The 142,332-nt window shown below is 43.5% G+C and overlaps 1 protein-coding gene across 1 annotated transcript; it reads right to left on the bottom strand.

The window, feature by feature from the left end:
• Positions 1-37,500: 37,500 nt before the first annotated feature.
• MRPS9 (mitochondrial ribosomal protein S9) lies at positions 37,501-119,717 on the bottom strand. The gene is made up of 11 exons (XM_062210024.1): positions 119,558-119,717; positions 103,913-104,092; positions 64,866-64,928; positions 64,747-64,777; positions 60,897-60,976; positions 51,066-51,151; positions 49,445-49,520; positions 46,906-47,074; positions 45,874-45,982; positions 41,283-41,452; positions 37,501-37,994 (listed from the first exon to the last, which is right to left on the bottom strand). Exons 1-11 carry the CDS (start codon positions 119,690-119,692, stop codon positions 37,903-37,905), a joined length of 1,191 nt encoding a protein of 396 aa, XP_062066008.1. The 5' UTR covers positions 119,693-119,717; the 3' UTR covers positions 37,501-37,902.
• Positions 119,718-142,332: the final 22,615 nt, after the last annotated feature.

The raw sequence follows: 142,332 nt of genomic DNA, 5'->3' as shown, positions 1-142,332 counted from the left end.
CTGGGCTCCATTTCCTCACTGAGGGGGAAAAAAACTATGTACTAGGTTGTTAATGCGTGTACATTGCCCGAGGCAGAGACTGGGAAAGGTGCTCAGACATTCGCGCTGTTGTGCCTTCTGAATGGGGCAGAAATCGCTGCTCCACAGGCTCTAAGCAGCCAGACAGAGCCTGCATCTGCTTTGGTCTGGGGAGGGTGCAGGTGCAGGCCTCAGTGGAATTCCTAAATACTGTAAGACTGTGGGTTTCCTTCTGAAATGGTTCCAGGAAGAGTTCTTTGAGACGCTGAAGAGCAGTTTCTGGTTCTCTGTCCCTGCAGCTGAGTCTGGTGTCTTTGCTGCTGACTCCCTCTGGCCCCGGGCTCCCTCTCTCAGCTTGCAGGTCCACTGTCTTCACTTTGGTGATTACAAGTCAACTCCTAACTAAAAATGAACTCTCACTCAACCACGGGAGTGGTACAAGGGTTCAATCAGTCGTGCGAGACCCCAGCTAACAAGATTCAGAATTCACTCTGTCATTGGCAGCCTGATGCTGGAGACTTGCTTTTTTTTTTTTTTTTTTTTTGACAGGTAGAGTTATAGACAGTGAGAGAGAGACAGAGAGAAAGATCTTCCTTCTGTTGGTTCACTCCCCAAATGGCCGCTATGGCCGACGCTGTGCCTATCCGAATCCAGGAGCCAGGTGCTTCTTCCTGGTCTCCCATGCGGGTGCAGGAGCCCAAGCACCTGGGCCATCCTCCACTGCATTCCCGGGCTACAGCAGAGAGCTGGACTGGAAGAGGAGCAACCGGGACTAGAACCCGGCACCGCAGGTGGAGGATTAGCCAAGTGAGCCACGGTGCTGTCCCCAGAGACTTGCTTTTGAGACACTTCCCAGGAACTCCAGGTCCTAATCAAACAAATGACCAATCTACCCATAGTCCGCAGACTGACCAGAGCCCACTTTGCCTTTGAGCCTTGTTAGAAGAACATACTGGCTTCCTATCACTGACCAGCCAAAGGAAGCCCACGGGCACCATGGACCAACCGGAGACCCACACACACTGCTCAACCTCGATTTTAACCGTAAGAGTCAGCCCCCTTCATTCCCCCGGGGGTCCAGGAACTGAGTGATAGCCATCCACATCCTTGCTCATGCAACGCAAAAATGAACCACTTTCTTCCACCAGTGACTGTCCTGTAGTGTGGATCCAGGGCTTGGGGTGGGGCAGGGTTCCACAGCCCCTTTCCCCCATCGAACTGGGCTCAGTTCATGGAACACACTGCTGTCTCCTGCCTCTCTCACGCTTCCTTCCTCGTGGTACTCTGTCTGCGTGTGAAAGCATTGTTGCCTGCCCTGGCGTGGTTCTGAATTCAGGTCATCTTTCACTGAAGTTAGCCTTTCTCTTCTCTTCATCCCTCTCTCCTTCCCTCAAGGCTTTTTCCCCGTTCTCTTGCTTTCAGCTCTCGTTCCTATCTCATGAAATGGATGGTATTGGTTTTTGAAAACCATTTGAGGGGCCGGTGCTGTAGCATAGCAGGTAAAGCCACCATGTGCAGTGCTGGTATCCCATATGGGCACCGATTCAGGTCCCACCTGCTCTAGTTGTGATCCAGCTCTCTGCTATTGCCCTGTGAGGGCAGTGGAAGATGGTCCAGGTGCTTGGGCCCCTGCACCCACATGGGGGACCCAGAAGAAGCTCCTGGCTCCTGGCTTCAGATCAGCCCAGCTCCTGCCATTGTGCCCATCTGGGGAGTGAGTCAGAGGATGGGAAACCCCCCACCCCACCTCTGCTCTCTGTAATCCTGCCTTTCAAATAAAAAGATAAATCTTTAAAACAAAAACATTTGATGTCCTTTGCCTGTTTCAATTAGGCATGATGTTGGTGAACAAAATCAAGTCTGAGGTTTTTACAGAATGAAGTGAACGAATGAAATATAGTGTCTCGTTCTACTACCAAATTGTACATCCACTTGTGGGATGCAGAATATTTTAGACACTCAGACCTTATGATTCTTCTTGAGGAAAATTTTACCAAGAAGTCCTACGAATGGGTTAAGATGAAACATATCGAAGGACGTTATTAGCATCCATTTATTCTTTTGGACAATGTGACACTCTACCAGCTCTAAGAGAGAACTCTATAAACTATTAAAATGATAAAGAACTTCAGTCTCAATAAAGAACGAGAGTTGGTTTGGCTAAATGGAAGACCATACAAATGTAAAAGGACAGCTTGCAGTGATGAATGGATTCCCTGGCTATAAAGATCAACTTAGAGAAGATTAATAGAAAGGGAGATGTATAATATCCAGGCTTCCAGCTGTTGAGGGATGCAAAACTTATTGACATTGAAGATAAGCTTAGATAAAAGACATTCAGTCCAAATGGAGAGAGAATACTTTAAAATAAGCCTGATGCTAGCAATGAAATTAAGGCAGTAAATATATCTGTGGTTCCAGCCCATTTGCTATGATAGAGACTACAGATCATTATAATGAACAGCAGATTATTAACCACAGAGTACCCCATGCATCACAAGGACTTCGAGCCGTTCACTCTGCCACATCAAAGAAAACCCAGTTGTCCCAACAACAGAAAGGCTTCACACAGATGTTGGAAACTAAGAAATGGAGACTATCATATGGGGGAGTTGAAAACATCAAGAGGTGAGGTCTTTGCCCCCTCATGGATCTTGTGGGCTTGCAAATAGTGAAGAGAGGAGTTGATGTGTGACAATCAGGGCTAGGTTGTATAAGACATGCTACTCACCTGGCTTACCTGGAAAGCTTAATTGCCTGAATTGCCTTGTGGGAGGCACCTGCTCAGAACCAGTCCAGGAGAAGCCTAGACTCGTCGCTAAGTGTTGGAGAGTTTCATGAAGTGTTGCTGGTTGCTATGTAGCACAGATAACCAGAACAGCAAGCAATAAACACACCTTTGCCAGACAGAATGACCCAGATGTTGTCTATAGTCTTAGCAGGGATCCCTGGGAAATGCATTGAACAAGAAGACTGGAGTTGGAGGGGGACATTTGGCACAGAGGTTAACATACCGCTTGGAATGCTTGTATCCCGTATCACAGTTCTTGGGTTCAAATCTCCATTTCTGATCTAGCTTCCTGCTGATGTATGTCCTGGGAAGCAGCAGATGATGGCTGGATTGGGTCCCTGCCACCGATGTGGAGATCTGGTTGGAATTCTGGGCTCCTGGTTTCAGCTACTGTGGGTATTTGAGGAGAAAACCAGAGAATGAGAGGACGGAAGATGTCTCTGTCCCTGTCTCTCTTGTTCTATAACTTTGCCTTTCCTTTAAAAATTTTTTTTTTAAGTTATTTGAAAGGCAGAGTGACAGAGAGAAGGAAAGAAATGGAGAGACCCAGAAAGAGATCTTCCAGCCGGCGCTGCAGCTCAATAGGCTAATCCTCTGCCTTGCGGCGCCGGCACACCGGGTTCTAGTCCCGGTCAAGGCACTGATTCTGTCCCGGTTGCCCCTCTTCCAGTCCAGCTCTCTGCTGTGGCCCGGGAGTGCAGTGGAGGATGGTCCAAGTGCTTGGGCCCTGCACCCCATGGGAGACCAGGAGAAGCACCTGGCTCCTGCCTTCGCAAAGACCTTTCTCTCTGTCTCTCTCTCTCACTGTCCACTCTGCCTGTCAAAAAATAAAAATAAAAAATAGAAAGAGATCTTCCATCCATTGATTCACTCTCCACCCAAATGACCACAACAGCAAACCAGGAGCCTGGAACTCCATCCATTCTCCTATGTGGGTCGCAGGGGCCCAAGTACTTGAACCATCTTCTGCTGTTTCCCCAAGTGCACTAGCAGGTAGCTGGGTTGGACATGGAGCCACCGGGATTTAAACCTGCAAGCTGATAAGGGGTGTCAGTGTCACAGGTGGCAGCTTAACACTGCCACCGCACCACAACGCCAGCCCCAACTCTGTCTTTCAAATAAGTGAAAGCTAAATAAAACATTTTCTAGGGGTTTATTTATTTATTTGAGAGGCAGAGTTACATACAGAGGTCTTCCCTCCACTGGTTCACTCCCCAAATGACCACAACAGCTGGAACTGGGCTGATCTGAAGCCAGGAGCTTCTTCCTGGTCTCCCACATGAGTCCAGGGGCCCAAGGACTTGGCCATCTTCTGCTGCTTTCCCAGGCCATAGCAGGGAGCTGGATCGGAAGTGGAGCAGCAGGGAATCAAACTAGTGCCACATGGGATGCAGGTGGAGGCTTAACCTGCTGTGCAACAGTGCCGGCCCCTAAATAAAACATTTCTTTAAAAGAAGAAGAATATAGTTATCATGCTCTATTCTCAGCTAAATTCTCTGCCCTTCCTAGCCTGCATGATCCTGGGAAAACGATGGTCTGTGTGTGCCTGTGTCCCCATCTATAACGTAGGAATAACAGCAGTACCTGCTCCATGGAGATGTGTGGTTAGTGACTGCGTGTGGAACACTGACTGCGGGAAACACTCTGTAAGGGCTGGCCATTGGTAACCAGGCACGCTCATTCTGTGGCACACCACAAGAGGGAGCTCTCTTGAACCTTGGCCATGTATGTCACGGGATGAGCTCTGTTTTAAGTAGATACCTATAATAGATTATTAGCCAGCCCCCCATGGCTTTTTAATGAGTTCCTAATGGCTTCCCTTACATCAGCTTTTTTGAACTATTATTTGTAAGAAATACAGTTTACATTGCGACCCAGGCACATAAACATTGGTTTATATAAAATCATATTTTTTTCATGAAATAGTGCTTGCCCTCACTATGTACAATGTACTGTGATATTTTCTTTTCTGTTCTTTTGAATTTGTCAAACTGCACTAAATGGATTTTACAACCTGCTAATAGGTCAGAACCTGTCGTATGAAAATCAATGCAGTAGATCCTGGCTGTATATGGTTTTGTGTGTCCACGAGGCTAAGGGATGCCTAGGTAACTGGCAACACAGACTTTCTGGGAGTGTCTGTGAGGACGATTCCAGAAGAGATTAGCATTTGAATCAGTAGATTGAGCAAAGCAGATCCACGCTCAGTCCGTATGGATGGGGGTCCCAAATAAACAAGGAAGTGGAACAAGGACCATTTCAGTCCTCTCTTCTTGAGCAGCCCGGACATCCATCTACTCCTGCCCTTGGGCGTTGGTACTCCTTGAGGGTTTTGGACTTGGGCTGGGACCCAAGCCATCAGCTTTTCTGAGGCTGCAGATGGTGTTGGTACTCAGCTTCCAAGCCTGCATGAGCCAACACCTCGTAATCAATCTCTTTCCACACACCTGTTTTAGCCTGTTGGTCCTGTTTCTCTGTAGAACGCTAACACGGATCCTTGCTCTACACTTTGCATTGCTTTTGCCTTTGTCCATCTCACTCCTCTCTCTCGGGGTCCTATCCCTCCAGGACACCCACTCTGCTGCCTACCCTGCACGATCACCTATCTTAGTTCTGGCAGAGCCGCAGGTCTGTCCTGCACCATGGTGCTGTCAGTTCAGATGCATTCCTGCTGTCTCCACAGGCCCTAGCACTGTGCCTGGCACATAGCAGTTCTGGCAGGTTCTTTGGAGAAATGGGAATCCTAACCTGTTTTCTTCTGCTCGTGTTCTATGTGAGCTAAGCAGTTAGTTGTTTCAGATGGTATATAATTTGATGTTATTATTGGTGATGATGCAATTTCAGTGTCAGGGAGAAAAGATTTGGCTGTATCTCTTTCTCTGGTGTCTCAAGCAAACCTACACAGCCTCTAAATCCTCATCTGTTCTAATTGCCATCCTTCTTGAAAGCTGTTTGCACTTTATAACAACAGGACATTTAAAATTAAAATGCAGAAAATGCCTCCCAATTAAAATTTTACACTGCCTGTTGCCGCATGCCAATTTTGCTACTGCTTTTTGTCGCTGCCCATTATAAATAATGACCCTAGGACACGTTCTGTTACTGGAGCCATTAACCAACATGCCATTCTGTTCCCATTGAAGCAAGCCACACAGCTGCTAAGGTGACCCGGTGGGCAATTTTCTCTCTGTCATTTTGCTTTGTTTTTTTGCTGTAGAAGTGGAACTTTTAGGGAAATGTCAATTAGAGCTGCCGCTGACCCTTCATTGGCATATCCATTTGCCTTGTAGTTCAAAACACTTTTTCCACTCTTGGGGCTGGGAAGGAGAGTGCACAAATTTATGTGTAGTGTTCCACCTTAATTCCATGTCTTCAGGTAAAGGGAATGGTCCCCTCGCTCTGCAAGGACAACAGTGTGATGGGCTGGAGAATGGCTTTTGGTGATACGCCGGCTGGGGTGTTGACCACAGTTCTGCCACTTGCTAGCTGAGTATCTAGAAACGTGCTACCTTGGCTCCCTCACCTATAGGATGGGATGGCAATCTATGAGTATTGCAGTCCCTTGCTATGACTTAAATATTTGTCCCTTTACACTCACGAAGGAGGTTAAGCTGCAGAGAAGGGGGAAACACAGTCTAATTATGGTGTTTAGAAGTGAGGTCTTGAGGGGCTGGTGTTGTGGCATAGCGCCAGTGGCTCTGGAATCCTGTATGAGTGCCAGTTCTGGTCCCGACTGCTCCACTTCTGATCCAGCTTCCTGCGAATGCACTTAGGAAGGCAGCAGAGGATGGCCCAAATACTTGGACCCTTGTTATCCACGTGGGAGACCCAGATGGAGTTCCAGTTTCCTGGCTTCAGCCTGGCCCAACCTCAGTCCACTGTTGTGTGCATTTGGGGAGTGAAGCAGCACATGGAGATCTCTATCTCTCTCCGTCTCTCTCTCTCTTTCTCTCTTCCTCTTTAACTCCACCTTTCAAGTAAATAAATAAATCTTAAAAACAAAAACAAAAAAAGAAGATGTGGGGCTTTGGAAAGTAATTGAATTGAATTAGGTTATTAAGGTAGAGACCCCATGACTGAATCCTAGTGGCTTTGTAAGCAGAGGCAGTCCACATAGACACAGAGAGTTGGTGGTGACCAACACCTTCATTTTGGGCAGATGTGAGTTCTTGGTGGCCTTGATCTTACTGATTTTTTCCACAGATGAAAACTACTGATCAAGAAAGTACTAAAAGGCTGTAACTCCCATGAGTCCCTTGGACTACCTACATAAATCCCTCTGCCCTCAGTGTGAAACAATAATCCAAGCTCCCCTGGCAATTAAGATTGATCGTAGTGCTCGTGAGGTCCACTGACACTTTCTAGGCCTTTTGGGTCAGCACTTTAAGGGGCCCCAAGTGACTGGGAGCCAGTCTCACTCAACTTCCCTGGTGATAGACTCCTCTCCTGGGCTCTAGCACTCCCAGATCACCACCTGAAGGAACTACCTCCAGATACTATGAGCGTGAACTTGGGGGATAAGTTTCCAATAGGTGAAACTTGAGGGACGGAGTCAAACCATAGCAGACTTGAAGAGGCAAAGGGAGAAGACATTACCACAATCCCAGACTCGCTGAAAGACTGCAGGGTGACAAACAAAAATCCCTCCAATGATTCTCTAGGTGAAATAGACTCAGGAACACTGCCACTTCCACCTCTTGATTCCCAGATCCGTGCATGACGTGGCTGCTGGAGATGACACCAAAAGTTGGCCATTGGCTTGAGTCATTGGCTGCGTTCTGTAGAACAGTCTCCAACAACTTTGCTGATGCTGCCTCCATCTGCTCCCATAACTAGCCATTGGCAGACAGTTCCACCACTCTGCTAATGCTGCTTCTGTGTGCTGGGGCCGTGTGGCAAGACTAGCACATTTCATGAACTTCTGTGATCACAAACTGTCTCGTGGTTGGAGTCAGTGTGGAGCGTTATGTCTATGAATAAGGAATTCTTTCTTCTCTAACTAAACATTTTAATTAAATTTTCCGTGAACTATATTTTTAATTTTAACTTTTAGATTTCATCTATTTGAAAGGCAGAGAGACAGAGACAGATAGAGATAGAGAGCTTCCATCTAATGTTTCACTCTCCAAATCCTAGAAAAACAGCCAGGGCTGGGCCAGGAGAGAAACCAGGAGCCAGCTACTCAATCTAGGTTCTCAAATGGGAGTCAGGGATTCAGCTACTTGGGCCATCATCTGCTGCCTTCCAGGGTGCACACTAGCAGGAAGCTGGCATCAGCAGAGCCAGGTTTCAATCCCAAGTACTCTGATACAGGCATCCCAAGCATCATCTCATCCATTTTGATAAACACCCTCCCCTGAATAAGGAATTCTTGGACACTACAATCTGTGGGTCTGGCAGAACCCTAAGGAAGGGAAAGCAACCCATACCCATGTATCATTGCTGCCACCTCCCCCATGGTGAAATAAGCCAACATAAGCAGCATGTCAAAAGGTGGCAAAATACCCACCTTGCCCATCAACTCCCCAGAGTGTGGATCTGTATCAGGAGCTCAACTAGGTATAATTGGAAGCACCCACCTTCATCTTGTTCCTTGGTCCTTCATAACCTGCATTCCGGCCCACCACACGACCTGTTTCACTGTGTAGACTTGTAGAGAAAGGGACTGACTGACTTGATGATTATAGGAGAGCCTTACTTCTGGTGGATGGCTCTTGTGAGGATTTACACGGAATTTGAATTACTTCACACTCTGTGAACGTTCCAAGAAGTTTGTCTACATTCCTCTGAGAACTCCTTGGTACCAGTTCTCCAATTTTTTTTTTCTTTCTAAATCCCCTATCAACAGGTGTGAAGCAGGTGTGTTTCCCCCAAAGTTCCTGTGTTGGAAACTTAATCCCCAGTGCAACCATGTTGAGAGGCAGGACTTTGAAGAGAAGATAATGGCCTGTGGGTTGTGGTCTTAAGAATAGGTTGTTTCTCATGTTGTGGAAGTGGGTTTGTTATTGCGAGACAGAGTGTTACAAACTCAAGGTTGGTCCCCTCCTGGTGTCTCTATCATGCTCTTGAACCACATGATGCCTTCTGCATTCAAAAATTGCCATACAGAAAGAAGACTCTCACCAGACACAGCCCCTCAATCCAGGACTTCCCAACCCCCAGAACCATGGACCAATAAGCCTCTATTGCTTATAAATTATCCAGTCTGTGATATTTTGTTATAGCAACACAAAATGGACTAAGGTCATCCTGTGAGTTACTGCTGTTGACTCAGTGTGTGTCCCTATCTTTCCCTCCAGACAAGTGGACATCTGGACAGACTGATGTATGAGCAGAAGTTTCACCCTGAGTGTGACTGCAGTGTCATCTACCTAGGCCTCAGCTCGCTGAAGTCAGGGAACCTATTCCATAGCAGTATCTCCTATCTTGACCAAGCCTACCACAAAGTTTCTCAGTGGTACAGGTGCCCCATTTCTTAACACTTTGGTGAGGGGAGTATCCCAGACCCTCTCCAGGAGTGTACTTAAAAGATGGGTATGCAAATCTCATGTACTAGATGTCTTCTATCATACCCACTTCATCAGGCCTATGAACCATTCCTCTGTGCAATATATTGGATATTGAGGAATTTCGACCCCAATAACTATAGGCAATGGATGAGTCTAGCCTCCAAATTATGCTAAGTAGCATAACTATTAATGTACACTCTATACTTGCACATACATGAGATACAAAGATGTTCCATCTTGGGGTCAGCATTGTAGCTCAATGGGTTAAGTCACTGCTTGCGATGCCGGCATCCCACACAAGCACCAGTTCAAGTCCCAGCTGCTCCATTCCTTGTCCAACTCTCTGCTAACGCACCTGGGAAGGCTGTGGAAGGTGCCTCCACATACTTGGAGCCCTGCCACCCACATGGAAGACCCAGATGGAACCTCAGGCTCCTGGCTTTGGCCTGGCTCAACCCTGCATATTGCAGACATTCAGGGAGCAAACCAGCAGATGGAAGATCTCTCTCTCTCTCTCTCTCTCTCTCAACTCCACTTTTAAAATAAGTAAGTAAATCTTAGGAAGAAAAAACGTGCTGTCTGGCTTCCATTTTAGGAAAGGACTTGCTGCCCAGCTCTGGAAAATGGTGTCAGTAAATGTTACCAAGAAGCTTGACGAGGACCACTAATCCCGTTCATGACCTAATCACTTCCAAAGCCCCACGTGCTGCTGTCATCATTTTGTGGGTTAGGGCTTTAACAGAGGAATCCTAAGGAGGCACAGACATTTAGGCCACGGCAGTGATCTTGTAGCCAACGACCCAGCCAATGTGCTCTTTTCTATTATGATTAGAAAAGGAGGATAAGAAGTAGTTTGCTTTCACATGAAATGGATAACAATACACATTCACGGTTTTCTCTCAAGATTACCTACCACTACTCACCCTTTATTATAATGTTGTCTGAAGATGTTCGGATAGCCTTCATTAGCTATTACATAAACAGCATTATGTCTACTGGGCTGGGTATGGAAGAGGTGGCTAGGACACTGGAGGCTATGGTGAATTATGCATGCAAAAGAAAGTGGGAGATAAACTCCACAAACACTCAAGGTAGACATCATTAAGGACTGCAATGCATAGTAAAATCTTTGGGCTTTTCGTGTGGCTAGGGATAGCCCCTTTGAAACGAAAGACACATTAGTGCACCTTGCTCCTCTTACAATGAAGAAAGAAGCCCAATGCCTGGGTCTTCAGGTGTTTTTTTTTTTTTTAGAAAACTTTCATTTAATGAATGCAAATTTCATTGGTACAATTTTAGGAATGGGTCTTCAGTTTTTATAGGCAGTCATTGTCACAGCATTCTTCATATTGGTCCTGCCCATGCACTGGGTGATGTCATCATTTCCCATCTTTGAGTGAAGACCCAGAACAGAGAGGGCTCTACGGTGGGACTAGACTTCAGAGCAAACATTCGTGCCACTTGGTATTGGAAGTATCAATGGAGGGAAAAGATAATGGTAGAGTTTGTGACAAGCTCCAGTAGAGGAATCCCATCATGAGACTGTGAGGTTCAGTGGAAAGCCATGATGTCTTCAGTGAAGGATTAAGAGGCATTTGAACAAGTTCACTGCCAGGTTTTAGTGGAGTCTCCCAGCCCTGAGACAGCGAGTGGCTGGGCAGGGGGAATTGCCTGTTATCGGCTGGGTCCTAGAAGACTCTTCCAGGCATAATGGTGGGTTGACTCAAGAGCAAGCCCCTGTAAGTTGATTGATGATATGGATTCAATGGATATATCCAGGACTGCCGCAACCAGAAGACAAAAAGCTGCAGGAATAGGTATTACAGTTCTTGCTGACATCTATCTCTGCTGTACCAGCGCCCCTCCCCTCATCTCAATTCACATCTGAGGCCGTGTGTGTGTGTGTGTTTGTGTGCGTTCCTTTCCAACCTGAAGAAGAAAGAAGAGAAACTCTGAGCTGTTTTTACAGATGCGTTGACTTGGTTTATGGAGGAAAGCTTTTACTAGACAGCAAGCCCATTGCCTATACGTCAGCAAGACAGAGTGACCTTGAAAGATAATGGTGGGGAAAAATCTTTCCTAAGGTCAGAGCTTTGGTAATATTCTCAATCATGGACTTTGCACGACAGGGAAGTGGCACAAAGTTAGAACATATATGAACTCATGGGCAATGGTAAATGACTGGTCAGGAGCACAGAAAGAGTAAAACAACATCAGGAACAAAGAGTCCTGGGGTAGAGTTGTGTGGGTGGATGTGCAGGAGTGAGCATGAAGAATGAAGATAATTGGGGCCGGCATTGTGGTGTAGCAAGTAAAGCTGCTCCCTGCAACACCAGCATCCCGTATGAGTCCTGTTCATGTCCCAGCTGCTCCACTTCCAATCCAGCTCCCTGCTAATGGCTTAGGAAAAGCAGCAGCAGATGGCCCAAGTGTTTGGGCTCCTGCCACCCATGTGGGAGACCTGGATGAAACTCCTGGCTCCTGGCTTCAGTCTGGCCCAGCGTTGGCTGTTGTGGCCTTCTGGGGAGTGAACCAGCAGATGGAAGATTCATTCGTTCTCTCTCTCTCCTTCTCACTCTGTAACACTTTCAAAATAAATAAATAATTCATTTAAAAAAGGAAGAGTGAAGATAACCATAAAACATTCTATCATCCACAGTCGCACATTCACTGCAAGAGAGAATCTCGATTGCTGACACTATTGATATTTGGGGCCATACAGTTCTTTGTTGTGGGGGACTGTCCTGTGCATTTTTGGTCTCTACCAACTGTAAGAACCAAAAATGTATTTAGGTATTGCCAGGAGGGGATTGGCAAGAAAGCTGTCCTAGGTGAGAATCATTGCACTAAACAGCCAGGTCAATAAATGACTCAGGGGCCAGCATTGTGGCATAGCAGGTTAGGCTTCTGCCTATGATGCTGGCATCCTACATGGGTTCCAGTGTGAGACCTGGCTGCTCCACTTCCAATCCAGCTCTCTGCTACGGCCTGGGAGAGCAGCAGAAGATAGGCCAAGTGCTTGGGACCCTTTTCCCATGTGGGAGACCTGGAAGAAGCTCCTGGCTCCTGGTTTCATCCTGGCCCAGCTCCAGTCTTTGCAGCCATTTGGGGAGTGAACCAATAGATGGAAGATCTCTCTCTTTCTCCCTGTCTGTCTCTGCCTCTCTTTCTGTAATTCTGCCTTTCAAATAAATAAAAAAATTAATAAATCTTTTTTAAAAAGATAAAATGACTCAAACACTTCACGACAATCAGCCTCTGTCACTACTCATCATGATGCTGGCATAGTAACCAATTGAGTTAAGTGGGCATATTTGAGCTAGAGGCTACACGTGGGCATAGCAGACACGTATGGTGGGACCCGTGTGTAGCCTACAGCTCTGATATGACTTTCCATGGCTGATTTTGCTTCTGTCTTGGCCCAGTATATGACCTGACAGCAATTATCTTTTCCCACCATCGATACTTCCAATACCAAGTGGTCTACACTGTGTGCATGGCTAATTTCCTCTTCATATAGGGACACGAGTTAGGTTGGATTAAGACCCACCCTAATGACCTCACTGTAACTTCATTACCTCTTGAAAGACTCAGTCTTCACATTTTAAGTCCTACAGGTTAAGGCTTCAACACGTGCTTATTGGAAGACATACTTCAGCCCATAAAAATCTCTAATGAACACCTTGCACCCAAGCTCCATCTCAGCATCCACTTCTGGAAAACTCAGCCTGGGACACCAGGCCAATACAGGAAGCCCAGATTCCTAATGCTAATAGATTTGGTTTGATGGAGCCTTGTATTTCTTCCCTTTTGGTCCACTTCCTTTCCAACGCACCCCATCCACACCCTGTACCTGGTCCCTCATTGGTATGGAAGTTGCTCCTTCCTGGACCAAACAGTGTGGGAAGCCTTTATATCAAAATCTGAACATCTAACCATGCTGTTCATTCATCTCTTTTCCATCCCATTGCCACCACTTGAGTTAAATCCATCATCATCTTTTGCCTGGACTTTTACAAAAGCTTCCTAAATGGCCACCCTGCCTACTGTCTAGTCCATGTTTAATTCATCTCCTGTCTGTGGTCTGTGTTATCTTCCTGCAGAACTACACGGGCATGTTTTTGTAATAGGAGACTGTTGTGTTTTCCTTTCTTATGGATGATGTGGGCTGTTTTTTGATTGAAGCCATGCATGACAAGCAGAGTTGGAGAGGGAGGTTCAAAGTGTTTAGAAAAAAAGGGGCTATGCTCAAATTTGCATGGCAGATGAGACTGTTTAAGTTCATGGCAGAGATGCATGTTTTTAAATTTTATTTATTTATTTTCATTTTATTTGAATTGCAGAAAGGGGTCTTATCTGTTGATTCATTCTCCCAAATGCCTGCAACAGCCAGGGCTGGGCCAGATCAAATCCAAATCCAGTAAACCAGAACTCAATCTGGGTCTCCCATGTGGATAGCAAGGACCTCAGCCCTGGAGCTATCACTTGTTCATTTTCTACCTCCCCGGGTGCACATTAGCAGGAAGCTGGATGGGAAACAGATCCAAGCCAGGCACTCTGAAGTGGTTTCTTTTTTTTTTTTTTTCAAAGAAAGCTTTTATTTAATGATTACAAATTTCATAAATACAATTTTAGGAATATAGTGATTCTTCCCACCACACCCGACCTCCCATCCCCGCTCATACTCCCACACCACCTACTCCTCCCTCTCCCATTCCCAGTCCTATTCTCCATTAAGTTTCATTTTCAGATAACTTTATACACAGAAGACCAACTCTATACTAAGTAAAGATTGCAACAATTTGCATACACATGCACAAAAAAAACTGTTTGAGGACAAATTTTACAGTTAATTATCATAATACAACTCATTGAGGGCAGAGGTCCTGCATGGGAAGTAAGTGCACAGTGACTCTTGTTGTTAATTTAACAATTAACACTCTTATGTATGATGTCAGTGATCACCAAGGCTCTTGACATGAGCTTTCATGGCCACGGAAGCATTTTGAATCCACAATCTCCATCAGTATTTAGACAAAGCCATAAGCAAACTGGAAGTTCTCTCCTCCTTCAGAGAAAAGTACATCCTTCTTTGATGGCCACTTCTTTCCACTAGGGTCTCTCTAACAGAGATCTCTCATGTAGGACATTTTTTTTTGCCACAGTGTCTTGGCTTTCCATGCCTGAATGTTCTCATGGACTTTTCAACCAGACCAGAATGCCTTAAGGGGTGATTCTGAGGTCAGAGTGCTATTTAAAGCAGTTGTCATTCTATGTGTCTGCTGTGGGAACTGCTTCCCATGTTGGAACATTCTCTCCTGTTTAGTTCCATCTATTATTATTATCAGACATTTGACCTTATTTATATGATCCCTTTAACACTTAATCCTATCTATATGATCACTTTAACACATCAGATGGCATTTTTTCCACTCCCAAATGGTTTCTTAACCACTGAACCAAACGCCCACCCCAGGAGTACATTGTTGTAAATCTAGCTAGATGAGGAAGAAAGGTTTATTTGTTCTTTTTCTTTCTATGTCTCAATAGCACCCACTCTGCATGTCAGAGCAGGTGTGGAGTGCTGAGTTCAGCGTGCTGAGGACTGAGGGGCAGCGATGTAAATTTCTCACTGATGGGACCAATGGGGTCCCCTGGAGTTGAGAGGAGGAACTGTAGAAGAGAGGGCAGAGCAGAATTTACATGGTGGGTGCTGGTTATGCTTGGGTTGGACCTACACCCCTGCAACCTGAAACTATCAGAGTCTTTTGGAGAAATTGCAGGACCCTGGATTCAGATCAGCTCAGCTCTGGCCACTGCAGCCATCTGGGGAGTGAATCAGCAGATGAAAGACCTCTCTTTCTGTCTCTCCCTCCCTCTGTCTGTAACTATACCTCTCAAATAAATAAATAAAATATATATATTTTTAAAAGTGGAAGGTAATCTCCCCACTCACCCCAAAATCAGCTCTCTCTGCATTGCACATCTGACCACACCAGCTTCCTGGCAGAGCCCCCTCCAAATCTCTCCCCGGGGTAAAAACCCAACATCAACGCTTGCTACAGAGAAAGCTGAGGTGGTGAGCAGTGGCTTTGCAGTTTTCCTGAGGGGAGGCCTGTAAGGGCAAGGGGGCTGTGATAGAATCTGCATGGTGATGAGGTTTGGACTTTTCTCTGAATTCCCAGCCATGGGATGGGGATGGGGTGGGGGCATAATGTGGTGAGATTGAGGGGGTGGGGAACAGACACACTGCCCCAGAGGGCGCCGCTCCAAATAGTTGCATCTCTTTCCTTCCTTCCTTCCTTCCTTCCTTCCTTCCTTCCTTCCTTCCTTCCTTCCTTCCTTCCTCCCTCCCTCCCTTTCCTTCTTTCTTAAAAGATTCATTTATTTATTTGAGAGGCAGAGTTACTGAGAGAGAGAGAGAGAGAGAGAGAGAGAGAGATTCCATCTGCTGGTTCACTACCTAAATGGCTGCAACAGCTGGAGCTGGGCCAATCCAAAGCCAGGAGCCAGGAGCTTCTTCCCGGTCTCCCACGTGGATGCAGGGGCCCAAGCACTTGGGCCATCTTCTACTGCTTTCCCAGGTGCATTAGCAGAGAGCTGGATGGGAAGTGGAGTAGCTGGGACTCGAACTAGCACCAAAGGCCACGGCCTTAACCCCCTGAGCCACAGCACCGGCCCCACATTGCTTTCTTGTTCCCAGGTTAATTTGACCCATTTTCCCCATGAGTATGGATGAAAAGGCTATGAAATACAGTCAGTGTGGTGGAGAGACTGTAGGGGGCTCCCAGGATCCCCGCTTCCTGGTGAATCATCTGCTCTCCTGAGTGTGGGTGGGCCTTGTGCCACACCTGACTCAGGACTGGCAGGAAGGAGAGACTACAAAGGTGAATCTCTGAACCCATGAAATGCAGTGGTGATGTAGGCAAAGTTCCCCTCCTGGATACCAGTGGCACGTCTTACACTCATGAGCACCCAGTCGGGGAGTAGGCACACAGCTGCGGGGGTCCCAGAGGCCTGGCTTCCTTTGCTTGGGGCTGGATGAGGGCTGGAGGGGGCTGGAGGGGCTGTTCAGTCTGTCCTCTGTACTTTGGGGCCAGCTGTTAGCCAAAGAGTGGGGATCTGGGCCCAGCACGGCGTCTCAAGCTTTTGCCAGGTAGACGTTTTGCCTACAACTCAGTTATTTTGCCTGAACCGAATCCCCTGGAATATTAAACATACACATAATCAAATGTAAGTACAAGCCCGCATTTGAAAGTCAAATCAAAAAGCTTTCTGGATTTGTATCATTTTGCATTATCCAGGCTTCTGCTTTCCTCCGTGAGAATGAATAAATAAGAGTTGTCTGAGACCAAAATAATTTTCTGGGCAATGTGGAATAAATATGTTAAATGAAGACGAGGAAGGAAGGAGGAGAGAAAGAAACAGCAACTCTGAAGATGAAAAGGTCTTCAGCCAAGACCGAGCTGGGAGACATGGCATCTGCCTGTTATTTTCAATTTTGATCATTCAGCCTTTCATTTTCAAGGTAATGATAGGGAAGCACAGACACTGGAGAGGGGAAGAAAGGGAGCAGAAATGAACAAACGGTGCTCATCAGTTGACCCCTGGTATGCGTGGCTGGAGCTCCCGACTCTGACCTCTGCATGCATTCAACTCCAATCAGTTCTCCAGGTCCTAATCAAATTCCTTCTTCTAAAAAAAATCAAATTTCTTTCGATAATTAATATTTTGAGAGGGATTTTGAGAAAGTGACCCACTTAGGACCCTGGGTTAGTTGGATGTTAGTTCAAATTAATTGCTAATTCAAAGGATTCTCCATTTTTGTTTCTTCTTTTCATTTTTAGGAAAGAGTAGGGATTTTCTAGCTTGAGAAATTTTCAAAGGCTTTGAAAAATGAGGAGGGATAATTTATCATAAAGCTGACATTGCTCATTGTGGATACCCAAAGGAGCCCCATCTGTATTTGCAAAACTGGCTTTCTTGAAAACATTTGTGCAAGAATTACTTCTATTGTTGAGGCCAACGCTGAGGCGCAGTGGGTTAATGCCTTGGCCTGAAGACCAGCATCCCATATAGGCGCCGGTTCGAGGCCCAGCAGCTCCATTTCCAATCCAGCTCTTTGCTATGGCTTGGAAAAGCAGTAAAAGATGGCCCAAGTCCTTGGGCCCCTGCAAAAGTGTGGGAGACCCAGAAGAAGCTCCTGGCTCCTGGCTTCGGATCGGCTCAGCTCCAGCCGTTGCGGCCAACTGGAGAGTGAACCATCAGACGAAAGACCTCTCTCTCTCTCTCTGCCTTTCTTTTCTCTGTATAACTCTAACTTTCAAATAAATAAATAAATCTTTTAAAAAATAATTAGTTCTATTGTTAATTACACGTGCGCCCTCTGGCCTCAGAATCAGCCCATAAGGCATTCGGATCTGGCTAAAAAGCCCATGAGAGTATCTCAGGCATGGAAGGCCAAGACACTGTGGCAAAAAAAAAAAAAAAAAAAAAAAAAACAAACCCTAAATGAAAGATCTCTGTGAGTGAGTGAGATCCCAGCGGAAAGAACGGGCCATCAAACAAGGAGGTACCTTTCTCTGAAGGGAGGAGAGAACTTCCACTTTGACTATGGCCTTGTCTAAATAAGATTGGAGTTGGCAAACTCAAGAGGCTTCCATAGCCTTGGCTGCTCATGACAAGAGCCTCGGGTGATTACTGACGTCATAAATAACAGTGTCAATTGTTAAATCAACAACGGGAGTCACTGTGCACCTACTGCCCATGTAGGACCTCTATCCTTAATGTGTTGTACTATGTGAATTAATGGTATAACTAGTACTCAAACAGTACTTTATACTTTTGTGTCTGTGTGGGTGCAAACTGTTGAAATCTTTACTTAGTATAGAGTTGATCTTCTGTATATAAAGATAATTGAAAATGAATCTTGTTGAGCAATGGGATGGGAAAGGGAGCGTGAGATGGGAGGGTTGCGGGTGGGAGGGAGGTTATGGGGGGGAAAGCCGCTATAATCCAAAAGTTGTACTTTAGAAATTTATATTTATTAAATAAAAGTTTTTTTTAAAAATTACACGTGTGTCTCCACTTGTCAAAGCTAGTAGGTGCTTGGGTTACAGAATTGCAATCTCTGGATTGAAATAATATTGTGATATGGGCTACTAGGATTTTTGCTTTTTTTCTGAACATGGGGAGGTTCATTTTATTGTGAAACATAACACTCATGTAGATGTGTGCAGTTTAGCAATTCTAAAATGAACACTAGATACGATCACTACATAAATGAAGAAACAGGACAGCACCAGCACCCCAAAATTGCACCCTGTGTGCCCCACACACCTGACTTCTGGGATGATGGTCTCCTTGCCTGGCCCTGCACCAGTCATTGTGGCCATTTGGGAAGTGAACCAGCAGATGGAAGATCTCTCTCTCTCTTTGTAACTCTGCCTTTCAAATAAATGAATAAATCTTTTTTAAAAAAGCACTAAACTCAGGCCGGCGCCATGGCTCAACAGGCTAATCCTCCGCCTAGCGGCGCCGGCAAACAGGGTTCTAGTCCCGGTCGGGGTGCTGGATTCTTTCCCGGTTGCCCCTTTTCCAGGCCAGCTCTCTGCTATGGCCCGGGAGTGTAGTGGAGGATGGCCCAAGTGCTTGGGCCCTGCACCCCATGGGAGACCAGGAGAAGCACCTGTCTCCTGCCATCGGATCAGCGTGGTGCGCTGGCTGCAGCGCGCCTACCGCGGCGGCCATTGGAGGGTGAACCAACGGCAAAGGAAGACCTTTCTCTCTGTCTCTCTGTCTCTCTCACTATCCACTCTGCCTGTCAAAAAAAAAAAAAAAAAAAAAAAAAACCTAAAAAAAAAAAAATTAAAAAAGCACTAAACTCAAACTACAAAATTTTCACTTTAAAACTTTTAGAAAAGAAATAGGAGATGATCAGTATGGGTTGAACAGGACTCAGAGCCCAAACATCAAAGTCTTATGTTGAAGGATGAAGGGGGGAGACTTGCTCTAATTATGATGTCGGAGCCGCAGGCCGGGGGCTTGCCATAGGAGGGTAGTTCTCCTGAGAGGATTGATTATGAAAGCAAGTTCGGCCCAGCTTGTCTCTGCTTCCTGGCTGTCCTTGTGTGACCCTTCCTCTGCCCCCACTCTGCCGTCCACCCTTCACTGGACACCAGATTACTGGGGTCACCCACCCTTGAACTGTGAACCGCCAAACGATGAGCCTAAATGACACTTTTCTGTCCCAAGAGGCTCCGCTCTATCATGTATTAGTTACAGTGATGAAAGCTTATTAATAACTTCCGTAACCAGGATGAAGAGTTGGGATCCCAGGTCTTAGACTTGATATCAACAGTATAAGCCATAAAAGGAAAACCTAACCTCATTGCAATTACAACGTTTTGCTCTGTGAAGAACCACAGTAAGAGGATGGAAAGATAAGCTGCCGAGTGGGAGAAAACAGTTGCAAATCCCACAGCAGATAAAGCACTGACATTGAAAATACATAAAGAACTCTCACTAGTCAACAATTTAAAAAAAAAAATTGGAAAACGAGATAGACCTATCTTCCCTGAAGGAGATACCCAGATGGCCAAGAAGTGTGTGAGAAGATGCACAACATCATTTGTCAACAGGGAAATGCAAAGGAAGAGCACAGGAGATATCACTTCCCACCTATCAGAGAGGCTAAAATAAAACATAGTGACTGGGGCTGGCACTGTGGCGTAGCGGGTAAAGCCACTGCCTGCAGTGCCAGCATCCCATGTAAGCACTGGTTCAAGTCCTGGCTGCTCCATTTCCATTCTAGCTCTCTGCTATGGCCTGGGAAAGCAGTAGAAGATGGCCCAAATGCTTGAGCCCTTACCACCCGCATGGGAGACCTGGAAGAAGCTCCTGGCTCCTGGCTTCGGACTAGCCCAGTTCCAGCCATTGCGGCTGTTTGGGAAGTGATTCAGCAGATGGAAGACCTCTCCCTCTCTCTCTGCCTCTCTGTAACTCTGCCTTTCAAATGAATAAATAAATCTTTTAAAAAAAAGAAACATAGTGGCACCACCAAACCTCACAGGGATTTATCATACATTACTACTGGGAGTGTGCAATGGTCCAGCCATACTAGGAAACAGTTTGGTGGTTTCCCTTGTAAAAAAAAAGTTTAAATTATTTTTTATTTGAAAGACACACACACACACACACACACACCAGTGCACACTCCCATCCCATCCACTGGTTTACCTTCCGAATGCCTGCAGCTGGGGCTGGACCAAAGTCAAAGACAGGAGCTCGGAACTCAATCCAGGTCTTGCATGTGTGTGGTTAGGACCCAGCTGTTTGAGCCATCACCATTGCCTCCTACGGTATGCAGGAAGCTGAAGTCAGGAGCCAGAGCTGGGTACTGAACCCAGGAACTCTGATGTGGAACACCAGTGTCTTAAGATCTAGACTAATCTCTTGTCTCTGAAAGTTTCTTAGAAAGTTAAAAATGTGGAGCCGGCGCTTGGCGTAGTGAGTAAAGCCACCTCTGCAGTGCCAGCATCCCATATGGGCGCCTGGCTGCTCCACTTCCAGTCCAGCTCTCTGCTATGGCCTGGGAAAGCAGCAGAAGATGGCCCATGTCCTTGGCCCTTGCACCCACGTGGGAGACCTGGAAGCTTCTGGCCCTGGCTTTGGATTGGTGCAGCTCCCTCCACTGCGGCCATTTGGGGAGTGAACAAGCGGATGGAAGATTGATCTCTCTCTCTCTCTCTCTCTCTTTCTGCCTCTGACTCTCTATAATTCTGCCTTTCAAATAAATAAATAAATCTAAAAAAAAAAAAAAAAAACTAAACATGCAACTATGATGTGACCCAAAAATTGCACTCTTTATCCCAAAGAAATAAAATTTTATGTTCACACAAATACACAGACAGGGAAGCTCCACAACAGCTGTATTTGCTTAAAATAATCTTAATTTTTTTTATTTATTTGAAAGGGAGAGAGAGAGAGAGAGAGAGAGAGAGAGAGAAAGAAAGTGGGCGAGGGAGAGAAAAAAAGAGGGAGACGGCGAGAAGCCAGAAGCCAGGAGCCAGGAACCCAATCCAGGTCCCCCACATGGGTGGCAGGGACCCAGGCACTTGGGCCCTCACCTTCTGCTTTTCAAGAAGCTAGAACTGGATGTGGAGCCGGCACTCGAACCTACACACTGTGATCTGGGGTGTGCACATCCGAACTCAAATGCTGATTTTTTTTTTTCCTGAAATGGGGTAAAAGATACTTTGAGTTAGAAGAAAAATGAAAAAAATAACTACATTTGTCAATAAAACGACCCCTTCTACAATAAAGTAAAATCAGTAGATTAAAACTGTTATGAAATTCTCGCTGCCTTGCAGACAAGGCAAATCAGTGGGTAATCAGAAAAAGTCCTTGCATGATAAGAAGGGAAGTTTTCTATCTAATCCTATTTATGGATATTTCAAGAAGAGTTTCTAACTTCCAGGAGCTGCCTGTTAAGAGACAGAAGTGAGAGAAAACCCTGTGGCTGACATGTACAGACTGATCAGGCCCCAGCTTTGGGCCCCACACTGCCAACCACCTCTTACCACGCCGAGAAGTCGTCAGAATTGCCACTCAGCTTTATTTCTCGCCTCTCGCGTCAGAAAAACCTATAAGCTTTGCATTCTACTGAAGCTAATGTTTGTCAACAAACCTTGCCTGCACATGGGCACGCCATCAGAAAATTGCTTGAAGCCCTCCATTCATTGATCTTGATCTCTCCAGGATGTGTGAATATTGGTTGGCATCCAAACCTCGCGGGATCTCAAGCCCTTCCGGGACCTTCCGTCTGACCCATCCATGGTTTTGTTCAAATTCACTGCTGCTCCACCTTACCAATGATGGCAGGAGAAGGCCCCAAAGCTACTAGCTGACGCCTTCTCTCTTCTAGAGCTGGAAGCATCTCTCCTGCATTTGATGCCGAGTCAGACTTCTTGTGTGCCAGGCTCTGCTCCCAGCCTTTCACCTGTGCGGGTTAATTAACTCCTCGTTGTCACCCTAAGAGGTCAATGATGGTGTTCTCTCCATCTTACAGATAAGGGAAGGAAGGCAAACAACCTGCCCAAGAACACAAACAGGTGCCAGGGTCTGCATTCCAACTCTGAGTGCAAGAGTGGGAAGGAGGATGTGCGCGAGCACCACATAGACACGTTTGTCCCACTGGCCGCAGGGCTGAGAAGGATCACGTCAGCCTGGAAGCTCCTTGTTTCTGGGGGTGTGTCTGTGGCCTCTGCACATCAGCACCCGGCCTCACTTCTGGCTCAGGGCTCAGGAATTCCACACCCGCTCATGTGTGACCCCAGGAACTCCACGCTGGGAGGTGGACAACTGGTGTTATTATTTTGGTTGCTCCAGCAAGAGGCTGTGTGTTACATGTCAGGGGCTTCAATGACCTAGTTCCCCACCCATCATTGGGAGAGGCCAGCCTGAATAATTCCTGACATCCCACAATGCCATGTTTTGATTTGGCCAAGCGAAAGTCATCCATGGGACCAGGAGAATGGATCTGGCTTTGATACTGGATGCCAGCTCTTCTTGTATCAGAGAAGTACAGTGCTTTGGGTCTTGACACAGCCCCACTGATGGGCTTCCTCTGTGGAGTTACAGTCTGTGTAGCGGGGGCGTGGTGTTAGTCTTGCTGCCATCTGTATATCACTGTGCAGATTTTAATCATTGGAGGGTTGCGGCTGGCGCTGTGGTATAGTGGGTGAAGCCGCTGCCTGCAGTGCCAGCATCCCATATTGGCACCAGTTCAAATTCCAGCTGCTCTACTTCTGATCCAGCTCTCTGCTATGGCCTGGGAAAGCAGTGGAAGATGGCCCAAGTCCTTGGGCCTCTGCACCCACATGGGAGACCTGGAAGAAGCTCCTGGCTCCTGGCTCCTGGCTTTAGATCAGCAAAGCTCCAGCAGTTGAGGCCATCTGGGGAGTGAACCAGTGGATAGAAGACCTCTCTCTCTCTCTCTCTCTCTCTCTCTCTCTCTCTCTCATTCTCTGCCTCTCTGTAACAACTCATTGGAGGGCAAAAACTAGTGTTTGTCAGCCCCCTCTTGAGTGCTCAAGAAAAGGTGCGAGCAAAGTAGGAAGTACAGGGCGTGCGAAAAGATATCTCCCAAAGCTTACCAAAGCCCGACAGAGAATACAGCTCCATTTATGGAAGTGGACTTGTCGGGTTAGCTCTGCTCATCCTCAGGGATTTGAAACTTGGACTTCAGTGGTCCCTCGTGCAAACATCTCAGTAGATCGCCAGTGGATTTTCCCCAAAGTGCATGCAGTTTGGCTTTGCGATTTCTGGGGTACGAGTTTTGCTCCCCACCCCCTCTCCCCCCTTTGCTGCAGATCGGATCTGGCATGAATTCCCAGCATCCATTCCCTGGCCCTGGGTTCTCCCTCGTGTTACCTGTGTGGCTGCACTTGGGTTAAGAGAAAGCCTGGGTGTACAACAGGGCGCTCTGCTCGAATAAGAAATGGCATTTGGTGTTCTCGGGGAGCAGCTGAGTTTAGGATCGTGGCTGGAGTTGTTTCAAATACGCACCGGTTTCAGAGAGACGCGGTATATCGGGGGCGAGGGGTGGGGGAGAGTCAGCTGATGCTGTGTGGGTGACTTTTGCCCAGTTTTCTTTCGAGACAGCTTCATGTTAACCAGTCTAATGGAAGAGGAAGCAGCGGGGGCCATGCTCTCCTTGTCGGGAATGGTTTCATAGGGAACCTGTGAGCAGTGGTTAGGATCAGCATGCAGTGCAAGTAGGTGCACAAGAGGAGAATTATTATGATCCGTGTTTCGAGCAATAAAAAACCCTGCAGTGTCTGACACAGCCACACGACTGCCCTCTGCTATAACTGGTGTCCTGAAAAAAAAAAAAAAAAAAAAAAGATTTCCTTTCGTTGTCTTCGCCTGTACCAAAGGTGCGTTGACTCTGTGTCAATGACTGGGCTGGGCGAAGCTGCGAACTTGCAGATACACCAGTGCGAGGGGCCCATGCAACCCGACACACATGTGAGCACGCACAGCGACTATCTGTGCAAGGGGATGTGGTCAGGGCGGGCTTCCTGAGGGAGGTGGCCTGAATCTTGTTACATAGCCCGGGACGAGGGGAGAGCTGTGCAGAGGCTGAGCGTTGGTCCAGAGGCAGCCGCGGTGCTGCGCATCCATTACCACCACCCGCACCCAGGACGTCTCCATTCTCCCACGCTGACCTCGGTCCCCATTCAACACTAGCCGCCCCCTCGGCCCTTCTCTTGGCCCCCACCCCTCTCCCATTCTCCCTGACACCGGGTACTGCAGGGAGCTCCTGTGAGTGGGAACCTTGGGTATTTGTGGGGGCTGGCTTACTTCACTCAGCAGAATGTCCCCATGTCCTCTCACGTTGTCACATGTGTCAGCATTGCCTGTTTATTTTTTTATTTTCAAAAAGAGATGTTTGTTTATTTGAAAGCCAGACTGACAGGGAGAGAGAGAGAGAAGGGGAGAGACCTTCCATCTGCTGGTTCCCTCCCCAAAAGGCCACAGCTGGGGCTGGCCAAGGCCAATGCCAAGAGTGAGGAACTCCACCCAGGTCTCCCACAAGAGTGGCAGGGACTCAAGCTCTTGGAACATCATTTGCTGCCTTCCCCAAGTGTATTAGCAGGAAACTGGATCAGAAGTGGAAGGGCAGATTCAAACCAGCACTTGCTATGGGATGCGGGCATCCTAAGTGGTAGCTTAACCCTTTGTGCCACAAACACCTGCCATCTCCCTCCTCCAAGAGGCTTGGCAATATGGGATTGTGCAGATAAAGCACATCTCTAGCCACTAGTCTTTTTTATTATTAAAATATTTTATTTATTTTGAGAGGTAGAGTTACAGACAGTGAGAGGGAGAGACAGACAGAGAGGTCTTCCATCTGCTGGTTCACGCCCCAGATGGCTGCAATGGCCAGAGTTGTGCCCATCTGAAGCCAAGAGCCAGGAACTTCTTCCAGGTCTCCCACGCAGGTGCAGGGGTCCAAGGACTTGGGCCTTCTTCTACTGCTTTCCCAGGCCACAGCAGAGAGCTGGATTGGAAGTGAAGCAGCCAAGACTCGAACCGGCAAAGGGCAGAGATTTTACAGGATGGGTGGAGAAGCTCCCAGTGAGTGACCATGGATGCAAAGAAGAGGAAGCGGTCTGGAATGATGGACAGATTTGAACTTGAACTCAGAGGTGGCAGGTGGGGTCATTCCCTAGGAAAACATGGTGGTGGTGATGGTTTGGGGGTGGTAAATAATAATTCTCTTCAGCTTCTTCTGGGTCTTAGGCACCTGCAGGACATTCAAACAGTAGGATATGAGTCAGCAGTCTTGGGAGGGTCTGGCTGGAGACCCAGACCAGGCAGCCATTCGTGTAGGGAGGCTTAGAATCTTGTAAATAGATGAGCTCATCCATGGGTCGTGTATGTAGAATGAAAGGAAGAAGATGGGGCCAGAAACCCAGGACCTGGGCATCACATAGCCAGGGTGTAGGGGGCCCTGGGCTGTGTAAATTTTAAGACTGATATGACAGCATGGCGAGAGGGCAGAGGCCCCATGGCATTGGCCCCGGGAACCATTCTAGTCCCACTCCCCACCGTGCTCCATAATGGGTACACCAGCAAGCAAAGAACTACCAACATTTGCAGGGAAGCGTCAGGAAGGAGGTGGGGGTGGGAGTGGGATTCCACAAGGATGCTGTGAAAGCCTTGTAGGGTCCAGAGGAAGTGGGACTGAAAGGTGCCTCTGACTTTGGCAGTTCACATCACTGGAGACCTCAGAAAGAGCCATCCTGGGGAAGACGTGGGAGCAGGAGCCCTGGATTGAGGCATCCAGGAGTGTGTGGTGTGGGACAGGCAGTAGCTGATGGGGCCACGCTGCTGGAGGCTGTTGGAGTCTGAGCTCACTCCCGGATAAAGGGACCAGGCTGGGGAGACCAGAGACCTGGAGGAGGAGCTCAGATGCATACAGAGCACAGAGAGGACAACACTGGGCGGGTGCTGGGCGGGGACGGCCGCTGGAATTGGGGAATTGGATACTTCTGAGCAGTGGGGAGAAAGTCATTAGCTGGTGCCCTTTGACGTGATGAAGTTAGCTCTGGGAACTTACCCTAAGGATGGATGAAAGAACAGGCGCCTGTACACAATATATTCATGACGCATTATTTACAATATCATTTTTTTAAAAGCCCATGTGGCTAACGGCGTGGAAACTAGTTAAGTAAATTATGGAACATATGCTCAATGGATGGCGTATTATGAGGTCATTAAACTTATAATTATGAAGCTTATAGCTGCACAGAAACATGGCTGATGGGAGGTAGAAAATCAGTTTTAAAATGGTGTGTATGTTCCAATTGCAGCTCTGTGAAATATGCTTTCACAGGTACGTGCACCACACAAGAATCCCCGAAGATGTTACTAGCTGTTGGCTCTGGATCATGGTGAGGCTGTGGGTGATTTTTAAATTTTATTTCTCCATTGGATAAGGATTCTAAATATTAATGCTATGGTTCTGGTTACAGTGACCAAAAGTAGTAGTCTTCTGTCTTATTAGCTATTACCCTGTTTAAAACAGAGCACAGCTGAATTGTTCTCTCCACACTGAGGCTCTGATGTGGTACAGTGGTTCCTTTAGAATCGGCTCAAATCCAACGTTGAGAGGTGATAGAAATGGGTGTCTCCTGGCTGGCACCGCGGCTCAACAGGCTAATCCTCTGCCTTGCGGCACCGGCACACCGGGTTCTAGTCCTGGTCGGGGTGCCAGATTCTGTCCCAGTTGCCCCTCTTCCAGGCCAGCCCTCTGCTATGGCCCGGGAGTGCAGTGGAGGATGGCCCAAGTCCTTGGACCCTGCACCTGCATGGGAGACCAGGAGAAGCACCTGGCTCCTGGCTTCGGATCAGCGCAATGCGCCGGCCGCAGTGCGCCAGCTGCAGCTGCCATTGGAGGGTGAACCAACGGAAAAAGGAAGACCTTTGTCTCTCTCTCTCACTGTCCACTCTGCCTGTCAAAAATAAAAAAAATAAAAATAAATAAATAAAACAAAAAGAAATGGGTGTCTCCTCTCTGCAGCCTGGGACACCCACCGCTCGCAGCAAACCTGGATGCTATGATAGGCAGACAGTCGTGGCTAGATAAGCCTGCAATGGGACAGGCATGGGAAGACTCATGCTGCATGATCTCACTCCGATGTGGAATCTAAAATAGCTGATCTCGCAGAAGTTAAGCGTAGAACACTGACGACCGGAGGCTGGGAGAGTAGGTGGATGGGGCTGAAGAAGGGTGGGTCGGTGGTACCGTGTCACCCTGAGGCACCGTTAGACAGCGTTACAGTTGCAGAGTGAGCTCTGATTTCTAAGGCACGGTAGGGTGACCCCGGTTAACAAGAGTATCTTTCAAGGTAGCTACAAGCGAGGATATTGAATCTTCTTACCATAAAGAAACGATGAAGATAGAAAAGATCAGAGGCAAATATTTGCTGGCAAAATGTAGAAGCCAGGTAACAAAATGATTTTGTTTAAAGATTTATTTATTTATTTGAAAGTCAGGGTTACACAGAGAGAGAAGGAGAGGCAGAGAGAGAGAGAGAGAGGTCTTCCATCCACTGATTCACTCTCCATTGGCTGCAATGGCCACAGCTGAGCCGATCTGAAGCCAGGAGCTTCATCTGGGTCTCCCACACAGGTGCCCTGGCCTGAAGTGTCAGCATCCCATATGGGCGCCTGTTCGAGACCCACCTGCTCCACTTCCCATCCAGCTCTACTGCTATGGGAAAGCAGTAGAAGATGGCCCAAGTCCCTGGATCCATGCACCCGCATGGGAGACCCGGCGGAAGCTCCTGGCTTCAGACCAGGGCAGCTCCGACCATTGCAGCCAACTGGGGAGTGAACCAGTGGATGGAAGACCTCTCTCTCTTTCTCTGTGCCTCTGCCGCTCCTTCTCTCTCTGTGTAACTCTCTGACTTTCAAGTAAATAAACAAATCTTAAAAAAATTCTCTTTGCTGGAGAAGCCTCTGTTAAGTACCGTAACTTTGGCTTCTAGTCCCAACAATTTGCTTCTTTCACTGAAAGGGTATCAATTTTCACCGGTGAGATAATTGGAGGTTCAAATGGAGGCAGAAGAAAACTCCGAATTGACAGTTCCATCTACAATAGACAGATTTTAAAAGGGAATTAATGCATGTGATGTTGTCAAGAGACATTAAGAGCAGGCGCAACACCCAGGCAAAATCCGAAGGGGGCAGGAGGCCCAGCCCCTTCCTCCTCCATGCATTTAGTTGCTTATTCGGTTGTAAACTGCTCCATCTTGTGGTCAGACAAAGGTACTAACAATTAGAAATCCAGACGCTCAACTCAGAGCCCAAACCGCCATACTATTTATTCTCTCTCCTTTTCAAAGTTATGAGCCAGCTTTGAGACATTCAAGCCATATAAACATGATGCACTAACTTTAAAAGATGCCAATCATGTGGCAAGGAATAGAGAGATAAGTCCAAATTATCTGTCATCTCGTTGTCCAGAGATACCTACGCACACCAGCATCTTAGAAGTTGAATGCAGGCGCGGGACACACGTTTGTTTTTTGTTTAAGAAATGTAGTTTCCATTTGCTCTGTTCATCTCAACTGAGCCACCATCTCCCTACAGTCCAGGAACAGGAGCCCATCCGTCTTGGAGCATGCTGGAGGGTGGATGACCACAGTTGCCTGGAGCCTGGGCTTCCTGGTCTGTCAGAGGGGGTCAAAGGGCGTAAGGGCAGGTGTTGGGCTGCACAACAGTGGGACCCCACGGCTCTTCCCTGGACCTTGCAGCCTTATGGTGCACTGTGCGTTTGTGGAGCCTGCCTGGGGACACACTTGGATTGCAGGACTCCTTGAACTCCACTCCGCTGAGCCATTTCATGATGCTGGAGCAGGTAGAGATGCCTCCCCTCAGGTGCCCTGAATACCTCTGGGGTGGGACCCGCCGTGTCTTAGCAAGCCCTCCAGGTGAGGCTGGAGTGTGCTTAACTTCAAGAGCCGCTGGGAAGAACACCAGTGAAGATAGCCCAGCCTTTCTTATTCGCACACCTGTCACCCCCTCGGTCTTATTTTCACAGTTTGTTCTCCCTGCAGGCTCAGGCTGCTGCAGCTCAGAGGGTCACAATATGCACGGGTGATCGTATTAACTGAGCTGGCACTTACAGGTGACCGTGATCAAGTAATGGAATGGGGGTAACATACGCTTCAGCTAAATCCAGGATCATGTCCATTTGCTTTTTTTTTTTTTTTGATAGGCAGAGTGGATAGTGAAAGAGACAGAAAGGTCTTCCTTTTTGCCCTTGGTTCACCCTCCAATGGCCACTGCGGCCGGCGCACCAAGCTGATCCGAAGCCAGGAGCCAGGTGCTTCTCCTGGTTTCCCATGCGGGTGCAGGGCCCAAGCACTTGGGCCATCCTCCACTGCCTTCCCGGGCCATAGCAGAGAGCTGGCCTGGAAGAGGGGCAACCGGGATAGAATCCGGCGCCCCAACCGAGACTAGAACCCGGTGTGCCGGCGCCGCAAGGTGGAGGATTAGCCTGTTAAGCCACGGCACCGGCCCCCATTCTGCTTTTGAAACTGGCTTTCAAATAAATCCAGAACCCAAAGGCTTCTCTCTACCTCTGTGGCTAGCACTCTGGGCCAAGTCCCCACCATCCACCACCTGACTCGGTGCCTCCACCCTGGCCTCCTGCAGCTGCTTCTTAACATGGGCACACGAATGCCAGCCTCTGCTCAGAACATGCCAATGACTGAAAGCCATCACTTAAGAAAGGCAAAGTCCTACACACGGGTCTCTGATCTCCCCGACTTCATCTCCTGCTATTCCTCCCACATCCTGCCTTTCTCTGTTCCAGACACATCCCCTCTTTCTTGTCCTTGTCCTACCTCAGGGCCTTTGCATGAGCTAAGCCTTTTCCCCAGAGCTCGCTGGTTCCCGATGGATGCGTTGCTAGGTCCTTTGCTACCTTTGCATTGCTGTCCAAGTGTGACCCTGGCCGTCTGCTGCCCTGACCTCTGATTCAAGTTGCAAGCCTCCCACGTGGCTCCCTTCCGTGTTCCACGTCACTTCCCAGCTCCTGCAGCAGTGGGTCCCTGACTTAATGTTTGCTGCCTCCACTGGAATGTGGAGACACCCATGACTTGTGTGCCAGGGCAGTCTAGTAGTGATAGACACGCGTTGGCTGCATGAATGAATGAGATGGATGCTCATCAAGAGAACATGTGCCCTGACGCGGTGGGGAGCTGTGGCTGAGACAACTCCTCCTCTGTGCTCAGGTGGTGAGACCCCATGGTGCTGGGGACAGCAAGCGTTCTCACGGCCCCCATCCCGCCGCAGCCATCAGCTTGGATCCAGCCTGCTCTTTCCTGCACATCTGAATTTGGATTCCAATTCTTCCTGCTCCAGACAGAGCCAGGCAGCTGTGGCGGGTTGACCCGCCTACCAGCAAGGCTCAAGACTTCGGTGGGACAACAGTTATGTGGTTTCTGTAGGAAAAAATAACTCATGTACTCATGATTGTTTGGGTTGGACTTGGAATATCTCCGTGGCCCCTCTTCTTTTTGCTAAAACAGGAAATTACTGGCCTCCATCAGCTCTGGTGTAGATGGGACAGCGACCCCCGTGCCGTGAACATCTGTGCTTTCTGTGACTGCTGTGATACCACCATAAACGTGCTGTAATGTGTGATCTCACACTGCTGTACATTCGAAGCAGGCTCTGCTCCTTTCTGGGGGCTCCCAACACCTAACGAGGAGGCGAGGAGGCTAGGGTTCATTTTGCTGGTTAAATTAGAAGTATAGAGTACCATATGACTCATGCCTGAATTTTTTATTCCTTTTGTCCAATTTAAAGGCAATAAACAGACTTCTTGAACCACAAGCAACTTACTGTTACTTTGCTTACGGAACTCAGAAGTTGATCAAATAGCTTAAGAATATTCTAAGACTTTAGTACTAGGACAAAATAGGTAATAGCCACACACCCTGTGTGCTAGAAATGAAAAATACCTAACATTTACTCCTGAGCCACCCCTGTTCTTTTTTTTTTTTTTTTCTTTTAAGATCTATTTATTCAAAAGTCAGAGCGACAGGGGGAGAGAGTGAGAGAGAGATGGAAATTCCCTGGTTCACTCCCCAAATGGCTACAACTAGGTCTGGGTCAAGCCAAAATCAGGAGCCAGGAACTCCATTCAGGTCTCCTAAGGACTTGGGCCGTCTTCCGCTGCTTTCCCAGGTGCGTTAGTAGGGAGCTGGATTGGAAGCGGAGCAGCTGGGACTTGAACGGGGGCTCCCACATGGGATGCTGACAGCACAGGTGGTGACTTAACCTGCTGCACCAGTGTTGCCCTCACTCGTGTCTGTTACCCCACCAACCTCATGTCATGCCCCCCGCACAACGTGGCGACTCCCGTTCTTATGTGGTCCAGACGCTCCACTCTGGGGAGAACCAAGGTTTCCAGTGGAAAGAAATCTGCTGTTCCCCAGCTACACTCAAAGCATGGCTTCTGACCCCTCTGCTTGGAGCACAGGAGTCACTCCAAAGACAGATGCACTGTGGAGTTTGGGGTGGCTTATGACGCAGGGGGGGATCTTCAAAAAAGACCCTGGAAAATGGAATGAAAAGTATGAGGTCTTTTGTTTTTTAAATATTGATTTTTTTTTTTTTTGAAAGACAGAGTTACAGAGAGGTAGAGACAGAGAGAGAAGTCTTCCATCTGCTGGTTCACTCCCCAGTTGGCTGCAATGGCTGGAGCTGAACTGATCCAAAGCCAGGAGCCAGGAGCTTCCTCCGGGTCTCTCACGCAGGTGCAGGGGCCCAAGGGTTTGGGCCATCTTCTACTGCTTTCCCAGGCCATAGCAGAGAGCTGGATCAGAAGTGGAGCAGCCGGGACTTGAACTGGCAGCCATATGGGATGCCAGCACTGCTGGCAGGTGGCAGCTTTACCCACTACACCACAGTGCCAGCCCCCATGAGTTTATTTTGGTACAAAAAAAAAAAAAAAAAAAAAAAGGAAAGCACAGTTTCTTTGTATAGTATGCATTTCCCACATACAAAGAAAACAATTGTTTGTACTCAAAGGAGCTCATACTTTTAAAAATAATTTTTATTTATTAATTTGAGAGACAGCGAGAGAGATCCTCTAGGGTATGTACTCCCTCAAGGCCCACCGTGTTAGGGGGTGCTGAACCTGGGAGTGGGGGATTCAATCCAGGTCTCCCAGTTAGCAAAGTTACGGGCCAAGATCAAAGTGAACCCACTACTTTTTTTTTTAAGTGAGGATCTAAAAGGCAGGGCTGAGGAAATCGGAAATTGAATGTGTCATGCTAGAATGTCCCTGGAAACTTCTAGAAGTGTTGCATCACAATAATGTACTGAACAGGAAGCCTCACCCTGGTTCTAAGGCGAGAACCCCAGCTCCACAGGCGCACACCAGGGGCACCGAGAAACCTCCCCGGGACCGCGGCACTAGCTTCTGCCATCTTCCCGAGCACGGGGCCTTTATTTCTGCTTGGGTCCTTGTCCCACGTGGCTTAATGGAGTTTTTGTGTCGTTTGCATTCATCTCATTCTGGGAGAGGGCAAACATGCTGGCTATGTGCCCGATGCATTGTTGTGGGCAAAGATGTCCCCCGAGAAAGGTCCCAACCTTGGTGTCAGCCCGTGGCTGATTCGCACCCGTGACAAGCTGTGCCCACCAGGGCAGCTCTGGGGGAACAGGAAGAAGCAGGAGCTCGGGGTCCGGCACAGCATGGCGTGAGCGCTGCTGACAGGCACAGGCAGGACGGAGGCGGACCTGCCGAGGGGCAAACACCACTGAGCATCCGTGTCACCTGTCCCTCTGCGGGGCCCCTTGGGGACACCTGCAGGCCAGGCCACACTTTCTCTCTGGAGGCAGCGTTGACGGCTTTGGTGAACGCTCGTAACATCGACTGACCAACTGTCCCAAGTCAGAACCTCTGCTGGTTGTTCCACCTGCGTCCCCTGAACCCTGCCAAGGAGGGCCGTTGTCTCCACATTCAGGCTTCCCAAGTTCCCATCAGGGGCCAGGTCGCTCCCAGCCCGTGGCCCTGGGGGACAGGAGACGAGGCCCTGTGGTCTGCTGCTGGCCTCACCTGGCAGGTGGAGTGGAGCCCCTCCCCTCCGCCCCGTGGGGCCAGCTCCCCGGCATTGAGTCATTACTGCTCCCACTCAACAGACAGCACCTCACAGCCGGGACTTAATTGCGTCCTAATTGTTTTCTCTGCGTTTGTTGTTCTCTAATTAGACTCAAAGCTCGGAGGATGAGAACTCCGACGTGATGATTTTTTTTTGTCACCGCCTTCCTACTGGACCCAAAGGTGTTATGGGTAAGGAGGTATTGACTGATGGAAGAACACAGGTGGCACAGGGCATTCGGCCGGGCCAGCGCACTGATTGTCGGGAGGACCTACCAGCATTGAGGTCCTTCAGCGATTAGGCCAATATTCCTTTCTGTGTTGGCTAAGGACTAAGGACGAACAGAGCAGTGCCCTGGGCCCTTGCTGAACTTCCGGTCTGGTGGGAGGAGGTTCCCACGGGATGCACTGTAACAGGTGGACAGCGCGTGCCCTGTGGACCCAGGTTGCAGAACTGGGGCAGGCGCAGAGGCAGCCCAGCTGGAGCGAGGGTGTGGGGCCTTGCTGCGGTGCAGGTCTGGGCTCAGCCACCTGGGAGTGGGAGGGGGAAGTAAGCCTGGGGAGGCAGGTGGAAGCCAGAGTTGAATCACAGAGAGGTGACCGAGGAGATGGAGCAGGAGACATTTTGCCGAGAGGCCCCGAGAGCCGTGGCAGAGAGGGAAGACTCAGAGCACGTTCTCTGACCCCGACATGACAGGAGCTGTTCTAAGACGCCCGGGGCAGCTCGGGGGCACGCAGGTTTTGGTGTGGGCAGTGTGCCACTTGCTAGAGACAAGACCTGGTCCGTAGTGCTGTCCCTTCTGCTGTGACTAAACGCTTCAGGGTGTGCTCCATCATCCCAACAGGATCTCAGCTCCCAGAGCCAGCCCTGCAGAGGCCAGCGCTCTAGAATCTTCTCGAGGATCCCTGAGGAATCGTGCTGGGAATGTGAGACGAGACGAGTGAGACTGCAGAGCCCACGGGGACTGTCTACACACACACGCACACCCGTGAGAGACGGAAACAGATAGATGAATGATAAGCTATTTTGCCGGTTCCCTCACTTCCCAAAAGCCCACAACAGCCGGGGCTGGGGCAGACTGAAACCTAGAGCCTGGAACTCAATCTGGGTGGCAGGAACCCAAGTACTTGAGCCATCCCCTGCTGCCTCCCAGGTTGCACGTTATCAGGAAGCCGGAATCGGGAGTGGAACTGGGACTCCAATCCAGGCATGCCCGGTAGCAAATATGAGCGTCCCAAGTGGTCTTAACCCCTGCACCAAAAACCCACTCTAGAAGCAGTGGTTCTTCACAGAAATGGACAGCACAGAGCAGACAGAATCTGGTGGCATTTCATCCCGGGGACCCGGCACTGCTGTCCTTCCCCCATAGGATGACTGTCCACTTCTTTTCTCAAGAATGTCGGATGCCCTGACAACTTCCCAGTTTAAAGGCAGTCCAAGCTGGGCTTTTGCACCTGTCACCAGGAGAGTCCTAAATCCAGTCTACCACAACCCTGACTGAAATGCAAAACTCTGCTTCCTTTATCTATTAAACACCGCTAGGAGAAAACATTACCTTCCAGCCACGGCTTCCTCCCCTCACTTCAAAGAGCAGTCTTCCGCAATTACAAAGGAGACATTCAGCTTAATAGTGGGGGACTGAGCGGGAACAGTTCAGGCCACAAAAGGACTGCGGCATCCCATCCTCCCAGGGAGGTTAGAGACAATCATTGACACAGAGAGAAAGACCTCACACTGTGCAGCTGGCTCCCCTGGAGAGGTTTCAATCTTTTTTAGGAGAAGTACAATCAAGTCCTGGGAAAATGAAAAAGGAATGCATCGGAAATTCTCCTGAACACTTTTCTTAGCAGACCCTAACGTGTGTGAAAGCGCTAAGTAGCAGCGCCTGCGTGGGAAGTGAGAATGAACTCTCACGGAGGGATCTTCTCTCTTCCTTGGAAGACAATGACCCGGAAGGAACTTGGGCTGGCTCATGTTTTATCGCCATGTAGAGATCAATGTCCGATGAATAAAAATCACACAAAAAGCTACAAAGCTACACTTGGACCATGCTCTTCTATTTGTGTGGTAACAATGCCTGAGGTTGATTTAAAAAATGGGAGGGGGGGGTTTGGGGCCAGTACTGTGGCGTAGCAGATAAAGCTGCTGCCTGCAGTGCCGGCATCCCACGTGGGCGCCAGTTTGTGCCCTGGCTGCTCCACTTCTGATTCGGTTCTCTGCTACGGCTTGGGAAAATAGAAGATGGCCCAAGCCCTTGGGCCCTTGCACCTGCATGGGAGACCCAGAGGAGGCTCCTGGCTCCTGCCTTTGGATCGGTGCAGCTCCAGGCATTGTGGCCAATTGAGTGAACCAATGGCTGGAAGACCTCTCTGCCTCTCCTTCTCTCTCTGTGTAACTCTTTCAAATAAATAAATAAATCTTTAAAAAGGGGGGAGGGGTTACTCTTCTTCATGAGAGCCATTGATAGGTGGTTTGTAACTCACAGGCCCCACATCGGGGCAGAACACCCCATGCAGCGTCGTGTGGGGAAGCACCAGGGCTGACTGGGAGAAGGGGAAACAAGGCAAGAGGCTTTCCTGGGGTTTCAATGAGTGATGCTCTGGGGCACAGAGGTGTCCCAGGAATCTGGTGCCTGGCCCTGCCAGGGGTGAGGAGGGCGAGGAGTTGGTCTGGAGTGTGAGACCCTGACAGAAGGAGGTGGCTGGGGGTGTGCTTTCTGGCTGGCTGGCATTTGAAGGTCATGGCTGCAGATGGGTTTCTCACTGCCTCTAGAAATAGGCTAATCCTGGGAGGGCCAGGGTCAGCAAAGCCCCAAGATGTGAAAGGATCTTCAATCCATACAAACCATAATCTGTATTAAGCCTCTTCTCATGCCAATGAAATATCTCATTCTACCTGCTGAATAACATTACATTTTTATTTTTGGATAATATTTTAAATTTTTATTTATTTGAGAAGCACAGAAACACAGACAAACAGATAAGAGTGATAACCCATCTGCTGGTCCACTCCACAAATGCCTGCAATGGATGGAGCTGGGCCCGGGCCCGGGCCCGGGCCCGGGCCAGGGCCAAAGCCAGGAACCAAGACCTCAATCCAATCTCCCAAATGGATAACTAGAGCTACCATCACTATTTCCCAGGATCTGCATTGGCGGGAAGCTGACATCAGGAGTCAGAGCCGGGAACTGAACCCCGGTACTCTGCTTTGGGATGCAGGCACCTTATCCACCAGGCAAATGCTTGCTCCAGAGAGCGTTGATTTTACTTGGTTTAAAAGGCTAATGGTCTGTGTTGAAGGAAGGTATTTCAGTGTTCTGCAGACCTCTGAAAGTTAGTGACGGCGTGACTTCTCATGTAGTAAGTGGGGGAGGTCATGTAGCAGCCAGACTGGGACAGCAGGATGCAGCCTTCACTGCCACCTTTTCGGGGGAGGTCATGTAGCAGCCAGACTGGGACAGCAGGATGCAGCCTTCACTGCCACCTGTGGGCCAAGTACCTCTGCCGGGGAGGCCCCCACACACCTACAACCCCACACACTGCCCTCAGCAGGCCAGCTGGGAAACGTTCTCACACACCCCCACCTCTGACCTGTCCTGGCCCAGGCTCCCCTTGCCTATGTCTTCCGTATTTCAATGGCCTGTGGATAACTCCCACCCCTTGAGTCATTCCTGGCCCGCGTTAGCTTCCTGAGCTACAGATTTGCAAAGCTCTCCTCCTGTAGCACCGGGTTCCTAAGATTGCCTCACAGGAAGGGGAGACTTACCGAGGGTCAGATTTGTGTGTTATCTGGGAAGACTTCAAAAAGTTCACGGGGAAATGTAATTTAAAAATTTTGATGAAAAAAAAATTCTGAACCCACGCAGCCCTGGCTGTTGCGGCCATTTAGAGAGTGAACCCACGGATGCAAGATCTCTGTCTCTCCCTTTCCCTGTTGTTTTGATCGTCAAATAAATCAAGTAAATCTTAAACAAAACAAAACAAAAAAGTAAATTTAGAAATGGTTTGTTTCTTTATTTGAAAGGCAGAGTGACAGAGGGAGAGATCTTTGGCCAGGAACTCCATCCAGCCTGCCAGCTGTGGGTCCCTGCAGATTCCCCGGTCTTCTTCCTCTCTGTGGCCACCTGCTGCCTCTCCATCAGTGCTGCCATCCTTTGAGGCCCGATTCTGTTTCTGAAACTATCATTTATACAGTTTTTAAAAAATCAAGCAGAATGAGGCTAACTTTTTCTTTTTAATTCTTAAAGGTATCACCTTCACAATTAGCATTTACAAATAAATCATCTCACAAGTCTAAACCATTCCCGACGGTGCTGCCTCCGCTGGCCAGTGTGTCTGCCCCACGCCAGGCACGGACCCAGCTTTCCGTCTCCTTGCCCGAGCAAACCCCCTCAGCGCTTCTTCCAGGTAAACTTTCTGCGGGCTCCCTCCTGGCCCGGCTTCTTCCGTTCTCGGACGCGTGGGTCGGCAGTCAGCAGTCCAGCTGCAGCACAAAGAGAGAAGCCTTTATGAAGTGGGGCAAACTCGGGCTGCCCGGCAGGAAAGCAGGCGGACAGCAGGAATCTCTGGGCACCTGTCGGGACAAAGCTCCAGGAGCACAACCAGACCTGCGGTGATGTACGAGCCGGTGATAAATCTCACGGCACCAGCCTGCTCCCACCCTTTCACGGTACTTCCCAGCCTCTCACACAAACCCCGGCTTCGTTCCCTGGGTCTGCTTTCCTAATCCTGTGAGAAAGATGACTCTCTTTTAGATTTCAAGCTTGTTCAATTTAAGATTAAGCTGTTCTTCTGTGGGCAGTCACCATTCACTGCAATGGGACTAACCTTGCATACTTAGTATTACAGAGGCGAGAGCTTTAATGAGGACAAGACGTGGAGCAGAAAATCTATTACATGGAGAGGTATAGGGAAGCAGAGAGACACCGAAGATATACATGAATCTATACGCCACAGGAACATACATATCCACAGACAACTGTGTCTATACGAGTATATAACAAACAGGCCCTGTCAAACATATTTGAGAAAAGGAACTATTTTTACTCCTAATTTGTGTAGTAATAGTCCTTGGTATTTGGTTTCAGAATCTAAAAAGTCAATTTTAAAACTGTATTCTCAGCATAAATAGTTTATTCTAGAATAACAAAGTCAGTCTAAATTGGATGTGTCTGCTTCTAATCGTTGGGAGGACTTCTGTTTGGGGGAATTACAGAGTCACTAAGAGTGACTTACCAGATGGTCTAAGTGGAAGCTCACCATTAGTGGCTGGGGCCATGCAATGTTAGAAAAGACCACAGATTCCGAGAATTCTGCTGAAGAGAAAGCTGTTTAACTGTTCTTGTAAATTAACCATCCAGCATTTCTCTTATACAGATTAGTTATTTTATTAGGGATTTTCTAATGGCTTAAGAGCAAAGAAAAAACTGTAATTACTCATTACAGCCTCATAAACTTATGCAATTACTTAAGAGGCATACATAGGATAAAACAATATTTCAGGCAAAATACAGACAAGTCCTAACTTTTAGTTTGAATTTTAAGTAATTATGGATGATTACTTTCAGATATGTACAGTAGCTCAAACTAGAATTGTTAATGTAGGTCCTATGAAAGTATTTTAATGACCAAATATGAATCCCACCTAATGGCATATGAGAGAGAGAGAGAGAGAGAGAGAGAGAGAGAGAGAGCGCGCGAGCCCTTCCATCCCCTGGTTCACTCCCCAGATGGCTGCAATGGCCAGCACTGGGCCCGGCTGAAGCCAGGAGCCCCTCCAAGGTCTCCCATGTGTGGCAGGAGCCCAAGCACTCGGACTGTCTTCTGCTGCTTTTCTCAGGCCATTAGCAGGGAGCTGGATACAAAGTGGAGCGGCTGCTACACAAACTGGCATCTGGATGGGATGCCGGTGTCGCAGGTGGTGGCTTTACCCACAGTGCCACACTGCTGGCCCCGTAAATGGATTTTTAAGACACTTAAAAACTTACACAGCGGTCGGTGTGGTGGCACAACAGGTAAAGTCACTGCCTGGGATGCCGGCATCCCAAACGGGTGCTACTTCGTGTACCAGCTACTTCACTTGATCCAGCTCCCTGCTAACGGCCTGGGAAAAGCAGCAGAGGATGGCCCAAGTGGACCCAAGTACGCATGCCTGCTACCCATGTGGGAGACCAAGATAAAGCTCCTGGCTTTGGCTTGGCTCAGTCCTGGCCATTTCTGCCATCTAGGAAGTCAATCAGTGGATCTCTCTCTGTAACTCAGATTTCAAATAAACAGATGAATCTGTTTAAAGGGAAGAAGAAAAAACAAAACAAAAAACAAACCTTACATAGGCAGTGCTTTACATGGAGCCCTTGGGGCTGGTGCTGGAGGGCAGGGAGTTCGGAGGGCACGGGAGCTACAGACCGAGGTGTGGAAGTGGTCAGATGTGCTCAGGGCTGCACAGCTGGTCTGCAGCACACATAGCACTTTCTCCCTTTCATATACAGTGTGAAGACTATCTTTAGTTTGGACCTCCCTGATGTATTATAAACATTCCAACAGCCGCAGGCATTTGGACTAGTGGGCAAGACGCCCATGGCCCACATCAGGGTGTGTGGGCCTGGTTCCTGGCTCTGGCTCCTGACTCCACTTTCCTGACAGCGGAGACCCTGGGGAGCAGTGGTGATGGTTCAGGTAACTGGGCTGTATTAGGTAACTACTCATGTGGGAGACCTGGGTTGTGTTTCTGGTTCCCATCTTTGGTTCCCAGCCTATCCTTACAGTTGCGGTCATCTGTGGAGTGGACCAGCAGATGGGAGCTGTCAGTCTGCCTGTCACTCTGCCTCTCAAATATTCCTTAAAAAGTGTTAAAGCAGGATAGAATCTTTCTCATACTGCACACAGACTCCTGGACTGATGACCAAGTAACAGGATCACACAGAGTAGAGTAAAAGAAAAAGAAAATCAAACTAGCATCACACAGGAAAAAGTGAAAAAATCAGGCCGGCGCCGCGGCTCACTAGGCTAATCCTCCGCCTTGCGATGCCGGCACACCGGGTTCTAGTCCCGGTCGGGCACCGATCCTGTCCTGGTTGCCCCTCTTCCAGGCCAGCTCTCTGCTGTGGCCAGGGAGTGCAGTGGAGGATGGCCCAAGTGCTTGGGCCCTGCACCCCATGGGAGACCAGGAGAAGCACCTGGCTCCTGCCATCGGAACAGCGCGGTGCGCCGGTCGCAGCGCGCCAGCTACGGCGGCCATTGGAGGGTGAACCAATGGCAAAAGGAAGACCTTTCTCTCTGTCTCTCTCTCTCTCACTGTCCACTCTGCCTGTCAAAAATTAAAAAAAAAAAAAGTGAAAAAATCCAGTAACTTTGGAAAAAAAATACCTAAGGGCTTTATCATTAACCAAATAATGATTACAAGTTTCTATGATAAAACAGAAACAACCAGTTTGTTTCTTAAACACAACCGAACTAAGCGGTTGTTAAGCTGGCCAGAAGGTCATGCACGAAGGCCAAAAGAAGCTTCCATGGCCGTTGGACTGAGCATTTCAGCAAGGTTCGAGTAATCATTCCTGGGAGTACCCTCCAATTCTTTTTCTAATCCATGCTCACTTGGTAGCAATCCAACCTGAAAAATACACTATGGTTGTAGCATATCAAGAGCAGCCAGCAAGATGCAATGCTACGCATGTAGGGATTTTCTCCCTGATTTCAGATCACTAGGACACGGATCAGGTAGGTACCTGTAGGAAGTATCAGGACACCAGGCCTTTCCCCCCAGGCCCATTACCTTGTCGCATCCACTCCACCTCTTTCTCGGAGACGAAGCTGCACAGGGCTCTCGCCATCGCCAGGCGTATTGCTCCAGCCTGTGACGATCTCCCGCCCCCTGAGACCGTGCAGGTCACATCGTGTTTTCCCAGGCGGTCAAGGAAGTGAAACGGGAACATCAACTGCTCTCTGAAGCACATCAACAAGTAAATGTGGCTAAGTACACTAGAAAGATACACGGTGTCATCAATCTCTGCCATCCTTAATATTACAGAAACAAAAACATACTATGCAGGCCAGTGTTACATTTGTCATGCTTTCTTCTCCAGCGATTACACCAACATATAGAAACACTGAGATTTCTGACATGCAGGAGGCTTTGCTAAGGATACAGCAATGTGCTACACACGCACAGCAAGGGCCCCTGTCTTCCCATGTGCTGATCCCTTCTATACTCGCAAAGCTTGAAATAACCTTGTAAGGACGCCTTCAAGTTAGAGAACTCCGTCAGTCCACAGAGTGTAACTTCTCAGGATGCAGTGTGCACACATAAACTAACAACTACCCAGTGCCATTCGGAATCTGTGAGCTTCCCATGTGTACACAGGAGGTCTCTGCAGTGCCTCAACCGCTGGGTGAGGTCAGTAATGGAAGTGAGATTGCAGGAGGCCCCTGGACAACCATTTGTTCAGCAGCTTAAACACTTCTCTGTCTTAATCCCCTAAATTTTAAGATCCATAAAGTCCTTTGTTTCAGGCCTTCAAGAGAAAACTCAGAAGTTTTTCTATTTACATCCAAAAAGCCCTTTGTTCCAAGAGAAGCAGAGGTGGGGAAGCAAGACCCATCTCCTTAAAAACCCCCAGCCTCAACTGGACTGCGCGCTCAGCCCTCTGCCTCTCTGCTGAGTCGCCCGCCTGGTCTGGCCAGGTGTAATCTCTCCACTCAACCATGTAACCTCGCTCCTTCCCCCCCGCCCAGGCCAAGCGACTGGGCACCCTCTCAGGTCCTTTCTGGAGAGGTGCCCATCCATCCTTACGGATGTCCCTTCCCTAATAAAGCTTGCTATTTTACCTCCCCCCCCAAAAAAAAAAATTTTAAGATTCTGTAAGAAATGCTTATATAAATAAAGAGACTTAGGCTAAAATTCAGAAAAAAAAGATTTCATAATTTAACTGCTAGAGAGAACATCAGAATAATGGAGCCACAGAGCTGAAGATAAGAAGCGTTCATTCAGGAGAGTCTGGGAAGTTGGTGGAACACTGTGGTACAAGAAAAAAATCGTGAATAGGTGAAAAACATTGAAAAGACTCACAGCTGAAAACAGTGGTTATACTACTATTCATTTCTTTTTTTTAAGATTTTATTTATTTATTTGAGAGGTAGAGTTACAGACAGTGAGAGGAAGAGACAGAGAGAAAGGTCTTCCTTCTGTTGGTTCACTCCCCAAATGGCTGTAATGGCCATTACATGGAGCTGCACTGATCCGAAGCCAGGAGCCAGGAGCCAGGAGCTTCCTCCCAGTCTCCCACTTGGGTGCAAGGGCCCAAGGACTTAGGCCATCTTTTACTGCTTTCTCAGGCCATAGCACAGAACTGGATGGGAAGAGGAGCAGCCAGGACTAGAACTGGCACCCATATGGGATGCCGGTGTCACAGGCGCAGGATTAACCTAGCGCACCATGGCGCCGGCCCCTGCTATCCATTTTAATTACACTGGACTACAAACAGCACATGCAAAAATAATTACACAGAATGAAAATATTTCACAATTCAATTTTTCTCCTTTCAGGAACCTCACATGAAATCCTGAGTTAAAAGAACAATATCTGCCATATGAATCAGCACTCCTGTGTTTTGAAGTTTTATTTATTCAATTGAGACAGAGAACCTGAGTGAGAGAGAACTGGGTGGGGCGGGGAGGGGCGGTACACAGAGAGAACAGCAACCCCATCCATCCACTGGTTCATTCCTCAAATGTCTGCATGACCAGGGCTGGGCCAAGCTAAAGCCGGAGCTGAGAACTCCATTCCAGTCTGCCCATGAGGGTGGCGGGAACAGTTACTTGAGTGCCCCCTCCCCGCCCCCTAGTGTCTATATTAGCAGGAAGCCGGAGTTGGGAGCCAGAAGTGGGTGTCAAACTCAGGCAACTCAAATGTGGGATGTGGGTGTCTTAACTACTAGGCTAAACACCAGCCCCTGAATAAATATTATTATTTTAAAAATAATTTTCTCATTTATATCTTCTCTGAATGCTACTCCTAGGGGACCCACTTTATAGCATGTAATTAAATACACAATTACAAATTCTTCTATTTTTCTATAGTTGTTTAAAATGCTAACCTTGTCTCCCTGTTCCATGATTAGTCTTGTGTGAAGAATGTATCTCTTTAGGCAGACATACTCAATTAAGAGTTGCCTAACAAAGCAAAGGCTTTTCCGGATCAGAAAGGTTATCAATCTTTGTATCCCACACTACCAAGTATATGGCAATATGCTTGTTGCTAAGTGAATGAATGAATAAAAATTCCCAGGAACACCAGGAAGCCAACACAGCTTCTACTCCCAACGCCTGGTTTGTGTTTATGTTTTTAAAAAAAGTCCCTGCCAGCATGGTGGTATAGTAGGTTAAACCTCTGCCTGCGGCACCAGCATCCTATATGGGTGCTGGTTCCTGTCCTGGCTGCTCCACTTCTGATCCAGCTCTCTGCTGATGGCCTGGGTGAGCAGCAGAAAAAGGTCTGAGTGCTTGGGCCCCTGCAAATGCATGGGAGACCCACAAGAAGCTTCTGGCTCCCGGCTCTGGATTGGCCCAACTCTGGCCATTGTGGCTACTTGCGGAGTAAACCAGAGATGCAAGACCTCGGCCTCTCCCTTTCTCTAACTCTCTGCCTCTCAAATGAATTAATAAATTAAAAAAAAAAAAAAAAAAGAGAGAGAGAGAGACAACCTTGGAAAGGTAAGTAAGCAGCTCCACAGACTATGAGGCAATCATCTTAGAGATCATCAAGTTCAACTCCCTCCTACCAATTAAGGAAGTGACCTTTAAGCATTATGGCTAAGGTCACACAGCTAAGAAACAGAATTAGAAAGAAGATCCTCAATTCCTGGTTCTGTGGTCAGGAGTCACTTCAAGCTGCCTTTGTAAGCTCCGGAGCAGCTTATGCAAGAGGCAAGGCCAGCCCATGGCTAGCAAGGTCCCCTAAGTCCCTACACATCCTTAAAGACGATGAGAGGGGGTGGGTGTCCATTCCCAGCAAAACAGCAGGTATTCCTTAGCCACAGGAATGGTATCCTACGCCCAGAACACCACCAGCCACACAGACGGTCCTCAGTAGATGCCTACAGAATTCAAAATGAAGAGCAAGAGCTGAGGTTATAATTTAATTGTGAGATCAAGCCATAATTGAGACTTGCTTTTAAATCATCAGAAGTCACATCTGAATACAAATGAATAGACAGGTTATCAGTCAAATGCCATTCCTCCTGGCAGTCCCCAGTGTGGACTGGGTCTTGCTCTGGCTTCTCCTAAGGGAAATACAAGCTTCCTCCATCCCTTTCATTGTGAGAATGATGGCAGAATTAGTTTAATTCACATTAAATAGAGTTAAGAGTGGGCTACTTCTTGACACAGGCACACACAAATAAAATAAACATACATTTCCTGAAGTAATTATTCTGTCCAGAAGCTCATACTACATTAGAGGAGTCCTCTTTCCCTTACATAAGCATTGGGATCAGAAGAGCTTTAGCCCTTTTGACCTTAAATACCACAACACATTCAGGAAACAGGAGAGGGATTAGGAAGGGAGGAACTAATCATACGGAACTTCTGTTACTTGTGGATAATGACAGTAACTACTGGAAAAATAATAATCGTCTCAAGAAGAGGCCTTTATACGGTGACTCACAGAGAGCTCTAAGATGAGGATATTTAGAGGATTACAAGAACTGTAGTATCTATTTATGATTAATGACTATTTCTCCATGGGATACAAAGTTAAAAAGATACAACTGCCATATTTACCACGGGGAACTAAGCAAAGCCTGACTGAGCTCTTATTTCAACCTATAAATGTCAGGATTCTTGGCTGGCTCAATATATATGCAATCAACTTCCTCTGAATAGAGAAAAGAATTCAAAGTCGGAAAGAAGACTTTTTCTAATATTTATGAGCAAGAAAATAAACACAAACCACAAGCCATCTACTCATACTTTTTGCCCACCTGGTAGTTGATGTTTGTGGCACCTCCTCTCTCCCTTGGCCCCAGCCCCCAAACTAGAAGGTGGAAACCTACGTTTCTTATATTTTGACATAGTCTGCATTTCAGAATATAAGATATATCTAAGATTATTCAAATTCCAGTAGGATCTGATGGAAAGAGGACTAAGAATCAATCAATGAGGAATTCTAGATATCCTTCTTCAAAATTCTGGAAAATGCTATGAAAAAAATAGCAATAGCTTCTATTTAGGTAGTTTTATATTTGTAAAGAGAAATAATCATTCAGACAAATAGAATTAAAAAAAACCACGTCTTCTTAATGGATCACGAGGTACCATAAAATATATTTTCCTTATAATCAAAAATCAAAACAAAATCAAAACCGAACCTGTCTTGTAAGACCGGAAAGTAGAGCAGGTAATCGATTCCATTCACAGTGATTCTTCCACTTCCTTGCTCATAAACAACCGCCTCTGCTTTTGCACTCTTTCTCTTACCTTGAAAAAGGCAGAATTCCAATTAGTAAAGAACTTGGAGACCAGTGCTTTGAGACAGGTACATTACATGTGTCTTCTCAGAGTGGTAATACACGAGACGACACACAGGAGATTTCTGTGACTGTGACAAGGTAAAAACCAAACAGGTAAACCATACCACAACAGATTAACAAAGCTCGTTGTGGGGTAATTTTCTCCTTCAAATCCATTTTTGGAGCGCTACAATGATTTTACATTAGTTTCACCACTAACAAACTCATATTCATCTACCTTAACTTTTAGAAATCTCCCACCAATTTGCATGGGGCTCTTCTTTTACAAATAATAATACATCTAATATAATTTTAAAATATGTTAAAATATGACAAAATATATAACTGGTAGAAATGCAACAGAATCCTTAAGAAAGGTCACATTTCTCTGAAAACGGCAGCTGAAAATGACAAAGGAATAACGTTACATTTTTTAGGGCTGCAAATGTATGATTCAATAATAGGTCAATTCTTAAAAGATGGACTACGTCAAATGTCTTTGATAAATACAAGGAGAATGTGACCTAAGGACCTCAAGTTTTCACTTTACACAATTTGAGCATTGGACACAGATTCACCAAATGAGCTATTACTGTAAATATTTTAATGATTTTAACCAGTTGAAGATGTAAAAATAAAAGGATTTAATTTAGAGACACAAAAATAAGAAGTGTTAGTATGCCTGTGCAGGTATGTATCTGAATTTTTTTCTTGGAACATTATAAGGTCCTTTTCTTTACAACTTCAGTAGAATCTTAAAAATTAGGGAGTCCAGTGTGGGGGCACAAAAATAAACAAACAGTCTGAAGAAGTGACAGTAGAGCGCGACAGCACACAGAAACAACCGCGGTTCCCCTCGTCACTGAACTGACTCTGCACGGAGGCCGTTACCTTCGCAGGCGCTGAAGGCCACCCCGCGCTCGTCATACTGCACGGGCTCACTCAGCTGCTGCTGCGACTGAGTAGGGACCTGTCTGCGAAACCTCTGCACAAATTCTTCTTCCGCAGGACCACACTGCAGCGCCAACAACTTTTCTAGCAGTCGAATGAACCGCGTGTACTGCGGACAATAAAAATTCATTAGAAGATGCAAGTGTAATTGCATTTGCTAGATTCTTTCTATTTTTATATACTTGATCTTTCCAGTGCTGATGAATTTTGACAGGCTGACACTTGTGCGTCTTCGCGCTGCTTTTAAGACAGGATGCAGCGCGTTCCGAGGTCTGCAGGGCTGAGTCTTTTCTTTCGAGAAACAAAGAGACTTAGCATCCAAAGAAAGATCAATTTCTCTGCAGTATGATTAAGAAACTGAGATTTAAATTCACTTTCAAAAAATATTTAGATGATCTTCAAGTGCAATTTCTACTCTTTTATTAGTACTGTATCAAGAGGAGCCTGATAAATAATTCCCAGTTATGTATAGTAAAATGGAAGGAGTTTGATTTTTGAGAAAATGCACCTCTTAAATTATATTTCATAATACATTTGGCAAATATATCTTTGGCTGTTCAAGCTGTGTTACTTTAATGTTTATGATTTCCTTTAAAACCGAACAATCAAGCTATTTAAAAATTCAAGAGATACTTGACTTAAAGGGCAACCTCTTGAAATAAATTATCCTTGCTACTCTGTGCATTTTTTCTAATAGTTCTTGAACATGTGATTAGAGAGTAAACAACTTGGTATTAACCCCTTAAAATTAGAAGCCAGAATAATCATTCTAAAGTGTTTATGGAGAAGGAAACAACTAGTACTTGAGATCTTTAGTTAATATGGATTGTGACAACCAGTTTTCTGTAACTTTGTCTTTCAACAATCCTAAAATCATACTCATCTTTGTTACAACTGCCTTTACAGTGTAAATCTGCAGTTAATATTTGGAAATATGTAAAAATCTCACCAATAAGATTAATGCTAGGCTAACTGCTTCAAATACTGTTTTGTGTGGTCTAACAATAAAAGAAAAGGCAATTTTCTGAGGAGAAATGAACCCATGGCTTCAGATCTCCCCTTTCCCCTCTCCAGGCACTGGCCTAAATTCTTTGTTCTCAGCCAGTCTCTGAACCCTATCTCATTCTCATCCTCGGTAAACCTACTGCTGAACCTACAAAGGGTTGCTACTGGTATGACCGGCCTTACTTGAGGATGGGGTTTAAGGTTTAAGAAGTCACTAACTACCCCCGCCTCCATCATCTTGATACCAGGCAAGAACCTCAGGGTTGCTTCTAACGTCTAGTACCCAGATGGTGTATTAGATAATCATATGCAATTTATTTGTTTTGTTTTCCTAGTTGCATATGCAACTTTTTATTTTGTTTTCCCTATTCAATGCCTTGGGATATATCCAAAATGGAAAAAAAAAAAAAAAAAAAAAAAAAAAAAAAAACACCTCAAACTTGAGTTATAAAAATCAAAGCAGCCAGAAAACAGGGAACAATGAAATGACACATTCATGAAGAAGTAAAGGGATTTTTCAGTGAGATTCAAGTGTATGAATACTTGGCAGTTATGATATCGGAAACGAACTCTCCAGATCTACCACTAACAAATGGGCAACACCTTGTTTACGCAAATTGCAACTTTTCCAAATCATTAATTTCTTCAATATGGTACATGAGAAAAAGAGCAACTGAAGTACGCACACCTTAAAATCTACACGGTAGCAAGGCACTACCAATGCTAGCTACTGCCATGGAAGAAAACGTCCCTCTTGGATCGATCTGTGACATTAGCTCTGTTCAGATCTTCTAGAAAGCCATCCAATTAGAACGTCAAACTATTTAAGACATTCAACTTCCGGTGACACCGAGCTCAACAGAACACTTAACACAGCAAGGACGCAATTAAGACCTAAAGCGAGGTCATAACCTTTGGGTATAGGATTCACATGGGGAGCTGGTTAAAAAGACAGGTTTCCTAGAGGTTTTGTGCCAAGCTGGGGATGAAGCTTAGGATACTGCAATTTCTAACAAGCGATGCAACGATTCTGATACAGGTGGTCTGGAGATCCCAAGAGGAAAACTTCTGACTTCTGATACGGCACGCGAGGAAAGCCAGGAAGCGACACACTGCACCGAGGTAGCCATGTGCTTCAAACCTTTTCTACTTAACCTGCAATGGCTCCTTGCACTTCGCATGTGCTTGCAAAATTAGCCACGGACCTCACTGAAGGAGAGGAAAAATCGCATCTGCTGCACATCCTTGGAACGACTGGCAGACGACACAGGGGCGCTCAGAAAAGGAGGCTGTGGAGACCCAAACGTGCCACCTTCCTGACCACAGGCTAGGTCTTCCACGGAGGAAATCAGCGGTGAATGCATTTAAAAAAGGAAAATTGTCTGAGGAACACTGCTATTAGGATCCTAAATACAGCAATTGTCTGCATTATTATTTCACAGGTCTCCTTAAATTAAAAAGATTAATTACTCACATCTTGATCTGACAGTTTTTCCACTAACATTTCTTCTAGTTCCTCCTTAATCAGCCATCTGCTGCCAATCAGGTCTCTGTTAAAATATCACATATAGTCTCTCTTTAATTAACCATGCAATTAGAGTTATATCACAAAAGATACTATAATATAGTAGCAATTCTTGATTCAAAAACAAATTTTCATTCAAGTAAAGTTATTTTTTAAAAAAGATTCATTTATTTATTTGAAAGGCAGATTATATTTATATTTTAATATATACAAATACACACACATATATATATGAAAGAATGAGATTATCCAGTACAAGAGAGAGAGAGAGACAGAGAGGGAGAGAGAGAGAGAGAGAGAGAGAGCGCGCGAGCGAGCAACAGACCTTCCATTTGTTGGTTCACTCTCCAAATGCCCACAATAACCAGGGCTAGGTCAGGTCAAAGCCAGAAGCCAAAACTCCACCCAGGTCTCCCACTTGGGTGGCAGGAACCCGAGTACTTGGGCCATCGTCCACTGCCCCTAGATGAATCAGCAGGAAGCTGAATCTGAAGCACAGGGTAGCGGGGACTTGAACCAGGCTCCTGAGAGTCCCAAGCCATGGTGTAAGCTGTGCCCCAAGTAAACCATGCTTGAGAAACACTCCACTTCCTCAGTACGCATTAGAAAAGATCTCTACACTAGCAAATGTTCTTTGAAGAGTTAAGTATTACATTCTAGAACTCATCTGATATTAGAAGACACCAGATTTCCTTTTTTTTATTTGACAGTTATAGACAGTGAGGGAGAGAGAGAGAAAGGTCTTCCTTCCGTTGGTTCACTCTCTAAATGGCCGCCACGGCCAGCTTTGTGCCGATCCGAAGCCAGGAGCTTCCTCTGGATCTCCCATGTGGGTACAGGGGCCCAAGGACTTGGGCCATCCTCCACAGCGCCCCCTGGGCCACAGCAGAGAGCTGGACTCTAAGAGAAGCAACCAGGACTAGAACCCGGTGCCCATATGGGATGCTGGCACCGCAGGCAGAGGATTAACCAAGTGAGCCACGGCGCTGTTCCCGGAAGACACCAGATTTCTTAAAGATTAAAACTGTGCTTGTATAATTTACTTCAAAGCAGACATTATGGACAAAAGTTAACCTATCTAATGTCTAAAAATAGTACTAAAATCCAAATACAGCACTAGGAATGCATTTACAACCTAAACAAGGTGTACTCACAGATCTGTGTCTTACACAGGAGGAAATGTGTGAATAAGTAGCCAGAATTTAAAATCTGTTGCTTAGGTTGATGGATCTGATCCATGACTAGTTTGCCAAACAGAGGCACAAATTTCAAAATAACAAAAGAATTCTAAAGCATGCAAATATCGAAAAAAATGTGCAGCTATATACATAGGAATTCACAATGCAAAATGGTAATACATTTAAAACATAAATCTGGGATGAAATAACATATGAGTAACTTCAACGTTTGCTTCCCCCCAAAGAAAGATATTGCTTATTATTTGTACCCTAACTTTAATGGTGAATGCTGATATATTGAATAACTTTTAGGCTTTAGGTATTTATAAAAATACAAGTGGCATGCTTTAGTTCAAATTTTACATATGTTTCAATGCAGGAAAAGACCTCACCTGATTTCGGTTTTCTCTGGAAGCACTCCTTTGACTTGCAACTCATTTTGGTGTTTCTCCACCTGGAGTAGCTTTCCATACACTTCCTGTGGCAAATAAAATATACATGCTACAGTAAGAGAGTGGCAATTATTATTTATGACATATTTCATACTCTTTCCTGTGAGTGATCCTTATTTCTAATGTGGTCTCCTCAAGGAAGGTAGCTGCAGAATAAATAAATAAAACTGAAAATGATCTTTAATAATACTATTTCACATCCCAACTAAAGCATGGTAGAGTAATCTCAATGAAAATTGAGCATCCCACTTCATAGCACACTTAACTTTAACTGATTTTAAAATAACTATAAAATTTTTACAACTCCATTTCAGTGAAGGTGGTTAAAAAAAAAAAAAAAACCTGAAGTCAATTACAGACCATTTCCCTTAGTTTCACAAACAGGACAAAATTTTCCTTAAGGAAAGTTATAATCTGTGGCATTTAGAATTGAAGTGCTTAATTTTTGACATCTATATAATATTTAAGATAACAATTTTTGTAAATATTTGATGTAATAATTACATGCAGGTTGTATTTTTGAAAAAAGTTGCTTATTTTCCTTTGATTTCTTCTTTATTTCTCTTTATTATGTGTGTCACTTGTTAAACTGCAATGTAAGTAGGAGAAAGTTTGTCATTTTGCTAGAACTTGTATCAAGCAATGATCCAGCAGTGCAGAGTTATCACTGGAATATATATATATACATATATATATATATAAATATACTTTTTTCTTTGGCCAGGCAGTTAGACAGTGAGTGAGAGAGACATAGACAGTGAGAGAGAGACAGAGAGAAAGGTCTTCCTTCTGTTGGTTCATTCTCCTAATGGCCGCTATGGCTGGCGCTGCGCCGGATCCAAAGCCAGGAGCTGGGTACTTCCTCCTGGTCTCCCATGCGGGTGCAGGGCCCAAGCACTTGGGCCATCTTCCACTGCCCTCCCAGGCCACAGCAGAGAGCTGGACAGGAAGAGGAGCAACAGGGACTAGTACGCGGTGCCCCAACCAGGACTAGAACTCGGGGTGCCGGCACCTCAGGTGGAAGATTAGCCTAGTGAACCGCGGCGCTGGCCTGGAATATATTTTCTGCACAATGAATTTATAACAAGCCAAATAACGCAATGGCCTCCAATATTTTTGAATGAGCATAGTTATTTTTTGAAGATTCCCTCACACTCAGTACATTTGTATATATTCATTTATAATTCACACATAACCTCCTGTACCAATGCCTAATGAACAGACATTTTAAAAGGATGAGTTAGAGATTATTGAAATGACTTCTTTTGCTGTTAATCACAACAGCTTCCGACACCATAAAATCAGAGGACACGGTGTGTTACTGTTCACAATGTCAGTACCAATCTGCATGTTTTTAAAAGAGTCTTAACGATTTCAAGTTTTGGAAGGTAACTTCTCGGTTCCTGATTTTACTGCCACATCACATCACCAAGTTCCTGAGAGTCTGTTCCAAGAGTAAGAAGAATATCCCTTTGCCATTATTGTCGTATTCATGGGTGCTCTCTTCAGGAATCCAATCTTCCTGGGGAAAAAATGTTAAAAAGCAAAGAACGAATGATCAAAAGGAAGGCTGTGAAGACTGCACCTTTGAAATTCTGCAATAGAGATGAGAAAGCTGACATTATACTCAGCTGGCAGGAGTGCCCAGTGAGTAAGGTTATAAAAGCTCAATGGCTGAGGAGACCTTGGAGTAGTTTTTGTTTTTCATTAAGGGTACAAGTGATGGTTTAGAAAGAAAAAGAAGCAGAGAAAAGACAAAGATTTAGAAAAAAAAAAAAAAAAGTAGCACTCTATACTTCCAATAGGGAATTATGAGCATCACAACCTGAGAGTGAATTCATCATTCACACTCAGTCATTCTCATGGTGTGGTCTCCAGACCACAGTGCCAACATAGACAACTGTGGTTAGAAATATAAATGATCAGGGGCCAGCGCTGTGGTGTAGCAGGTAAAGCCATGGCCACAGGCATCCCATATGGGCACCAGTTTGAATCCTTGCTGCTCCACTTCCAACCCAGCTCCCTGCTAATGTGCCTGGCAAAGCAACGGGGAGGATGGTCCACATGCTAGGGACCCTGCATCCACACGGGAAACCAGGAAGAAACTCCTGGCTTAGAATTGGCTCAGTTCCAGCCATTACGGCCATTTGGAGAGTGAACCAGCAGATGGAAGATCTCTCTGTCTCTAACTCAGCCTTTCAAATAAATAAATAAATAAATAAATAAATCTTAAAAATAAAAGAAGAAATACAAATGTCCAGGCTCTACTCCTGACTTGCTGCAGAGGAACAGCTGGGGTGGGTGTAGCTTCCAGGTTTAATAGTGCTTCTGAGTGATGCACACTGAAGTTCAAGAACAACAGAGGGCCTAGGTCAACACGACAGCAAAGGGGAAATGGAGTAATTCAATCCTAGTGCACACACAAGTGTGACTGCTCCTGCAATATACCCCTAGCTCAAACCCATCGTCTGTAGCAGCAAAGGACTGTATCTGACAATTTAAAACAAAAACACACAGTCCACTTAAAGAAAGCAAGAACTATGGTGACCCATTCACATACAGAGCAGGGACTTGTTCTTCAATTTAAGTCAAAATTTTACAATTTGTTTCCCAACAACTGGTGAGCCTCGCTGATGGTGGTTGGGGCACTTTTAATTCCTTTTTGAAAACTAAGATATTAGGTTGGGATTCCTACTGGCTAGTACATCAGAAAAATTTCCATGCAGTTCTAGAACTGTTTCGAGATAGCAGTTCTCCAATTCTCCGAACAGGTAAAACAGAAAACTCCCCACAGAATGCTGCCTCGCTACTCGTGTGCAGTGGGCACCCTGGCACACGGCCTGTCACTGTGCACTGGGCACAGCCTGTCCGCAGCCATCCTTCAGGTGCTGTGGTACAGGAGTGGCAGAGAGCTCCTCAGCTGTCTGGTCCAGAGTGCTGAGGTCCACGAGGGCTAAAGTCCGCGAGCGTAAACACCTTTCCCCTTCTGCAGGGAAATCCGAACTAAGAGAACGCCAACAGTAATGAGACTCCCTCCTCTGCTAGTCAAGGCAACCATAACAACAATCATGAACCTGCTTTGTAGGTAAGTTTCCAGCCCAAGTTGAAGCTGCCATCATTTTTAATGCTTTTTGGGTAATTTTCACTGTACGTCCATATTTTTATTATAATTTTTTTCACCATGCCATTTCCTATTATTACTGTATTTAGATCCGCAATAATTTATAAATGGTGCAAGTAAGATACTCTGCAAAAAATGTGCAAGAGAAAACAACCTATGAAAATACATGTCAAATTTCAGACACGGTAAATTCTATTCATTTAAGGCAAATGCTTATAATTTGATGGTTGTAATCCATCAAACTACACAATGCTCATCAAGCTACTCCTTACATTTCTCTAAATAGGAAAATATATGTAAAAAGTACCTAGCCCAGTACCTGACCTGTGTAACGGACAAGAATGCTGGCAGGGGTGAGGGATGATTAGTCATCTAAGCCATTTGATTGGTGCATCACTTCCATGCTTTATCCTCCGCATAATAAAACCATTCTGGAGATTCTACTTTGGTTAGTTAGAGACAACAGTTCTCTGGAACATAGACTCTATAGCTTCAACTCCCTGAAGAGATATGTTCTAATTTACATCAAAAAAATCCTTGAGGGTATAAAATATGCCAGGAACTGTCAACATCACAGATTATCACTGGTAGCTGCTGGTATATTGTTAAGTTTCCACTTAATTTTTAAGGGACACTGGAGAATTAGCATGACCCCACCTTCACTAAGTTTATATACTGTATTTAATAGTGTAATTTTCAAATATGACAGGAATAACCCAGATGTGAAATGCTGAATCATTAATCACAGCTATGATTAATATTTCATAAAATCAAAGCAAGCCTATCCACCCCTCGTGTCATCAGATTTCCATAATGTATGAGTCAAATTTAGAAGGTGCCTAATTTGAAAATACCAGATGCTCAGGTTGCAGAAAAGAAATGCTGAAGCTAAATCCTTCCAAGAACATGAGCAATATGATTTTTAGTATCCCTCTAAAATCTGTTTGGGTTATATTAATCATATGGAAATTCCAATTTTAGGAAGGGTAAACAATAACACTTCATGGGGGGGTGGCAGCACAAGAGAGTCAATTATATTTTGGTACATAAAATAAATAGTAGCAAACTAACAGTAATTATCATCTTAGATACCAGGGCAGTAACCTACAATTTGTGTTTGATAAAGAACTCACAGGAAATCGCTTTTTAAAATAACAACCTTCTAAATTTTCTGGCCACTAGCATTTACAAAATCAAATGAGGTAAGTCTAACTACAATTCAGAGAGGTTTCTACTATGCATTTAGAGTTTCAAGTGACATCTCTCTATTGTGGACCTCTGCTACTGGTCTGTGACTACAATCTGCTATCCAGTCGACATCATGTCTCACTATTCAATGTGAAAAAGGAAATATTCTCCTGTGTGGGTCTTCTGGAAGTATCACCCAATGATGACTTCACAGTGCTTGTAATTCTGATTTTTTTACTACATTTTTACTACTCAAGTTGAAGCCCCATGATATATCCTAACAAGTGTACCATTAGAAAAGAAGTAATTTGACTAAAATCAACACAGAGGCAGTAAGAAATTGAGTTCGTTTTTTTTATAAATGAATTTTCCTAATTGTTACATTTGGAGCACACAAGATATACAATGGGAATTATTCACATGCAAAGAGAATGTACATTAAAGATACTTCTAGAACTGCAATTTCCACCACTGAATTAATTACTGAATTAACTCCTGCTGTCAAGAAGTCTTAAAACAGCATGCAGATAGACTTCAAAACCAGTCCACAGCTTTTTAAACACAAGCACTTTACGCAGCTGTGAAGTATTTTACACTACCTCACGGTGAGAAGGGGCACTATGTTAGTTCCATTTTTAAAGATAACAGCACTACATCCAAAGGTTTTGAATATTCACCCCAAGGTCACAAAGAGGACCTAGGAACATCAGAACTAAGCAAGGTGCTCAGTCCCCAAGGCTACTGCTTATGGAGTCTGGGGCCCCCACTCCCCGCAGCGCTGCTGCACACACACTTTAAGCAGCAGGTTACTTCTGTCGTTGACAATAAACTACAGAATCTCCAAACAACTCGAGGGCTTCTTTCAACAAGATGAACAAACCCTGTTTATGCATAAGTTACAGGTTTAGAATTAGTTGGTTTTCTTTCATAGTTTAAACTTTTTTTTCCCGATTCAGTAGAATAGTTTCAGTATATAATTTATTTGTTCATTTTGTACTTTTTTGGGAATATAAATTTCCTTAGTGGTCACACGATTTCTTCCATTTCAAGAAATACTTGCATAATATTTCATCACTTACTGTAAAACCAGTCCTGAAGTATCGTTTTCTATGATGCTAAATTCCCAGTGCAGTTCTTACCGCCCTTCAAGATTGGGGTGAGTGAAGCTAATGAGAAATGTCATAAACGCTTTGTGTACTGGGGCTGATACCAGACCTGAAACGGAGCAGACTTTGTTATTTCTCTTCGGAGGAAGCATTTTGAAGGTTCTGTGCAGCCCTTCCCAGGCACTGGTTCCATGGGACTTGGGGAGGTGTGCTGGGCCCCCGCGGTTCTGTGGTCTTGATCCACAGAGAGTCAGAGCAACAGGTTTCCTTCCCCAAGGCCTTCACAGAGCTTCTGTCCTGTTGGGTAGACCCTCACTAGAACTTCCCAGTATATAGTGTGAGTATGCAACTTTCCAAACTGACTGCCCTCCAGGATCCCCTTTTTGGAGGATGTTTCCTACTTGGGTTCTGCAGAGAGCACTCTGGCAAAAGCTGTTTTCAGATGTACTTGACTGAGTCAGACACATTTTGCAAGAGGACTCCCTCTTCAGAGCCAAAATAGTCACTTCCCATAGTGAGTTCTAATAATTTTCAACTCAATTTTAATAAGCGAATTTTAATTTTCTCAAAACATATCTATTGGTAGGTAAAAAATACAGAGTTAGCACTTTTCTTAAAGGACCTGCAAAAACCGAACAATGATTATCAAAGCCACAAGTGCCTTGCTCGACCGTACAGTGGTCCGTTCCCTCCACCGCCCGCCTGGTCAGCCTGGACAGGATCAAGCACTGTGGTCCATGAACACAAGGGCAGCCCACCCTTCCGGCACAGCCCACTCTCCACTCTCCTGAAGAGTGTACTCGGGTCTCCTGGGTTGGTCACAACTCAGCATTTCTTCTGTACAGTTTTTTTTTTTTTTTCTGCATAGACACATATATCCTCTTCAAAATCTTCCCTTCCTTTATACCTTTGCTTAGTTGTTTGAGGAAATTTCTTTTGTTGTTGTTCTCTGTTCTTCCTTGTGCCCCCGAAACCTGAACTAAAGCCCTAAATCATGTCTGAAAAGCAGAGGGTCCACTGGTGAAATGGCTACTTGGGAAATGGGAAGCCACCCACTTCGGGTGAAAAAAAAAAAAAAAGTAGCCATTCCAGTGCCGTCAGACAGTACTCGGTGATGCTGTGAGAGACTCAGAATGTCTCCTGCTTATTAAAAACTACTTCTTATTAGGAATTACTTTGTCAGTAATACCTTTTTTCATTACGCATGCATGTATTACTAGCCATGGTAAATCAAATGGATTTTTTTTTTTTTTTTTTGACAGGCAGAGTGGACAGTGAGAGAGAGACAGAGAGAAAGGTCTTCCCTTTGCCGTTGGTTCACCCTCCAATGGGCCGCCGCGGTAGCGCGCTGCGGCCGGCACACCACGCTGATCCGATGGCAGGAGCCAGGTGCTTCTCCTGGTCTCCCATGGGGTGCAGGGCCCAAGGACTTGGGCCATCCTCCACTGCACTCCCTGGCCACAGCAGAGAGCTGGCCTGGAAGAGGGGCAACCGGGACAGGATCGGTGCCCCGACTGGGACTAGAACCCGGTGTGCCGGCGCCGCAAGGCGGAGGATTAACCTAGTGAGCCGTGGCGCCGGCCTCAAATGGATTTTTAACAACTTTCCCAGAAACCTGAAGACACGTGGACTATCATATCCATAGAAAACAGGAGTCCCAAGTGACCTGCAAATGAATCTTTAGAGTATGACACATGAACAAAGTGTGAGAAACTCCCTAGGTCAGCACATTTCTCTTCACTTTATATATTCCTACCATGCTTCATTTCTGGGCAGGAAAAACAAATTGTATGTTTTTTGTTACCGTCATCGTTCCTCCAAAAACCTCCCCACTTTACCACAAAACTTGGGTGCACTAAATATAGGCCAACTGGAAACAGTATTCGCTAAAGCTTTACATATTGTCCTTAACTGTTAGCTTTATCAGGACTATTCTTGGTGACTATAAAGTAACATATAGTGACTATATATTACTTATGTAATATATGGTCAGTGACTATAAAGTAATAGATAGGCTTAAGAGACAAACAGCCTCCTTAGCACCATACAGGCAGATGAACTGGTATCAGAAAGGTCTCCTCGGACAACGGCACACAGGCTCCGGCCTGACCAATGACCTCCATGCCTTCCACAATTACTGCCGGTCAGTGTTTGCCTTTGAGTCGTTTACCAATACAGAGGAAGACAATTACATCAACAGAGACAAATGGTAGCAAACAGACTCATTCTCAGCTCTTCAAAGCCTGCCAGTCTTCTGGGGCCTCTTCCCGAGCTGTGGTGAAGATGGTACAATGACACTCAGAGAAGGAACCCTACCTGCCGCCCTCAGCACCCCCTACCCTGGCTGCCCCCTGGCTAAGAGCACTCAGAACAAAGGCGACAGCAAGTGCACCAGCCGGTTCAAGTTCTGCAGTTGGACTTTGCAGGCGGTAACTCACTTCACTACAAAAGCGCTTCTGCAAGCTGCGCTGGGAATATTTAGGCACCACCGCAAAACCACAGTATCTCCGATGACGGGGATCTGCACTGTAATGAAACAAGGCCGGTGCGGTGGCGGCAGAGGTAATTAATGACATGTGCCATACACAACGCTGATGCACCAGTACAATATTTAGGAATTACTGAGATGAACTGAGACATAAAAGCCCAAGGAACTCTGCTGTATGTAATGAAACCTGTATTCCTCAAAAAGCAGGTTTCTTAATCAGACACAGTTTGAGATTTTAGTCAAGAGTATGGTAAAGCTGTCTCTGCTGAGAAGCCATCAGTTTCTTGAGCAATACCTTTTTACAACACTTAAACAAACTAAAAATAAAGTTAGGCCTCTTACACAATGTGTAATTTCTTCATTATGATGGAATGCAACAAAACATCTTGCCCTTGGGTTGCTCACTTTCAGCCAAAACAAATGCAAATGGCTTGTCAGATGACAGCTGCTTGATAAGGCTCCTCTCCAAGACCTGCATGCTTTACTTTTTTCCGTGAAACTTGGGATGAAAGGCAGAAGGCAGGAAGAGAATTAATGTAGCATACAGTCTAAAGGCAATGCTACAACCGTGATTAAGTAGAAAAGTTAAAAGGCACAGATTTTCTACAGCTTCGCTGCGTGCAACCCATCCGTGTAACAAGTTGACAGGCCTAGCGCGTCAGCTCCATCATCCCCTCCGACAGCTAAAACGCAGCATTGCATCCCTTTTCAGAGAAAATTTGCGTCTGCACCATGAAGCGTTGTACATTATTTCTTAGCACTGCAGGGGGCTCAAGTCCATATGGAACCTTCACAAATATTACCACAGATCAAACCAGCGGCGTCTGGAGGCAGATTTGACATACCTATTTAAATGAACAGCGGGGGTCCTCCCGGCAGCCTCGGGCTGTGCGGGAGAGAACCTCGTGGAAGCCTGAGCCGCAGCTCCATTACTCAGCAAAGACACACTCTGCATTTATCATTCACTTCATTTCTGGCAGGGCAAGGAGCTCATTTGCCCAAGGTCAACAAAGAGGGAAAAGAAGGTTTTCTTTTTTTTCCCCTAGAAATAAATGTACCTGACAAGTGGGGATTTTGTCCTTTGGGTTTGTGGAGCACACACACACACCAGATACCTTTAAAAAGCAGAGAAAATGTGTGCACTGATTCAAACCATGGACATCTGACTGGGGACTGGGGAAGCCCAACAACAATTTCTATAACTTAAGAAAAACATATAATGAAAAAACACAAAGTTTGGCATCATGTTCTAAAAATAAAATGGGTCCTGCCATTTAAAAATCAGTACTGCTGAACGGCCACTTTTTTCATAGCAATTCTGGGTAACTTCCAAATTTGCACACTATCAAACGCTCACAGCTCCGGAAACAAAACAAAACCTGTTCATAGTACCCTCAAAGGCAGCTGGAAGTCAAAGTGTAATAAAATATTTTCTGAGCTTGTTTTCTGAGCCTAACTTCTAAACTCATAAACTGCACTAAACTCTGAAAGGCAAAAATTGTATATAGCAAAAACAAAGTACAGACAACTATTTGATTCTCTCCCAAGGTACATGCCTCTAGCGTTATACCCTTTCCTTACCTTGGAAGAACACACACACTGTTACTGAGCTGAACATCTATCTCCTAACATGATTTCAATTTGAAAGTAAAAGCATTGAAAGGACAAACCATTCTGATATAAATTCTATAAAGTTTACCTTTAGCCAAAACGAAATAATAAAACTCAAAGCCTTTCATCAGCACAGTCTTACCTCTGGAAGGTAAGCATTAATAAAATACAAGGTAAATTCAGAAGCTGAGAAAAGTCTCCAGCACAGGCTTGTAGCTTACAGTTCATATTCTTGATGAGAAATCTGATATACTTACATGCATTAGTGCGTAATATGATTGCTTGCCAGTATAGAAGAGAAAATGAAATGGACGGCCATCTTCTCCCCACTGAATTGCTAATAAGAAGCCAGATGAAAACAAATAAAAATATGCACAGAGATAGATTCAATTGCAGTTATGAGATATGCTTAACAACTTGGATTAACTTTTAAAACACTAAAAACTGGTATTTAGAATTCTACTATTTTGTTTGATACTTAATATTTTGTACTTTTAAGGGAAATACTGTTTATATTTAGTAGAATATTCCTAAACATTTCTATAAAACTTTTTGTAATTTGCTTTAAATAAAAAATAAAAACATTGGGTTTGGCTGTAAGTACAGTGCATTCCCATACACTTCAAAAGGAAGACTGACAGAAGTCAATAATGGGTACATCCAGAGAATTTGAAACAGGCATAACAGAACAAAGAAAAAACTAAAGAATGCCTGTTTCTACACCCTATCATGTTTCAACCCCATGGAATCTTCTGGAAGTTTAAAACTTCCACCACACCAGGGCTTCAAAAAGGTGTTACATATAACTCCTTTTGAAACAAAGAGGGCTATTTAAGTCTACTAATCACCAGACAGACTTATAAATGGACTTTACTATTTTACTATAGTAAATAAGCTAAATACTATGGCTACATCCTTTACCCATATTTCTGCTGAGTTCTCTGATTCCTAAAAATTCCTGTATATTAAAGGTTATCGCTTCGGTCTATTACATAAGTTGTAAGTCGTTTTTCTCAGGCTGCTTTTGACTTCTGTTATGGTATCTTGCCTAATCAAAATTAAAGTATGTACGCGGTTAAACCTGTCACTTTTCCTCCACGGCTGTGTTTATTACCCGTCTTTTCATCCTTGATCCCACTAAGGAGCCTTTTAGATATTCTCCTCCAACTGCCTGTCCCCCTCCCCAGGACATTTTAACACCACAGATACGCTGCTTATCTGCACATATAGACAGTGGTCCTTGAGAGAGCCACAAACTGTGGTCCACAGCAGGGCCTCCTCACCCCTATGAACCAATCTTCTACCGCACTAAGAAAGTACACTTTAAGGCTTTCGGCTATTTTCCTAAGTTTTCTTCTGGGATTTTTGTGTATTTCATGTTTAGATATTTAATCCATCTGGAATTTATGTGTGTGATGCAGAAATTCAAGCGTCACTTTGTCCAGAAAGAGAACCATTATCTTTGTGCTACAGTTCTCGGAATCAGCCACCCTTTCCTCGGAGAGCCTAACTGTACCGCAGGAAGGATGCCTTTCTTTTCTGAGGACAGCTACCATCTGACACAGCCTACTTTAAGAGGATACGCTAACACTGAAGAGCAAAGGTCCACAATAAATGGTGAAAAAATGTCTTCATGAGGTGTTTTGCTTGAATGTAAAACCAGATTTTTCATGGGCGATTTAAACACTTTCCCAACATCACTGTTATAAACTCCATGAAATTCTACATATTTTTCAACTCTGTAGCTTCACTGTGCAACTGACTTTCATTTTATTGTTCAAGTGGCAGGTCAGAAGTGAAAGGCAGGACCAACATGGCTGCAGACAATTCTCTTAATTACTGTTAGGCTGGAAAAGATATTTGAGGTGGTCACACCACAGACATGTGTGAATGTATGATTTTTCAGTTTTATAATTTTCTATATAAATCTCATATGTATTATTTTATATGCATTACAATTTTGCTCCTTTTTATACGGCCCACCATTCCGTTATTTAAAATAGGTAAGAGATTTCAAAATAGATTACTTAACACAAATAACACACTCTTAAGAAAGATTAAATGTTAAAATTCCTTTGTGAGAGGCAAGGTGAGGGTTTATTGTTCTGGATTCTTTCTGTGCATTTATGTATGTGTACCTTCATGAGACAGCGTATTGGCTGCTTTTTTTTAAACAGTATTAAACTGTATTTACACCGCATACTAAACCATTTTTATTGGCTTTTCCTACCCAACAATGTCTCATCTGTGCCAATACAGCTAGATCTGGTTCACTTTTTACTACTTGTGCATCATTCCACGGTACGGTTCTGACAGTTCATTTAGCCACCCTATGATGAACATTTAGACGGCTTCCAATGTTTTACTGAAAGATAATATTTATAATTTTCATAATGGTGGTGACAACAGTCTCTTGTTACTGTTTTACAAGATATTATTTCTGATCATTGATGTAGTCTCAGATGTTCTTTGGCTACTTTTATTTTCTTCACTTATGAACTGCTTCTTTTCTTTTGCCTATTTTTCTATTAAGCTTTTTAAAATTTAATTTGTAAGAGTAAATTATTTTAAATATCAGGCCTCTGTCATGCATGTTTAATTTTCTAGTGTGTTTCTTTTTGTCAAAGAGTTTTAAATTTCAAAACAGATAATTTCCCTTCTTTTTCCCTTGCTTAGGGCATACTTATTTGTTATTTTAAAAACACTGACACAATGATTTTTAAAGCCTTGACCCAACTCTGTGATCATTTGGATACAACCTACTTTTAACATTCCATTAAAGGTATTAAGAAAAAAAGAGGTACATACACATGTATATTCTTATGTACATGTCTGTACCATATGTAAGTATACATTTTCTGCAGGTAGAAGTCAGTTTTTAAAATAGTTCTTGTCCACAAAAGCACATAAGCTCAGGGATAGTGTGCAATTCATTTGTTACCATTAAGCCCTCCGTGTTCACCCAATCGTCACTACGCTGCACTGCATGGATTTAGCCACCACAATGCCGAAATTGGTTGAATGATCATATCATCTCCCCATGATGAGCATTTCCTCTTGATCTATACTGTGACTTGGTTTTATAAAAGGTTGTCAATACAAAAATTCAGCACAATTTACAGTGAATGTTTTGAATTCAGATATCCAAATAATGATATTTTACTGAAATATCCTAACATAGGTTTTAGTTTATGTTTTCCATTTTCTAAATAAGCAATCGTAACATCTATGAATAATAATAGATTTTTCCTAATTTCTTTTTGTTACTCACAGCTTGTTTTTATTAGCCATTTTTTCCCCCTTCAAATCAGATGGGTTAAAACAAAAACAATCGTGATAAACAGAGGTGAGTTTAGCCTTAGTGGAATCAGGAACCAGAGCTGTGTATCAAACCCAGACATCCTGATATGGGATACAGGCATCTTAACTGCTAGGCTAAACGCCTGCCCCATTTCTCAGTCTTTTTTTTTGGTAAGACTTGCTTTAAACAGAAGAGAGTTTTTGTTAATCCAGAAGCTTCTACCTTTTAATAAGGGAAGTGGTAGTATATTACAAGTGCTACAATTTATCCAATCTAAAATTCATTGATATTAACAAAATTGGGAGGGAGGCAGCAAAAGACATTTTGTTACCTCTGGAGAAGTACCATTGCGGCAGCTTTCATACAGGCTTCATTTATTATCTCCCCAAAAGCTATCATCAACCCAATGCCATATTTTATAATTAGTCATGTCGAAGAAGTGAGGAAACAGGAAAGATGGAACACATTTATAAAGTTATCCAAAATGTTGATAACAAGATTCAAAATCAGGTATGAGTGGTAGGGGCCCAAGTACTTAAGTCATCACCTGCAGCCTCCCCAGCACATTCGTGGGGAGCTGGACTGGAAGCCCAGCAGGCACTCTGAAATGTGATGCGGGTGTCCCAAGCAATGGTTCTACCTGCTGTGCCACATGCCCACCCACCCTGGATCACTTATTCTTAGCTGCAAAACACTTTTTATGTATTTCATGAAGGCAACTCTTTAGAATGTGAGCAACTGCTGATATGAAACCTCACACTGCGGTAAAGAAAACAGCTATTTTATTCCTGAGCAAACAAACTTACCTCTTTGTTTTGGAAAAATCTGTTCAGGATGCTGTAAAACACATTAAAAGTGTATTAGATAATTAGTGTAACAAATAAAGCTGAGTGAAAATTTTAAAAATAGTAATTAAGATAACTACCTTCATTATTGGCCTGGCTCGTTTCTCAAACAAACCACTTGGCAAAAGGTAAGCAATAGCTCTCTGAAAATACACACAAAGGTTAATTAACAACTGTTACAAAAACAAATTGATATTATAACTAATAGTTACTGAATGCTTACTGTGTCACATATTGAACTAGAGTTTCATATACATTATCTCATGTCATAATTTTTCAAGTGGGATAATAAAATTACTATACATATGCTCCCCCCAAAGGAAAAACAAATGTAATTATCAAACTGGTTATTGACAGTTTTCAGGTGTCAGCTTCAAACATGTCACTCCTTCAATGTGATACCACATTTTTTAATGGAAAACTAGAGGTGCTCCTGGCCCACCTCGTGGTAATGTGTTCAAGTGCCATCATTCCAACTCCCAGTTGGTGTGCAAATACCTGAGACAAGCAGGCTCTAGGATGACATCCCATCCCTGAGGTCAGGTTCTTTAAAATGTTATCTATTTGAAAGGCAGAGTGACAGAAGTATTCCATCTGCTGGTTCACTCCCCCAAAGTCCACAATGCAGGGGTAGGGTGGGCTAGGGGTGTGGGGCCCAAGCACTTAGGCAATCTCCCACTGCTTTAGCAGGGAGCTAGATGGGAAGTGGAGCAGCCAGGACTCAAACCAGCGCTCCAATTTTGGATGCTGATGTCACAAACTGTGGCTTAACATACTGCCACAACACTGACCCCTACCCCTGAGGTTTTAATATACTCTTTCAACTGACACTGAAAAACTGATCCAATATCAACATGCTAATTTAGTAAAACATTTTTTAAGAAAAAGAAAAAGAAAGCTACTTTTCTTTTTTCCTTCCTTGCAGGAGAAAAGATAGATTACAAAAAAATCTATTTGAGAGGTGGAGGGACAAAGAGATACAGATAGATACCAAGAGTGAGTGCATGCTCTCATCTGTTGGTTCATTCTCCCCATGCCTACAGGGGTAGGACCTGAGCCAGGAGCCAGGAGCCAGGAACTCAATCCAGGTCTCCCGTGTGGGTGGCAGGAACTGAACTACTCGAGCTACCTCCCTGCTGCCTCCCAGGGTCTGCAATAGCAGGAAGCTGGAGTCAGAGGTGAACTGGGTATCAGATCCATGCACTCTGATATGGGATGCAAGCATCTTAACCCCAGGTAGACTTCTGAAATGATTCTGAGACAACTGATTGCCATTTGGGAAAGGATAAAACCAGATCCAAACCTCATACCACATAGCAGAATAAACTATGATTCAGAGCTGAACATGTAAAACAAAACCAAACAAGCACTGGCAAAATATATGGGTGAATTCCTTTATAATCTACATATTATAATACTGGTTAACTACGGCTCAAAATGCAGAAACAATTAAAAAACAAAGGAGATTTACTAAACTGCACTAAAAAACAAGGCTCAAATGTACTCATAACAATAAGAGTACAATTAAAACTACTGAGATAACTTTCCATCTAACAGGAGTAGCAGAGATCAAAAGTGTGATGACATGTTGTGGGTGGGCTGTAAAGAAACACTGACACAGTGCTGATGGATGGGTCAACTGCAACAACCTTAGGAGCCATCCCCTACTGTCTCAGGGTACACATTAGCAGGAAGATGGAATTGGAACAGGAGCTGGGACAAGAAACAAGCATTCCATATGACATGTGGGATTTATTTATGGTATTTATTATGGTACCAGTGCTGTGGTGTAGTGGGCTAGGCAGCCACCTGCAGCGCCAGCATCCCATATGGGCACTGGTTCACATCCTGGCAGTTCTACTTCCAATCCAGTTCCCTACTAATGTGCCTGGGAAACCAGCAGAGGATGATCCAAGTTCTTGGGTCCCTGTACTCAAGTGGGAGACCGGGAACAAGTTCCTGATTCCTGGCTTCAGCCTGGCCCAGCCCTGGCCACTGCAGCCATTTGAGGAGTGAACCAGTGGATGGAAAACCTTTCTCTATAACTCTGCCTTTCAAATAAATAAAAGCAAACTTTTTAAAAAAAGATTTTAAAACCCCTTGCACAATGCTGACACCCCACCACCACCCACCCATTGGTATCTTAACAATTGCACCTACTGGCTGGCTCAGATAGATTCTTTTTGCAAACATAAAATAAGGACAGAGTCAACATTCATAAATGTCACTATCTTTTACAGGCTAGATGCACCTGGAGGAGAGGCACAGGGATGAGGGCAAGATTCCTCTGGGTATATCTTTGTAAAAACTCAAACTGTGAAACACGCAATGTTTTACATATTAAAGAATAAAATCTGCAAAAGAAACTAAATATGTAAATGGAAACAAATTTAATTTTTTTAATTTAAAGATTTATTTATTTGAAAGGCAGAGTTACAGAAAGAGGGAGATACAGGGAGAAATCTATCTGCTGGTTCACTCCCCAAATGGTCGCAATATCTGGGTCTAGGGCAAGCTGATGTCAGGAGCCAAGAGCTTCATCTGGGTCTCCAACATGGGTACAGTGGCCCAAGAATTTGGGCTATCTTCTGCTGCTTTCCCAGGCACATTAGCAGGGAGCTGAATTGGAAGTGGAGCATCAGGGACTCAAACTTGTACCCATATGTGATGCCTGCATTGCAGGCAATAGCTTAACCATTATGCCACAAGGCCAGCCCCAACAAATCTAATTTTTACGAATACAAAATAATCAAAAAGAAATCTCCGGAGCTGGCACTATGGTGCAGTGGGTTAAAGCCCTGGCCTGAAGTGCCGGCATCCCATATGGGCACCAGTTCTGGTCCTGGCTGCTCCTCTTCTGATTCAGCTCTCTGCTATGGCCTGGGAAAGCAATGGAAGATGGCTCAAGTCCTTGGGCGCCTGCACCCACGTGGGAGACCGGGAGGAAGCTCCTGGCTTTGGATCAGCGCAGCTCCAGCCGTTGCTGCCATCTGGGGACTGAACCAGCGGGTGGAAGACCTCTCTCTGTCTCTACCTCTCTCTGTAACTCTTTCAAATAAATAAAATAAATCTTTAAAAAAAAAGAAATCTCCAATTTTACTTGGTTGGCTTATTATCAGCTATAATATTGGTATAATTTTTTGCATAAAGCAAATAAGTAAATATATTTATTTATTGTAGAAGGGAAAGTCCTATTCACTGATTAACAACAGAGTTAATTGACACTATAGACCAAATAGACCTAATGGATATCTACAGAACTTTCCATCCTACAGTTGCAGAACACACATTCTTCTCACCAGTGCATGGAGTTTTCTCTAGGACAGACCACATGGTAGGCCAGAAAGCAAGTCTCAGCAAATTAAAAAAAAACAGAAATCATACCATGCATCTTCTCTGACCACAATGGAATGAAGCTGGAAATTAACAACTCAAGAATCTCTAGAACATATACAAACACAAGGACACTGAACAACATGCTCCTAAAAGACCAGTGGGTCATAGATGAAATTAAAAGAGAAATCAAAAAATTTCTGGAAACAAGTGAAGATGACAATACAACACATCAAAACTTACGGTATACAGCAAAAACAGTGTTAAGAGAATAGAAACTCCAGAAATCAACCCACGCATCTACAACCAGCTTTTCTTTGACAAAGGAGCTGCAGTCAATCCCTGGAGCTAGGACAGTCTCTTTAACAGATGGGGCTGGGAACTGGATCCCCGCATGCTGAAGTACGAAGACCTCTAGGTTACACAAAAATCCATTCAAGATCGATCAAAGACCTAAATCTATGACCCAATACCATCAAATTATTAGAGAACATTGGGGAAACTCTGTAAGACACTGGCATGGGCAAATTCTTGGGAAAGACCCCAGAGGCACAGGAAATCAAAACCAAAATTGACAAATGGGATCACATCAAATTGAGAAGCCTCTGCACTGCAAAAGAAACACTCAGGAAAGTGAAGAGGCAAATGACAGACTGGGAGAAGTTGATTTGCAAACTATGCAACTTATAAAGGATTAATAACCAGAATATAGAGAGATCAAGAACCTCCACAACAACAAAACAAACAACAATTAAGAAATGGGCAAAGGACTGCAACAGACATTTTTCAAAAAAGAAAATCCAAATGGCCAACAGACACATGGAACACTATTCAGGATCATTAGCCATCAGGGTAACGCAAATCCAAACCACAATGAGGTTTCACCTCACCCCAGTTAGAATGGCTCTCATACAGAAATCAACAAACAACAAATGCTGGCAAGGATGTGGGGCAAAAGGTACCCTGATCCACTGTTGCTGGGAATGTAAGCTGGTACAGCCACTGTGGAGCACAGTATGGAAATACCTCAGAAATCTGAATATAGACCTACCATAAGACCCAGCTATCCCACTCCTGGGAATTTACCCAAGGAAAATGAAAGATGGCCCAACTCCTTGGGCCCCTGCACCAACATGGGAGACCGGGAGGAAGGACCTGGCTCCTGGCTTTGGATCGGCGCTGCTCTGGCCGTTGTGGACAGCTGAGGAGTGAACCAACGGATGGAAGACCTTTCTCTCTGTCTCTCCCTCGCACGGTCTGTAACTCTACCTCTAAAATAAATAAACAAAATCTTTAAAAAAAAAAAGAAGTTATGGGATATATGCACCATGGAATACTACACAGTGATTAAAAAACATTTTTAATTGTTTCATCTGCAACAAAATGGATGCAACTGGAAAACATTATACTTAGTGAAATAAGCCAGTCCCAAAAGGACAAATACCATATGTTCTCCCTGATCTGTAGAAACTAATAGAGCACCTAAAAGGCAATCTATAGAAGTGTAATTGACACTTTGAGGTATGATGACTTGAACAGCCCTCGTCTTGACTGTTGAGGAATAATTTTTTTCTCACACTACTTGTTGGGACTCTTTACTTGGTATAGAGTTAATCATATGTGTATAAAGTTAATTGAAAACAGATCTTATTAAGAAATAAGAAGGGAATAGGAGAGGGAGGAGGAAGAAGGGTGAGAGGAGGAAGAAGGGTGGGAGTAGGGTAGGGTTGGAAGAATCACTATGTTAGTAAAGCTGTATTTATGAAATGCCAGGGGTGGGGGAAAGTCACTGACTGAAAGATTACCTGGGAATAGAGAATTCACACAGACTCAAAATACTACCCTACAGATAATTCATTAATGAAGAAGAGAAAATGCTGGTTTTACAACAGAAAGGTTTAGTGGTTACCAGCTTTATCAAGGGATCAGTCATATCATCATCAGTAGCAGTAAGACAAACTATGTTCCTCCTTTGGTGATGCAATGAGAAGTACATGACAACACCCAAGCGGTGTGCTTTATACATTCTACATCTTATTATTGGGCAGCAGTCAGAAAATCAGACAAGCTGCCTGGATTCTACAAAAACAACTATCAATAAGGATATATTACAGGAAAGCTGAGGAAATTTAAATACAGACTATATAATAAATGATATTGCAGAATTATTATTACTATATTAGGCGTGATATAGCATTGTGGGAGATAACAGTATGAAGGTTGTTAAATTTAGGGGTGAAGTATATGATATCTGCAATTTTCTTTTTTTTTTATAATACGAATTTTCCCTAAGCTTTTGTTTTTTTAAATTAATTTATTTGAAAGGCAGAGTTCCAGAGAAAGAAAGAAAGAGAGAGAGAAAGAGAGAAACAAAGAGAGAGAGAGAATATATCTTCCATCTACTGGTTCACTCCCAAAATGGCCACAATAGCCAGGGCAAGGCATGACAAAGCCAGGAGCCAGGAGCTTCATCCAGGTATTGCACATGGATACCAGGCCCCAAACACTTGGGCCATCCTCTGCTGTCTTCCCAGACACATTAGCCGGGAGCTGGATCAGAAGTGGAGTAGCCAGAACATGAAACAGCATCCATATGGTATGCAGACACTGCAACCTGAGGTTTAATCCACTGAGCAATAGTACCCATTCCAATATTTGTCATCTTCAATAGAAAAGTCAAAAAATTATTTTATATAGAGAGACAAAAAATGTGGGTAAATGTTAACAACTGGAAAATCTGTGAAGTGTGTGTGTGTGTGTATTCACTGAATATTCAAACTTTCTGGAAATGTGCAGAGCATCAAAATGAAAAAGTGGGAAAAATGTTAAAATTTTAATAATAATAAATAAGATCTTAAACCTAACCTGTTCAGCAAGGTTATCACCAGCCTACAATACTTAGGGCCGGCTAGACTCGAGGCTTTCTTCTCATAGTCCCACTTGGCAGCCTCAAGGCTGCTGGCATCTCAGCACAGGGGCTACTGAACGCAAGGTCTGGGTTAGATATCACGGGCATTGGGGCTGGCACTGTGACACAGCGAGTAAAGCCGCTGGCTGCAGTGTGGGCATCCCATCTGAGTGCCAGTTTGAGTCTTGGCAATCCAAGCTCTCTGCTATGGCCTGGGAAAGTAATAGAAGATGGCCCAAGTGCTTGGGTCCCTACACCTGCGTAAGGGACCTGGAGGAAGCTCCTGGCACCTGGCTTTGGACTGGCCCAGCTAAAGCCATTGTGACACTTGCAGATGAACCAGTGGATGCCTCTAGTTCTCTGTAATTCTCTGCCTCTACCTCTCTGAAATTTTGCCTTTTAAATAAATAAATAAATGGAATATCATAAGCACAACTCTTCAACTTAGAGTAAACTCACCATAATAACAAGAGAAATACTCGAGTGATTCTCAAACAAGTTCCAAGCTGTCACTGGGATCATTTTCAAATACAAAAATTATTGTTAACTTGGGTGACCACTAAATAGAATTCCAGAGGGAAATCAAATTGAAGAATTACATCCTCCAGTTGGATTTCTCATGAAAACGAAGATTTAAAAAAGTTACAAGGAGTTAATGGTGGGAGCTGAAAACAAACCACCAATTGAAAGATGTCTAGGACTCACAGGCAATCTCTTCCTTAAAAACATGGAAACTAGGGGCCAGCGCTGTGGCAGGCAGGTAGACCTGCCACCTGAGAACAGGCACACCATATGTGTGACAGTCTGAGTCCTAGCCACTCCATTTCTGATCCAGATTCCTGCTAATGCACCTGGGAGAGCAGTAGAAGATGGTCCAAGTGCTTGGGCCCCTGCACCCATGTGGGAGATTCAGAGGAAGCTCCTGGGTTTGGATGGGCCCAGCTCTGGTCATTGCAGCCATTTGGGAAGTAGATCAGTGTATAGAAGATCTCTCTCTACCCCTTTCTCTATAACTCTGCCTTTCACACAAATCAGTCTTTAAAAAAAAACAAAAACCAACAACAACAAAAAAGGAAACCAGACAACAGAAAGAGATGACTGAAATTCAACTGAAAGATCAAGTAATGTGAATTTGCCTTTTTAAAAGATCTTGCTTAAAAGTAAGTTAAAAATATACATATTAATTTACAATCCTTCACTATATTAGGTATTACAGTATTAGGTCTTATACCAAATACTGTGGAAAAGCTCTGTAGAACAAGACATCAAGTCAGATAAAAAGCAACCTTGCAAATTCAGTAAAAAAGAATGAAACAAAGGATGGCAAAAAAGATCAAAAAAGGGAAAGTTAAAAAAAAAGGATGGCAAAAGAGGATCAAAAAAGGGAAAGTTAAAAAAAAAAAAAAAACTGCTTTAAAACCAAGTAATAAAGCATACAAACCAGAAAAGACACACTCCCAGAATTCTGTCTGTCCTCTGTTTAGTATGCACTGGATAGTACTGACACAACCTAACCTACTACTTCTATTTATCTTCTATGGGCAATCTATACAGGTGTTTTGGTAAAAGTTCTGAAGCTAACAAGGGACTACCTGGCTTTAATGAAAAAATAACCTGTTTCTTTCTGTGTCTGCTTAAACTCCTAGTTAACACACAGTTGGTAAAATGCAAGTAGGTGAATTCCCTTTTGAAATGAATAGCAAATATTTACAAGAATAAGAGAATTTTCAGTGTTAGTATGTTATTGAAGACCCTTTAGTGGGCCGGTGCCGTGGCACAGTAGGTTAATCCTCTGCCTGTGGCGCTGGCATCCCATGTGGGCAACAGTTCCAGTCCCGGCTGCTCCTCTTCCAATCCAGCTCTCTACTGTGGCCTGGGAAAGCAGAACATGGCCCAAGCGCGTGGGCCCCTGCACCCGTGTGGGAGACCGGGAAGAAACTCCTGGCTTCATATCGGCACAGCTCTGGCCGTTGTGGCCATTTGGGGAGTGAACCAATGGAAGGAAGATCTTTCTGTTTCTTCCCCTCACTGTCTGTAACTCTACCTCCCAAATAAAAAAAAAAAAAATTTTTTTTTTTTTAAAAGACCCTTTAGATATATGTTTTGGGAAAAGAATTTTGTGCTATAAAATTCTGTAAAGTAGGAAAATCTTTACATTACATTATAGAAATCAGAAGAAAGGAAGTAGTAAATATGAGACTAGGATAAAATTTTAACAACATATGCTCTTCACTGTGTTTTATTATGAGCATAAATAGTATTTTTCAGATCCTACCATTCCCAGTGATTCTGATTTGTAAGAACATCAACTTCATCAGGTTATTGTGAAGGTTAAATATTTTTGAAAGGACAGTTTGTAAAACAGGCATTTGATAAATGTTAACTATAAAAAACATTTCATTTATGTAAAGCATAATATTTCCCATATTTTAAAATTTATAAAATACAGTTTAATCTTTATTGTTATTGCTAGAATGTCCCAGCATAAATGTAATACATATAAAATACACCTGTGCATGTATATGGATATAGTCATATAGGCACACACAAGTCATGAATTTTTTGTTCTTTCATAATTTGCAACTATTTTAACAAATCTTATCATTCTACCCAGATAAAAGCAACTATTCAAAAATGTCTATTTATACTTTAGTATTTTGAACTGTGTTAAAAATCAACTCTTCAGGCATTTTGGATTATTTCAATGGAAAATATTTTAAAAATGGCAGTATTTTAAAAGTACTTCTAAGTATTATCTTTCTTTTAAATAACAAGGAAAAAAATCAGAATTCTTATTGGAGAAGAAATTAAGGAGCAGTCTTTTAGCCAACACTGTCCAAGAGAACTTCGATGATGGAAATATTCTATAGTAGCCCATGTAGCTACTGTGTATTGGATATGTGGCTAGTGTGACTGAGGAAGTAAATTTTCATTTTATTTTATATTCATTAATTTTAATAAAAATGATCACACCTCACTAGTGGCAACCATACAGCTCTATACTATTGTAACCAGTTGCCCTCTCAGACTGCTTTCCCATAGCACTAGCCCTGATACTAAGATTTCACCTTTTTACCCAGGGTTACATAGCCCTAACTCAAAGGCAGAATAGGATAAATCAGCTGATTGGCATACACTGTACTATTTTTTAGTTCAAAACGAATGAATGAATGAATGAATAAATAAATAAATAAATAAATAGCTTAGAATACTTTTATCTTTTTCTGGTGTTTTTCCTTACATGCTGTTCAGAAATATCTATATTAGCATGATAGATAATAGAATTTTAAATATTATGATAGGCAAAATTAAGTCAAGCAGAAAATCACTGGAGGAAGGTGATGAGGGAAATAACTCTGAATGTTAACTTATTTGTTCATTCTTAATGTCCTTTGGTTTCCCAATGTATGTGCTGTGTGTGGCACTTGCTAGGCATAAAAAAAAAAGTACCACCAGCAAGTAGACCAGGTCCTCAAGTATTTTTTTTTAATTAAAAAATGATTTATTTATTTATTTGAAAGGCAGAGTTGGAGATAGAGAGATGGAGAGAGAGAGATCGATCTTTTTTTTTTTTTTTTTTTTTTTTTTTTTTTTTGAGAGATCGATCTTGCATCTGCTGGTTCACTCCCCAGATGGCCATAACAGCCAGGGATGAGCCAGGCAAAAGCCAGGAGCTTCATCTGGACATTCCATGTGAATGTCAGGGGCCCAGGTCACTTGGGCCATCATCTGCTGCTTTTCCCAGGCCAACAGCAGGGAGTCAGATTGGAAGTGGTGCAGCTGAGACACAAACTGGCACCCATACTGGAAGCTGGCATCGCTGGCAGCAGCTTTACCTGCAATGCAGCAGTGGTGGCCCCAGTCCTCAAGTATCTTACAATTAGAAGGAACTGACTTTTCACATCTGAATCAGGGTTTGGTCTGCTTGGACCAAGTTTACAACCAAGAGAGAAATAACAGAAATGTCCTAATTACCTGAAACCAGTGCTTTCTCACTTGTAAACAACCTATATGAAAAACTTAAAACACTCAACTCTTTCACAAAATGTCCATGTATCAGCTGGGATTCAATTTCACAAGAAACTTCAAAATAATATTGCTAGCCAAATAGTTTTGCTTGTGTGGCTTAGCATTTGTGTTTAAAGAGACCAGATCCACATCCAGATATCAGAAATGAATACGAAATCCCTGCGTTACTCTCTGATTTAGGGTTATTGATAACTTTTTCTTTCAGTTTTAAATTTACTCTGATGAAAATCTGGAAGCAGTTTCTGCAAGCTGGCACTGCCATCTCCCTTGAGAAGCCACCTCCTGCTGGAACCCTGTCTTGATTCCCTTTCCCAACGACTCCTGTTTTCAGCATGAAGCAGTCCGAGTGATCACGGCCCAGTCCCCTAACAGATGTTAGGGCCATTCTTCTTGAGGGGGGAATGTGAGGAATCAGATGGGTTAATAGGCAGTCAGGGTGTCCCTTAGCCAGGGCAGAAGTACAAGCCTGCCCACTCCTTAAGAGCTTTCAAATTTACCATGACAACAGCAAGGGAGTGGTCATTCCATCCTCCTGAGCTCACAAGTTACCTATCCCACCCTTCTGGATGGTTTTTTGTTTTATCATGAGCAAGCCAGAAAGGATAAAGGACTGCAAAATCAGATCTTCTGATGGGTTTTGTCCCTGACTTGTAACTGAATGTCAATCAAAATTGTACTTTTAAAAACCCCTGTGCCACGGGGTTCTTCAGGTTTTTTCCTCTCTTTGAGTCACAGAAATAGAAAACAAAGAGCATAGCTCTTGGCTTAATTTTTTCCATATTAAGTTCTAAAATTTGTATTGAATTTAACTTGACAAAGTTCTTAGATGCTTTAAACTAGTATTATATTGAACAAAAGTTGTTACATATATGGTTTAGGTTCATTGGTTGGTTGGCCTTGGAAAAACAAAAACAGAAAGTTCCTGCTTCTTCCCACAGAAAAAATGGAGTATACGTCTAATGATGAGAACTCTTTTCGGCACGCCTTGCAGGCTTAACCACAATCCAACACAGGAAAGTGCTGACAAGTAAGAAAGAAAAGAATGAATGCAAATTTTAAAGATCCATTTCAAAAAAATCATGGAGAAAAGTAATTCTCATTAGTAAACATGAGTTTTTACATTTTTAGCTTCTAACTAGAATACTTGTAATCCAACAGTTCCCTAAAGTGAAGGCAAAATACTTGACTGTATTCTTAAGCTTAAGTCAAAGCATAAAAGAACTGCAGACTGAACCCAGGAGAAGCACTGGGTCAGGAATGCAATCTCTATTAATTAGGTATCCCAGCTGGGCAGTGGGTTTGCAGCTGTTAACTTGATCAATGACTTACCTAAATGTCATCTCTACTGATTCGCTTATAAATTACCAGCAAGTGAGACTAATGTACAGGTGCTAATTTATTTAAACTGTTCTCTACAGTTCTACATAGCTTTATAAACTGCATCTGGCACCTAATGTTAGCTGTCAGTTGTACTTAGATATGCCTGTCCTAACGACTCTGTTCATTAGAAGTGAGCACAAATTATGAAATATTGTGAAAAATGATACATCAAATGGAATGGGCACAGCAAATCAATTAGAGAAACTTCATACAGCATATTCACACTTAGGAGAATAAAACATTCTGGTTTCAGAATGAGGTCTATAATACCAATTAAAAAGTAATTGGTAGACTTCAGCAGTGTTATATATCAATTTTCTGGCTTTCTTCCTGAAATTCTATAGTAATGCAGAAGTGAACTTTTAATTCCCAAATAAAGACATTAGTAATGTGAATGCAAGTCTGTGTTTACAATATTTCATATAGCTGAAATGTCTCCAATATAAAATTTATAATGACATGCTTAATTCAAAAAAGAAAAAGCAAATATCAGTGGTCCTCAACTTTTTCATGTGTACATGCCATGATTTTGAGGGTAAGAATTTTCGATAGTACATAGGAAAGGACTCAAAGGCTCAACAATACTAAATGGATTAGCAATTATCACTGATACCCTATTGTCTGCTGTAGCAGAACAACAGTGTTTCAAGGTCTGTAAAATTCCATACGCCCAGGCTGTACTATTCACCCAGCAATCCTTCAGCCATGGGGTCAACAAGAAGTTTCTGCCCTCACTCATGGGCTCTGTTCTTTACAGTTTCCATATACAAAACATCTCCTTCCAAACCTGCTTCGTACTGCGTAACAAAACCCACCTGGCTCAACATTCCACCTGCGATTCCTCCTAACAGGAATATTCCCTGTTACAGCCAAACATAATTTTTACACACTGACTGGCATTTGGCAGTAATGCATGAAAGGACCACGGTGTCAAGGCCTATCTTCACAACATTCGGCATGCACTTAAAACACGTGCAGCACAACACTACATACACTCCTAATTACTGAAGGCTCCCTGTTTTGCCTCATGTGAGATCACCTGAGGTTGTTAGTAGCACCATAGTGTTCAGGGGGTAAAAGAGATAGGGTATTTCTGGTGATTTAAGAAATCAGGCAAAAACAAAATATTTTGAAATATAGAAAATCTGTACCTGCTAATGTGTAATTTATTTCTGGTTAACTTGCTGTTTTACAAACCAAAAGTAACCTTATATAAATCTAAAAAGAAGATTGAGTATTAATTATAAACAATTTCCAAAAACATTCCAACAGGTGTATCACTGTAGCCTAATAAGTCATCTAAATGATAGAACTTTAAAATAATTATCAACAGTGACAAGCAGAATTACTTTCATTCAAAAGTTTTATATATCACATTCCTTTTCATCTTATCAATTCACATCTGTACTCTTTAAGTAGCCTTATTAAATTAAGGAAACATTAGCATGTAAGATTAGGTAGGTCTAATTTTCACACACATACTGTATTCAGTGAGGTTAGACTGCTATTCAAACTCAGTCCTCGGAAATAAAGTTGTAAACTGAGAAATCAACGAGCAGACGGATGAAGAGCAGAAAATGCTGACACAATTCATGGATTTTCCTTGGTAGGGAGGGCATATAGGTCACTATGCAGAGTCCAGTGGCTCTCAGTTTTAATTCACATGCTAACAAGTTTAGTTCTGCCAGAAGGATGGCAGGCAGGTGAGGCTACAGGAAGTCACACGGACATCGAACAGGAGAGGAGATGACAGGAATCAGCAGCCAGGCAGAGCAGCACCGCTCAGCACAGGGACAAACCACACTGCGCGCCCCGTCAGGGTGAACAGCTAGACTAAAGAGGAAAACGCTGACACTCACTCTTCACTTTGCACATTCTGGCACTAAAGGCTGCATTATATCACTGCAATCTACTGTAAATAAGGCTGGGAGGCTACAATTTAGAAAATGTTAGCCCAAAAATTAACCTTTGAAAGTGCAGAAAGAACAAAGTCTCTGGATACAGAAAGAAAGGCCCTGTACAGCCTTGGTATCTTCAACAATAAAAAGATACCTAGCCAATTAGGTTTTGATAAAGATTAAATGTGGGAACGTGTACCAGGCTCCTAAATAGCATCTCACACATACACAGGTCTCCAGTACAGGGTAACAGTTTTCACTACAAGTAACAATTAAAAATAAGTTTCCTTTAACCTGAAAATTCATTTTGTGAAATATCTGATTTGAATACATTAAATAAGAGAAAAAAAATCACTGTACCTGGTTTCAATTTACATATTAAAAGTCAAACTATATACTAAAAAATGTGCTAACTTCTAAATATGTAACAATGGCAATGGAAGCTTAAAATATTTTTTTGATTTGGAATAATTTCTTGATTTGGGATATTTTTATCTTCAGAAATAACAATTTTTCCACACAGATATCTAAATAAGACTCATCAGCTATACTGTCTCTCTTTTAATTTACACGCACAATTGAATATTACAAAAATAATAGCTTCAGAACATAAACGAAAATAGGAATTGTAATGGCCATACAATTTTAATGTTTTTGACACTGACCTCTTTTGCTTTTACAACTACACAGATGCCAAAGGGGGTCGGCTTAATTTTTAAAAATGCCAAAAGGGCTCATGAAATGTGAGACCCAGTGAAGCCAATCAATCATCTGTAGCCAAGTCTAGCACTGCAGAATCGTCACTGATGTCCAGCAAAATGGCTGACCCTCACTTTCACGTGGGCTTTCAGAAAACGAACTAGGTAAGACAAGACAACAACCTAACAGGAGACAGGCAATCTCTCCTTTATTATCAATCAATGATGAATCAATGAACTCAACAGTATTTCAGATAATTCTGCCCAACATTCAACTTCAGGTGGCACGGAAGATTTGTGTGACAAAGGCCATTGGAAAACTACTAAATTATTCCAGTTATGGTAGATTATATTTATGACTATTAATAGCAGTCAGAAAAATGACACATTGTGTTAATCTCATGCTCCTTAGTTATACTCTCAGCTAGCTAAGCAGATGTCATTATTTTAGGAAAGAGAAAAATCAAAGGACAGAAAGCTGTGACACTGCAAGGAATCTCCCAATTGCAAATCCTGCATTGTTCTACAATCACTTCAATTATAATGAAGTTATAAAAAAGAAAAAATAATCAATTTAATAACAAGCTTCTACATATTCTACATTTATATTCCTCACAAGAAATTCAACTGCATTATGGAAAAGCCTACATATTTTAAAAGAGCAACTGGATGCTTTTTCATATTAATTCATTATTTCATTACTTAAACACTCAAAGGAAAGTTTTTACGATAGTCTATTAGCACAATGATACAAAACAACAAACGACTTTCACCACATGGACACACATATAACTTTAAAGTACAAAATAGATGTCACCACTCACATTTACAAAGTGATATTCTCTAGAAAATAATTTTGTATTTTGAGAAGCAGAATTCAATATATTGTCAAAAATCTCTTTCTCCCTAATGGAATGACAATGTATTCATTAAGCTACAGGATCCTTCCAGAATTCTCTAAATAATATTAAAAGTATACTCTAGATGGAGTTACCAGGTCTGTGCTAAAGATATTTTAATATATGAAAAGGGTTGTTTTAAATCTTAAATATTCTTAAATACATTTCATAAGTGCTTTTGTATATTATTTTAGCAACTAGGTAAGTAGGATGGAAAAATCAATTTCTAAAATAAACTAATGGCTTAATCTGAATACAATGCCACTTAATTTACCTATATGAAAATCACAGTAAACCTAGATTTTTAACTAATGCAACATAATTAAATTATAAACCATGTCTATTCTGTCTAAATTAAATCCTCTGGGCCAGAGCTGTGTCGTAGCAGGTAAAGCTGCTGCCTGCAGTGCAGGCATCCCTTATGGGTGCCAGTTCGAGTCCTGGCTGCTCCACTTCCGATCCAGCTCTCTGCTGTGGCCTGGGAAAGCAGTGGAAGATGGCCCAGGTCCTTGGGCCCCTGCATCCATGTGGGAGACCTGGAAGAAGCTCCTGGCTCCTGGCTTCGGATCGCCTTAGCTCTGGCCATTGCAGCCACTTGGGGAGTGAACCACTGAATGGAAGACCTCTCTCTTTCTCTCTCTCCCTCTCTTTCCCTCTGTCTGTCAGTAACTCTGTCTCTCAAGTAAATAAATACATCTTAAAAAAAAAAAAAAAAAAAAACCTTAAATCCTCACAAAAATAATTCTAACAACTCAAATTAATATTCTGAGTAAATATGGAGCAATGAACTAACCATCACTCCAAACAACATAATTCACTTTTTTTTTGACAAGGCAGAGTTAGACAGTGAGAGAGAGAGACAGAGAGGTCTTCTTTCCATTGGTTCACTCCCCAAATGGCTGCTATGGCCGGCGCATTGTGCCGATCCGAAGCCAGGAGCCAGGTGTCTCCTCCCCGCTCTCCCATGCGGGTGCAGGGCCTAAGCACCTGGGCCATCCTCCACTGCCTTCCCGCGCCATAGCAGAGAGCTGGACTGGAAGAGGAGCAACTAGGACAGAATCAGGCGCCCCAAACCGGGACTAGAACCTGGGGTGCTGGCACCACAGGCGGAGGATTAGCCAAGTGAGCTGTGGCGCCGGCCAACATAATTCACTTTTAAAACTTACAGTGTGAAAATGCTTATACTCCTAATAGAATTACAGAACTGCTGAGTGATTGTTTCTCTCAATAAGCAAATATGCCTCTGTCCCTCCAAAAAGGCGGTTAAGAGCTGCTCAGAAGAGCCTTAGAGATAAACCCAGCAAGGGAGAAGACCCTCCTGCTGACAAGTGACTCAGTCACACAGGTCAAAAGTAGAGGGGAGGATCATGTCTGAAAGCAAATGGTTAAAACAGGGGCCAGCACTGTGGCATAACAGGTTAAGCTGCCGCCTGTGACACCAGCATCCTATATGGGCACCAGTTTGAAACCTGGTTGCTCCACTTCCAACCCACTCCCTGCTAGCATGCCTAGGAAAGTAGCAGTTGGATGGTCCAAGTCCTTGGGCCCGTGTGACCATGTGGGCAACCCGGATGAAGCTCCTGGCTCCTGACTTCCGCCTGGCCCAGCCCTGGCCATTGCAGCCATTTGGGGAGTGAACTAGCAGATGGAAGATACAAAACCCCTTAAGTTTGCATTTCAAATAAAAATAAATAAATATTGGAAAAAAAAAACATATAAACAAAACCAGACTATCCATAAAGAAAAGCCCAAGTCCAGATGGCTTCACTGATGAGTTCATCTATAATTCAGGAAGAATTAATACCAAAGAATTGTTGACAAACTCTTCCAACAACAGAAGAGGACAGATCATTTTCCTACCCATTCTATGAGACTACTCTGATGCCAAAATCACCTAAAGTCACGAGTGATAAGAAAACTCCAGACTAATACCACTAGACACAGAAATCCTCAATAAAAGGATGAGGAAAACAAGTGCAAAACTCTATAAAAAAGACTATACAAACTGATGAAGTGGGATTTATCTCATAAACACAAAGACACCTGAAAAGTAACCAGTGTGATACACCATCCCAACAGGACAAAAGGAAAACACAGGACTATCAAAAAGCAGGAAAAGCATTTGACAATATCTAACACCCATGCATGATAAAAACATGAAGAACAACAAGGTTCCATCAACTTGCCTTAGAAAGGAACTTCTTCTTTAAGCATTTCTTTTCTTCGTTTCTACCATCTGTATCTCTCCCTCTCTCCCTCCCTGCCCCCACCCCCACTGGCTTTTCAGAGAGAGATCTTCCATCTGCTGGTTCACTCCCTGAATGGCCACAACAGTGAGGGCTGCATCTGGCTAAACCCAGGAGCCAGGAACTCCATACTGGTCTCCCACATGGGTGGCAGGTACCTAAGTACTTGTTCCATCAGCTGCTGCTTCCCAGGCACATTAGTTGGGAGGTGGATCAGAAGCAGAGCATCTGGGACTCCAACCAGCACTCTGATATGGGATGCCAGCATTACAAGCAGTGACTTACCCCACTGTGCCAGAATGCCAAAACTATGAGAATTAATAAATGAGTTCAACAAAGACACAAATTATGCAAATATATAAAAAATGTGTATAAAACCAAATTGTATACATTTGCAATGAGGAATCCAAAGACAAGAAAACAACTGTTTACAGTAGTATTTTTTTAAAAAGATTTATTTATTTATTTGAAAGGCAGAGTTAGAGAGAAGGAGAGGCAGAGAAAGACAGAGAGAGAGATCTTTGATCTGCTGGTTCACTCCCCAACTGGCCACAACAGCCAGAGCTACATCGATCCAAAGCCAGGAGCCAGGAGCTTCTTCCAGGTCTCCCACATGGATGCAGGGGCCCAAGGACCTGGGCCATCTTCCACTGCTTTCCCAGGCCATAGCAGAGAGCTGGATCAGAAGTGGAGCAGCCAGGACTCAAACTGGCACCCATATAGGATGCCGGCTCTTCAGGCCAGGGCCTTAACCCACTGCGCCACAAGGCTGGCCCTACAGCAGTATTCTTTTAAAAATGAAAGTAATGCTTAAGAATAAACTCAACAAAAGTGCCAAATTTGACTGAAAAAAATAAAAATCTAAATAAATAGACTATTCCACATTCAGAGACTAGAACTTAACATCAAGATAGCAATGCTTCCAAAATGGATAGAGATTGGGTACAAGCGCTTTGTAAAACAGACAAGCTGATCCTAAAATTTCACACGATATTCAAGGGACCCAGAATGCCCAAAATGATCTTGAAAAGAAAAAAGCAAGAGTACTTATACTTCGCAATTTCAAAACTAGCTATAAAGCTCTAGTAATCAACACAGAGTGGTACTGACATAAGGATAAACATACAGATCAATGGAACATAACTGAGTCAAGAAGTAACACGTCACATCAACAGTCTTTTCGATAAGGATGACAAAAGGATTCAATAGGGGAAATGATAATCTTTTCAACACACGATCACTGGAACAACAGAATGTCCATATATAAAAGAATAAAGCTGAACACCTACCACATACAAAAATTACCTCAAAATCGATCAAAGACTTATTAAGAACTAAAACTATAAAACTCCTAGAAGACACGAGGGGCAGTGCTGTGGTATAGTGAGTTAAGCTGCCCCCTGAAATGCTGGCATACTATATGGGACTGGTTCAAGTCCTGGCTGCCCCACTTCCAATCCAGCTCTCTGCTGTGGCCAAGGAAAGCAGAAGATGGCTCAAATCCCTGGGCCCCTGCACCCGCATGGGAGACCTGGAGGAAGCTAGTGGCTCATGGCTTTGGACCAGCTCAGCTCTGGCTGTTCTAGCCATCTGGGGAGTAAACCACCGGATGGAAGATTCTCTCTCTCTTTCTCTCTCTGCCTCTCTGTAGCTCTGCCTTTCAAATAAATAAATAAATCTTTAAAAAAAAAAAAAAGACACAAGAGTAAACCTTCATGACCTTGGATTAGCAGCAGTTACTTATATACGTATGTATGTATGTGTGTGTAAGATGTAAAAATGTATTATATTTATAGCACATACCTTCACAGCAGCTTTATTCATAATAATCAAAGATGGAAAACAATCCATCAACTGATGAATAAATTTTTAAAATGTGTTCCAGCCATAAAGAAATTACTCAGTAATACAAAGAATGAAATACTGATATATGCTGCAACACAAATGAATTTTAAGTTATTATGCTAAGTGCAATATGCTAATCACAAAAAAGATCATATGTTGTATCCTATTTATATGAAACATCCCTGAATGGACAAGTCTAAGAATACAGATACTTTCTGAATAGAAAGTGGTTGCCTAAAGCTAGTGGGATGAGAAAAGCTAGGGAGAATGGCTGCTAAAAGGTAACAGGTTTCATTGGGGGATGATAAAAATGTTCTAAAATTAGATTATGATCATGGCTGCACCATTCTTGTGAAAATACTAAAAATCAGTAAACTGTATCCTTTAAATGGCAGGTAAATTATGTCTCAGTAAATAAGTTACCACAAAAAAAAAAGAGAAAGAAAGAAGAAGTTGTCTCAGGGAAGAAGACTTAGGAAGATACAGATTACGCTCTTGGTTGGAAAAAAAAATACTGCAGTATGACTATTTGTGACAAAATGCTTGCTATTCCCCCATATTTTTAAAGGGGACATGGTATAGAATAGGAAAGAAGAAAGTCTTAATTTGTTTTTGTCCTTTTCTTCAAATCTTAAAAAATTCATATTTTTTTCACTATGTAGATACTACTTTTTTTTTTTTTTTTTGGAAGACTTATTTTAAAAGTAGTAGAGAAAAAGAGAGAGACAGAGAAAGGGAGAGATTTTCCATTTGCTGGTTCACCCCCCAAATGCCTCCAATGGCTAAGACTGGGCCAGGCCAAAGCCAGGAGCCCAGAACTCCATCTGGGTCTCCCACATGGGTGCTGGGGCCCAAGCAATTGGGCCATCTTTGGTGGCTTTCTAGGTGCATTAGCAGGGAGTTGGACTGGAAGCAGAGCAGCCAGGACATGAACCTGTGCCCACACAGGATTGTTGGCATTGCAGGCACTGGTTTAGCCCATAGTGCCACAACGTCGGCCCCAACTTTTTGTTCTTTACTTCGATTCTTGAAAACCATTTTTTTAAAGGTTGATTTTATTTGAAAGGCAGAGTTAGAGAAATAGAGAGATCTCCCATCTGCTGGTTCACTGCCCAGATGGCCACAACTGGGACTGGGCCAGGCCAAAGCTGGGAGCAAGGAGCTTTATCCAGGTCTCTCAAATGGGTGCAGGGATGGCGGTTCAACCCGTTATGACACAACGCTGGCCGTGAAAATCATCATCTTTTCAGCATGCAACTAAGCTAAAAATTATGTAATACATTCTGGATATTATCAGGTGACTATTATCTATGAAATTAGGCAGATTTGCAGAACGAACACTTCAGTTCAAATCTCCTTTTCTCCTTATTTATTTAAAAATGATGCTTCCTGTGCTTGAGTCTCCATTTTAAAAATAGGACAGATACCTACACTAGGTTTGATGAAACTGAAGTGTTAGGAAACCACAGCTTTCTTTATATCCCCAATTAAAGTTCAGATTACCATAAAACTCAAAAAGAACCAAAAGAGCAATAGGAAATCGTGGATGCTAAAAAAAGGTTAGTCTGGCTTCTTATATGAGAAACTCCAGTACCTCTAACAAATAGGAAAGCTATACAAAAAGATGGGAATTAAACTAAAATGTCCAAAATCATGATAATCAAAAATAATAATACAGTTGGCCTGTCATATCTGCAGGTTCTGAATGCGTGGATTCAATAAAATATGGACTGAAAACATTTGGGTGCGCTCAGCTCTCTGCTGAGCCTTCCACCTGGCCTGCCAGGTGTATTCTCTCCATTTAACCATGTGACCTTGCTTTCCCCCAGTCTGAGTGACTGCACACTCTGTCCCTTCCCTTCTGACAGATGCCCTGTCCCCAGTAAAACTTTGCTACTTTTCTGTCTCATGCCTGAATTATTTCTTGCACAAAGACAAGAACCCCACATGACTCCTCCCCAGTGATGTATTTGGCAACCACAAAGAGATTAAAAGAAGACTTCGAAGGTCAGCATATCTTCCCTCATGCAGGGTCGATGCATCTCACAGCTCTCCAAGAACATGGAGTCGTCCGTCCGTGTCGTGTGCCCCCCCCCCCACCATGGCTTAGCTATGGCAGGAACTCCAGAGGGATTGTAAAAGGGGGAGAGGGCAACTAGAAAGGGAAATTGGCTGAAAGTCTAAAGATTCCTCCCCGCCCCGCCTCCTGAGCTTGCATTGGTTTTCCAGCAGCCAGACTGTGACCCCAGTGATGTAGGCAGAGAGATAGGATAAAATTCTATTAGATTTGTGAGCTGGAAGACCACATTCTCAACCATGCCTCTGTGTGATCTCCTACCCCTACCTGACCCCACCTGTATGCCCACCTGCCAATCAGGCTTCATAACCACTCCCCTTTGGGAGTGAATAAAAAGACCTGGAACACAGTGGGCCCTTCCTTTTTTCCTTTTCTGCCCTTATTGCCCTTGCTGCCCATGACTTCGGGGTGCGTGGCCTCCAGGCCGGCCTGCTCCCTGCTTTTTTGCCTGCATGCTTGCTGCACACGGCTGGCTCCTGGCCTGCTCTCTGCATGGTATGGACCTCAACTTAATCTCTAGACTTTTCTTTCTCCATCAGATAAAGCCCTCACTCTCCTAGGCATTCTCTCACTGAATAAAAAGCTTAAAATTTTACCGTATTGCCTGGTTTAATTGAGCTAGATTTCAGAATTCTTCTCTGAAAACATGGCAAGAGCCTACACAGCTTATTAATTTTGGGAAATACTCACAAGCAAAATGGTTTCAAGAGGACCTTGCCTCTCTCTTGGAGGGACACCTGGTTACACTGCCTACTGCTACATGAGTGGGGCTTAGCCTTGACCGAGACTAATATTGGCCCTCCAGGTAAACTAGATAGTGGGCAACCATGAGCAATAGATTTTGAGCACTTGGTAAAACAAGGCACCTACAGAACCCCAGAGCCAGTCCTCTTAGGGTGAGGCTTGGCCGCCTCTTCCCTCTACTCTAGGCACCCTGGCCTTTCCCTAAGCTCCTTCCAGTCAAAACAGGCATAGCCAGAAATCTCCGGCCAGCGGAGAGCTCTTGAGGGCTCTTTTTTCCTCTCTATCTACAATTCAATAGCTCTCCTCACTGGGAGGGGGAAGGAGAAATGCCTCCAGCTACAGTTGGCCTTATAGGTTCCCCCACCAGAGCAAGAGAGAAGCCTTAATTCATTAACCCCTTCCAACCTGATGAATGGGTTTTTCCCTTCTCTGCAGTTAACTTTTTCCTGCAGCCTTTGACTACAGAAGTCTGATTCTCTGCCTCTGCCTCTCTATTTCATGATGTATTTCACTGTCCTAAGTAATGGGCTCATCTGCTGATAATCAAAGTTTTTTTTTTTTTTTTTTCTGTGCTACTGTAACTGACTTAGGCAATGAGAGTTTTCATGTGTTTTGAAGGTTTCCTGTTTTTGTTACCAGTACTGAGTCCTGGTAGGAAGAACTGCATCTCAAAGTATTTACGCTATTTGTAATGTCTGAGTGGTTACCTTACTCTGATCAAGTCTAACCCACAGCTTTGGTTAAAATGCTCAGGTTAACTGTACTATTTTATTCTGGCTAAGTAGTTTGAAAATTTAAGTTCTAAACCAAGCCTTCCAACACTGGGACTTCCAGTCAGATCCCTAAAACTCTCAAAGGATAAGACTCAATTTGTTGAGATAACAGTTGTTTGAGTCAATTCAGATTATGTAAAGTACACTGTAAAGTTAGAAAATGATGCCAAATCTATGTTGTATTCATGTTACTGCTTTTCAGCTAGAGTGGTTTTATTAAAAAAAAAAAAAGAGAGAGAGAGAGAGAGAATAAATTCTGCATATAAAAGCTTTTATGTTGTTACACTAAAGTAAGCCAATACAGGTTGTTAATACAATTCTGTTAATCCAAATGCTCTTCAGTTTGCTTGGTTTATGTGTGTGTTTCATATGCTTTAAGCTTGTTTCTTAAAAGGATGAAGAGGAGATTGGATTAAGATGGCAGAGTAGGGAGGGAGCTTGCTGACTGCAGTCTCAGGGAAGTTAAGGAGAAAATGGCAGAGGAAACTATGTAAACTAGAGGGACACATTGGAGGGTGTGGACATGCATAACTCAGGACCTGAGAGCCTCAGCACCAGCTTTGGAGTGAGGTGAGACCAGACTGCAGCAGCCCAAGCCACTGGTAATAAAGGCACAGGAAGAGCCTGGAGGGAATTGGGTTGGTGCCCCGTGGGGGATAGCACACCTGCCAAATTAGAGGAGAAAAAACAAATGTGCAGGCACATTTTCTCTCTTCCCCCATCACCCTGCAATGGCATCCTGTAGTAAGCTGACAGGGAGCAGGTGTCATTTTGGGCATACCTAACAGTTGGGCCAGCTCATGTCCGTGCCCAGCAACCAGTGAGGTGGAAACTCCTGAGTCTGGTGGGGAGACGGACTGGGGGCTGGGTGCATGTGAATGTGGGACGCTTGGGTGCTGAAATCACTGAGGTTGCATGGGAGGACTCAGGGTGTGGCTGTGACATTGGGCAGTCACTGTGGAAGGCTCCACACAAGCAGGACGCCCTAATTACCTGGTGAGGGGCTTTCCGGGTAATCTGAGCTGACACTAAGGACTGCACAGATCCTTTGTGTAGTTGTTGTGGCAGAGCAGACGAATAATATACCCACTGGGGCTAGCGCCCAGGCACTGGTCTCCTTCCAGGAGAGGAACTCAGCTGAATCTATGCCAACAGACAAGAAAAAACCTCCTCTCTGATTAAAAAAAAAAGGAGATTTATCCTGTCAAACCTGAGTGTGTCACCTCAGACATGCGCTTCACATGGGAGCATTGAACAGAGCCCCCTGGCCAAACCCACCACAAGCTTCTACCTATTTCCTGAAAGCAGACACTCCACTAATCCACAAAGACTTACACCAAAGATAAAAGCTGCCACAGCAGAAAAAACAAACAAGAAACCAACCAGTATCTCTACAAATGCTAAAAAAAATGCACCAATTCAAGAAACAAGAACAAGGAAGACAACATGACACCCCCAAAGGAACACAACACTTCAATACCAGATTGTGAAGCTGATGAGATGGAAGAAATGCAAGAAAAAGAATTCAAAAAATAGATCATAGAATTACTTAGAAGTAATCAGAAGCAAATGCATGAACTAATGAAATCCATATAGGACGTGAAAGAAAATTTTTCCCACAAAATTGAAATCTTAAAGAGAAATCAAAATGAAACCTTGGAAATAAAGAGTTCAATGAACAAATAAAAAGTTTAGTAGAAAGTCTTAACAACAGAATCAGTGAGGCAGAAGAAAGAATATCTGACTTAGAAGAAAAAGCATGTGAAATTATACAGGCATATCAAACACAAGAAAAAGACACTATAAAACTAAAAAAATTGTTGGGAATCTACAAGATACTACTGAACGACCCAACTTATGTGTTCAAGGAGTTCCTGAAGGCATGGAAAGAGAGAAAGGATTAGAAGGCCTTTTTAGTGAAATAATAACAGAAAATTTTCCCCAATTTGGAGAAAGAAGGGGACATCCAAGTACAGGAAGCACATAGAACTCCTAATAGACGTGACCAGAAAAGATCTTCACCATGACACATTGTAATCAAACTTTTCACAGTAAAACATAAACAAAAGATTATAAAATGTGCATGGGAGAAATGCCAGATTACTGTCAGAGGATCTGCAATTAGACTCACAGTGGACTTCTCATCAGAAATCCTATAGGCTAGAAGAGAATGGCGAGATATATTACAAGTCTTAAGAGAAAAGAACTCTCATCCCAAAATACTACACTGTGAAAAATCTCATTTATGAATGAAGGTGAAATAATGACCTTCCATGACAAACAGAAACTGAAAGAATTTGTCACCACCAGTCCAGTCCTGCAGAAAGTGCTTAAGAATATGCCGCACACAGAAACACAGAAACATATTCATCACTACGAAAGAAGGTAAAGGAAGGAAATATCCCAGTAAAACTGCAAAGGAAATCCAAAGTAAAAAGTAGGAATATTTATGGAAAAATGGCAGGCAAAGTCGTTACTTATCAATAGTCACCTTGAATGTAACTACAAAGGAAATCCAAAGTAAAAAATAGGAATATTTATGGAAAAACGGCAGGCAAAGTTGTTTCTTATCAATAGTCACCTTGAATGTAACTCCCCAGTTAAAAGACAGAGACCGGCTGAATGGGTTAAACAACAAAACCCATCTACTGCTGCCTAAAAGAAACATATCTTGGCCGGCGCCGTGGCTTAACAGGCTAATCCTCCACCTTGCGGTGCCGGCACACCGGGTTCTAGTCCCAGTTGGGGCGCCGGATTCTATCCCGGTTGCCCCTCTTCCAGGCCAGCTCTCTGCTGTGGCCCGGGAAGGCAGTGGAGGATGGCCCAAGTACTTGGGCCCTGCACCTGCATGGGAGACCAGGAGAAGCACCTGGCTCCTGCCATCGGATCAGCGAGATGCGCCGGCCGCGGTGGCCATTGGAGGGTGAACCAACAGCAAAAAGGAAGACCTTTCTCTCTGTCTCTCTCTCTCACTGTCCACTCTGCCTGTCAAAAAAAAAAAAAAAGAAACATATCTTACCAACAAAAATGCAAGCAGACGGAAAGTGAAAGGATGGAAAAAGACATTCCATACCAACAAAAAAACAAAAAAGAGATAGTGTAGCCATCCCAATATAAGACAAAGTAGACTTTAACACAAAAATTGTTAAAAGAGACAAAGAAGGGCACTATATAATGATTAATGGTTCAATTCAACAGGAAGATATAACTATTATAAACGTATATGTACCTAATTACAGGGCATCTGGCTATTTAAAAGAAATGTTAAGGGACTTAAAGGGAGACATAGACTCAAATACAATAGTAATGGGGGATTTCAATACCCCACTTTCAGCAACAGACAGATCAACCAGACAGAAAATCAACAAGGAAACAGCAGATTTAATTGACACCACAGACCAGATACCTAACAGATATCTACAGAACATTTCACCCTACAGTTGCAGAAAACACATTTTTCTCAACAGTGCATGGAACTTTCTCTAGGACTGACCACATGCTAGGCCATGAAGCAAGACTCAAAAAATTAAAAAAAAAAACAAAAACTGAAATCATACCATGCATTTTCTCAGACCACAATGCAATGAAGCTGGAAATCACCAACTCAGGAAATCTCCAAAACATAAGCAAACACATGGAAACTGAACAGCATGCTCCTGAATGAATAGTGAGTCACAGAAGAAACAAAAAAAATTTCTGGAAACAAATGAAGATGACATCACAACATATCAAAATTTATGGGATACAGCAAAAGCAGTCTTAAGAGGAAAGTTTATAGCACATGGTGCCTGCATCAAGAAATTGGAAAGGAACCAAATAAATGAGCTATCAATACATCTCAAGGATCTAGAAAAACAACAGCAAACCAAATCCAAAACTAGTAGGAGAAAAAGAAATAATTAAAATTAGAGAAGAAACCAACAAAATGGAATCCCAAAAAACACAAAAGATCAACAAAACAAAGAGGTTTTTTTTTTTTTTTGAAAAAATAAAATTGACACACCATTGAACCAAATATCCAAAAAAGGAGTGGAGACCCTAATCAATAAAATTAGAAATGAAAAAGGAAATATAACAACAAACACCACAGAAATAAAAAGAATCATCAGAAATTACTACAAAGAGCTGTATGCCATCAAACTGGGAAACCTAGAAGAAATGGATAGATTTCTGGACACATACAACCTAGCTAAGTTGAGCCATGAAGACATAGAAAACCCAAACAGACCCATTACCAAGATAGAAACTGAATCAGTATTAAAGACCATCCCAACAAAGAAAAGCCCAGGACCAGATGGCTTCACTGCTGAATTCTACCAGACAATATAAGAACTAATTCCAATTCTTCTCAAGTTATACAAAACAACTGAAAGGGAGTGAATCCTCCCAAATTCTTTCTATGAAGTCAACATCACCTTAATTCCTAAACCAGGAAAAGACACAACAGAGAAAGAGAACTATAGGCCAATTTCCATAACAAACATAAACATAAAAATCCTCAATAAAATTCTGGCCAATTGAATCCAAAAACACTTCAGAAAGATCATTCACCAGGCCCAAGTAGGATTTATCCCTGATATGCAGGAATGGTTCGATATTTGCAAATCAATCAATGTGATACATCACATTAACAAACTCCAGAACAGGAAACATGTGATTATCTCAACAAATGCTGAGAAAGCATTGGATAAAATACAATACCCTTTTCAGGATAAAAACTCCAAGCAAACTGGGTATAGAAGGAACATTCCTCAATACAATCAAGGCAATTTATAAGAAACCCAAAGCCAGCATCCTGTTGAAAGGGGAAAAGTTGGAAGCACTCCTACTGAGACCAGATTCAGATAAGGATCCCCATTCTCATCATTCTATCCAATATAGTCCGCAAGTTTTAGCTTTTAGCCAGAGCCATTAGGCAAGAAAAAAAAAAATCCAATTGACAGCCTTGGTATACACAGATAACGCCACAGCTGAGAAAGAATTTCTAAGATCAATCCCATTCACAAATATACTGGAATAAATTTAACCAAGGATGTCAAAAATCTCTACAATGAGAATTACAAAACATTAAAGAAAGAAATAGAAGATCAAAAAAATAGAAAAATGATCCATGTTCATAGAGTGGAAGAATCAATATCATCAAAATGTCCATTCCTCCAAATCAATTTACAGATTCAATGCGATACCAATCAAAATACCAAAGACATTCTTTTCAGATCTAGAAAAAATGATGCTGAAATTCATATGGAAACACAGGAAACCTCAACTAGCTAAAGCAATTTTATACAACAAAAACAAAGACGGAGGCATCACAATACCAGATTTCAAGACATACCACAAGGCAGTAATAATCAAAACAGCTCGGTACTGGTACAAAAACAGATGGGTAGACCAATGGAACAGAATAGAAAAATCAGAAATCAATCCAGGCATCTACAACCAACTCATATTTGACCAAGGAGCTAAAATCAATCCCTGGAGCAACAGCAGTCTATTCAACAAATGGTGCTGGGAAAACTGGATTTCCACATGCACAAATATGAAGCAGGACCCCTACCTTACTCAAAAATCCATTCAAAGTGGATCAAAGACGTAAATCTATGACCTGATACCATCAAATTATTTGAGAACATTGGGGAAACCCTGCAAGACATGGGCACAGGCAAAGAGTTCCTGGAAAAGACCCCAGAGGCACAGGAAATCAAAACCAAAATTGACAAATGGGATCACATCAAATTGAGAAGCCTCTGCACTGCAAAAGAAACACTCAGGAAAGTGAAGAGGCAACTGACAGACTGGGAGAAATTGATTTGCAAATTATGCAACTGATAAAAGATTAATAACCAGAATATAGAGAGATCAAGAAACTCCACAACAACAAAACAAACAACCCAAAGAAATGGACAAAGGACTTCAACAGGCATTTTTCGAAAGAGGAAATCCAAATGGCCAACAGACAAATGAAATACTATCAGGATCACTAGCTATCAGGGAAATGCAATTCAAAACCACAATGAGGTTTCACCTTACCCCAGTTAGAATGGCTTTCATACAGAAATCAACAAGCAACAAATGCTGGCAAGGATGTGGGGAAAAAGTATCCTAATCCATTGTTGGTGGGAATGTAAACTGTTAAAGTACTACGGAAGACAATTTGGAGATCCCTCAGAAATCTGAATACAGACCTACCATATTATCCAGCCATCCCACTCCTGGGAATTTACCCAAGGGAAATGAAATCAGTAAATAAAAGAGTTATCTGCACTCCCATGTTATTGCAGTTCAATTCACAATAGCTAAGACATGGAATCAACCTAAATGCCCGTCAACTGAAGGCAGCATAAAGAAATTACGGGATATGTACTCTATGGAATACTACACAAGTGGTAAAATCTAATCATTTGCAATAAAAGAGGTGAATCTGGAAAACATCATACTTAGTGAAATAAGCCAGTCTCAAAGGACAAATGCCATATGTTCTCCTGATCTGTGACAACTAATAGAGCACTTAACAGGAAATCTGTAGAAGTGATATTGACACTTTAAGAAGCAAAGATTTGACAGCCCTTGTCTTGACTGTTGAGGAATAGTTTGTTTTTTTCTTCTTCATACTATTTGTTGAACTCTTTATTTAACATAGAGTTAATCATATGTCTATAAAGTCAATTGAAAATAGATCTCAGTAAAAAATAAAAATGGGGATAAGAAAAGGAGAAGAATGTTTATAACTGTAAAGCTGCATAGTTCAGTATACATTCCTATAGATATACTTCTAAGGGTACAGTTTAAAAACTTTCCATGGGACCCCAAATCCCATTAAACTGGGTGGTAAAAATACCATCTTAAGTGTTAAAGTGATTGTATTAAGTGTTAAAGTGATCACAAAGATAGGATTAAATGTTAAGGGTATCATACAAATAAGATCAAGTGTCTAGTAGTAAAAATAGAATTATAAAGGAGAGAAGGTACTAACATGGGAAGCAGTCCACACAGCGACTCATAGAATGACAATTGCTCTAAATAGCACTCTGATCACAGAGTTAGTCCTTAAGGCATTCTGGTCTGGTTGAAAAGCCCATGAGAGCACTTCAGGCATGGAAAGCCAAGACATTTTTGTCAAAAAAAAAAAAAAAAAAAAAAAAAGTCTTACATGAAGGATATATGTGAATGAGATCCCAGTGGAAAGAAGTGGCCATCAAAGAAACATGTACTTTTCTCTGAAGGGAGGAGAGAACTTCCAGTTTGCTTATGGCCTTGTCTATTTATTGATGGAAACTGTGGATTCTGAAGGCTTCCATAGCCTTGGCAGCTCATGTCAAGAGCCTTGAGTGATCACTGACATCATACATAAGAGTGTCAATTGTTAAATTAACAACAGGAGTCACTGTGCACTTATTTCCCATGCAGGACCTCTGCCCTCAATGAGTTGTATTGTGAGAATTAACTGTAAAACTTGTTCTCATTTTTTTATGCACATGTGTGCAAATTGCTGAAATCTTTACTTAGTATAGAACCGGTCTTTTGTGTATAAAGTTAACTGAAAAATGAACCTTAATGGAGAATGGGACTTGGAACGGGAGAGGGAGGCGGCATTGGGTGGGGGTGTGGGTATGTTGCGAAGAATCAATATATTCCTAAAGTTGTACTTATGAAAAGGTTTCTTTGGGGGAAAAAAAAAGGATGAAGATATTTTCAAAGTTGTTAACATACACAGGTGTCTGTGTTTACTGTTCAGGAGGTGTTATCCTTATCAGTTACTTAAAAACAAGTAAGTGTAATTTTGACCTTAAAAATAATCCCAATAATTGTGTGGTATTCATTAATATTTCAGTGTCTTAAGTAATCTAGGTATCGTTTCTTTCTTTCTCTTTTTTTTTTTTTTTTTTTTTTGACAGGTAGAGTGGAGAGTGAGAGAGAGAGAGACAGAGAGAAAAGTCTTCCTTTTTGCCATTGGTTCACTCTCCAATGGCCGCCGTATCGTGCTGGTCCGAAGCCAGGAGCCAGGTGCTTCTCCCGGTCTCCCATGCGGGTGCAGGGCCCAAGGACTTGGGGCCATCCTCCATTGCCTTCCCAGGCCATAGCAGAGAGCTGGCCTGGAAGGGGTGCGACCGGGATAGAATCCGGTGCCCCAACCGGGACTAGAACCCGGTGTGCCGGCACCGCAAGGCGGAGGATTAGCCTGTTAAGCCACGGTGCCGGCCTAGGCATCGTTTCTAAATAAAACTTGGAAAAGGTAATGTATGTACTTTTAGCATCTTAAATTCTATAAGAGAGACTATTCGGGTTTGTTAACATATGTTCTCATAAGTTGTCCATGCATGTCAATTCAAGACTGCTTGAAAGTAACTAAATGTTTACGTTGCAAAATTTGTGAGTCACAAAAACTGATGAGACATAAATCTTGGAAAAAGTTTATGATTTTAAAATACTGTTTACAGATTTTTTTACAAGTTGAATTTTTTTTTTTTTTTTTTTTGACAGGCAGAGTGGATAGTGAGAGAGAGAGACAGAGAGAAAGGTCTTCCTTCACCGTTGGTTCACCCTCCAATGGCCGCCGCGGTAGGCACGCTGTGGCCGGCGCACCGCGCCGATCCGATGGCAGGAGCCAGGTGCTTCTCCTGGTCTCCCATGGGGTGCAGGACCCAAGCACTTGGGCCATCCTCCACTGCACTCCCGGGCCACAGCAGAGAGCTGGCCTGGAAGAGGGGCAACTGGGACAGAATCTGGTGCCCCGACTGGGACTAGAACCCAGTGTGCCGGCGCCGCAAGGAGGAGGATTAGCCTATTGAGCCGTGGCGCCGGCCACAAGTTGAATGTTAATACCAAAGTTACAGTGACCTAAGATTGAAGACCGATCTTTTATTACAGCAACAAAGGTTTTGAAAAATGTATATTAATGTTAGTAAATATCTGGAAATGGTCTCAATACTAAATCTTAAAATCTGGTTTTGCAAAAACTGTAACATCTCCTTTTAACAGTTTCTGTTTAATTGGTTACTCTGTGCCATTTTAGAGTTAGGTTCTATAAGCTCTTTTCTGACTCTGTTATTTCAAATTATGCAGTGATTTCATGAGCTTTTTTTTTTTTTTTTTTTTTGACAGGAAGAGTGGACAGTAGAGGGAGACAGAGAGAAAGGTCTTCCTTTTGCCATTGGTTCACCCTCCAATGGCCGCCGTGGCTGGCGCGCTGTGACCGGCGCACCACGCTGATCCGATGGCAGGAGCCAGGTGCTTCTCCTGGTCTCCCATGGGGTGCAGGGCCCAAGCACTTGGGCCATCCTCCACTGCACTCCCGGGCCACAGCAGAGAGCTGGCCTGGAAGAGGGGCAACCGGGACAGGATCGGTGCCCCGACCGGGACTAGAACCCGGTGTGCCGGCGCCGCAAAGTGGAGGATTAGCCTAGTGAGCCGTGGCGCCGGCCTTCATGAGCTAACTCTTATATTTAAGGTATTTTTCTGAATTATTTGAAGACCAAAGAGACAAGGTTCTGTTGAAGTAATCTGATATGTCCTCTACTGTCTGTTAAGTTCTGATTGTTGAAAGGCATGGAGTCTTAAAAGTTATTTTTAAATATCTATTTAGTTAAAAATACTGGATCACTTTATCACTATGATTAAAATTGTTAAAATCACCCTGACTAAATGTATGGATATCATTTCACAAGCTTAAGGAATTCCGTTTTGACCAGATACTTTAAGTTCTCTTGGAATTTTTAACAGACTTCATGAAAATAAAAGTTTTGAGTTCTCTGGACTTTGATATTTCCAGATGGGCCCCTGGAAATGTCAAGAGATAGATCTCTCATCTTGCAGAGATAATAACCAATTAGGCTACTTGGATTAAAAGTGTTACCAAGATGTGAAATGATGCTAAACTTTAGTTATAAGCATGTTTCTTTCCAGCTGCTCCAGTCTGGCTTGGAAGCCAGATTATTTAAAGGGGGACTGATGAAGTCGCCACACAGCTAACACTAAATAACCAGGCATTGCTAGTTCAAAATGTGAATCAAACAGATTCTCTCACAGGCAAGAGAAAATGTTCCAAAAGAGACTTAGAGACAACTGAGATGGTTTTGCAGCAGATACTAGAGAACTGGGTTCCAGGAGCCCAAGAAAGCTCCAGTATCCATAGGCCTCACGGTGAAAGTCTGGAAGCCCAAAAAACTTACTACATAACTTCAAAAACTCACTTTTGAGGTACATGGTAAGTTCTAGTATAAACTTGCAGGTTACAAGGTTAACACTAGTGATATCTGGCAACCCAGGCCCATAGCCCACTGGCTATGTGGTAAGTATCCGGAAGCCTAAGGATGGCAGAGACATCTGCCACACTTCTCCTCTGAGTCAGGCTATGCAGCAAGCACTGGTAAAACACCAGTTAAATCTGAAAGCCCCAAGTCAGGCTGGGGCCGGCACTGTGGTGCAGAGGGTTAAAGCGTTGGCCTGAAGCGCTGATTCTAGTCCCGGCTGCTCCTCTTCGAATCCAGCTCTCTGCTATGGCCTGGGATAACAGTGGAAGATGGCCCCAAGTCCTTGGGCCCCTGCACCTCCATGGGAGAACCTAGAAGCTCCTGGCTCCTGGCCCTGGATTGGCTAGCTCTGGCCGTTGTGGCCATCTGGGGAGTGAACCAACGGATGGAAGACCTCTCTCTCTGTCTACCTCTCTCTGTAACTCTGTCTTTCAAGTGAATAAAATAAATCTTTTTGTAAAAAAAAGTCAGGTTAAGTGATCAGGGAGGCCCAACTTGCTGCCTCATTTCTCCTCTTCTCTCTTCCAGAAGGGAAGTTCACTCTGCTATAGGACTCTCCACTGTGAGGTATGGTTTGATCCCCAGACCTTATAAAAGGGATGACTGACTTTTTTTTTCTGTAATAATGCCTAGTCACAATATAGAGGACCAAATAGTATAGCCAGAAAATGAGAAATTAAACTATGAAATGATTTTGCAGCTAGATTTATTTTTCTGTGTGCACAGTAAATGAGCAGAACTCCCCTTTTAAACTAAATTGAGGGGGAGATAGGAAGATGTACTGATGACCTCAAAACATAGACAGGTCACCACATTTGACCTTTCCTGAAAGGCCATACTTCTACTCATGGGCACTGTTTTAACTCAGAGGGAAATACTAAGTGTCGGAATTTGTCCATCACCATAGCTTTTTTTTTTTTCTTTTTATTTAATAAATGTGAATTTACAAAGTGCAACTTTTGCATTGTTGTGGCTTCCCCCCCAACCTCCCTCCCTACCGCAGCCTTCCCCTCTCCCACTCCCTCTCCCATCCCACCCTTCATCAAGTTTCATTTTCAATTATCTTTATATACAGAAGATCAACTTAGTATATACTAAGCAAAGATTTCAACAGACTGCACTCACACAACCGCACATGGTATAGGGTATTGTTGGACTAGTAGTGTTATCTTTAACTCTCATAGTAAAACACATTAAGGACACAGATCCTACATGGGAAGCATGTGCCCAGTGACTCCTGTTGTTGATTTAACAATTGACATTCTCATTTATGACGTCAGCAATCACCCGAGGCTCTTGCCATGAGCTGTCGAGGCTATGGAAGCCCCTTGAGTTCACCAACTCTGAACTTGTTTAGTCAGGGCCATATCACAGTGGAGGTTCCTTCCTCCCTTCAGAGAAAGGTGCCTCCCTCCTTGATGGCCCGTTTCTTCCGCTGGGGTCTGGTTCACCAAGATCTTTCATTTAGGTTGTTTTTGCCACCATGTCATGGCTTTCCATGCCTGTGAGACTCTCATGGGCCTTTTAGCCAGATGAGAATGCCCCAAGGGTTGATTCTGAGGCCGGAGTGCTGTTTAGGGCGTTTGCCATTCTATGAGTCTGCTGTGTGTCCTGCTTCCCCCGCAGGATCATTCTCATTCTCTCCCTTTTAATTCTATCCTTCACTATTTGCAGACAGTGGTCTTATTTGCCATCACCATAGCTTCTTAGCTCACCTTGATGATATTAAAATAAATCTTCAAAAATCAGGAATGGGTTGAGCACCCCCTTGACTGACATCATAAAGACTGCTTCCATGGTCTACTTTATCAGAGACCAGGACAAAGAGGAGAGAGCTAGGCAGAAGGAGTAATGTAAGGATAGGCAACATGCCAATTAACAGCTGCTTTACACAGTGATCTACCATCAAGGAGACCTAACAAGGCCAGTCCACTCAAAATGGCACCTGAGGCCAGTCAGCGAAACTTAAATTGCCTATTTGCACTAGCCTCCTATTCAGCTCTCCTCCTAGTCCAGCCATGTAAGGGGAATCAACAGGGCGCTCTCCTTAATGAGGTTCATACCTCTCTTATGTCTCCTCCAGCACCCCATGGATGGGTCTGGGGTCTCACACATACCTGTGGCCAGATCTTAAAGCCTATCCAAGTATTATTAAGCCTAAAAAGCCCTTCCTGCCAGTTCCTAAAAAATGGGCTTAGAGTAGCAGCTAACTTAGATAGTCCTGCAGCTATTTGGACAGGCCCTCAACAGAGGATTTAAAAGACCTAGCTCTTGAGGGGGGTGCAAAATAACCCAGAATATAGATGTTTATTAGTCTGTTTTCTTTCTCAGCTTGAGATGTTGGTCTGTGTATTAGCTTAACTTCCCAGCAAAAGGTATCTACCAAGCAACCAAAAAAAAAAAAAAAAAAAAAAAGCATAGCCAATCTGACATAAAGTTCATTATTTAACCCTTATCCTCACCCTGGGTAGAGAAAACCAGCCCCAGAGAAGATACAGGCCACACAACAAATTCCTACTTCTGCAACCTTAAGACAGTCTCAGCATTTCCCTAATAGGTTACAGATTCCTTGATACAGGGAATAGCAAAGTTCCCAAACAAGGCTCTCAACAGGGAGCCAAAGCAGAGCCCCCTCCTTTGGGAAAAACAAACAAACAAGGCACAGCTTTCATCCACTGAAAAGCTGCCACAACCAGGGCTCTCACAAAAGGATTGCTAAACTCAGTCTTTCACAGCAGGCTGGCCCTACACCTGCTAACTGCTGCCCAAGAAAGTGCCCCCAGACTAGGGACAAAGCAGATGGGGACAAAATCATGTTCATGCTCTGTTGTACGAGGCCAGACGACTCCAGGACCAGGTCAGACAAGGCTAAAGTATCTGGCCTGACATCACATCTGGTGATGGAAATCCTGGTCATCAGCTCCCCTTGGTGACACAGCGTCCACACTCTTTGTGCTCTCTGCAGGCTGCTGTGTCCTAATATCCTGGTCTGTTCTGTCTCTAACAGAAGACAAGCCAGCCAGGTGCAGGTGCTTCTGACACAGGGCTGACAGCCTGCCCCTTGACAAGATGACCAGTCCTCTAGACCACTGCTTTCCAAGGCCACCCTCAAACACCACAGGACAGACAGCAAGAGAAAAATACCCATCTCCACCTCTACACCCATTTGTCAGCTCCGAAGCAAGTACAGAAGATGGATCTTCATCCATTTATCCCCATAAGATTATGGGTATTTTCTCTTGAGGGGGGAAACATTAGGAAGGATGTCAGAAATTAGCCTATGGGTGTGCGAGGGGTCTGAGAGAAATTCAAGGGCACATCTGCAGAAGCTCACTTTGGAAACAGCCCAGTATTTACACTTCAAAGTCTGCACAGATCCTGATAACTTTCCAGGTGGTCCCAGACCTTCCCTCAAGGGGAATTCTCTCTCCCCAGGACTAATGGGTTACCTGGCCTCCTAACACTGAGCAACAAGACCTTACATCCTTCCTCCAAGGCAGGCACCCTAGGCCTGGTGCCAGGTGGGCTCCCCAGTCAGATAACAAACTGGGGAAGGAATTTCCTAATTTATATTCAGCAAATCCTTTGTCCTGCAGGAGAAGGGGGAGGAGGTAAAGAGAAACAGTGGGAACAAACTCGATCCTTCCCTTATAAGCCTTGGTCTGAACAAAGACACGCATTCTTAGCTCTCAGCTCTCCGCTCTTCATGAGCCGCCCACCTGGCCTGCCACATGTGTTCACTCCATTTAACCAGGTAACCTTGCTTTCCCCCAGTCTGAGTGACTGGGCACTCTCTCTCTTCCTTTCTGACACATGCCCTGTCTCCAATAAAACCTTGCTACTTTGCAAAAAAAAAAAAAAAAGAAAAGAAAAGAAAGAAAGAAAATATTTGAAAAAAAAAAAAAAACTGTGTATATTCTGAATGCATTGCAGATTCTTTTTCATGTCATTATTTCATAAACAACAGTTTATTAAGTACAACTATTTGTACAGCGTTTATGTTGTATTAGGTACTATAAGTAATCTAGAAATGATTTAAAGTAATAGAAGGAAGATATGCTTAGGCTATACATAACTACCATGCCATTTTTATAAAAGACTGAGCATCTGTGGATTGTGGTGTCCAAGGGGGTCCTGGAAGGTATTCCTAATGAATACCAACAGATGACCGTATGGTTACAGGCCGCCTAAGTTGCTCAGTCAGTGATGGACCATATATACTGTAAGAAATCACCTAGTGAAAGTATAGCCATCTTAGTTTGTGTAAGTACAACCTGATGGTCACAAAATGTCAAAATCAACTATCATTACATTCCTGAGAACTTAATACTGTGGTTAACTGATGCATTACTGTATTTAAAATCATATAAAAATGTTGAATCTATACAAAGATGCTTGCCTTCAGTTAAATCTAAAATCACAGGATGTCAAATGTTTTTAAATATTAGAACAAGCTTTGAGGCAAGTGCTATGGTATAGTGGGGAAAGCTGCTGCCTGTGGCACCAGCATTGCATATGGATGCTGGTTTGAGGCCCGGCTGCCCCTCTTCAGATTCAGCTCCCTGCTAATGCACCTGGGAAAGCAGAAGGGCCCCTGCACCCATGTGGGAGACCCACAAGAAGTTCTTGGCTCCTGGCTTTGGATTGGCCCAGCTCTGACTGTTGCGGCCACTTGGGGAGTGAACCAGTGGATGAAAGATCTGTCTCTCTCTATAGCTCTGCCTTTCAAATAAATAATAAATCTTCAGAAAAAAAAAAAAAAAAAGAGCAAGCTTCAAAATCATTAAAATTTAAGTTTCTCAGCTAGCTACCCTTGGATGTTTAGCACAGAAGTATTATTGACCATTATTATGTTTATCAGAAATGTAATAATAATTTAAGAGTGCAACAGAAATAGAATTCTGACTCAAACTCTCAAACTTAGGCCCTCATTTTGAAAATTCAATATATGTTTAAGCTGATAACAAAATACTGGACCAACTTTTACTTGTGAGGTTTACTATAAACTTGACTCTATTTTCATTACAATCACTGTGTAAGAAAGTTTAATCTGAGACTAAACAACAGGATAAACATTTTCAAACAATGTATAAGCATTCAAACTGGTATCTATGAACTTGAAAAAAGAAAAGTAAGGCCGGCGCCACAGCTCACTAGGCTAATCCTCTGCCTTGCGGCGCCGGCACACCGGGTTCTAGTCCCGGTCGGGGCACCGATCCTGTCCCGGTTGCCCCCTTCCAGGCCAGCTCTCTGCTGTGGCCAGGGAGTGCAGTGGAGGATGGCCCAAGTGCTTGGGCCCTGCACCCCATGGGAGACCAGGAGAAGCACCTGGCTCCTGCCATCGGATCAGCACGGTGCGCCGGCCACAGCGCGCCTACCGCGGCGGCCATTGGAGGGTGAACCAACGGCAAAAGGAAGACCTTTCTTTCTGTCTCTCTCTCACTGTCCACTCTGCCTGTCAAAAAAAAAAAAAAAAGAAAAGAAAAGAAAAAAGAAAAGTATTCATTTCTAACTCAAATTTTAAACTCGGGGCAAGTACCGTGGCACTGCAGATGAAGTCATTGTCTGCAGCGCCGGCATCCCGTAAGGGTGCCGGTTCAAGTCCCAGCTGCTTCACTTCTGATCCAGTTCCCTGTTAATGAGCCTGGGAAAGCAGCAGAACACAGCCCAAATCCTTGGGCCCCCATACTTACATCTGAGATCTGGAAGAAGCTCATGGCCCCTGGCTTTTGCCTGAGCCAGCCCTGACCATTAAGGCCATTTGGGGAATAAACCAGTGGATGGAAGACCTCTCTCTCTGTAACTCTTTCAAATTAAATAAAAAATTTTAAAAAAAAATTTTTGAACTCATCGTACTTTGTAATGCTTCAAATAGACTTGACATTGGTCTTTGACATCATGTTTCAGCTTGGAATGTACAGTGGCACTTCTCCTTATTCTGACAGTTTGGTTAAAATTTACACAAAGCTAAGGGCTCACACCAAAAAGTGCTTTCAATATCTGAAACTCTACAGCAATTACTCTTCCACCAGAGCAACTATACTCACATCAATATCCTCTTGGGTAAAAGTTTCTGGATCTTCTCCCATCATGTTTGCTAGATGTCTCTTTCCTATGTTGAACTCTTCAATCTGCTTTTTAATAAACTCCTCTGTGTAAGTTTCATGTCTTGAGGCTGGAACATTTTTCTTTGTCGTTACAACTGTGGTATGTATGGGCTTCAACAGCTAGCAGGAAATACATAGAGAAAAGAAAATATCTGAAATTAAACAATGATCTTATGGGTGGTCATCTCAATAAAAAAGGACATTCAAGCAGTTGGTTTTGGTTTTTTTTTTTTTTTTTGACAGGCAGAGTGGACAGTGAGAGAGAGAGAGACAGAGAGAAAGGTCTTCCTTTTGCCGTTGGTTCACCCTCCAATGGCCGCCGCAGCCGGCACGCTGCGGCCGGAGCACCACGCTGATCCAAAGGCAGGAGCCAGGTGCTTCTCTTGGTCTCCCATGGGGTGCAGGGCCCAAGCACTTGGGTCATCCTCCACTGCACTCCCGGGCCACAGCAGAGAGCTGGCCTGGAAGAGGGGCAACCGGGACAGAATCCGGAGCCCCGACAGGAACTAGAACCTGGTGTGTCGGCGCCGCAAGGCGGAGGATTAGCCTAGTGAGACGCAGTGCCAGCCCAGTTGTTTTTCTTTATTATGGTACTCAATTGACAGGAGGCTGGAAACAAAAAGGACCCCTAAAAAGTTGTTAGAAATTGATCCTTATTCAAAACCTTGTTTACAAAGTAAAATACTGGCATTAAAAACAAAAATAGGGCAGGCATTTGACATAGTAGTTAAGATGCCAGTTAAAATGTCCACATCCAATATCAGAGTACCTGGTTTTGATACCTAGCTCCTGCTTCCGAATCCATCTTCTTACTATTTCAGACCCTGGGAGATAGCAGTGATGCTCAAGTAATTGAGTTCCTAGAGAGACCTGGGCTGAGTTCATGGCTCCTGGCTCCCACCCCAGTCATTGTAGGCATCAGGGGAGAGATCAGGTGGATGGGATCTCTCTTTATCTCTCTATATTTCAAACAAATAAGTTTTAAAAAAAAATTTTTTTTTTTAAAACCCTACAAGTTTAAAACCCTACAAGTGCTCTTTATTACAATCAAACATACTGGATACTGACTGGTTAATGTCAATGAGTCATGGTATTTTACACACAGAATGAAGAGTAAAATGTCACTCGTTAAGAAAGTAGCAAATACACACACAGCCAGAAACCAGCAAGCAGAAGACATGGCAGTAAATGGGCATGCACTTGGGAATAGTACCCTTAGACTGCAGGGACTCACCTTGTGTGAGGGTAAAAACACAGCCTGTCTTTAAACGGCCTGACACCACTAATTAGCTTGAGACTATTCCACAGGCTTCACACTGCACTGATTCAATGAGGAAGCTGCTTCAGCAGACATTAAGCAAAGTTCTTATTGCTAAATTGGTTCAACATGCTAACTGTAGAAACAGCAGCTTTCACATCTTCTTACAACATGAGTAATCACATCACACTTGCTGCTGCTGGTCCTTTTATGCTGCAGCACTAGAATTTCCCTGAAGCATTAATGTTTCACCTTCATTAAGTGGTACAGAAGACTCGGGACAATATCTGCCAACAACATTCAGCTGCATTCAGAAGCTGGCCATAACCTCCCAGGCTTTCCTTAACATTGCGAGCTTGAGGTTCTCAAACTTCACCCCTGCCCCAACAATTCTGAACACTCATAAAACAATACTGAGACCTTAAAGCTACAATCCGCTTGTTTCTCTTTCCATAAACATAAAAACTTCTCTCACAGATCCATCATCTACCGCACCCCCCCTCCTTCCCTACAGTCCTAGATTCAGTTGGTTCTACAGTAATGTGTCACTCTAGTTACGATAGAAAATACTTGAAAAACACAGGACACATATAGTTTCCAATAATGGTGAAAAGAAGTGTCCTTAAACTCTTCTAAATTAAGGCAAAGAAAATAGGTCTTCCTCACTCTTTAATGGGTAACAAAAGGGCAACTTACAATTCCATGAAACTTTACAGTTCATTTTTCCTCAGAAGAGCACAGAGGAGTTTTTCCTTGAATTTATTTATTAAAGATTTATGTTATTTCTTTGAAAGGTAGAGTTACAGAGACAGAGGGAAAGACAGAGAGGCTTTCCATCCACTGGTTCACTCCCCAACTGCCAGATCTGGGCCAGGCCAACATGAGGAGCCAGGAGCTTCTTCCAAGTCTCCCATGTGGGTGCAGGGGCCCAAGCACTTGGGCCACCTTCTGCTGCTTTCCCAGGCATGTTAGCAGGGAGCTGGATAGAAATTGGAGCAGACAGGACATGAACCAGTGCCCATATAGGATGCTGGTGCTGCAGGAGGCAGCTTATCTCACTACGCCACAATGCCAGTCCCTCTCCTTCTTAAACATATTTAGTCACCAAATTTTATGTTCTTACAGTGCTTCATGGTGCTACTATCAATGAGTAAACATATGACTGTGTCGTGCTTTTGTGTAGGTAACCTGGTCTATAAACAAATCCAGGTTTTACACTGCACTGCCCCTGTCCACCCAGCCAAACATCACCAGTGCCAAATCAAATCCCTACCCTGGGAGTTTCACGATCTATGTTTTCACTGTTCTCCAGGGTTATTTATTTATTTTAATGAGTCCATGTCTCTAAGCAATGTAGACTGTTGCTTCCCATATTCAAAGTGAAGAGAAAACACTGTTATGATGCAAGGATCATGGGTGGTACACACAGAAAATTGGGACCAAAAAGTGGCAGTCATAGCACAGAGGTAATTCTCCCCAATGTTTCACGGTCAAAAAGATTACACTGCTGGTTTTATAAATACAACAATCTACTCAGGAAACAGGTGAACCTGCAATTCAAACAAAATGCAGACAATACATTTTGAGATTGGTTCCACTATACTTCCACCAATACCCAGTGTCAGGCCTCAGGAGAAATGAGCCTCTCAGTGGATGTGGCTCTGTGCACTGAAGGAAGGAATTCTCCATGAAAAGCAAGACCAGGGAGGAAAGCAGTGAGTTCTCCCCTGGGAATGATGACCTGGCTCCGTGTACAGGTCTGTTCATATCCTCACAGCAGTGCAGATGGCAGTCATTAGTGTTAGAGTAAGATGTCTCTTCTACTAAGAAACAAATCAGCTTATTGATGAAGTTACTTGTCCTGTGATCACTATTTTCTTGGTGAAAGATGAGGTGGACAATCAACTAAGAGCAGAGGCTAGTAAGTTTGATGGATTGAATACTTCATAGTCAAAGAGCAATGATACAGTGATTCCAAAACATCAACAGAAAAACTTAAAGAAAAATTAGAAAAAATTTTAGCTATCTATTCCTACTGAATGTGAGCCAGGAGAATAATACCAAAGAAACACGAAACAACATGTATACAATCTTTCTATATTTTGTCAATTATCTTTGTACAGATTTCCTTTATATATATCAGTGGTATATTTAATGAACTAATTAGTTTCTGAGAGTTACTTCTTAGGGTAGATTGTACTTTTCAGTATTATAGTCTTTTATACCCATGTAATAATTTCATCTTGAATTCAATTTTGTTGGATCATAATATTACAAACATTTCAACCTCCCATTTATATTACCCTGAGCTATCACTGATAATCTTTTTCATTTAAATTATAGGTTATTTTAGGATTTTCCTTTCTTTATTTTAGAAAGTCAGATTTACAGAGAGAGAGGGAGAGAATCTTCCATCCTGTAGTAAACTCTCCAGTCAGCCGCAATCCCCAGTGCTACGCCAAGCCGAAGCCTAGAGCCAGGAGCTTCTTCCGGTCTCCCACGTGGGTGACAGGAGCTCAAAAACTTGGGCCACCTTCCACTGCTTTTATTAATATATGAGAATATCTCACTAACATAGGTCTTAATAGCTGTTTTGTATTCACATTCATCTTATTTTATCTTTACATGTTTCATGCTTCCTATTTTTTTTTTCTCCTACTCTACAGAAAAGAAAAATTTGTGGGCTTTTTGCCTTTTGACCTAGCAATTTGGACAGCAGTCTGCTTACTTTACCAGTTGTACTGAAATGTCTCTGAGCAGTTGTATCAACTTCAGAAACAGCGTCTGCTGAGTTCTCACCTAACTCTTCTGCTCTCTTCTTCAGTCACGGCAACGACCGGGTCTTCAGTTCCCCATCTAAGTCAGCTTCTTAGTCTTAGAACTTGTCCTTTGTTTCTACATTCTGTATAATTTTACCATTTTTACTCCATGCTTTTTTTTCTTTTTGCTTTTTCTGCAGTGAGTTCTGCTTACTGCAGCCACTCTAAATTTTTAGCTTTCTCTGTTGCTGGTTTAATTTCAAAATTCTTGCTCCAACAGTTTCTTCAATTCCATCTTGTCTTACTCTATTGTCCCTTTATCCATTTTTTTAAATGTCTTCGACAGTGAGAAGTTGTATTAAAACAATCCCTTCATTTTGCTGAATAAATAGCCTTTCATCTCCTCATCCATCTCTTCCACACTGTTCCTTTTTGTCATCTGACCCTACAATTTCCGCATGTTCTCAAGCTAGAGTTGTTCAGTGTCTTGAAGCCTCGTTTCTTCCCTTGACTTAATGTGTTGTTTCCGGGATGGATATTTAGCCTAGCCTATACCAGTTATGATGCCTGCAGCCCACAGTGGAGTGTGTGTTCAAGATCTATCTCCAGCTCCTGACTTCAGCTTCCACTAATATAGACCCTAGGAGGCAGTAGATCATGACTCAAGGAATTCAGTTCTTACCACTCCTGTGGGAGGCCTGGACTAAGTTCCCAGTTCCTGGGTTTGGCTTGATCCAGTGCTGTTGTGGGCATCTGGAGAGTGAATCAACAGATGGACTGATATCTTTCTCTCTCTCTCACTAGTTAAAAAAAAAAAAAAACTGGAGTTTTGTTTTGTGCCAGCAGCATATTCTCCAGTTTATGAAATAGGGTTGTGTCTTTCCTAGTTTTTAATAGACATGGAGGGGCTGGTGCTGTGGCATAGTGGGTTAGGCCACTACCTGCACTGCCAGCATCTCCTATGGGCGCCGGTTTGAGTCCTGGCTGCTCCACTTCCAATCCAGCTCTCTGGTCTGGGAAAGCAGCAGAGGATGGCCCAAGTGCTTGGGCCCTTGCACCCACATGGGAAACCTGGAAGAAGCTTCAGGCTCCTGGCTTTGGATTAGCACAGCTCCAGCCATTGCAGCCAACTGGGGAGTGAACCAGCAGATGTTAGACCCCTCTGTGTCTGTCTTTCTCTCTGACTCTCCTCCTCTCTCTGTGTAACTCTGCCTTTCAAATAAATAGATGATCTTTAAAAAAAATAGACATGGAGTTTAAGCATATATATAAACATTTGTATTGCTATTCATTATAAATGGCTTTAAAATATCCCCAATGCACTGGTTTGAGTCCCAGCTGCTCCACTTCCAATCCAGCACCCTGCTGACGTGCCTGGGAGAACAGCAGAGGATGGCCCAAGTCCTTGGGCCCTGCACCCATGTGGGAGATCCAGAAGAAACTCCTGGATTCAGACCAGCCCAGCTCTAACCATTGTGGCCTCTCCTTCTCTCAGATCTCTCCTCTCTCTGTAAACTCTGCCTTTCAAATAATAAATCTTTTTTAAAAAAAATTCTTAATTTGATAATTTTTTAAAAAATCTCTTAGGATCCTTTTCAGACATTTCACCATATTACTTAAAAATATGATATTCTGAAAATATGTACAAAATTTACAAAATTATCACAGCATCAATACCAGGCTACTGAATATATGTATTAAATGTTCTGAATTATCCCAGCAGTGAAGATTCATACAAAAAATTTAAATCCAAAGGGTTTCATTATTCATTGTACAATCAATCCATTAAGGTGAAGTTGAGAGTGTGAAAAAATCAGATCTTTAACTAAAAACACTAAAAATTCCTGGAGAGAATCTGCTTTGCCAGTATTAAGAACAATTCCTCCCAAAATTTCCTTGGGTTCTACTTCCAACTGAAAAGCTATGATGAGAAAACTTTCCTCAGATTTTCTGTTTATGAGATAGCGTAATCAGTGGGTCAGACAATTACAATTTCAATCAAGCAGACTGCCAAAGAAGCAGACATATCCTGACAGAGTAGTGATGTCCCAAATTTGGCCTAATGCCAGCATCACACACCACTTTAAAGGTATTACAGTGGTATTAAGAAGGAGTATCCTTTTAGTTTAACTGAATAAAAATGGATCAAAGACAGAGGAGTTGCTAATGTGAACAGAAAAGGCAAAAATTGCATACCTCAAGGAATTAAAAAAATGGTAAGACCTGAAGTCTAGAGGAAATGTGGGTAGAAAGAAACAACAGAAGGACTCCAAGAAAGTTAACCTTTTTGAATAGTTTTATACTCGCATTAAATAGAGATCTCTGGATATAAGCAAAAGAAACTGACTTTGATTTACTTAAGCAAAAGGGCCATTTCTTAGAAGATTATTAGCAATCCACAAAACCACATTTGAAAGCAAGCAAGGTCCAAGGAATCTGTGGAAGCTAAAATGTACGAATCCAGATGATCTACAGCAAGTTGAATGCAGTTCAAATGTAGCCATTGAGAAAAAGGAATTCCAACTGCCTTGGCTCTATGCTCAGGATCTCAAGGAGGCTTGGGCAGGGATGGATATCTAACAGTGCATCCCCTGGTTGGATGCCTGGTTATAGTTCTTCTAGACTACAGCCAACAGGAAAGAATTCCTCCTGAGGAAACTGGGGTGCTATTATGTTGGGAAATGGGTGCTAGGATAAATAAACAAGGAAATCCATTACATCACACACACAAAACTTATCATTTATATTCATTCCACAAACTGTTAAAAATTAAGAGACTTAATACACTTACCAAACAAATATAATCTATGAAGCTTGTTTGATCCTGATTGAAGCAAACTGACTTTATAAAGTGATTTAGGACAACCAGGGAAATTTGAACATGGAATGGGTAACAGATTAAGAACTTAAGATATCAAGAAACTTTGGTTCATCCTGTTAGATATGGTAGGGGCATGGAAACTATATTTAAAAACCTTTTTTAAATGTAAAAGATGTTTATTCAAGTATCTATAAATAAAATAACAGAATGTTTGAGACTACATTAAGGGGGAGTGAAGAAGAGGGAGAGATGAAACAAGACTGACACAATGTTAGTAACAGTTGAAGCTGGTTCATGGGGTTCATTATATTCTATTTTTGTATATGCCTGAAATTTTTAAAAAGAAAATTCTAAAAAATATTTTACAAGTTTAAGAAAATTGGAGCAACTATAGTTTTGCACCACATATTGACGTTTTGGTTAATGTTGGACCACATATACAACAGTGGTCCCCTGAGGGTATGATGCAGCTCAAAATTCCCATCACCTAGAGGCTTAGCCATCATAACACTGGAGCTCAATGTATTACTCAAGTATTTGTGTGATGCAGATATAAAGAAACATACTGTGCTGCCAGTCATATAAATGTGAAACACATAAATTATGTATAGCACATAATGCCTGATACTGATAACAAATGACTGTTAGTGCCTAACTGTATGTTTTATTATTCAGAGTGTACTATTTCTTACCAAAAGATATATAAATAAATACATTGGAAAATCGCCTTAAGCAGGTCCTTCAGCAGGTATCCCAGAAGGCATTGCTATCCTAAGACATGACAGCTCTGTACATGTTACTGCCCTTGAAGACCTTCCAGTGGGACAAGATGTGGAGGTGGAAGTCAGTGATACTAATGATCCTGACATCTTGGAGGCCCAAACTTGCTTGTGTGTGTGTGTGTGTGTAACAAAAGATTTAAAAAGTAAACTGAAATAAAATGAAATAACAAATTTAAAAATAGACTATACATATAGTCTGGGAGTGTAACAGGCTATGCCATGTAGGTTTGTGTAGGTACTCTATGATAGTCACACAATACATCCTTGCTGCTAAATAGTGTATGACTGTATTGTAGGCCTGGCTCTGCACTAAATTTTTTCAATCAATTAACTTATTTATTAATTTATTGGAGAGAAAAGAGAAAGACCTCCCATCTAGTGGTTCACTCCTCAAATGCCACAACAGTAGGACATGGGCCAGACCAAAGCTGGCTGCAGGAACTTGACCCAGGACTCCTACGCAGGTGGCATGAACTCAACTTGAGCCATCATTTCCCAAGGTGTGCATCTGCAGGAAGATGGAACTGCAATCAGAGCCAGGACTTGAACCCAGGTACTCTGCTATGGGATGCAGGCATCTTAACCAATTTACCAATAATTATAAACAGAATTGATTCGTGTTAATATGAGGATTCTGCCATAATGAGATGAGGAAACATGGAACATGGTAAAGATGCAGTTTGACGATGACAGCTCTACATAGCAAAAAGAATAATGTGGCAGGTGTTCACATGCACACATATATGCCCATTCATAAGAACTCTTCATACATTTGATTCAAGAAACAAACAGCAAGCACGCATGTGCTATCTGTAGTCACCCTGCTAGTCACTGTAGCTGGGAAACCAAGGTTACATTCTTTTTCTCCACAAGAGGTTTACAAACCAACTGTATGAAAAGGAGACACCAGGGGCCAGTGTTGTGGTTAAAACTGCTGCCTGATACATTGGCATCCCACACAGTGCTGGTTCAAGTCTCGGCTGCTCCACTTCCAGTTCAGCTCTCCACTAATGGGCCTGGGAAAAGCAGAGCAAGATGGCCCAAGTGCTTGGGCCTCTGCCACCCACGTGGGAGACATGGATGAAGCTCCTGGCTCTTACTTCCGCCTGGCCCAGTCCTGGCTGTTGCAGCCATTTTGGGGAGTGAACAAGCAGACAGAAGATCTCTGTCTCTCCCTCTCTCTTCTATGACTTTCAAATAACTAAATAAATCTTTAAAAAGAAAGAAAGAAAGAAAAAGAAGACACTAAGAGACACTTAGACAATAACAATAAGACACTCAGACAATAACAATAAGAAGTATATGTGGGTCTTCCACTGTTACAGGCCTCTTCCAAATGGGTCCTGGGGACCCTGCCTCCTGATGTCCGTGCCCTAGTACAATCTCCTCCTCCTTTGAGTGCAGGGAGGAGCAAGTGACTTGCTTCTGATGAGCAGAACACAATTAAAACGATGGGAGGATACCTCTGTGATGCAGATTCTGTCCTTTGCTCACCATCTCCTGACCAACCGGTTGGAAGCCAGGTGTAGATGTGACAGGCTGCCCTACAGAGGTCCACATGGCCAGGACTGCATGAGGGGTATGGCCAGCAGCCAGAAAGAACTGGGGCCCTCTACTCAACAGCCTTGGGAGTATCTAAGTCTCACTCATCACCACACTGAGTGAGCTTCGAAGCAGACTCCCCCAGGTTGAGCACTGGGGTGATTGCAGCCCCAGCAACACCAGGACCACTGCCTAATGGGAGACCCTGAGCAGAGGTGGGCCGGAACCTTGACCCACAGTCACTGTGCGCTAACAGATGCCTGCTGTGGTAAGCTGCTAAGTTCTGTGGTAATTGGTTATGCAGCAATCAACAGCTAATAACATCCATCACCCTAATTATATCAGTAAAGCATAATACAAGAAAGTTTAGTTATTTTACCATGAAAAGATAGACGGGAAAGATGGTAGCATCTATTAAGAGAGATATTTATAAACTGCTCTATAAAGAAAATGCAATTTGTTTACTTCATTTGAAGGCAGAGACAGGCAGGTGGTTCTCTCCTCAGGTGCTCATAGTGGCCAGGGCTGCGACAGGCCAAAGCCAGGAGCCAGGAACTCTATCTGGGTCTCCCATGTGGGTGGCAGGGACCTAACTTCTTGAGCAACCACCTGCTTCCTTCCAGGTGCACATTAGCAGGAACCTGTAATAGGGAGCAAAGCTAGGACTCAAAACCAGGCACACAGATATGGGATGAGGGCGTCTTAATAGCTGTGCCAAATATCTGCCACAGAAAATGCACATTTTCATTTATAGGTTCTTTCCATATCTAAAGCAATGAGGAACATCCTAAATTCCAACCTTAAAAAAACAGAGGGTAGGCTTGAGCCATGGCTCACCAGGTTAATCCTCCGCCTGTGGCACTGGCACCCAGGGTTCTAGTCCCAGTAGGGGCGCTGGATTCTGTCCTGGTTGCTCCTCTTGCAGTCCAGCTCTCTGCTGTGGCCCGGGAAGGCAGTGAAGGATGGCCCAAGTCTTTGGGCCCTGCACCTGCATGGGAGACCAGGAGGAAGCACCTGGCTCCTGGCTTTGGATTGGCACAGCGCGCTGGCCCTAGCAGCCATTTGGGGGTGAACCAACGGAAGGAAGACCTTTTCTCTCTCTCTCTCACTGTCTAACTCTGCCTGTCCAAAAAAAAAAAAAAAACAGGATGAGAGCTCAAAGGGAGTAACTTGTCCTATCAAAGAGGTTTTGCTTTCTTTCTTTTAAAAAAAAAATTCATTGATTTATTTATTTGAGAGGTAGAGTTACAGACACAGAGAGGAGAGGTCTTCCATCCACTGGTTCACTCCACAAATGGCTGCAATGGCTGGAGCTGGGCCGATCTGAAGCCAGGAGCCAGGAGCTTCCTCCTGGTCTCCCATGAGGGTGCAGGGGCCCAAGGACTTGGGCCACCTTCCACTGCTTTCCCAGGCCATAGTAGAAAGCTGCATTGGAAGAAGGGCAGCTGGAACTTGAACCGGTGCCTATATGACACTACCCACTAAGCCACAGCGCTGGCCCAGGGTTTTGTTTTCTACTGCTAATAAACTGAGATTAAAAACATTATATTCAGGGGCCAGAGCTGTGATGTAGCAGGTAAAGCCACTGCCTGCAGTACTGGCATCCCACATGGGCGCTGGTTCAGGTCCTGGCTGCTCTATTTCTGATCCAGTTCTCTGCTATGGCCTGGGAAAGCAGTGGAAGACGGCCCAAGTCCTTGGGCCCCTGCACCCAAGTGGGAGACCTGGAAGAAGCTCCTGGCTTTGGATCGGCCCAGCTCTGGCCGTTGTGGTCATCTGGGGAGTGAACCAACAGATGGAAGACCTTTCTCTCTCTCTCTCTGCCTCTCTGTAACTCTGCCTTTCAAATAAATAAATAAATCTTTTTTAAAAAGTTATATTCAAAAATTTGGCCTAGTGGTTAAGATGCCTACATTCCATACTGGAGTGCTTGGGTCCAAGTCCTGGCTCCACTCCGAATTCCAGCTCCTGCTAATGTGCACTGTGGAAGGCAGCAAGCGATGGCTCAAGTAGCTGAGCCCCTGCCACCCTAGCAGAAGACTCATATTGTGTTCATGGCTCCTGGCTTCCCCTTGCTCAGCCCCATCTGTTGCCAGTACCTGGGTAATGAAACAGCAGATGGGATTTCTCCCTCTCTCTCCTCCGCCTTCAAATTAATACATTTAAAAAATCATAAATTTTAAATAAAGCTAAATTTGCATTCCTATATTAAATTATTTGTATCAGTAGAGGATTCAGCAAGTCATGGGTAACCTCTATAGTACACCATGAAAGGGAACTGTCAAGTGCTCGTCATCACACCAATACTATTTTTAGTTGTGACAGGTAGAAACTTCAAGTACCTTATTACAGCTAAAGCAGGTCATTCTCTGACACTTGCTGAACTTTCCAATCCCATCCTTCACCATCTTCTCACCAAAATCCTATGCTAGTATCAATTATCTTTTGCTGCCAGAATCCACGATTGCTCTGTACATGTTTATACGTTTATGTTCCAGAACCAAGTACCCCCTTTATTATATAACTCCTAACTGCTTTTACTATTGCCTCCTCTGGGAGACTGCCAAGTATCCACCAATCTATCCTCTACAACTCAAGTCTGAATTAGACATTGTATTTAGTGCTCTTGGATAATAACCTCTGTATAGTTCATGGCACACTGTAGGCCTCTGATACTCATGGATATACAATCCGAAAAGTGTGGCCATTCGCTAAGCTTGTCTTCCCTTCCTCAAAGTTGAAACACTCAGAATTTGCAGTGGTTCTGAGGCATTAATACGAACCATGCAAGACTGGTATGCAGGAGGAAGTCTGCTAGTGAGGGCCACGACTGAGAGCACAGCAGTCCCAGGAGTTGTAGCTGAGCAGAACTTGCTGCTGCTTCCTTGTGCGTTAGTACTTCTGAAGCTTTTTGTTTTAACTGTGTTACTGTGACCCACAGTAATATCTACTGGTTATACCAACACCTGGTTCACATTTACTCACATAAAGAAAATGCAACAATACTTACCCTGTATGAGGTGCACTTTTATTATTATTCTATTCTCCCCACTCCTTTCAAGCTGTTTGCAACCTCTGAAGATGTTTCTTAATTAAGGGGTCATGACTCAAATTTGAGGGGGAAGAAAGGACAGACACAGAATGCTAATCACTCAAGAAGTGATTAAATTTGTTTTTCAAAACATAGGTCCCCAAGAGAAAAACATAACTACAGTTGTTAGAGATGGAAGCAAAGAAAACATTAATATTTCATGCAGACAAGCTCTGTGCCAGAAGAAAGAAAAACACTTTATACATGGAATCACTAAGGATCTAAAGGGGTCAGGTATGTGTTCCAGTCACATCTGAGTTGTGCTTCATGTGGTAAACTGAGTATGCTGTGGTGGGATCAGGAATTTGGGGCTTCAACCATCTCAGGACCATCTCTTGCCCATGCTAAGGGTCTTGATACTGTCTGGTACTTGTTTACTTGCTAATAAATTGTTTACTTCACTGTGCCTGGCTCAAGGGCTCAGTAAACATTTGCTATATGGAGGCAAAGACTGTATATCAAGAGTGGCCAAATAGATAAAAATTAAACCACCAAGAGGCTGGAGTAGTGAGTAAAACTGCCACCTGTGATGCCAGTATCCCATGTGGGTGCCAGTTTGTATCCTGGTTGCTCCACTTCCAATCCAGCTCCCTGCCAGTGGCCTGGGAAAAGTGGAAGAGGCTGGTCCAAGTGTTTGGGCCCCTGCACCCACATGGGAGACCTGGATGAAGCTCCTGGCTCTGGCCTGGCTCAGCCCTGGATGTTGTGGCCATCTGGGGAATGAACCGCGAATAGAAGATCTCACTCTGTCTCTGCAATTCTGACTTTCAATTAAATAAATCTTTTTAAAAAATTTAACAAGAAATCATTCTTTATCCATCTTATTGCAGTAATAACAAATAAAACCTCATGTAGTAGAAAGGAGGAAATCATCATACATCAATGATGAAAGGTGAACTGCTTTAGTCTTTTCAAAAAGCTATATGGAAATTTCTATTAAAATTCAGGATAAATGCATCTTGGCAGCAGTAACTTCCCAAGTGGAAATCTCTCCCACATAAATAAAAGCATCAGCTCCTAAGAACTGGACCAGGATGTTTACGGCAACACTCTTCATGGAAAGAAATCTAAACGGAGCAAATGCCCATCACCTGTTATATTAATTGTGATATATTCATGCCACAAAACATCTGGCAATTTAAAAATGCTTTAGACACACATTAAGTGACTTGGAGGTATTTCTGCTACATATGTAAGCTGGAAGAGCAAAAAGCAGAATGCAATCCAATATGATTCCATTTTTTTAAAATTGATTGATCTGAGAGGCAGAGAGACAGAGCAAGAAGTTAGGGCCAGAGAGAGAGGGTGCATATTTCTATCTGTTGGTTCACTCCCCAAATGCTCGCAATGGTCAGGAATTGGCTGGGCCCAGAACCAGGAGCCCAGGAATTCAATTTAGGACTCTCACATGGGTGGCAGGAACCCAATTACTGGAGCCATCACAGCTTTGTATCAAGGTCTGTATCAGCATACGTTCATGTAGGTTTGCACATAATGATAAAAACATGCAGAAAGGCAAAGAAGGTTAGCTATGTATGCTTGAAGTTCAGGGGAGGGAAAATTAGCCTCCTCTACCTCTGCATGAATTGTCAACAATAAAAATATTCTGCATTCTACAGGCCCTTTCACATATAATTATATGTACACAGAAAAGATATACTCAAAGAGATGCACAATTTTAAGAAGACAAGACAAGAAAAAAACTGGGGCCAGCCTTGTGGCACAGCAGGTTAAGATGCCGGTGCAAGGCGGCATCCCAAATCTGAATGCAGGTTCTAGTCCCAGTTACTCTACTTTCAATACAGCTCCCTGCTAATGTGCCTAAGAAAGCAACACAAGATGGCCCAAGTACCTGGACAGCCACATGGGAGACCTGGATGGAGTTCCAGGCTCCTGGCTTCTGCTGGGCCTAGAATTAACTGTTGTAGCCATTTGCGGAGTCAACCAGTAGATGGAAGATCTGTCTCTCCTTCTGTCCATCTGCCTTTCATGTAAATAAAATAAGAACTCCCAGCACATTTTCCAGCAAACAAACCCAAATGTTTGACAGATAAAAGAATGGATGGACTGGTTGATTGAGGTTAAAACCTAAAAAAACACACACTGAAAAAGATGGCATTCTGGGGGAAGGCATTTGACCAAGCAGTAGGAATATGTGCATCCCACATAGGAACACCTCGGCCCAAGTCCTGGATCTCCTCCAGAATCCAGCTTCTGCTATGTTCATCATGGGAGGCAGCAGGTGCTGGCTCAAGTCGCTGGGCCCCTGCTACCTATGTGGGATACTTGTGAGTCCCTGGCCACAGGCTGTTGTCCCAGCTGGGGTCACTGCAGACATTCAGAGAATGAGCTGGGGGACAGAGCCCTTTCTGTCTCTTTACAACTCAAATTTAAAGAAAAAAAAAATCAGTATAGTTTTTAGAACACAGTAGCTTACTTCTATGCAATAGCTGGTACTGGTTATCACTCTCCATCCAGGAAACATTGCCCTGTTCTCCATGACAAATACATGGTTCTCTCCTGTCCTGCACGGCTCATTCTCAATCTCTTGGGGCCTGGCCTTTGACCTGTTTGTCTATCAAAGCTCTACTCCTCTGCCTACTCCTCACTCAGTGCCCTCTCTCAAACTGGTCCCAGGCGTTTCCAAGGACTTAACAACCACCCACAGGGTAACAGAGGACTTCCAAGTCAATTATCCTCCTGTCGATTTACTGGTCTACTGGAAATCTCCAATTGGAGATCCCACAGATGCCTTGAACACAATTATATCCCCAAATGAAACTCATTGTCTTGCTTCTCAAATCTCTTCCTCCTCCCGAGACCCCATGTCCGTTAACTGGCATCATCAGCCCGATCAAAGGCGAGCGAGCGTCTTGGCTGGCCACTGCCCTCAGCATTAAGGGGAGTGTACAAATTGTGGTCTCCGTCTCTCAGAGGAAATTGAAACAGAAAACGCCCAGATGCAAAGGCATTTTTTTTTTAAACAGCATCCTCTCCAATCCCCGTTCCCCTCTAGTGTGCGGGTCCCGGGCACGCCCGAAGGACTGGTCCCAACAGCCCACTTTAGGCACTGACCCCTTAGCTCCGCAGCCCCAGCCGACCCAGGGGTCGCTCCGCCTCGCCTGCAGGTAACTTGCTCTCATGACACTCCGCAAGAACCAGAAGCAACTCTCCGAGCGGCAGCTGCCAGCCAGCACCCACCTCCGCACCCCCAACCTCAAACCTCTAACAACCGCCTGCTACCCCAGGGTCCCGACCAGAAGCACGCCAGGCGCCGGCTTCACCTCCCCACGCTACCGGGACCACCGCTCCCAGTTCTCCCAACGCCTTACCTGGGATCCAGCACCTCTCTGAAACTCAGCGGCCGCAGTTCTCCAAAAGCCTTGCCTTGGGGCGAGGCTAACCCTACTCCCGAGAAAGAGGCGGTAGCAAAGCGCGCCGCAGCAGGGCACACAGGGAGCCGCCATGTTGGTCGTGGGAAACCCAGGCGTCAGGGGCGAGGGGCGGGGCCTGAGGCCTGCGCATGCGCCAACGCGCGCCGCGGCCCCGAGCCTCTCGGGAGGAAGAACTTCTGGTGTTTCCTATGGCCGAGGCCGCTCGTCGGTGATTGGGCGCTTGGGACCCGCGAGGCGTGTCCGACACCCTCCCCGGCCGGCGCGCTCCGCAGCGGGAGGGGTCCTGGGTCGTTTATTTTGGCCTTTTTCCATGTCTTCACTCCCAGACTCTAATCTCGCTGCAAATCGCCGTGGTGGCTATTGACGCACCCTTCCCGCCCGTGCGCATCGCTGCACCTGGAGGCGGCTTTGGCTCCACCGAGACCTGCAGTCGGCGGCACCTGCCTCGCGGTTCTCCGACCTCGGCGCTCCCTTGCGCTGGGAGGTGCCCCGCGGCCCTGGGCGCCTGCTTGCCTGCTTTCCCCGCTCCAACGTCCCGCAGGTGCAGGGCCGCCTCCGACACCTGCCCGGCCACGCTGGGGTCTCGGGCGCGTCGCCTTGCCTCGGGCGTTACCACCAAGCCTTACTTACTTGCCTCCTTAGCCGAACGGAGTGGTGGTTGAATGGAGGCGCGCATACCTCGTCTTCCGAAGCCTGTGCCCCCTGACACGGCTCCTAGAAATCCGCATTAACGGCAGAGGCAGCCTCCGTCAACACGGTTTCCAAGCGCGTCCATTTGCCCACACACAGCAAACCTGGGGTCACACAAAGCTGTCAAGCAAATACATGCCGGCCACTATCAACAGCATTTGAACGAACAAAAAACGTTTTCACAGTAGGAAGGTGCAAATGGCATAATTTCACAATACAGAGTAGTTCCCTAAATGGACTGCGTTTAGTCATAAGGGAAGCTCACCCCGTTCTTGTTGTTGTTACCCTTTAGACAAATGAAAATTTCATCAGAGATCATGGCAGAGATCCATGAGCTAGCATTTGGGAAACAAGACTTTAAGCTCTTAAAATAAATGCCTTTAAACAGTAGTTCCTACACATCGTTAATTTTTTTTTTAATTGGGGGACCTTCATAAGTAAAAATCTAAGTAGAAAACAAGTGTAAGAAGCAGAATTTATACAATTATATGTTAGCACTATATATCAACTAAGTAGTGAAATTAGGGTTAGGAGCTCGGATTTTTTTCTTTCTTTTCTGAAATTCATATTTCAAGTTCACCTGAAAGGTTTAAAAAAATTCCTTACATCCATGTTACAGTGTTAGTCTTTTACTAGAATACAGTATGTTCCCACCTCTAGAGGCAACACTTGCACCATGGCACTGAATTTCCTATATAACCTTTGAGTTTGGGAGATACTGTTGTATGTTAATATTGGGTATATAATTTGCAGACAGAGAAAAAGATTGGAATATGCTAATAAACATTTAAGTATGAAAAACATGTGCCTTGCCGAATGGCTAAAGCTTGCATTCCTTTCATTTTCTTCACAATTATTGAGCACCTATTATGCAATAGGCATCAGGCATCCTGGGTACTAGAGATTCGGTGTGGTGGGTCTGGTTTGATGTGAAGATTTGGTTCTGAAATCAGCTGGCAAGGTAAACATCAGGTGAATCAAAGTGCTGGAGGAACACCAAATGTTGTTGAGATGCAGGGTAGCAGGAACTGTTAGTTGCTGCTGGTAGCCATGTAAATTGACACAACCCTCATGAAATCAACCAACTAATCAATGACCTATTGAAATTAAGGTAAGCACACCAAGCAATCCGTAAGTTATATTCTTACATATGTACCCTGTAGAAATTCTTGCACAGTGTGCCAGGAGACGTATTTGAGAATGTTTTTAACAATGTTTTTATTTTTTAAAGATGTATTTATTTATTTGAAAGAGTTACAGAGAGAGACACTCCCTGGATGGCTGTGATGGCTTATTTAAGTTCTACCCACTGAATAGGAAGAGAGAGAAGATTAGGGGATGGAGAGGAGAAAGGACTATGGAAATAGACGTGCAGAAATAACAATCATACCAATTGATACTGGCTGTGATGGCCAGGACTGGACCAGGCTGAAGCCAGAAACCAGGAGCTTCTTTCTAGTCTTCCCAAGTGGGTACAGGGGCCCAAGGCCTTGGGCCATCTTCCACTGCTTTTCCCAGGCCATTAGCAGAGAGCTGGATTGGAAGTGGAGCAGCTGGGACTCAAACTGGCGCTCATATGGGACGCCAATGTCGCAGGCGGTGGCTTTACCTGCTGTGCCACAACACTGGCCCCTCATAGCAGCATTTTTTAAATGACAGTAGTGGGCAATGTGGCACAGTAGTTAAGCTACTGCTCTAAGGATCCGTATCCCAAATGGGAGAGCCTGGGTTCAGGCCCCACCTCCATTTCTGATCTAACTTTCTGGTAATATGTGTGCTGGGAGGTAGCAGGTGATGGCTTAGGGGCTTTGAACCCTGCTGCCCATGTTGGTGACCCTGATGGAGTTTGAGGCAACTGGCTTTGACCTTCACCCCATCAGTGTTGACTTTGTGAGCATTTGGGGAGTGACCTAGCAGATGAGAGCTTGTTCTCTCTCTCTCTCTCTTTCTCTCACCCTCCCTCACTCCCTTGCTCTCTCCCTCTGTCCCTCTCCCTCTCCCTCCCCCCACCAGATGAAATACAAATTAACTTTCTAAAAATATCAAGAGAGACCTGCATTGTGGTGCAGTGGGTTAAGCCACCACCTGCTACACTGGCATCCCATATCAGAATGTGGGTTCAAGTCCCAGCTGCTCCACTTCTGACCCAGCTCCCTGCTAATGTGCCTGGTAAGGCAGCAGCAGATGGCCCAAGTACTTGGGGCCTGGCCACCAGTGATGGAGGCTTCAGTGGAGTTTCTGGCTCTTAGCTTCAGCCTGGTTCAGCCCCAGCACTTGAGGCCGTTTGGAGAGTAAGCCAGAGGATGGAAGATCTCTTTATCTCTCCCCTTCTCTCTGTAACTTTGCCTTTCCAATAAATAAAATAAATATTTTTTAAATTACAATAAAAACAACCGATTAATTGGAGAATGGATGAATAAGAGGGTATCTTATAATAATGACAATTAATGAACCATATATGGCCAGCGCCATGGCATAGCGGGTAAAGCTGCTGCCTGCAGTGCCGGCATCTCATATGGGTGCAGGTTCATGTCCTGTCTGCTCCACTTCTGATCCAGCTCTCTGCTGTGGCCCAGTAGAAGATGGCCCAGGTCCTTGGGCCCCTGCACCCATGTGGGAGACCCGGAAGAAACTCCTGGCTCCTGGCTTCAGATTGGTGCAGCTCTGGCTGTTGTGGCCATCTGAGGAGTGAACCAGTAGATGAAAGACCTCTCTCTCTCTCTCTCTGCCTCTGCCTCTCTGTGGCTCTGCCTTTCAAATAAATAAATAAATCTTAAAAATAAATAAATAAATAAATAAACCACAACCACATATATGAATATGGATAGTTTCACCTGATGAAGCAAAAAATAGCAAGTCAGATAGTCAAACACACAGTATGAGTCCATTTTGTGTAAAGTTCAAAAAATTGTTTAAGGATTCATCCCTCTATGCAAAATCATAAAGAAAAGAGAATATTAAATATTAATTTCAGGGTAGTAGATACCCTGGGAACGTGGTAGGGAAGGCATGAGCGGGGTGTGGGGGAATCAGTGCTCCTCCCGTTATTCTCTATCCTTAGATGCCTGGCAGATTCACAAGTGTTCACTGCATTATATATATCTACTTATATATACTATATATATCTACTTATATATACATGTAACAGAAAAGGTTGATTTTCTGACTCACACTCATGGAGTGGTATGCGATGGCAGGAGTATCAATTGGTATGATTGTTATTTCTGCACGTCTATTCCCATAGTCCTTTCTCCTCTCCATCCCCTAATCTCTCTCTTCCTATTCAGTGGATAGAACTTAAATAAGGAATAATGCAGTCCCCAGAAAATTTACCCTCTCCCCCTGCCACCTGCCTTTAAAGGATTCCTGGGAAGTGTCCCGGGAACCAGGAAGCGTTGGAGATCAATATGAAAATCTTTAGCCTTAAAAGAACACAAAAACTTAGTGGAAGGAGCTAGCATTGTGGCACAGTGGGTTAAGCCGCTCCATGCAATGCCAGCGTCCCATATCGGAGTGCCTGTTTGAGTCTCAGCTGTTCTGCTTCTGATCCAGCTCCATGCTAATGCACCCGAGAAACCAGTGGAAGACGTCCCAAGTACTTGGGACCCTGCCACCCTTAAGGGGGACCTGGGTGGGGTTTTGTGCTCCTGGCTTGGGTCTGGAGCAGTCCTGGCCATTTAGGGAATTAAACAGCAGATGGAAGAGACCTCTCTCTTCCTCTCTCTGTCTCTCTTTTCTCTCTCCCTCTCCTTGTCCTCTCTGCACATCCCTCCTTCTCTGCTGCTCTACCTTTGAAACTAAATAATATTTTTTTTAAAAAATGTGGCTACTAAAAAATTTAGTAGCTTCCACAGCTAACTGAGATATTCAGAGACTATTGGATCAAAAATGACCAATCTCTGGCTGCTTCATGAAAAGTACACTAGATATGGATCGCGAAATCAGTTTTCATCCAAGCCCTGCCACAGACTGGCTGTTAGAGACTTAATAGTTTTTTTAGCTTATGGAAACCCCATATTCTCATCAGCACAACTAAAGGATAGATCACACCAATAGCTCTTGACATTGCAGCTCCCAGAACAGGTGCGTCAGTATTACCTGACTGAATTGTGAAATGAATTGTGTCTCACAAAAAAGATGCTTAAGTTCTAACTGTCTAAAGCTCCTCCTGTGATCTTCCTTGGAAATGGGATCTTTAAACAATGGCAGTCACATTAAACTGAGGTCTTTAGAATAAGTTCTAATCTGGTACAACACCAGTCTTTGTTTAAAAAGAAAATTGGGATGCAGATACAAAGAGAAAACAATGTGAAGACACAGGGAGAAGCTGGCCATGGAAGATGGCCCAAGTCCTTGAGCCCCTGCACCCGTGTGAGAGACCCGGAAGAGGCTTCTGGCTCCTGGCTTGGGATTAGCGCAGTTCTGGCCATTGCAGCCAATTGGGAAATGAACCATTGGATGGAAGACCTCTCTCTCTCTTTCTGCCTCTCCTCTCTCTGTGTAACTCTGCCTTTCAAATAAATAAATAAGTCTTAAAAAAAAAATCTCTCCCCCCACCCATGTGGAAACTTGGGTGTCATAGCTTCAGATAGCTTTACAGTGAGTCGTCATGGAAGTGTATCCTCTAACCAAGGCTGTGTGGGACTGCAGACTCTGTGGGCATCCTTACTGTCACCCCGTGAGAGATCCTGACCTGGATCCACTGCACTCTGGCTCTTGGACCACAAAAACTTTTTAAACCACTAAAATGTGGGGGAATTTGTTACACAGCAGTAGATAACTCAGACACCTGGGAATTTGTTAGAAATGCAAATTCTGGGGTCATAATCCCTATGGGTCTGAGGCCCAGCATAAAGTCCCCCAAATAATTCAAGATTGTTGTTTTGGTTTGTTTGTTTAGGTTTTGTTGTTTAGTAGTAGATTAGATTCCATGGCATTTAATTCACTGAAATGCCATTTTCCATTTCGTTCGTTGACAGAGCTCTGTATATCATTTATTCTTATTACTATTGTGGTGAAAAGACAGATAATGCAAACATTGTCATTTCAAGTGTACGTGGCATGAAGTACAATCTCATTGTTGTGTATCCATCACCACCATCCAGCTACAGAACTTTCTCATCCTCCAAACTGAGATTCTGTACCCATTAAGCACCAACTCCTCATTCCTCTCACCCAGCTTCTCATAACTTCACTGTACTTTGTCTTTTTGAACTTTTAGTTAATAATTTTTATTTATTTGAAAGGCAGAGCAAGAGAGGGAGAATAAACCATCTGCCAGTTTACTCCACCGATTTCTGCAATGGCTGGGGCTGGGCCAAGTCAAAGCCAGGAATCCAGGTCTCCTGCTTTGGGAGCAGGGGCCCAGGTCCTTAAGCCTTCACTTGCTACCCCACCTTCCCAGGATGTGCCCAGTAGGAATCTGGATTGGAATCACAGTGGACAGGATTTGAACCAGGTACACAGATACAGCATGGGCATTCCAAGCAAGGGCTTAACCACTGTACCACAGTGCCTGCCTCATTCTCTTTCTTTCCTGCTTAAGTTGACTATTCTAGATACCTCATGTAGGTGGAATCATATAACGTTTATTCCTGCATGTCTGTCTGATTTCACTTAGCCGTGTTTTGGGGGTTACCAACGTGACAGCATAGACCAGGATTTTCTTCCCTTTAAGGACTGAACAGTATTCCTTTGTCCGCATCACATTTTGTTTACCGGTTCATCCCTTGATGGACAGCTGGGCTATTCCACCTTTTGTCTATTTTGAGCATAGCTGCTGTGGATGTAGGTATATCAATGTCTGTTCTAGTCCCTGTTTTTAATTCTTATGAGTGTATACCTAGAACCGAAATTGCAGAATTTTTCTTTTTCGTGTGGCCAGATTTTTTACTTAATTCACATAAGCAGATACCCACAGAAGATGACTTGAGTGATACTGAAATTACAATTTGAAAAGTCTCTAATTATCTAGAACTCTCTCAGGTAAATAAACTACATATATGGAAAAGAAAACAAGCAATGTAAATTCCACTGAAATGCAAACTGTTTATAAGAGGTAATTTTAAAATATTTACATAATATTTTAACATATTACAGAAAGCCTCTGTAAGTTTTAAAATGGAGTCTGTCTCAGCTTACAAGTAAACCTGTTCTCCCAAAATGTACATTTTTTCCATCTTAATATAATTTTAATAAATAACAAGTAGAACAAGTATCTTCTTTGATTTTTTTCACTGTGTTCAATGTGTCCCAAATCCATGCACATGGATCTTCCCCTACAAGCTGTCAATTATGATTGCTGTAAGAGACAACACACTTAGGGAGCTGTCAGTCAGTGCTGTTGTGATGATTCAAGCATCATTTCTCCAGGCTTAGCTATCAAAAATAAAACAAATTTACATGAAACACAAAGGTGAATTTATCACACAATTGGTTGAGCATTGAAAATGTCTTCAATCATACACAAGTTCAGGGTCCTTGTGTCTAGGGCTAGTGTTTCCTTGACCATGTGTGTAATTAATTTGCATACACTTTGTGGTTTTTTAAAAAAGCACATATGGATGAGGGGGATTATGAGTGACTCCTTTATTTGAAGTAACAGTGGGTAGAAAATGTTTGTGCTATTGTGGGAGCTTCTTTCGCCCATGCTGTGCGCATGGGTTTGGATTTGATACCAGAATCCCCTGTGATGGAAGAGAAGTAGAAGTAAAGAAGATCCAAGAAAAGAGAATCAAATGACCAAGGTTTTAACCTGGATAGCACAGGATAGCAGAACTTTGTGAATGATGAAGAAATGAATGTGAGGAAGGAATACAGTTGAAATCAATAAGAATACTAAGGGTTGGCCGGCGCCATGGCTCACTAGGCTAATCTTCCACTTGTGGCGCCGGCACCCCAGGTTCTAGTCCTGGTGGGGGTGCCGGATTCTGTCCCAGTTGCCCCTCTTCCAGTCCACCTCTCTGCTGTGGCCCAGGAAGGCAGTGGAAGATGGCCCAGGTCCTTGGGCCCTGCACCCGTATGGGAGACCAGGAGGAAGCACCTGGCTCCTGGCTTTGGATTGGCACAGCGCCGGCCATAGGGGCCATTTGGGGGGTGAACCAATGGAAAAAGGAAGACCTTTCTCTCTGTCTCTCTCACTGTCTAACTCTGCCTGTCAAAAAAAAAATACTAAGGGCATGGTGAGAACAAATACAGACTTAGTAATCAAATTCCAGAAAACTAGAATGAAAGTGAAGCTCCTTGAGGCATAAAGGAGACCATTTTAGGACAAACAGAGGAAGTGCCACTTTGCACAGCAGGGTGGCAACTGGAAAAGCACTTGGCTCCTAAGCAGATGATGCAGCCTTAAAGTGCAAATAAGTGGAAGGTTGTGACCCAGATCCAAAAAGGGAGAAATGCTCTCAAGTGCAATTTTCATTGTTAGTCTTCTGAGGATGCAAAAGTAAGAGCCACACATCTCTTGTGTTTCAGAGAAAGAGTGTGAATCAAATGGACCATGGGATACAATTCCAAGATATGTCAAAGAGAATTAAATAAATTACATTTACACAGGCACCTAAGCATAGACACACACACACACAATGCTTTATACATGCATACATATGTATATAAAGTATTAAACTTTTGAAGAGAATTGACACTATACGGCATTAATTGAGCACTGTTCAAGGTACCATGGAAATTGTATCTAATTTGGTCATAACACCATCCCTAATGGAGAAGATAATACTAGTGTCCTCATATTAGACATAAGGAAGCTGAGGCCCATGGACGTTAAATACCTTACGGGAGGTCCTTGGATGGAGCCAGGTGATATGGCCCCTGGAGCATACACACCTAACCACTACGCTGTCTCACATCCAAGTGCTGGGCAGACTAGCCAGTTAGACCAGTTGTCTCTCTTTTTTTTTTTTTTTGACAGGCAGAGTGGACAGTGAGAGAGACAGAGAGAAAGGTCTTCCTTTGCCATTGGTTCACCCTCCAATGGCCGCCACCGCACTGACCCGATGGCAGGAGCCAGGTGCTTCTCCTGGTCTCCCATGGGGTGCAGGGCCCAAGCACTGGGGCCATCCTCCACTGCACTCCTGGGCCACAGCAGAGAGCTGGAGACCAGGTGTCTCTTAAAAGCCCTCCCTCTTGGCTTTATCCAAGGTATCCGATCACCGTTTACAGTCTGCTCAGGGGCCCACTCCTCTTGTTTTTCTGGTTTCTGTTTTCTATCCATCTCCTGGGTAAGGACATAAGATTATATTTGTCCAGGTTAACTTTCCAGAGGTCAAAAACGGACTGCCCACCAGATGTCTTCTCTTTGGCCTGCACAGTGCTTTTTTGCTGCTGTTGTGATTTTTTTGAAAGGCAGAGTGACAGAGCGCTCCTGTCCACTGGTTCACTCCTTGAATCCCTACAGCAGCCATGGGTGGGACAGGCTGAAGCCACAAGCCCAGATCTCAGTTTAAGTCTTTGACATGGATGGCAAGTACCCAACCATTTGAGCCATTACCTGCCACCTCCCAGGGTGCACAATAGCATCGAGTTGCATAGGAAGCATAGCTGGGACCTTGGGTATTGAGCTGACACCCATCTTTTCAAGTGTGTATGTGTTTTCAAGTGTGTGTGTTTAAGATTTATTAAATTATTTGAAAGGCAAAGCAACAGAGAGGGAAAGAGAGAGAGAGAGAGAGAGAGAGAGAATCTTCTATCTTTTGGTTCACTTCCCAAATGCTCACAACTGGAGCTGGGCCAGGCTGAAGTCAGGAGCCAGGAACTTCATATAGGTCTCCCATGTGGATAGCAGGAAACCATGTACCTGGACCATTATTTGCTGTCTCCCAGGAGCAATAGCAGGAAGCTGGATTAGAAGTGCAGAGTGGCTGGGACTGCTATATGGGATGCGGGCGTGTCAACTGGCAGCTTAAACTGCTGGCCACAATGCTTTCCTGCACTTCAGAGGTTTATATGCTTATAGAAGAGAAAAAGATTTGCAGCAATATGATAATTCTAGAAAAAAATCATGATAGAGTCATGAAAGAATGGCAAAATAGGAGTTCAAGACAGAAAGATAACTTTCTGCCAAATAGATCTAGACAGTTTTATTTCCTAAATGTTTTACAGAATTGCAAATCTAAATTTAAAAACCAGTTTAATTTATTTCTTTACTTACACAGAACCACTTCTAAACTCTGAAAGCAATTAACCTACCCCATCTTATATCGCCAAAGTAGAATTTTCTATCTCAATTTATCAAATCATGTGATTAAAAATTATTCTTCAATATCCTTAAATGACTCTAAAGCATTTGCATACCACCTTGCCTATTTCCACTGAAGAAACAGTCCTGGCCCATTTTCCAAGTGTTTTCCAAAATCAAGCATCATACTTGATATCTGAAATTGTGTCCAATTTCAATGAGCACATCATAGCCTAGTGTGTGATTAAACTATCTCATCTCTTTATGAACAGAGTGTGCAGTGATTAAATTGTAAACACCTGCAAGATGCTATTTTGACTTTAGACTCAAAGGAACATTTTAACCTGGGAAATACAGATTTCCTGAAATAAGCAGATCAGTTTTTCAACTAAGCTATTAGAGTTGTATTCTTAAGGACCTTAGAAGTTTAGAAATATTTATGCTTATGTGGTAAATCCATGTTTTCCTGTCATCTTAATTATATGCCCAGCTCTGTTTTGATATAGATTGCTGACCTCAGGGCATGCACTTGTTAAATTCTTTTCACTTTTTATCTAGCCAGTGCCATGTGTTCCTTTATATTGTCAAAATCAAGAGTTCAATTTAGAAATTCAACAAGCCCACACGGTTTCTAGTGGGGAAGACAGAACTGATAGTACAAATCATCATGACTTCTAAAATTTTTTTAAGATTTATTTATTTGAAAGGCAGAGTCACAGAGAGGCAGAGGCAGAAGCAGAGAGAGAAGTCTTCCATCCACTGGTTCATTCCCCAGATGGCCGCAACAGCTGGAGCTGGCCCATCTGAAACCAGGAGCCAGGAGCTTCTTCCAGGTCTCCAATGTTGGTGCAGGGGCCCAAGGACTTGGGCCATTTTCTGCTGTGTTCCCAGGCCATAGCAGAGAGCTGGATTGGAAGTTGAGCGCCGACACTGCAGGTTGCAGCTATACCCATTATGCCACAGCACTGGCCCACGTGACTTCTAAATTTTTGGAGCTATACATACATTTGGTCTAATGTAGGAAATAGAGAACACAAGAAAAGCGGTGGAACTTAGCAGTCATTGTCTGTGTGTGTGTGTGTGTGTGTTATAATCACACAAGTAACAACCAATATTATAAATGCACTTTTTCCTAGCAGCAAGGAAGGATTCCTGTCAAACAATAGGAACAAACACTGGATTCATAACACAGCATCAGTGTGTGGCCCGTTGAAGGCGGCAAAACAACTCTAACTAGTTTCAGTAGAAAGGGATTTAGTATGAGTCGTTAAGTAATTCACAGAATCTTTGAAAAGCAAAGATGGAGCAAGCCAGAGCTGACCCTCAGCCCGTAATCAGCACTGCTTCATCCAGCCAGGTGGATGCCTCCTGGCTCCGCCCGTGCACTCCCGCTTAGTTCAGGCACAGAGTCAAGTCTCCTGGGGGTGTCTCAGAAACGAAGCCGTATCTGGAATGCTAGCTGCAGCAGAATCTTTAACTTGTCATCTTTAGCAGTATAGGAGGGCAGTAATTTTTTAAAACTGTTTTGCTTATCTCTCTTTTTAAAGATTTATTTATTTATTTGAAAGTCAGAGTTACACAGAAAGAGAAGGAGACGCAGTGGGAGAGAGAGGTCTTCCAATTGGTTCACTCTCCAATCGGCTGCAACAACGAGAGCTGGGCTGATCTGAAGCCAGGAGCAAGGAGCTTCATCCCAGTGGCCCACATGGGTAGCAGGGACCCAAGCACTTGGCCTATCTTCTACTGCTTTCCTAGGCCACAGCAGAGAGCTGGATCAGAAGTGGAGCAGCCGGGTCTCGAACCAGTGCCCATACGGAATGCCGGCACTGCAGGCGGCAGCTTTACCCATTACGTCACAGTGCCGGTCCCAAACATTGTCATTTGATTCTTGAACTGAAGATGTGTACAAACTGAGAATCTTTTAGTATGTCTGTGTGCACTTTCTACTTACACGAGCAGCAAAATTTATTTTGATGCCTGGATACTTAGTGCAGGACTAGCCATAACAGTAACTGTGAGGTTGTCTAATGGGTCTCTCTCTGTTTTTATTGCACAGAAAATATCACTGAAGATTTTAACCCCCACTGAAGATGTCTTCTACCTAACCTTAGAATATAGCATCTCAGGGGTATAGCTCAGTGGTAGGGCGTTTGACTGCAGAATATAGCATCTTATCTCTTGAAGCAAGGCAAACGCAACGTGATTAATCAGATAATAATGACCACGATGACAGGTCTCCAAACAGCATGTCCTTGAGGTGGCTTTGTTTCTGCGATGTGGAATGAAGGATAGCAAGGAGAACTGTCAATTACTTGGCAAATGCCTCCCTTCCTTGATGCCATTTTCACAATAAGGGCTTCCTGCTTATTTTTTATTCCTTATAGACAACAGTTGATTTTTCCTTTCCTAAAAAAATTCATTGGTGTTTTATTTTCTGTTCAGATACTTATAAAAGCCTCCATTTTATTTTGTATGCAAACACAACATTTGTGTATTTCTATATATGAATTATTCTAATGATGATTTAATTGGAAGATCCAAAGTTCAGAATTTCAGGCATTAATTAAGTGAACATATTGCATCTTATATACCAGTCTTTGTTTCATTTTACAAATTTATACCTTAAAAGATTTTAAAATTAAATTTATAATCATACTTAAAATAAAATTTATACATTTTATTTATTCAATAATTTTATTTTTTTAAAAAAAGATTTATTATTTATTTATTTGAAAGATAGTTAGAGAGAGAGAGGGAGAGACAGAGAGAGATCTTCCATCTGCTGGTTCACTCCCCAGATGGCTGCTATAGCCAGGAGCTTTATCCCGATCCCCATCATGGGTGAAAGGGGCTCAAACAGTTGGGCCATCTTCTTCTGCTTTTCCCAGGCTGTTAGCAGACAGCTGGATCAGAAGTGGAGCAGCCAAGACATGAACCAGCTCCCATATGGGATGCAAGGGTTGCAGGCAGTGGCTTTACCCTTTATGCCACAATGCTGGCCTCAATAATTTATGTTTTCCAAAGAATATTTACATATTTTACCTTATTTGGTTTTTATAATAACCTAATTGCATTTTAAGAGTACCAGAAACTGTGTTAAGTTAGCATACATTGGTTCATGTATTTTAAGTGTTAAACATGCATTTTACCTATCAAAGAGTATTATTTTAACATCAAAGAAGAAAAAAATACCTATTCATAGCATATACATTACATTCTTCAAAGGAAAATAAAAGATTATCTGGCCTGATGTTCACACACACACAGGAGATCTACAATACCCTGAGCAATGTGAATGAACCCCTTAATAGCTTTTTAAGTCATTTCATAACCACAAACACTAATTTGCCCTAAGTATTGGTATCCAGATGTCACGGAATTCTTCTTTGGCCAAGTTTATTCTCCAAATTCAGAATAAGAGTGGGTAAATAAGCAGTTGGAAGAGCAACCAGCTGAGACACCCCTCTGTCCTTTCCTGGTGATTTTCCTCGCTTACTGAAAATCCTCTCCGTGTCAACCTTTTCTCTTAGCTTGACAGTGGCAGATCTTTATTTATTTTTTAAACATTGTGGTAGGAGACAATAACATGTAATGTAGCTTCTTAGCCATTCTAAAGTGCACAGTTCATCGTATTAAATGTACTCATCTTGTTGAACAACCATCATCATCCTGCACCTCCAGAGCTTGTCTTACAAAACTGAAGCTCTGAACCCAGTAAATGGTGACCCTCTCTCTATCCCCTGCTTCCTCAAGTCCCCGGTAACCCCTGTTCTACTTTGGCTCTAGGAATTTGACTACTCAGAAAAACCCCATGTAAGTAAAATACAGCGTTTGTCTGTTGTGAGTGGTTTATTTTGCTTAGCATGAAATCCTCAGGGTTCACCCATTTTATGGCATGTGTGAGAATGCCCTTTTTTCTGTTAAGAGTATGTATAAAGCAAATTTTCTTTATCCATTAATCCATTAATGGATATTTGAGTGTTTTCACATTTTAATTATTGGAATAATGATAAGTTGCATGGAATGTCTTTTTCCCATCTTTTCACATTCAACCCACTTGCATGCATACATTTGAGTGAGTCTCTTACAGACAACATAGAACCAACATTTTTGTCTGATAAATTCTACCAACCTCTGTCTTTTTTTTTTAAGATTTATTTATTTATTTATTTGAAGAGACAAAGGCAGAGAGAGAGAGAGAGAGAGAGAGAGAGAGGTCTTCCATCCGCTGGTTCACTCCCCAGATGGCTTTAATAGCTGGACCTGTGCTGATCTGAAGCCAGGAGCCAGGAGATTCTTCTGGGTCTCCCATGTGGGCAGAGAGGCCTAGGGACTTGAGCCATCTTCTACTGCTTTCTCAGGCCATAGCAGAGAGCTGGATTGAAGTGGAGTAGCTAGGTCACTGCAGGCAGCGATTCAAACCCGCTATGCCACAGCACTGGCCCCAGGGTTATATTTGTAGAAGTCTGCTACCCCCTCATCTGTGTTTAGATTAAACTTTCTCTTTCCTTTGCCCTCAAACCTTGTTTTCAGTATTTTGATTTGCCTCTGGGGACAGGGATCGAGCTTTTGGTAACAACGGCAATGATCTGCACTATTCAAAATACAACTGTTCATATATTATTATTTTTTAATTTAAAATTTTTTATTATTCTTTCTTTATTTACCTGAGAGGCAGAGATATGGAGAGAGAGAGAGAGACAGACAGACAGACAGACATACAGAGAGAGAGATCTTATGTACTGGTTCGCTCCTCGAATGCCTGCGATGGCTGAGGCTGGGGTCAGAGCCAGAATCTAGGAATGCCATCTAGTTCTCCCACATAGGTGGCAAGAACTGAATTACGTCAGCCATTGCCACTGCCTGTCTCGGTCCACATTAGCAGGAACAAGGAGCCAGGAATTGAACCCATGGGATGTGGACATCTTAATGGCTACATTAAATGCCCACTCCCAAGGCTGATGCTGTGATACAGCGGGTTAAGCCATGGCCTGCGGTGCTGGCATCCCATACGGGCACCAGGTCAAGTCCAGGCTGCTCCACTTCTGATCCAGCTTCCTGCTAATATGCCTTGGAAAGCATCGGAGGACAGCCCAAGTGCTTGGGCCCCTGCACTCACATGGGAGACCCAGAAGAAACTCCAGGCTCCTGGCTTCAGTCTGGCCCAGCCGCAGTTGTTGTGGCTGTTTGGGGAGCGAACCAGCAGATGGAGGGGCACTTTCTCTCTCTTCCTCTCTCTCTCCTTCTCTAACTCTGTAACTCAGCTTTCAAATAAATAAATAAATAAATAAATCTTCCTTACAAAGGGCCACTCCCATATGAAGTTAGCCTTTTAGAATAGAAGTCGTGATTTGTTCATGAGCCTTTATCCTTGCTTCATAATTCCAGGCATAGTGTCACATCCCAAGCATATATGTGTGTGGATAGTGTTGGGGCTCAGCCAGGGGGGACTGGATCCTTTTTATCCCTACGCACTCCTCCTGTGGGCGCTGTGTGCCTTTGGTTAACTATCTGCACGTGTGTATTTTTTGGAGGTCTGCCAGTTTGTGTGCGGGCACCGAAAGCAGGAAGCGCCTTGGACCTTCCATCCCCACAGGCCAGCATCAATGGCTCACTGGTGCAGCCAGTGAAAGCCCAGATCTTTAGCCTTCAGCTGAGAAAAACAAAGGCAAACTCACAGTCAGATCAAGCTGACTCTTCTCAGCGGGGAACTTTGTCTGAGACCACTTGTGCTGCTTTCCTCTCTCACTTCCCAGCTTCTCCCGGGAGCACTTTCGGAATAAATCATTGCACACGTGTCCTTGTTTCAGGATCTGCTTCTGGCCCCACGGTGGTCCTGTGAAGCAAGTAACCCTAGAAATAGGTTAGTTAAGGGAGGAGAGGGGAAAAAATGCTTGAAACATTCATTGGAAACAAACTTATCCAGCAGTGATTAAAGAAGTCTCAATGTCAACAAAGAGAGCTTTCTATTTTTAATCTCCATTTGAAAGTCAAAAGATTATTTTGTGTGCTTTTAAAAACTGCCCAGGGATATTATGGAATCATATCTACTGCTATTTCCATTTATTAGAGAACAACATCAATGGCAAAATATTTTCATATACAAGCATACTTCCAAAGGTTCGTGGAAAACTGAAATTGCAAAGTAAGTTTACTTCGGTGCAAAAGGTTTTAAATCCAAGCACAGTTTTTTCATCACGCTCATTTTCCATGAACTTTTTGAAGACTCCCTCATATACATGAATACCAAAATGTTTTGCAACAAAATTATTTTTTAATTTCATTTTTTATGCATTGTTTGACATGTCTCTATTTGATCATCAGACACACATTATCACACTTTCTGGGGGTGAGTACAGATATACTGCCAGTGTGAATTTGCCAGGCAGACTTTTCCAAACGTACACACCCTAATTATGTCCTTGGGTTACTGGTGTGTGACAAGTTTTGACTAGCTATGCAGGGACGTGGTTGTACGAACAGTCAGAGCAGATGAGGTTTTTTTTCTTCTATTCTTGCAAGGAAAATATTGGGTTATTTTGTGTAGGTCATGTGAGTTCAAGAATCATATGGGGACCACTTGCAGATAGAAAGACATAGTAGGTTCAATTTAATTTCTGACCTGTGAGGATCCAGAAAGCACTGCTCTAACAGATGCTCGTTTTTCCATTTAAGGCTGTAACTTTCGCTGCGAAGCAAATACTAGATCAAGGTTGAAAGTAACCTAAGCCTTCTTTTCAGAAGTAGTATCTCTAGGGTAGCCTCATGGCCCAAGGCAGCATGGGAGCTGCTCTTTCTGAACACTCCAATTCTGGGGCTGAAAAGCCCACTACATTTGCCGGAGCTGTCAGTAGGTGCCTTTCTCCACGACTGGATTTCCTAAAGACTTTTATAGAGAAAGGAGAAAGAGAAATTAAGCAAAATGCCCAGATGTCATCTGTTTAAAAGTATTTTATTGAGACAAGAAACAAATAACATCAACAAGTACTAAAATTTTAATTAAAATATGATTTATAAGGTTGCTCTACACTGCCAGAAGCATTCTTATTGATGGGGAATAAAGTCACTCTGCCTGTATCCTTCGGACACTCACACACTCCATTTCACTTTGTGGGTCTCCTGAACAAGTGGCACACTTTTATAATATCTTTTCTGTGCACATGAGCAGGAACATTTTCTTCGACACTTTGAAGCGCAACCACACTATCATTCCCTTTCATTGCTGGCTACATCACGAAATGGATGTATATTATGTTCTTGTGCCTTCTGCTCAGAAAAAAAAAATCTAAGTATTGCATTTCTGTCAATTCATTGATTGAAGAGCTTTCCCCTCAGAATGTTGACAGCTGTTTCAGACATTTACAAAATAACGGAGAACAGCTGCAAACCGATTGGCTAAAGAGGATTTGGAACCACGTAATTAGCATTCATCAAATGCACACATTTCCATTGAAAAACCTCTTCAACCCAAAAGTTGACAATCAGGAAGCTGAGGATTCTTGTTATGTCTCGGAACAGGACTTGCTAATGCTTAACTCTCCATTAGCTGATTTTAGATGGGGCCTATTAATAGAGTTATTATCCAATAGGTTAATATCGACTGATATCTGGAACTAATGCTGCTTTAATTTTTGTCCTTTATCCATCAGGATAAGCATCCCTGTGAGAATGATGTCAGGAGAAACATTAAAATAAATGTATGCAGTGTACACACACACACACACACACGATTATAGCTCAATGTGGTGGGAGAGGTGCTGTGGCATAGTAGGTTAAGCCTTTACCTATGGCATTGGCAACCCCTATGGGCACTGGTTCGAGTCCCAGTTGCTCCACTTCCAATCCAGCTCTCTGCTAATGGCTTAGGAACGCAGTAGAAGATGGCCTAACTGGTTGGGCCCCGGCACCCATGTGGGAGATTTGGACTCTCTCTCTCTCTCTCCTTCCCTCCCCGCCTCCGTAATTCTGCCTCTCAAATAAATAAATAAATCTTTTTTTTAAAGAAAAGAATGATATTAAAATTCTAGAAATAGACACCCAGATATTAATGGCAGTTGTTTTGCATCATGTGACTATGAGGGGTTCTTTTCCTTCTACCTGTATATTGTAAATATTTTGTTTGTACATGTACTTATATAATTAAAAAGTAGACAAAAAATATATTGAAATGCTTTCAGTACTTAAGGAAAGTGACAAATATACATTCAGAGCCAGAGGACACCTAGTCTAGTGAACTATCTTGAAAGAGGAACTTCAGTTTAATAGGAACTTTCCTGGGAAGTGGGCTCCAATGACACAGAAATAGATACTACAGTGTTTATTGCATAAACACTTCAGTACTTTTAAAAAGACTTGCATCCTACAAAGAATGAGAACTCCCATTAAGAAATAAACGATAAAGTTTTATTAGGATTAAGACAATGCATCTGAATTTCCACGGTACAAAAACTGGGTTTAAACCTAACCCATAAGCTTTTCCAAATCTGTGCATTTGTTCAAATGGCTGAGTCTGCCCGTTCCTTTCCTTACCACTGTGTTTCCTCTGTCAGGGCTTGTTTTGAATGCTGCTTCTCCCGTGACGTCTCCCCTAAGTCCCAGACTACGTGCACCTTCTCCTTGCGTCTCCCTCCTCTCTCTGAAGTTGCCTGATGTGCTGATTTGGTTCTGGCCCCATCTTGTCTTGGAGGTCTTGAGCAGTCTCCCAGACTCCCTGTGCTCAAAGGCCTGAAGCATTGGTAGGCAGACCCAGACTCTTTCCTCACCCACCACAATGAGCTATAGTCTTCGTCACTGTTGGCGGGGATGCATGCACTTATGCTCACTTGTACCTGATATTGGTGACTACTAATTGTTTTATAGCTTTATTGAGGTACAACTCGCATACACAAACTGCAAATATCCCAACTGTACCTGTGAAACCCTTACCACAATCGTGATAATACACATATCCATCCCAGTCCCAAATTTCCCCACATTCCTTGGCAATCCATCCATCCAGTCTTGATCCCAGACAACCATTGGGCTGCTTTTTATCACCATGGAATAGTTTTTATTTTCTAGAATTTTATATAAATGGAATTATGTGATATGTAGTCTTTTTTTTTTTTTAGTGAGAGTGGGGAAGGGATCTGGTTGCTTTTAAAATTCATCCATATCCATTTATATAATTTAGTTTTACTACTGAGTCTTCCTGAGACTGGATTAACTTCAACTGCATTTGGTTTACCCATTCAGTAGTTGATGGGTCTTTGGGTTGTTTACAGTTTGGCATTATTATAAAAACAGCTACTATAAACTTTTGTGTGCAAGTTCTTGCGTGCACAGGGGCTTTCCTTGCTCCTAATTAAGTAAATACTTTGGAGTGGAATAGCTGGGTGGTATGGTAAATGTATGACTATATTTATTTTCTTACGAAGTTGTCAAACCTTTCCTGTGTAGTGAGGCCACTTCACATTCCTAAAGCAGGACCTGAATCCTTATCAACACTTAATAGAATTAGTCTTTTACTTTTAGTCATTGCAGGGGGAACATAGGAGTGTCTTATAGTTACATTTCCAAGTACCTAATAACTAATGACATTGAGCATTCTTTCTTGTGTTTATTTGCCATCTGTGTATCTTATTTGGCTAAGTCTTTTGCCCATTTAAAATATTGGTTTGTCTTCTTATTCTTGAACTAGAGTATTTCGTTATACATTCTACATATAAATCCTTTGTAGAACATATGCCTTGTAAATAATTTCTTCTACTATTTGGTTTGTTTTTCGATTTTCTTAATATTGCTTTTTGAAGATCAATAGCTTTAAATTTTGATGAAATCCAATATTTTTTCTTTCTCTTTTCATAGTTCATACTTTTGTGTCTTATTTTAGAACTCCTCCCAAAAGGCTAAGAAGTGATTCCAATTGCTCTGTCATCATTCGATGAGAATATTATCCTTTCTCTGATGAACTGACTTGGCACTGTTGTAGAAAATACATTTCCCATATTTGTGCAAGTCCATTTCTGTCACCTCTATGCCCCTGATCTGTTTGTCTAATTTTACACCAACACCATGCTTTCTTGATTATTGTAGTTTTATTATAAAACTTACATCAGGTGGTGGAAGTCCTTCATCTTTGTTTTTCTTTTTTCAGCATTATTTTTGTTATTCTAGGGCCTGGGTATTTCTGTGTTGCTATGGTTTGAATAGGATGAGGTTCTTGAACTCAGGCAAATGTTTTATCCTGAAAGTTAGAAGTTAAAGGAGGGGCCGGTGCTATGATATAGCGGGTAAAGCTGCCACCTGCAGTGCTAGCATCCTATATGGGCTCCGGTTCGAGACCCGGGTACTCCACTTTCCATCCAGCTCTCTGCTATGGCCTGGGAAAGCAGTAGAAGATGGCCCAAGTCCTTGGGCCCCTGTACCCACATGGGAGACCCGGAAGAAACTCCTAGCTCCTGGCTTCGAGTCGGCGCTGAAGATGTATTTTAACAATATTAACTCTTTGGCTGGTGCCAAGGCTCACTAGGGTAATCCTCTGCCTGCAGCACCGGCACCCCGGGTTCTAGTCCCAGTTGAGGCGTCAGTTCTGTCCTGGTTGCTCTTCTTCCAGTCCAGCTCTCTGCTGTGGCCCGGGAGGGCAGTGGAGGGTGGCCCAGGTGCTTGGGCCCTGCAGTCACATGGGAGAACAGGAGGAAGCACCTGGCTTCTGGCTTCAGATCAGCGCAGCACTGGCTGTAGTGGCCATTTGGGGGGGGTGAACCAACAGAAGGAAAACCTTTCTCTCTGTATCTCTCTCTTGCTGTCTAACTCTGCCTGTCAAGAAAAAAATATTAACTCTTTTTGCTTATGAAGATGTATGTTTCCATTTATTTAGGTATGTTCTAATCTCTCTGAGTAGCACTTTGTAGTTTTAATTGTATAGGACTTAGAAACATTTTGTCAAATTACCCCCAAGTGTATTATAGCTTCATGCTATTATAAATGGCAATTCTTTTTCAATTTAAAGATTGTTCATTGCTATTGTATAGAAATGTTAACACAGATGGGTTGCTAATGGAGATGGCTGCTTGGAAGTTCTGGTCTTTGTGCAAGAAGGAATTCAGACATGAGACAGACTGTAGTGGGAAGTGTGGTAGGAAGGTGTAATGAAGAGACATACATCTGATAGACCAGGCAGGAGTATCAGCAGAGAGCTGAATATGCAGTCTGTGCTGGACTGGAGTTTTCCTGGACATGAATAAGGGGCCCCTGTTTCTCCTCCCCTCCTTCTCTCTTCTGGGAAATTGTGAGTAGGAGTCTTCCGGATGTGGAGTTCCCAAAAATACTTCCAGGATCTTTATCAGTGCAGTGGTATGGCACTTAATAGCTTCCCTGGGTACAGGGCGGGGGCGGGGGCATTCTCCTGAGCTGCCCCCAGGGAGAGGGCTGAGATCATGTGACAGGGCTTTTAGAGTGAGAGCAAGTTCTTTTTTTTTTTCCTTTTAAAAAGAAGATTTATTTATTTATTTGAAAGTCAGAGTTACACAGAGAGGGAAGGAGAGGCAGAGAGAGAAAGGTCTTCCATCCGCTGGTTCACTTCCCAATTGGCCGAAATAGGGGAGTGCGGCTAGAGCTGCGCCAATCCAAAGCCAGGAGCCAGGAGCAGTCAGGAGCTTCTTCCAGGTCTCCCATGCAGCTGCAAGGGTCCGAGGACTTGGGCCATCTTCTACTGCTTTCCCAGGCCATAGCAAGTAGCTGTATCTGAAGTAGAGCAGCGGGGACTCCAACTGGCATCTATATGGGATGCTGGCACTGTAGATGGTGGCTTTACCTGCTATGCCACAGCGCCAACCCCCACGAGAACAAGCTCTTTAGTTGTGCTTGCTGTTTTCATATTCCATTGCACAAAAATTCATTTTCTTTAACAATTTCCATTTTCTTCCAATTTTCCTTAAAAATTCATATTTTCTTTGGCCTCTCTTATACACACAGGCTAGTGTCTGCCTAGCTACCTAATAGAAATAAAACAGATTTTCAGTTTTTGATTTTATATGGTATAATCTTGCTAAACTTACTAATTCTAAAAATTGTTTTGTAGCATACATATGACTAATCACACAGAAATGATCGTGCCAAATAAGAGTAGTTACTGTTTTATGGGTGGATGTTTGGCTTCTTGGTTAAGACACCCATGTCCGAAGTCAGAATATATGGGTTTAAGCCCTAGCTCTCACTCCTGATTCCAGTTTCCTGCTTATGCAGATCATGGGAAGCACTGGTGAGAGACCCAGTGGTTAGGTTCCTGCTACTCGTGTGGGAGACTTGGATCGAACTATTGCCTCCGGACTGTGGCCCAGCTCAGCCTCAGCTGTTGTGGCATTTGGGGGCAGTGAACCAGCAGATGGGAGAACTCATGTTCTGCCTGTTTCTCCTTTTGTCTGTCTGCTTCTAAAATAAATAAACAGAATTTAGAAAAAATAGTTTTAATTTTTCCTTTGAAAGCTGGGTATCTTTTATTACTTTGTCTTCACCTGTTGCATTGCTTAGAACCTCAATGTCAGTGAATAGTTTTGGCCTTTTTATGATATCAAGTTTAAAGTATTCAATCTTACACTGTTAGTGTAGATTTCTTTTAAAAAGATTTATTTATTTATTCAAAAGTCAAGAGTTACACAGAGAGAAGAGAGGCAGAGAGAGAGAGAGAGATCTTCCATCCGATGATTAACTCCCCAGTTGGCTGCAATGGCCAGAGCCGCACAGATCCGAAGCCAGGAGCCAGGAGCTTCTTCCAGGTCTCCCACATGGGTGCAGGGGCCCAAGGACTTGGACCATCTTCTACAGCTTTCCCAGGCCACAGCAGAGAGCTGGA

The sequence above is a fragment of the Lepus europaeus genome, chromosome 13, assembly GCF_033115175.1.
Source record: "Lepus europaeus isolate LE1 chromosome 13, mLepTim1.pri, whole genome shotgun sequence".
NCBI classification, from domain to species: domain Eukaryota; kingdom Metazoa; phylum Chordata; class Mammalia; order Lagomorpha; family Leporidae; genus Lepus; species Lepus europaeus.
The sequence above is the reverse complement of the archived record's forward strand: the minus strand, read 5'-3'. Positions and strand labels throughout refer to the sequence as shown.

What these genes read in the sequence shown, in the direction of transcription:
- MRPS9 (XM_062210024.1), bottom strand. Translation starts at nt 119,692, where the DNA reads ATGGCGGCTCCCTGTGTGCCCTGCTGCGGCGCGCTTTGCTACCGCCTC. An exon ending in AAAAACTGTCAGATCAAGAT is followed by an intron (nt 47,075 to 49,444) that starts GTGAGTAATTAA and finishes TATTGTCCGCAG; the next exon opens with TACACGCGGTTCATTCGACT. An exon ending in GGCCTTCAGCGCCTGCGAAG is followed by an intron (nt 45,983 to 46,905) that starts GTAACGGCCTCC and finishes GCCTTTTTCAAG; the next exon opens with GTAAGAGAAAGAGTGCAAAA.